At 39.0% G+C, this 114260-nt stretch overlaps 8 protein-coding genes across 8 annotated transcripts; 3 read left to right on the forward strand and 5 right to left on the reverse strand.

Moving 5' to 3' along the window:
• Positions 1-4889: 4889 nt before the first annotated feature.
• LOC149006634 (putative receptor-like protein kinase At5g61350) lies at positions 4890-8189 on the reverse strand. Its single transcript, XM_089167524.1, has one exon. The coding sequence runs from the start codon at positions 7936-7938 to the stop codon at positions 5293-5295; it is 2646 nt and encodes an 881-aa protein (XP_089023650.1). The 5' UTR covers positions 7939-8189; the 3' UTR covers positions 4890-5292.
• Positions 8190-11854: 3665 nt separating this feature from the next.
• On the reverse strand, positions 11855-35421 carry LOC149006635 (zinc finger (C3HC4-type RING finger) family protein). The gene is made up of 18 exons (XM_089167526.1): positions 34968-35421; positions 34774-34875; positions 32171-32253; positions 31056-31140; positions 30853-30939; positions 25081-25142; positions 24728-24921; positions 24584-24644; positions 23965-24142; positions 17896-17934; positions 17736-17797; positions 17588-17624; positions 14361-14410; positions 14179-14248; positions 13043-13118; positions 12584-12663; positions 12434-12502; positions 11855-12143 (listed from the first exon to the last, which is right to left on the reverse strand). Exons 1-18 carry the CDS (start codon positions 35034-35036, stop codon positions 12084-12086), a joined length of 1464 nt encoding a protein of 487 aa, XP_089023652.1. The 5' UTR covers positions 35037-35421; the 3' UTR covers positions 11855-12083.
• A 10442-nt stretch (positions 35422-45863) lies between these two features.
• LOC149006636 (putative xyloglucan 6-xylosyltransferase 5) lies at positions 45864-49337 on the reverse strand. The gene has a single exon (XM_089166810.1). It carries the CDS (start codon positions 49096-49098, stop codon positions 47740-47742), a length of 1359 nt encoding a protein of 452 aa, XP_089022936.1. The 5' UTR covers positions 49099-49337; the 3' UTR covers positions 45864-47739.
• Positions 49338-54443: 5106 nt separating this feature from the next.
• Positions 54444-69133, forward strand: LOC149006637 (vesicle transport v-SNARE 11-like). The gene is made up of 6 exons (XM_089165872.1): positions 54444-54655; positions 54836-54952; positions 63093-63151; positions 63237-63425; positions 64105-64275; positions 68430-69133. The coding sequence occupies exons 2-6, from the start codon at positions 54859-54861 to the stop codon at positions 68580-68582; spliced, it is 666 nt and encodes a 221-aa protein (XP_089021998.1). The 5' UTR covers positions 54444-54655; positions 54836-54858; the 3' UTR covers positions 68583-69133.
• A 4060-nt stretch (positions 69134-73193) lies between these two features.
• Positions 73194-74782, reverse strand: LOC149006638 (L-lactate dehydrogenase A-like). Its single transcript, XM_089166105.1, has 2 exons — positions 73945-74782; positions 73194-73866 (listed from the first exon to the last, which is right to left on the reverse strand). The coding sequence occupies exons 1-2, from the start codon at positions 74542-74544 to the stop codon at positions 73423-73425; spliced, it is 1044 nt and encodes a 347-aa protein (XP_089022231.1). The 5' UTR covers positions 74545-74782; the 3' UTR covers positions 73194-73422.
• A 3169-nt stretch (positions 74783-77951) lies between these two features.
• ABCI7 (non-intrinsic ABC protein 6) lies at positions 77952-91548 on the forward strand. The gene is made up of 3 exons (XM_089166223.1): positions 77952-79092; positions 86470-86729; positions 90774-91548. Exons 1-3 carry the CDS (start codon positions 78202-78204, stop codon positions 91093-91095), a joined length of 1473 nt encoding a protein of 490 aa, XP_089022349.1. The 5' UTR covers positions 77952-78201; the 3' UTR covers positions 91096-91548.
• A 2107-nt stretch (positions 91549-93655) lies between these two features.
• On the forward strand, positions 93656-104254 carry TBL12 (trichome birefringence-like protein (DUF828)). Its single transcript, XM_089165935.1, has 5 exons — positions 93656-94737; positions 94946-95086; positions 95637-95886; positions 102366-102686; positions 103106-104254. Exons 1-4 carry the CDS (start codon positions 94172-94174, stop codon positions 102645-102647), a joined length of 1239 nt encoding a protein of 412 aa, XP_089022061.1. The 5' UTR covers positions 93656-94171; the 3' UTR covers positions 102648-102686; positions 103106-104254.
• A 4249-nt stretch (positions 104255-108503) lies between these two features.
• Positions 108504-111290, reverse strand: LOC149006641 (alkaline ceramidase TOD1-like). The gene is made up of 4 exons (XM_089165502.1): positions 111041-111290; positions 110750-110953; positions 109588-110151; positions 108504-108841 (listed from the first exon to the last, which is right to left on the reverse strand). The coding sequence occupies exons 1-4, from the start codon at positions 111288-111290 to the stop codon at positions 108504-108506; spliced, it is 1356 nt and encodes a 451-aa protein (XP_089021628.1).
• Positions 111291-114260: the final 2970 nt, after the last annotated feature.

The raw sequence follows: 114260 nt of genomic DNA on the forward strand, positions 1-114260 counted from the left end.
TCACGTATAGTCTATGCTTGACTGGGCGTCTCCATTATCTTTTTCATTCACACAAACTTTCTTCCGATTCTAGGGTGAAAGTTAAGAAAGTTTGGCCACAGCCTTGGCCCACTTATTCAAATAGGGCTTAGACTCAAGATTTTAGCTCTGAGGACGGATAATGATCAAAATATTATGATCCTCACTAGGACCAAGGGTGAACATGTCCCGACCCGAGCCTTGATTTTTACCCTGATTATGCTTAATTTTGTCATTGATGCTTGATCTCAATGAATTAGAAACATAGACAAGAATAGGGTCAATCAAGGTCAGGGCTAAAACTAAGATAAAACTAGAGATAAGGCCAATTAGGGCTAAGAACATGGCTAAGTATATGGCCAATCAGGGCTAGGGTCAGGGATAGGGCCAATCAAGCAAAGACAGGGCCACTAAGGGCATAAATGGACTTGGCTTGGTCTTGTAGGGCTGTCATGAATAATAATCGTTAGTCCTGAATTAAAGTCAAGACAAGAATGGACTTATATTATAATATTTAAGACTCGACTTGAGATTGCAAAAGTCCGCCCAACCTTGGCCCTGTTGCAGCCCTACCCCATTCCCCACCATCACAATTGGATAAGTTGGGTCGATCCATGTATCCCAACTGTGAGGTTAGGGGGAAAAGAAAGGATGGGTAATTGAATGAAAATGATCTGCACCTATTCATTTCTAGTCTACTCTATCAGTGCCTAGAGATGAATTCTCCTTCTAAATTTATGATGAACGAATGTGAAAAAAGTACAATCCTCTACTCTTATAAATAGAATATCAATACTTTATTTTTCGTTAGTAAGAATATGTATAATATTTTAAAAATAAATTTGTGCACCAACTCTGTATGGTCCGGGGTGCACTGCTGGATGATACTTATGCAAGGGCAAGGACAAATCCAGTGCTGAAAGTTTTTGTATAAATAAAGTCTAGGGGTTATCATTTTGCAATCTTATCTCGATAACTTTTATGTAATATTTCAAAATTTATATCAATATATTACTAAAATAAAGATGATATTCCAATATCTACCATACATAAAGTCAATATTTCAATTTAAGTGGACATGTGCACTTGTATGATTGTCCGCGACTCTTTAACGAATCCCGATGCTTGTTAGAAGATAGAAAATCTCTCCCTCACGATTTCCTCCGGTGAAGTCGGCACCTCATGGTTCAAAAAAAAAAAAAAAAAAGTCGGCATCTCATAAAAATAAAAAATTAAAAAATAAAAGTCGGCACCTCATTAAAAAAAGAAGTCGGCACAAAAGTTTATAATAATACAATCGAAGTGGGTCATTTCAAAAAAACACCTCACTAAAGAGAGGCAAATAGGGGTCAGTAATAATCCATGATTTGAAATATTATTTTACTATATTACAAATTGGCATGAGTAATTATCCATATCAAGATTCATCAAAATGGGTCATTTTTTTTTCTTTGATAGATATACATGTATAAAATAACTTTAAACTCTTTAGCTAGTTTACACACCTCAATAAACTCTGAAACTTTCGTATAAATCATATTAAATTGCATTGGCACCCTAAAATGGAGGCTTAAAACATTGATATCTCACTTTATGTTTAAAAAGCATAAATACCTCAAAATTGAATTTCCATTGGATATATTTGTTAAATTTGTCACTAAAAACTTTCAGACACTGTTTATTTAGAAATATTTTTGAAAATAAACTGTGATTTAATTATTCTAAGTGATATTTTGACAAATATATCCAATAAAAATCTAATTTTGGAGTTTCTATGCTTTTTAAACATAAAGCGAAGTATCAGTGCTTCAAGGCCTCCATTTTGAGATGTGAATGCAATTTACTCTAAATTTTATACAAGAAGGTGGCCATAATCTTCAACCGAAAAACCCCAAAAGTTCAAGTGAGCCCCCAGTCCCAAGAGGTTTGAACTTTTAGTTTTTTATATATATTATAAAATATTGGTACTTGTTAACTTAACCCATTTAAAAAACACCCAAAATCAAATCCAAGAGTTTTTTTTTAAAATTAAATTTTATTTTTGTTATGTAAGACCTTATTTTTAAAATGAAAAGTAATTTATAATTCTGGAGTGATGTAGGTGACTTGGATTCATAAGGGGTTGTATGGCAACGATTCTGTGCCAAAATTCTCCCAATTCAGCACAGAATCCATTTTTTATGCTTCTGTGTTGAAGTGAGCAAATTTGGCAAAGAATCTATACTGAAATCTTGTATGGTTGGACACAGATGGGCACGTTTCTCTGGCCCATCTTGGCACATGATCTTGTATGGTATGTACAAAGTCAGAGTACAAATGTCAAGGTTAATTGGTCCCAAATAAATTAGGACAGATTCGTTTTCTGGGTGAAGAAAGAACGAGGGGAGAAGAGAAGACACTTTTAGGGCAATAAGACATACCTTTACTATGATTGAAGTCGCAGAAATTGCATTCCACAGAGAGAGGCAAGAAAATTATGAAGGCGAAGGAGCAAGGAGCTTTGAGACAATTAGAAAAACTTCTTTTTTGAGGATCTAGGTGAGAAAGAGAAATGAAAGACAGAGATGGGTACCTGAAGCTGTATTTGTCTTCACAACTTCTCACTGGTTCAATCACATCTTCTCTTCTTCGTGGAGGAAGGTCCAAAGCAACAGGTTCAAGCTCAGAGAGAACCACCGAGAGTGTCGATTGAGTTATGTTTTTAGAACTGAAATTACCTGATTTGCAGGTCTCGTTTCTATTAGGGCTTTCAGAAGAACAATGGCTTTCATTTGAGTTGCAGATCTCCTCAGAACTCCGGCTAGAGAACGATCGATTAAGGTTTTTTGCAAAACCCAGTGCCGTCCACTTTCTCCAACCATTGCAAGTGTGAGAAATGGCCATTTTCAAGCGTTTCATTTGATGTTCGTATAATGACGTCGATGCCCCTTATTTTCGTCGATCGAATGAGCGTGCCGCGCGTTTTCATCAGAATCGCTTCTATACCGGAGAAGCTCCAATTTGGAGCTTCTCCAGCACAAGGAAAAACTGTGCCAAATGCTTGGTTCAGCACAGTTTTGTTGAACCAGCACAGAAAAGTTGAACCTGTTTACCATACATGTTTTTGTTGACTTCTGTGCCAAAGTGGGTAAATGGCACAGAATAAGTGTGCCAGAATCGTTACCATACAACCCAATGGTATCGGTCATAGTTATTTAATTCGATGAATATTTTACAAATTATGGTATCGGTCATAGTTATTTAATTCGATGAATATTTTACAAATTATTAGACAAATCCGAATAATACGAATTATTCACCCAAATTCATGTTATTCCATTGATTTAGTAAGGGCCTGTTTGGTTACATGAATCCAGAGATTTTCTCTGGATTCATGAATTATACCTGTTTGGTTGTAAAAATCTCTAGATTCATGAAATCTAAAGATTCACCTTTTTACACTAAAAACGTGAATCTGTAGATTTATGGGTAAGGGGTGAAATCCAGAGATTTCAAAAAAGCTATACATTTGCACATTCACAAAAATCACGTCGATCAAATAGTTTTTTAGGATGAATCCACTGATTTCATTCCACAACCAAACATTTAATTTTATAAATTATGACTCCATAGATTTGAAATCTCTAGATATTTGAAATCTCCAGACTCATATAACCAAATAGGCCCTAAAATTCTTGAATTACCCATAGGAATAGAATTTGGGATTAATTATCGATGAATCGAATTATATGTGAATAATTATGGTTCATGATTGCATGAAAGAGGTGAAAACTTATAGATTTATTTACTGCAAACACATCTAGTGATAATCCTTCTTCTTCTTCTTCTTTCTTATGCGAATTTTCTCTATATAATCCGTCTGCAAACAATCTCTGCACAATCATAGGTTTCACATCTTGGCTCCAGCTTTTCTGTGATTTTTTTCATTATTCTTTCTACAAATGATTTATGTACAATCTTCTGTGGTTCTTCCTTTGCTGATTGATTGAGATTCTCAACTTGAGAATGGCAAATAAAGCCAAGAGGCTGAGGTCTCAATCCTTCTATCACTTTTTTGAACCTATAAAATCTAAAACCACATTTACCAAAAAAAAAAAAAATTAAAATCATAGTTTTGTTCCTTATAATTAATCTCTTTATTAGGTGTGTATGTTAGTTTTTTTTTTTTTTTTTTGGTAAAAGGGCTTTTATTAAGCCGGGGGATGGGGATATTAATATGTCTCAGCGAGATCTAAACCCACATCCTCTTCACTATGAGGTGGTGGTTTCAACCACTAGAATAGATCTGCGTTGACATGTATGTTACTTTTAGATATTGATAAACTATCGAGTATTGATTGTGTTTACTTGATAAATAACAGTCTTTTGTCTCTTTCTATAATTAATTTCTCTTTGAATTAGTTTATTTAATCACACACAAAAACCCAAATATACCGGTTTCCCTATAATCTCATTGATTCTGCTCTTAATTTGAGTTTCTTTAATCTATGTTCGAATTAAAACATCCGAATTTTTTACCTGATTTTTTAGCAAACGAATAATTCTCCAATCCAAACCCAAACCTAAATTTTAATTTGTCTGCTTTTCTAACTGAACTAATAACTTAACTTAATTCATCAAATTATTCTAAATAATTATCAAATCCGAAATAAATAACTATGGTATCGGTATTTAGTGGAGATCCACTACACCCAAACTCCCATGGGACTGTCAATGTGAGATCCACACTGCCCTGCTTGACACAATGTCAAATAGACTCTGAATGTGAGTTCCACTACCTCTTCATATGAATGTGAAAAAATTGTCTTGCACAGGTTGGATGGAGAGAATCTGGACTCATCAATTTGGTCTCAAAACCATGGATGGTTGTTGCGACTTGCTACATGATATATCTTTTCCATAAAAATAAAGAAAGCCTCAATTTATTACAAAATATAAACCTTTAAAAACCAAAAACGTCCCAAAAAAATTTATCTCAAAGGAATTGAACTACGGATTAAGGAGCAATCTTCTACAAACACACAAACCTATACATGCTGCAATGACAATTAAAACAAATGTTCGAACCGGGTGGATCAATTGCACATCATCAATCTTTACTCTTTCTCAGCCTGGAGGAAAGTATTTCTTTCCTTCCAATCAAAGCTTTAAGTCCATTTATGTAAAAAGAAGATCGAGAAAGCATCTGCCTCTGATAAAGAACGGACAAGCTTTTTGATTTGCTTTTTCCTTATTCAAGACCACCAGATTTCCACGCACTCAGCTCTTGATTAATTACCTTCCTTGAAACCCATCAATCTGGGAAAACACTGGAGAATGAACCACTCCTGAATCATCATCAACAGCAACAGAAGCTGGTACTGTAACACCAACATTGTTTTTCTGTGGCTCATTGTTCCCCGTTGTCTGCAAAGCTTCTAGATTTGCATGACTTTTTTCTTCTGGAGGGTCGAGCTGTGTTGCTGCTTCTTGAAGCTGCAAAGCATATTCCAGATTCCAAAGAACATCTCCCATGGAAGGTCTATCCACTCCATACTCAGCCAAACACTTCTCAGCAGCTTCTACATACTTCTTCAACGACTCAGCGCAGATAGTACCTTGGAGATGAGTATCAATGATCTTCTCTAGCAATCCTTTTCTGTGCCACTGCATTGCCCATTCTGCTAAATTCACTTGTTCTCTGGGCAATGCAGGATTGATAGCTGGTCTCGCACACAACACCTCAAACAGAACAACCCCAAATGAATACACATCTGACTTCTCCGTCAGCTGTTGTCGCCGGAAATATTCTGGGTCAAGGTACCCAAAACTGCCCTTCACGGCGGTGCTGACATGGGTTTGATTCATGGACGGTCCAGTCTTGGAAAGGCCAAAATCAGCAACCTTAGCAACCAAATTGTCGTCCAGAAGAATATTTGTTGTCTTCACATCTCTATGGATGATTCCCTGAGCGGCTCCAGTGTGAAGATAATGAAGCCCTCGAGCAGCACCAATGCAAATCTCAAGCCTTTGTTTCCATGGTAATGGAGAGAGGTTAGAACCATACAAATGGTCTCTGAGGGGTCCGTTAGCCATGTATTCATACACAAGAATCATCTCTGAACCTTCATCGCAGTACCCAATGAGAGAAACAAGGTGACGATGACGAAGCTTGGAGAGCATTTGGATTTCAGTTTGGAACTCATTAATGCCTTGCTCTGAGCTAGGGTTTCCACGCTTAATGGCCAGTTTGGTTCCACTATCGACCTCCCCTATGTAAACCTTTCCAAACCCACCAACACCAATCACTGCCTTATCATCGAAATCACCCGTGGCTTGTTGTAACTCTGCAAAACTGAAGTAACGACCCAACCCGAGTGTGGAGGAATAGACACCCGAGTACCCGCTTTTGCTCTTTGACCTGAACCCGCCTTTGGATCCGCTTGACATGAAGCTGGAATGGCTAGCGTGAAGAGGGAGAAGCCACGAGGAGAAGCTGTTGCATTTTTGCCAATCGGAGGGCCTCTTTTGCCATTTCACGAACATCGTGCCAACCAATAGCATGGCAGTGACACCCATGACGAGCCCAATTGCTGCGACTATTTTAAGCTTGTTACGGGTGAAAGTGGACCCCGCATAGGATCCATCAATGGAGAACAAGCCATCCAAGCTGCCAGCGTCGTTGTTCATCTTCATGATTTCAAGCCCATTCAGAATTGCATTGGGCGTCCCAGATTGAACGTTGGAAGCTGGGCCCACTTGCACCGTTATGGCCCCACTAGTAATTGTGGAGGCGTTGACGACAAAATCCTGATAATAAGCAGTGGATAGTGCCCCGGTGCTGGTGGAGAGATCCAGTGCTGTCACACCCATCATCCCGTTGATGTAAACGTTGAAGTAAAGATCGTTAAGGCTTGCGCTCACTATATCACAGAAATGGAGTCGGACAAAGTATGAGAAAGTCGGGTCAACCTTCAGCACCCATGTGAGGTTGAAATTCGGGTCGGTCACGTTCGCATTCATCATTTGATCCGCAGACGAATAAACCCAATTCGGGGCAATTAAAGCACTGGCTCCGGCGGAAGGGAATTTTATACGTGACGGCGCTGCCGATACGTTTTCAGCAGCAAACGGATTCTTCATGAAGGACGAGTCCATCTGCCACGTCCGCCCTAACGTATCATTAGACGGCGTTATGGGGGGCCCACCTACATTCAAACGGTAGGAGACTTCGAAGGCGTAATTTGACAAGCCTTTGAAGGTTCCGACGGGGGAGACGGCGGTAGCGTCGTCGGAGATGAGCGTATCGGGTGCCGATACGATTTCGATTGCATTGACGAAAGCAATGGATTTGGATTGGGGCTTGAATATGAGGGAAATTCTATCTGAGGTGATGTTGATGAGATACTCTCTGAAGATTAAGGAATTGTCGTTGGGAATGGAGAAATCATGGAGGAGAACGAGGGCTTCGGTGGTGACGGAGAAGGTGGCGCTGGTGAGATTGTATGTGGGGTGAGGAAGAGGGAAGAAATAGAGACGAACCCAATGTAAACCAGGGCGAGAAATGAAGAAGCTGTAAGTGGATTCTTCAGAGAAAATCCTTGCAGTTTGATAAAGAGGCAAGGAAGAAGAGTAGACAAATGAAGATTTTGCAGCGTTGGAATTGTTAAGAGATGATATCGACGCTTGTACGTTATCAGAGGTGGAAAGCAGAGAAGCTGATTGACTGTCGGAGCGAAATGAACGGCCATCGTTCAAGGTGTTAGCATCGGTGGAGCCGCAATCTAGCAGGTAATTGTCTACCGGGGAATATTTCACCACATGTACAGCTGATGATGATGAATCCTTTTTAGCAATTGCTGAGTAAGGAGCGATGGAAAGGAGAAAGAGAAAGACGAGGGAGGAGATGGGGTGACCACGTTTCTCTCCTCCCATGAACATTGTACGTAAATTCCACCGGTGGTGGTGGGTTGTGGGTGGTGGTGGTGGCGGAGGTGATTACAGAGGTGGTGGTGGTGGAGGAAGGAGAGAAAGAAGGGTTGATGGAATTCTGCAAGTAATTTCACCGGAGAAACTAATTAAGGACAGTGATGAAGAATGAGACATGAAGTCTATCATGGTGGTTTACCGTTTACGTGTGTTTCGGTTTCAAATTTGTGCGTACCAGCGCGAAAGAAGAGTTGATGTGTATCTCAGGCTCTGATAGATATGATAAGACACAACGAAGAGAAATAGTTTGACTTTAAGAAAAAAGAAAATGAGTTGGTTGGAAGCAACTACGAAAAGAACGTGCGGGGTGCACCGCCGTCGTATTGTATAAATGTTTTGTGAAGGTTTATTTGTCACTAAAAAATGAATTTGTGTGAGGGTTTTTTGGGGTTTAGGTAAGGGTAATATGGGAAATGGAAATACAAAAAGATTTTGAAAGATGTGGTCAATGAAATGTATGAATCAAACCAAATCACTTGAACCGGGTTTGATATTGGTCTTAGATAGATGAAACAGGCTGGTCAATTATACCTCAGGCTATGTTGGGTAGAGAAAAGTCTGTCCTTAAAACTGAAAATTTCTAGATTTTACTTCATGGACTAAATCGAAATTTTTTTTACCAGAACAGTAAAAAAAATTGACTGCTAGTTGGAATGACTTGTAGTATGGTTGAGCAGTCATTTTTTTTTAAGGTATATTACCCACTAGAAAAGCCAGAGATATTTTGCTTGGAATATCTTAAAAGAACACCAAAGATGCCTTTGACTTTTGATCAGTAACAACATTTATGTTCCTATAGAAGTGATTAGCAAGATTCTAATATTCTTAACTAACTTGGCTAGTCATCTAAGCATACTCCGAATGGAAATTGCCTCTAGATCGAGAATCTGATTCTATAATCAATGAATCAGATTCCATCTCTACAAGCCAATAGCAGACCCTCCTTAAGTGCATCGAGTTTAGCTTTATGCACAAAATACATATCAATGCTTTTTGTAAAACCTCCCATCTAATAATTTGCATGATCTCAAAAGATTTCTCTTAACTGTGTTACATTAGTATACTCATTGACAGCAATGTCTACATTTAGCTTTAGAACCCCAATTAGTGGAGGTATTCACCTATCACTTCTCACAAGAGCCAAAGGCTGAGAAACTACCCCTATATAGGACGTACAAGCGTCAAGGATAGGAAACATATACCCTTTAATGACTCTCCAACCCTCTCCTAGGTGATTATACTCCTTGTGAAGGTCTTTGTTTCTCCAATTCCACAGCACGTAAACAGTACAAGCAAAAATAAACAACCATTAGGTTACCCCAACCTACCTTGAGTCAACGATAAACTATGGAGGTTCTTATGTACCAATTCCTTGTTTGTATCTCCATCTTAACACAATCTCATGTCATCCCCTCATGGTTTCACGGCCTCTACTTTCTAATATTGATTACTTTTTAGGGTAGTGGTTGTAACACCTCAGCAAAAGGTTAATCTAATGGTCCGAAAAGAAAAAGAAAAAAACCTTTTGAGACAAATGGTTGCCATAGCATGGCTAGATACGATTCCCAACAAGCCTCATTGAAGAAACCAAACGGATGCTTATTCCTTGGGGCACTTCAACAAGGTCCATACAAATCTATGCAAAAGCTGACACCATAAGTGGCATGTCTTGTCTAGACTTCTCGACAAGTCGGCAGAAGCAATACCCAGAGAGATTTTAGGATGTTAGCATATCTCCTGATAAGCACAGATCATTTAATGTATAGGTATAATGTATTAAATGTTGAATTTAATGCTCTAGTACCCGTATAGCTATAGTATCCAATAACTAATCCTGCCCGACAACTAATGACCAAGAAGTCCACTAAGCAACTAATTTAGCGAGTTTTGTCAAAAAGTGGTTAGTTGATAATCATATTCCAAAGAGTGCCATAGGAAAACAAATAGACCAAACTCAGTTGACCCCTGTTCAGAAGGGTTCGATCAATATATTTGCTAATGTGACACAATCATAGTCCAAGAAAATGAGTGGGGAAGTACAAACATGGACCCGGAAGCTTGCTGCATGCTCAACCTTGCACTTTCTTTTAGTATATGATGAACAAAACCAACAAAAATAAGCGACCAGTAAAAAAGTTACGGTTTGAATTTATAAACCGAGTCCTTAGCGGATCAAACCGGCGCTTTGACACTGTTGAGATTGTTTTATAAAACCAAACATGGTTACACAGAATACAAGAAGCCCAAGTCAATTTCTCCAAACCGCGTGAAACCCAGTTCCTTTGCTCAATAATGGACAGGGAAGACCAACCACGCATTCAAGCCAAGGTTAATTTCTATCCATCTCCTCAACTACTCTGTAAGACGGCAGCAAGGCCGGCCACAGTAGTGGTGGAAGTGTAATGGTGGTTTTGTCTTTCGAAGCCAGCATATAACCTGAGCCCAACTACTTCATTTTAATTTTATATATCCAAGAAATATTATTTAGTGTATCCCAGTTGCTTGGATCTTCAAACCGTATCAAAGATCTTGACAATGAGATAAATAGTTATAAATTAATTGTTTATCTTTTCCTGTTATAGTAAGGTTGAAGAACTTTGAGAGCATCCAAAGAAAATGAAATGTTGTTGGATAATTCCTTATGTGGAGATCTACTAATAGCTTATACTGTTTATGCAGCAGTAATCCAATTCCGAAGGCTTCTGCACAAGCAGTGTTACCGGCTTTTTTCTTCCTATAAGTTTATGTACTACCTGATGAAATCGTTATTTGATGTGAAAATAGGAAGCAAGAAGAGAGAAGGAGACACTAAAGTTAACATGGTTCGGTTTAGATGTTCAACCTACATCCACTGATCCACCATGGTAAAATGCTGCAGTGATTTTATTATATTTTGCAATTGATTTGTACAAGGCTTTTTTTTATAAAAGAAAACCTAAGAGTTTGCTACTTGTTACAACTCTTTAATTCAAAGGGTCATGGACGAGAATCAAAGTTGATGGGAGAGTCCATCTGCTGAGGTAGTTTACTTGAGATTAAACTCTGAGATTTGAATTGGTTATCTTGAAGTGATGCGCATGAAGTGAAACTCTTCATCTTGGTCTCTTGAGATGATGCACAAGTGCTTGAAGTCCTTGACTTGGTTTCCTGAGTTGTGCAATGGTTGAGTCCGTGATGGACTCTCTTCTGTTCCCTAACACTACCTAACTAGTTTCAACAGAAATCTTACCCAAAAAATGATATCAACCGAAACAGATTTTGACACACAAAATTGACGACCTAAACCTTTTCAGCTATCAGTGCAGTATTTGATCCAGTCTTTAAAGAAACAAAAAAAAAATTAACAAAAAAAATGTGGGAAAGAGAAAACCGGGGAAAGAACCATTTTTCCCCCCAAAAAACACACACCGGCGGGGGGGGGAAAAACCCTCATTGAGAGCACGGTCCAGACTTTTGGAAGGGCCCAGATCACTACAAACTGACCCACTTAGGAGAAACAAACAAGGCGCATCCAACACCACAAGCGCAACCAGCCCTCCAAGCTCTCATCCTTGTATTGTTGGGCTTGTTTTTTGTTTTCCTCCTTCCCCCGGTTTTTTATAAACCACAAAACAGCTAAAAGGTTCCCAATCACAAAATCGGGTGATGGGCCAAAAGCCACCAGAAAGCTCCCAGGGGATCGGTCCCATATGTCTGATCCTTGGACAACTTATCCAAAAACTAACCAACCAAGGCCACAACCCGAACCAACTCTCCCCAGCTGAAAATGTGCAACACTATGATAAGCTTATGTTGATTTTTAACATTTTCTGTTTTTTTTTTTGCATTTTACATTAAAAGCGACAGTGAAAAATGGGAAGACCACAAGAATTGAACAAGAATTGTTCTTAATTTGAAGAGAATACGATACAATAACAAGAGCGAGAACAGCATCTCATAGAAGAGGTAATAAGGTCGAACAGTAATTGTTATACCAGTAAGACATCCACAGTAAGAATTGGGTGGATCAAAAGAATATGAAACTTATAAATCAATTTGGCTTCATAAATCCATCTATGAAAGGGTAACATTGAAAAATTGTTACACGACCATTTTTGTCACTGCATTCGGCAGCCCTGCCCCTGAGCTCTAAGATAAATAAGCCCACGCTGTATCCTCTGCAGGATGCAAATGTTAAAACAGGTTCAAGAGTCAGCAACAATGAGCAAAATTTTAGGAAATTCCAGATTACTACTTAAAAACTGATACCAAATACCAATCAATCATTATTATACAAGTCACAGGGGACCATGCTAGCAAATAGGGTTGTTTTTATCATAATAGTAAAACCAGTTCTAGAGGGACCTGGGGAGTCTATAAAATGGAGCACTTGTGAGTTACCAGCACGCCACCATTCATTTGAATTGATACTTCATTCATCTCAAACGTATTCAGGAAGAGTCAATACCTCTTTAGTATCTGTTAAGCGCAAGAGTTCCAATCTATCTGCTGGTCTTAGGTTCAAGAGATTAGCAAGCTGCAAACAAGGATGTGAAAGAAAATTTGTCAACAATACCATTTGGTCATGAAAAAGTTGGAAACCACCAAACATGCATACCCAGAAACTGAAGCGCTCAGGATCCTGAGGTGTGGGCATTTCCTCAGCTTGAAAGAATTCCAGTCGCCTGGATCTCCCATCTGCATTGAACTTACTCTCATTACGCCAAAATTACACAAAACGAATGAAGGCAGAAGCAGTCCTCAATCCTCATGTGTATGTGTGTGAGTGTGTGTTTGAGCCCTAATAGACCAAAAAATGTGTGTTAATATGGAGAGGCCTGAGGGGATTGGAAGACCAAATGCATGGTGATCCAACATAAATAACTAAGAAGCAACCGTAAACAAGCATAAGACATAAAGAAGGCTTTCTTCCCTTCATCTATTTAGACCCTCTTTCAGAATGTGGGTAATCACAAAACTAAACCCCTAGATTTACAGCTGGATACCCTTGTCCCCAAATACGAAGTCTACTTTAAGGAACTTTGCCTCATGTTATTCCATTTTCTGAATGTTGCACCTGTTCGTGTTGCTTCCTTTGCCCGTCTTATCCATGAGCGAGCTAAGTCTGCTGCTTCACTGGCCATTTCTCGTAACTGCAAGCATCCAAAACAGAAGAGATTACCATATCAAAGAATAAAACAAAACGAGTGAATGTAACATATTCATGATTGCTTCAGTTTAACAAAGTATGCAATTCATAGTTGAAATTTTTTTAATTTTATGTTGGATGCACAAGCAACAAGAGGCATGAGGAAATCTACATATGCCAGTTACAATAAGAATAGTACCCCTTGGGTCCGGGGCAAAGCTATGTATATATAAAAAATTATCCCTCCCACCCTTTTATAGTACACCCTGCAGACTACTCGAGGTACACACATAAGCTGGCTGGGATGCACATCAGTTCCCCCCCCCCAAAAAAAAAAAACACATTCTAGCAAATGGTGATTCAAAAAGGACCAAATATGAGTTTAGGGCCATATTATACCCAGACTATGTCATATGCCTACTGCCTGCGCTCTACAAGGGACCCCCATGTTTTATATTCACATCTATTGATGTGGATGCTAGGTGCTCTATTAAGTAGCATGCAAGAGGATTGACCACCAGAATAGCACATTATGCCTCTAGTTTGAACCATTTTCTGGTTCAGGCCTAGTTCACCCAAATCATGGGATCACCCAGGGAGAGAGTTGCTCATGCTGCGAGCTCAAGCTAGCAGCATACACCAATCACAGGGCTGGACATAGAAGGGCAAGTGGGTCATTCCAAAGGGGGAGGAGAAAGAATAACACGTGCTGGTAACACTGGAGGCATGCCCAGTTTCATTAACGCATAATGGGTTGGATGGGTTGAATCCACCAAAGAGGTGGATGAGATCAGAGGATTCATAAAGTTTAGGCTCAATTTAACCACCCCTAGGACCAAGGTTTGAAAAATCACTGAGATCTAGCCCTAGAAAATGTCTCCGTTTTTTGTGTGGCTGACTAAAAACTGAGTTCTCAAAACATGCCTAGGATCACATGGCATTCTTATTCACATTTCCATTACATAATACCACGCACATTTTTTTCTTCATATCCATTTTAATTTCTGAAGCTCCTTAAGTAACAAAATAGGCAATCAAAGAGCTATAGGTTTCAGTAAGCTTACATCTTCCATCTCCCTTGTCCCTTCATTTGGATAAGTATCTTGGATCCATTCAACCTGTGCAACACGATACCTTTAAAAGGAAAGTCAAAAACACATCATTCACTTGGTAAAATGTGAATCACATGATTAAACAAGGAAACTACTGAAGCATTAAAATACCCAATAGCAAAAAGGTAGCTCACCCATCCTGATCCCAAGATCTGACGATCCGAAACCTTCGACGACCTTGAACCTGCATTGAATATATTGGAAATCCGTTTAATCATACACTCTTAATACCCCCTCCTCCCGAGGGCCGCAAAAACCCACCCCATATAAAAATGAAGGATTACACAATAAAACAGACATAAACCTCCACCAAATTGTCAGACCTCTTCAAAAATCTCAACATATTTTATTTACCCTTGTTATGTTATATTGAAAGTGTAAATCCAGTGTAACATGGTTTCTAGTCTATAAAAGCAATGGTAAGGCATTATATATTAGAAATACAATATGGAGTTTTGCTTCATGTTGAATTCTAGACACCATTACTAAAATTCAACAGAAGCTCAAAGTAGAAAACCTTTGGAAGCTACATAGCTTCATCTATTAGCAATACACTTGCATATCATTCTTCATGCAGCACCCTCTTCCTCACTATGTGGTTGCATCTTTCAAGAGAGGAATTAAAATGTGTCTTATCTATTTTCGAACTAAGACTTCATTTGGATGCTTTGTCTTCCCCTTTCTAGATCAGAGTAAGGAAATACATTCAAGAAAGGTAAAGAGAGCCCTTGATTTCAGCAATTTTCCTTATAACCTTGCTGAGTTGCTGAAGAAATCAATACAGAATATACTTAAGGAAATTCAATACTATATTCACATCATTTCTTACTTCCATGGACACCAGGACATATCCAAAGCCTTTCAGAACCACTCTGCAAGTCTTTGAGGTCAAATGTTAATCAAAGACAGGTAAGAAATGTAAGAACCTAGCATCCAGTTTAGTTCGTCAATAGGCACAAAACAGGTTCAATTTGGAGTTGATACCCAAAAACCAGGGACTGTATCCAATCCACCCCAAAATATTCCAAATTCACCTTGACTCTAGAATCCTACAGATCCAATCATCCAATATATGGACCACATAAGTGCCAGATATGTAAGCTTAATTATAGTTTTCCTTCAAATAAAAGACAGAGGTGGTGCATGAAACATTTCTGTGCTACAGAAGTGATAATGAGCCATGAGAGGTTTTCTGTGATTCCATCTAGGGGATTGAATTTGCAGGAAAATGCCTTTTGGTAATAATGGAAGTTGCTTTCTATATTTTCCACTTTACTCTGTTCTGCTCTGGTCCTCACGAATTTTCTGTCTATTTTCAATCATCAATCCCAGCGGAAGCACAAACTAGTGCGGACAAAGGAGGACGGATACAATAGGCAGAAGTGAAGCACTACAACAATGACAATGTCTTAAGATTTATCAGCAATAAAAATAACTCACTCCCCATAACCACCACCAGATCCCTACAATGCCCTCATAGATCCCATCAACTTCAAGATTTCCTTCCTCCATTCTACTTCTGTCCCAGATAAATTGTTCGGATCACTTCATCATTTGTCTCGTCAGGAGAATCAGATCCTACACAAAAACTATCAGGGTTTAATCCCCCCCCCCCCCCCCCCAAAAAAAAAAAATTCCAAAAACTTTGCTTCAGCGCCCCCTTGGGGTTCTCTTCAACATCATTAGTGCCTGCATGGTATATACTTCTGCATTCCAAAGCTGCCCCACTCTCCCAGTTCATCCTTGATGGTGCCAGTTCCCCCCATTCCTCGGTGGGGAAAACCCCCCAAAAAAAGGGAACACTCCCTGCATCTCACTTATGAGTAAAAGATGTTGGCTTCCTTTCCCTTCTGGAGTGAACACTTTGTTAGACCCCAATAACATAGCCCAATTGTCTCTTGGTCCAACATTGTGTGTTTCAAAGATTATATCCCCCATACGTTCACCATTTAAGGAACCCTTGAGCTTTGCCTCCCAACCCAGCCATCACTCCTTCACCGAGGCATCCATGTCTTCACTTCTGTACCTTGTGTTGGAAAGGGATTGAGGACATCAACTATCTCCTCTAATCATATCCCTTTTCCATACCAATTTGAAAAAATGCCCTAGCATCTGTTTGGCCAATACCCAAAGACCACGTGACTCTAACAGGGAGTGGCTTTGAATGAGTAGGGCGTTCTCTGCAATTGCAGCAAGCTTATACTCTGGGCTGCCATCTCTGACATTTTGATGGAGCAGAACCTCTCTAGATGGGGCTTCCAAATCTCAATTCTTATATCTGTTTCGGAGCCATTTGCTTTGATGTTACCTCCAAACTTTACATAGTTCCCCTAAGCCTTTAGATGGTACTACAAGGAACAGGCACATTATTGTTACCTGCGTCTAGATTTCTCCCTGCTTTGCCTGTTAGATCGGGCTGATTAGTTGGAGCTTCCTCCTTTCCCCATGCCTCTCTCCCTCTCTCTTCCCTGTATATTCCTTCCCCTTCTTTTAGGCCCTTTTAGGGCTTTTGAAATATATTTCTTATCCACCACGGAAGTTTTACTTTGCTTCAATTCCTCAAACACTCCTCTTAGTGTCCTCACTGTCAATCTGCTGCATTACCAAAGAGAAGAAGCTCAAATGAAATTCCCCCTTGCTGATCTGGTAGCATATTGTTATCCAACTCGGCGAGAGCACTTCCCAAATGTCAGTCCCTCCCTGCTTCCCCCTTAGCTTCCAGATTTTATACTTAGCAGTATCTACAAACCCCAACTCTGAAATCTGTTCATTTCTCCCTGTTTGCAGCAGCCAACCAGCAAGGAGGAGGGTCTGCAGATTTCTGAAGACATGGTTTTAAGTAGAGTGTTCAAGGACATATGCACTCGAATTCATAACAGATGTAAATTTTGGCTTCATTTGCATCCACAATGACCATGAATCCATTATGACAGGATCCATTAAACATTTGATTAAGAGAAATAAACATATGGAGAGGCACTCAGATATGGTGAGAGATGAGAAAAGCAAATATGAGAGAGAGCACGAGAAAGGGTTGAGTGTCGGGCTTGATTTGTTCTGAGAACAGAAAATCCAAAAAGATATCTCTGATTTTTGTACCCAAAGCATTAGGAACTTTAGACAGTTAGGGCTTATAATGAGAATAAAAGCATTTCTAAAGTTCAGCAGTCAGTAAAATGGCAAAGTTAAAGTTTCTTTTTCCCTTAAGGAGTCAGTGAAATAGCATCAACAGGTTTCTTTCCAACCCCTTCCCGCCCTTTTTTCTCTAACCACATTTACTGAATGATCCGATAACCTTCAAGCATTTATTCAGGCAATGGTCAAAGCATACATACAGAGCAACAAAAGCAACAATACTCACCTCTAGATAGAAACGCCCATCTGGAAGTGGTTCACACCTATACAAGTAACAAACACCAAAAAGCAAAAGATCAAAGCTAAAGTAAACATGTACTAAATGAAAAAGAAACAGCTATAGTTAGGTACGAAGACAAAATATCAACACCCACTCAGTTATTTCCACTTCACAAGCTAAATCAGCTATGGAACCTGTTGTAGAATCAATGATAACCTGCAACCACAGTGAAGGAAAAAGAAGTGAGTAATTTGTTAGAATCTAAAAACCTAAGCAGCAAAAGGAGAAAGAAAAGGATGAATACAATATTCTACCATTCCCATCCGGTGGTTTCCTTCCATGATCCTCCTAACCTGTTTAAAGGAGACAAACACAATGATTCTTAGAAAAGAAAGGCACAGTGATTACATAAAACACAGTACTGATGCAGAATTGTAACCAAATAGGTATTGTTTCTTAGGAAAATAGCCTAGGCTTGGGTTATATAGGTTGTGGGCTTTTGATCCCATGGGTTTACTTAGTAATAGGCCTCTTTAATGGGCCTAAAACATGGGTACCAAGACTGAGCATTAATTTTGATTCAATTCGAAGTTAAAATGTAATTAAGAACCCCCACTCTCCATTGTTGGAGAGTAGTATATTGTTAGCCCTTCTTTTTCCCCCCTCTAGTTCATTAGCTGAATTTTAGCTAATAAATTTTCCTTTTATTTAGTAGGCTGGTAGCTAATAGGTTATTATATCAAGCTTTAGGAGCTATCTTCCTTTTTACTGGCAACTAGTTTCCCTTTTTTAACCACTAATTAGCAAATAGTTTCCTTCGAGCACTGTGACTTGTCTTTGACTGTTGCAACTCATCCTTTTAGTGTGCGTAAAGCAGGTACTACTTCCATTGGACATGACTGGTGGTTATAGAGAAACATGACGATCTCGCTATAGCATAACAAAGGTAAAAGGAAGCTGTAGCACTCGAGAATTACAGAGAGGATGATCCATCTATGTCGTAAAGACAATTCCCAACATTAGAAAAGAACCCCTTTTTTGGATGAATAAATAATTAAATAAACAGCGAAGCAACAAAAGAACCAGAGAGAAGGGGAGAAGGGGGGTTAACACGAGACTTCAAGAGGAAGCTCGGAAAGAGGAACTGAGACCCCAAGAACTAACAATTAACCTTTTTCTTGGGGTTGTCAGTAACTGAAGGGTGGGGAGGAGAGAGAAATCTGGAAGAAACATCAAAACATATGGCATTCCAAATCAAATTCAGAGGCCGAGATTTGGAGGTCCATCTCCTAAGATTGCTCCCACCACAAGTGGTGGATACTGGCTCCAAAGACTAGTTACCAACTTGATCGCAAATGGAGGGGCTAGAAAAATTCCTCAAGTCCAAGTCCAATCTCGAGCGAAACCATAGGAACGCCTCAACTGAGGCCAAATGGATGCAAGAGCTTTCTCCCAAAGGTAACGGGAGAAGGGGCAAGAGAAGAAAAGGTGATCGAGATCCTCTGAACCATTCCAACAAAGGATGCAGTTTGGGTTAACGGGGATGTGGCGGCTAATAAGGAAGGATTGGGTGGGGAGGGCAAGGTTGAGAGCTCTCCAAAGGGTGAGGGTTTGGCGAGGGATGTGGCCCAAACCAAAGGGGCCCAAGGTAACGGGGGGAGGGGGACCGAAGAAGATTCCAAGCTGAGGAGGTGGCGAAGGATTTAGAGGGAGAGGGGAGCCATGTAGTGGGTATCTCGAGCGGAGTTCAGAATAGGAGGGAGGGCATGCCAAACATGTGTGAGAGTAGGGTGAGTAAGGGGGGACCAAGAACCATTGGTAATGAAAGAGGAGAGGATGGCAGTCTTAAGGAAACGGGTCTCCTAGGCAGTGCAGGACCAAGGAGAGTGAAGAATACCCATCAGATGCCACGGATCAAGCCAAAATGATGTAGAGGAACCAGAAGAGATTTGGAGAGAGACGGCAGAAAGGGCTTGCGGTCGCAGGAGCAAGAGTTTCCTCCAAATCCAAGAAGGATTGGAGGGAATAGGAGCTGTCCAAAAGAAGTTCGATTTGAGGACGAATGATTACACCCAAGAGACCCAGATGGAATCGTGCTTTAAGGCTATCTTCTAGATGAGCTTCAGGAGACGAGCCATGTTAACATCAAGGATGCAACGGATCCTAGACCTCCTTCAAACTTAGGGAGGCGAAAGGCAACCAAGAGATGGGATGAAGGAATTGAGAGGTTTCTTGGCATTTCCAAAGGAAGGCACAAAAGAGAGATTCCATAGCATGGATTGTAGATTTGGAGATAGAGAAGATGCCACCCAATAAAGATAGGATGATTGGAGAAGAACAAAACGAATGAACGCCACTCTACCAGCAAAAGAGAGAAGTTTCCCTTTCCAAAGTTGGAGTTGTTTTTTCCTAATGTGGTCAAGCATCGGGGAATGGTGGTGGTGGGTGAGTCTACCACAGATGAGAGGGAGGCCGAGATAGGTCACGAGGAATGAACCTTGCTCAAACCCAGAGAATTGGAGGAGAGGTGCGGACAGGATTAGAGATGCCAGAAAGGAAGAGGGTGGATTTATCAACATTGACACAAAGACCGGAGAGATACTTAAAAGTGGAGAGAGAGGAGAGGAGGGAGGAGATAGAAGTGTGGTCAGCTTTGAAAAAGATCATGAGATCATCTACAAAAGCTAGATTGGTTACCGCTCAAAAGCGAGGACATGATTAACTAAATTCAGTTCGCAAGGACCTTTGTAATGAATTTGTAGATAACATTACAAAGGGAGATGGGGTGAAAATATGAGAGAGAGGAGGCCCCGTGCTTTTTGGGAATAAGGCAAAGGAAAGTTTGGTTAATAGAGGAGAGTTGGGAAGGTTTGAGAAAAAACTTCAGATAGGGCGCACAAGATTGTCCTCGATGAAGTCCCAAGTTGCCAAGAAGAAGCCCATACTAAAGCCTTCAAAGCCAGGGGCATGATTGGTTTTGTGGGAACGGATGGCAAAGGAGATCTCCTCAAAGGAACAGATGGAACAGAGAGAATCTAAAGAGGAGGCAACAAATTTTTTGAGAAGAGCAGGGGGAGGGGGCAAGGGGGAAGAGAAGGGGGAGAGAAGGGGGAAAGAGGAGATTAGAGAAAAAGGAAATGACTTCAACCTTGATACTAGGGGAGTCAGAGACCCATGAGCCATTCCTAGTAAGGAGACAGGGGATGGAGTCAAAGTTGACGTGACCTTTAAGGGATCTATGAAATAAGCAGTGTTGGCATTCCCAAGATCAAGCCATTTGATTCTCGCTTTTTGGCAAAGGAAACTCTCCTCTTGGGAGACAAGGGAAGAAAGATCCATGGAAAGGGACTTCTCCTCAGCAAGGGAGGGGTCAAAGGGATCACCTTGGAGAAGGTGTTGGATTCTTGAGAGTTGGGAGTGACAAAAGGAAACTCGAGAGGAGATAATTCCAAAAGTGGTGGAGTTCCAGGATCGGAGGGTAACCTTAGTGATCTGAAGCTTGCAAGCAAGGGCAATAAGAGGGAGAGAGTTACAATGCACCGATTGATTCCAGGCCACTTGGACAGTAGGGAGGAAGGATGGCTTGGTGGTCCACATGTCGAAGCATTTAAAAGGCTTCGGCCCAAAGGTAGGAAGGTCAAGGACATGAAGGATACAGGGGGGAGTGAGATGATGGACAAACCAATGTAACATCTAAAAGGATGCCAAAATTTGTTAGCTAAAAACCGGTCAAGTTTGGAAGCAGTACGGTTAGCTCAAATCCTACAGTTCTGCCAAGTGAGATGATGGACAAACCAATGAAGATCAAAGAGCCCCATATCATCAATACAAGAGTTGAAGGCATCAACTGCCATCGGGTCCGGCAGACAACCTCCAACTCGCTCATATGAGAAACGGACAATATTGAAATCTCCACCAATACCCCAAGGATGCCCCTCAGTAGAAGGAGCAATAGCGCAGAGATCATCCCAAAGGGGGGAGTGATTAGAGGATCAGTTGAAGCCATATATGATGGTGAGGAAGAGAGGGGAAGCCGAAGAGGAAGGGAATAAGCAGAGATGCATGAATTGAGGGGAAGAAGATAAAAGAGTAGCCTGGCATTTTGCTGGGTCTCAAAGAATCCATATATGACCATTAGGAGAGAGGTTGGAGTTAGAGAGAAAAGACTAAGAGGGAGCAATGGAGAGGGCAATCCGATGGGCATTGTCACACTGGACATAGGTTTCAAGGAGGGCACAAAAATAAACTTTCGATTCTCGAATGGCATTCTTAACATCAGCTTGCTTAGCAAGGGAATTGAGACCCCTAACATTCTAGATGAGGATATCAGACATAATTACTGGCGGGGGGGAGCATCACAATAGCTACTAGGGGTGGGGGCAACAATATAAGGGGTAGGGTTTGCTAGATGGTCTTGGCATGGGGGGTGGGAGGGGGGGAATTCTCACACAAGGGGGAATGCAAGGGGGAAGGGGATTCAAAAATATTAGGATCAATGGTGGATCCCCAAGGTCGGGATCATGAGCCTCAAACTTGAGAGTAAAAGCATCATTTCACATTAAGTTAGAAAGACAACTTCAACCACTCCTTTCTTCTTCACAGAGACAAACTTCACTTTTACTTGTTGAGTTCTGATAGCAGCACAAGCTCTCTGAGATTTGAAGCCCAGTCATCCTCTCAAATGGAATTTGTCAAGTTCTGAAATTCTGACCCCAAAAGGATGTTAATGGCACTGCTTCAGTAAGCTCAGTATCCTGGATCACTTTCCTGAGGACTTAGTGAAAGTCTAATTCACCGCTTTTATTCTCTACCTTTAGAAGACTTGTAGATTCCTAGAAGGCTCACTTGAGGGTGAATTTTCCGAGATCCAGTTAAAAAATCTTGGATCAGAACCCAGAAAATCATGTTTATGAGAAATTCCTGATACTCTTCACAAGATTTTTGTGATGCATCTCAGATTTCAATGGGTACTCTGCTAACAACACACAGTAAGCTTGACTGCTTGAATTGCTGCAATCACTTCATGGTTTTGTAGAAAACCAGCCTTTTATGCTCTTCAAAGCTTCAAACCAAATTCAGATTTGATCCCACTGGGTCCATTCAGAAGTATTGTAGGAATGATTTTGTTTGAGCCTACTGTTCCCTCTGTCAGACGGAAACCAAGAGGGAAAATCTTGACCGAGCTACCCTTGTATGACCCATCAAAGAGCCTTCTTGTGAAGCAGTTGTTGGTAGAGGTCCCACAGGACTTGCTGTTCCAGAACAAGTCTCTGAGGCAGGCCTGGCTTGCTTTTTACATGGTTTGGACTTCTTTTCCAGAATTTGTTACCCTCGGTAATTACCAAACTGCCCCATTTAGTTGGGAAAAGGCTTTTTTTTGGTGGTGGTTGTTGTTGTTGTTGCTGTCGTTGTTGTTGTTGTCGTCGTTGTAATTACAAAAATGATTTTCATCTTATATTCTATTATGCCTAATGCTTACCAAAGAATCCTTATTCTATGACCAAAATTTAATAATGATATAAATTGGACAAAACGAAAATGAAAAATGGTACCAGAAAAAGCCTAAATATCCTATTAAACCCAGAAGTAATTGGACCCACTTCATCTCCACTGGATCCCCAACTGGGTTGGTCCAAGACTGTTCTGCACCATATAGCAAGCATAGAATCTCCAGAAAAGGTATAGAAGAAACTTCTAGCTTTGGCTATTGTCCCTTAACTCCTGATACAGGGCAGAGCACACAAAGTCTTCAGACCTGTATTTCTTTTTACCAATAATGAACTTCCTGAAAACAATTTACTTACCCCCACCCCCACCCCAAAAGGAAAGTAAGAAAGAAAATAATTTACTTATATAATTGAAGCTAGCACAATTAGTACAAACTTCATATGGAAATATTTCAATCATTCAGCTATCCTCAAACCATCTCTATAGTTAGCTCGAACCATGTCCGTAGTTAGTTTGAGTGAAGTAATATATAGAGACACACTCAATCAACACCTCACTACCCTCAAATCTGTAGATGCCTCTTTCTCAATCATTCAAGTATCTTATTTTGAGATTTTCAAGTTCAACCATATTTGTTTTATTTTGAGAAGATTAATATTTTGATACCATCAAGTTCAACTATATTTTACTTTCTTGTTTTATTTTGAAAGAATTAGAGTATTCATCCAGTTGTTTCCACTTTATAAACAAATAATTAATCTCATTCTATTATTGTCTACACCAAGACCAATCCGAGCAATGGCCTAAGGGTTGAAATGTCTGTATTACTAAGTTGATGGAGAAATGTAGACTGCAAATGGCCCATGTTTTCTTATTTATGATCCATGATATCAAAAAGCCTGAGTTCACAATTACCAGATAGTTGACTGACTCACCATAAGTCTGTATCGAGGTTCAAATATGTTGAGCGACATCTTCTGGCATGGGAGGACAACATCCATGACAAATAGGGGCATCAAATCAACACCTAAATTTGTCAAACTGTCATGCTCTGACTTCCTTTCGGCATATTCCTCGGGAAAGTTCTTTTGTATTATGTTGTTCAGTGTCACACTGGTGAAAATCACAAATACACAATTTACAACTTCAACATAAAAGTTCAAAAGTGAGTTTTCTAGACTTCAGTTGGACTTCCAAGTAGAAGAGAAGAATAACAAGGTTAAGCTACCTATAGGTCAGGAAACTAGAAATATGGTAACTTTCCCTGGGAATGGGAAAAGGAACTCTATCCAGGTGCATTGCTCCTATGCCCACAGGGGATGGGGGAATGACTCACTGTCCCCCATGAGAGGTGGAAATATTGGCCCTGTTGATGCTTTTGCACACCTTCCCATGCCCCAGGACAGAAATCTCTCCCTCTCTGAGAATATCAGATGGGAAGAAGTCTAGAACAGACGACCCACTAGACTTGAGCAATTCAACAGAATTAAGAATTAACATAACAAATTCATCCAAAAAAAGAAAAAAAGAATTAACATAACAAAAGTAATTTACCTTATTGAACATGTCCTCGGACTAATGAATAGAACTGTTCGGCACATTGGACACTTGTTGCCTAGCATTTTTTTCACCACATTAACATAAAATAAATGACAAAATAGAATAGCATTACTAAGAGTCATTCATCAAAACAATTACCATGGTCCATAGACTGAAATAGACATGGGCGGCAAAAAGAATGCCCACAAGGAGTTGTTATTGGTTCAAATAACAACTTCAGACAAAGAGTGCAATCAAAGTCATCAGTACGTTGAGGTTTGCCATGCTTTTTTTTTCTAGTCAAACTTGATGATAATCCTTCCAGATCTCGAAGAACAACCTGAAGGGGATTGCTAAAAAATCCCAAAAACAAACACAGAAAGCTTCATCACATACTGTATGTGATTACTGTACAAAAAATGAGTGTAGACCAAAGAAGCATTATCCATCTCAACTTCCAGAAACAAATGGGAGGGAGAAAGAGACAAGAAAAGGCACAACTGGTGTCTAACCTAAGGGGATCAACCTGAAGACCCATAAGAAGAGTATCACGAGCCTCCTCATATTGTTCCAACTGCAGATTAATAGCAAAAGTGAATATCAAAGATGAAACCATATCAGCCTAATATGTCTACAAAATTTAATAGTTAAACAAAATAATGGCTTAAAATTTTTCCCAAGTCCAAGAAAAGTTCTATAGACACGGTGCCAAGATGCAACCTTTATTTTCTTCCACTCTAACCATCAGAATCCATTCAATTTTGGAAACAGCAAATCCATCACAGCTTGCATACTTGAACCAAAGCCCAAACCTAAAAGTCCTACTAGAAGCCAATTGACCATCAACTCCTAGCTCTACTAAACTGCGGTAAAATTTAGGATTCAAATCTACCATTAAATTTGCTCCTAGCTCAGATAGAACCAATTTCTCCCAGTCCCCTGCACACTTGAATCAGGATTCAACCCCAACTGAAACCTATGAATTCCTAAGTCCCTGTTACACCTTTGATTCCTAAACAGTTCTGGTTCAGAGTAAAGATCCTACACTAGGCCCTCAATTCTATTGAGTTCTGAAAGCAACTTTTATACAGTAAGGAGGGCAGGCCTTCGTGCAACGGTGACATTGCCTCCATTGTTCCCAAGTGGTTGCTAGTTTGAATCAGGAAATAGCCTCTGTGAAAGCTATAAAAAGGCTGCATACATCATGACTTCCCAGAGCCCACAATGGTTGGAGCCTCGTGCACTTCATATGGACTTTCTTATTATAAGGGTAGCTGATATGGTCTTGTAAACAATCCCAGGATCTTTATCCAGTACCGAGTAGAGAGAAAGAAGAAGAAAGACAGATTGACGGAATAAAAGAGAGAACAATGGGAATAGGCCTAGCATAGAATGTGTCGTCTATTGTTCCAACACATTCCCCCCCCCCACCCACCCACCCACTAAAAAAAAGAAAAGAATCATAAAAAGATATAACTCCTAACTCTTACCTAATTAAGCCTAAAGCTTAATACAAACTCACCTAGACTAGGACAATGATAAATAAAGATGTAAGCCAATAAACAAACCATAATAGAGGGACTTTACCCTATCGTGTTATCTCATATCATATCTCATAACTATAACAGGTCAAAATTATAAATTAGAAGAGGTAAAACCATTATAATTGCAAAGTAAGCCTTTTTAGTAATAGAGACCAACGGATCAAAGACTTAAAGGATAGTGGGAAATTAAAAGCGAAAGCATGAGTGCACTGGGGATGATAAGATGTAACATGGGATATCATAGTTTATTTCATTATGAGACTTTCTTCTAATAAAATCGTTTTCTGATGACATTATTTGTTCATTAGGTGGTGTGCTTGTCTATTAATAGTGCAAACACTAACTCTTTCCAGATCTCCCTTTGCTTCCCCAACTGGGTGTCTCCACCAGTTACATAGCGAATATGTCTTTTTGCTGATTTTGAGGCCATATTAAGCACATAACTAATCATTTTTTTTATGCATTGAAATACACAGGAATCTTGAAGGTATTGCTGTTTGATCCATCTTATTACATATCAGAAAACATTTCATTGTCATTCCCAAAATTACTAAGGTAAGAATATTACCTGATTCAAATTTCAGACTCATCTGGCTGTTAGACTGTTTCATTTAATGTTTCACATATTTGCTATAGCGAGTTTGATTTAGATTCCTAAAGAACTTGCAAACCAAACCAAAACTATTAACATACTTTTTTATGTTTTTTAAATTTTAATTCAGAAATTAAAGATCACTTTTTTCCGAACAGGAAAAAAAGAACTACCTCAGAACCTAGACCAACCAACAGTGTCCAATATATATAAATGAGCTCCAAACACTATGTATTAGCCCTTTATAAAATTCCAGAAACCAAAGATTACTTTTAAATGTCAGAAAATAAATTCCAGATGTGCATAAGTCATAAGCCAGACTACAGTATCTAACATATAAGACACTGAAGGCCAGCCACCAAGTATTTATCCTATATTTTCCAAAAATTTATTTTTGCAAAAAGCAAAATATTTCTAACTTCAAATCTTGCACAAATTCTCTGGCAACACATCAAAGCTTCATTTCCAATGGTCCTCTACTACCTAAGCACTCTTTGACCTTGTACAACAGTGATTCGGCTAAGAAATCACAACAACTAGGTCCCCTTCATCGCTAAAATCCTTGCCTACCAGCCCAACTCCGGCGATGCCTTCTCTAGTTACCCAGATTTCAATCACCTTTCCTCTCTAGGAGAAGCATCACTAAAAACACTCCTCTTTGTGCTGAGAAGTCCATGAGTTTGATAGATCTTCGCACTCCCCTACTGCTCTCCTAAAGGTCAACATCCACAAAGCCTTTGAGTCTCTCAGTTGGGATTTCATCATTGACGTCCTCTTGTTGATGAGATTCCCCTCCACCACCACCCCTTCATTTTTGCAATGGATGAAATCTGCATTTCAACCGTTCACTTCTCCATCATAAAAAATGGCTCCCTACATGCTTTTTTCCTTCTGGTGTTGGGATCCGCCAAGGATGCCACCTCTCTTTCTTCCTCTTCTCTCTTGCCTTAGAGGTCCTCTCATGTATCATCTAATCTAACACTGATTACTTCTCATCTCCCCCATCCCTATATGCAAAGCCCTCAACTTGACCCGCCTCACTTTTGCAAATAATCTCATGATCTTCTCTAAAGCCTCCCCCTTCTCCATCTCTAACATTCACTCCTCCCTGTCCCTCTTTGAGTCCCTCTCTAGCCTCCGCATTAACTAGAGAAGCCCAACCTCTTTTTAGCGGGGGTCTCTGACTCAGTCAAAGCCTCCCTTTCACCATCATATTGGCTTCATCCTTGGATCCCTCCTTGTGGTCTACCAGGGGTTACCCCTAGTTCCTAGTAGGCTTACCAACCACCATTACACACCAATGCTTGATTGCATCCGTAAGAAACTCCAACTTTGGAAGGGTAAGCTTCTTTCCTTTGCCAATAGGATTGCACTCATCAAGTCGGTCCTCCAATCCTCCTATTTTTATTGGTGTGGCATATCCTCAATCCCCAAAGTCACCTTCAATGCCATGGAAGCCCTCTTCTAGTCTACCTGTTTCGTCCACCCTATTAGTTAAGAGGCATTCAGTTGCCCAAAATTGAAGGTGGATTGGGTAACCATGGAATCAAAGGATTATAACTCTACCAATCTATTGAAGCTCATCTAAAATCTCTTCCATTTATGACAGCGTCTAGGTTAATTGGGTACACTCCCATATCCTCAAATCTGAATCCATTTGGACAGCTTCCCTCCCCTACATCCCTTCTTAGGTTTGGAGGAAACTCATCTCCCAAGACCCCTAGCCCTATTAACTACGTCCACCCCTGGTCTCAAATGGCTCCTCTATCTCATTTTGGCTTAATCCCTGGCATCCAACGGGCATCATCTACAATTACTTCAGTCTGCACACTATCTGTGAGTCTTCCGTCCCCAAATCTGCCACCCTTTCCGCCTTCATTTCTTATGGCTCCTTGTCTCCCCCATCAAAATCCCATTTTAGATTCACGCACCTTTGGATCACTTCCCCCCCCCCCTCCTCTCCCCATGCCACACCACATAACAGAACCATTTGGTTCTCCTCTCCTCTAGCACCTTCTCCACCGCCTCAACCTGGAACCTCACCTGCAACCTTAGCCAAGTAGTCCGATGGGACCCTTAGTTTGGTTCAAAGGTCACATCCAAGGCCACTGCCTTACACTTTGAAGATCCCTCAACCATTTTCTCCACATACAGTCCTTTCTTATACACCGCCATTTCCCTACCAACCCTAACTATATCCTTCATTGGGATGACTCTGAGAACCAAGATGATGTAAATTAAAGAGGAAAAGGGCTGCTTTGTTGGTATTTGATGATAAGCAGATTATTTTAGGGTTTCAAAGCTTGCAGCTAAGGGGAAAGGGGGTATTATGGCTTGCGGCTAACATTCTAGGTCTGGAATTCAGCTAGGATTGAGTGGATCTGATGAATAGGTTCAGGTAGTTGACTGTAAGGTCTAGGGTTTCCATTCGCTTCTGAATTTTGTATATTTTCTGCAATTTCTTATTTTGCAGAATTATGGTTAGGGTTGCACAAGGAAGGGAAGTGATTTCTAGGGTTTAAGAGGGAGGGGGATTGTTCTGACTGAAACTGAAGGCCAATGGGGCGGGATTGAAAGCTATTCCTAATGTAATTTGGGGTTTATTATTAGGGGACAGCACAGTTTAAGCTTGCAGGGGTGAAGAAGTTTCTGGAAAATTGACGCAAGATGGGAAGGAGAAAGGGAGGCCTGCAGAGGATCCAAGGTGTGGATTTTTTTTCTTTCTTTTGTGTGGGGGGGGGGGGTTATCGCTCACTTGTTGAAGATGCTGTATTGAACGAAGGACAAGCTTCTCCTGCTGGACAATCAAAATTGACTGAAGAAGAAGCACTTGATGGTTGCCGCGAGGTTTCCTTCTCTTGGAAACTGTACACAACCCACTCGAACCTCCTGGGCTAAACTCTCAGCAGTTTTCATTAATAATTCAAAACTGATTTGTTACAACTCATGGCTTTGAATTTATAGCCAAATAAAGGAACTCCCACTAGGACTCAATACTAGGGAGTTCAATTCTAAGAGGACTTCTTCTATTCTACCTTGGATTCCTCTCTCAACTTAATAATTACAATTCGAAATTAAATAAGCAAAAAGACTGCTAACAACCACTAGTACTCTTTGAAAATGAAAATCCTACTCAGATTAGAACTCTTAAACAGAATTGGTTGGGGCACCTAAAAATGACCAGAATACCCCTAGGTGGTGCGCACCTTTACTTGGGACGTGGGAGGAGGGCTGGTGCCCTAATTCTTCTTGCGACTCCTATTAGGGGCCATAGGGGATTTACATCACTAGATCATCTCTTCTTCACTTGTCCCTTCTTCTGCTCCCTTCGGGGGGGAAGTCTTAACTTCCATCTGGCCCCATTCTAGACGTTCCTATAGCTTTACTTATGATAGGGTGTGGATTTTGAGATGCTTCTCTAGCTCTACAATTTGTGACCTTGTTGGTAAGTTGGTTTTTGGAGCAACCGTTCATCACTTATGGTGTAAGTGAAACATAAGGAGATGGACCTCCAACTCTAATTCCTTGGATTCAATTTAGAAAGCCACCTGCTTTGGCAATTAGCTGGTTCCCTCCCCAAGGAAAAGACTTATTGTTGTTACCTAGGGCTCAGGTTTCTCCTATCAGTCTAGTAGTTGAAGGTTGGCCCATCTCCTTCCCCCCCCCCCCCCCCCTCTTCCTTTTTCCTATCCCCTCTTTGTATATTCTTGCTTTTCCCCCATGGGGTTTTGGTAATGATTATTTATTCATGCAAAAAAGTTATAATTTGAGAGCACTCAGTCCTTATCAATAACTATTGTGATTGTTATTATATTAAGTCTCTAATTCCATTACCCTTGTTTGCAACAGACAACAGTCCAAAGCAAATTAAGTATATGCTAATAAAACATTCATACATTATTTGAGCATGAGGCTCTTAAGGAACTCCAGCATCCTTCAAACAGATTCAAGAAACCAAACAGCTTAGCCTGCTTAAATATCACTATAACACAAAAATGTGAAAGTAAATCTTTGCCTCATCGAAGATATAAATAAACAGGTATACATGACGGAGTGAGAAAATGAGCTTTTCTTTATAACAAGATAAGCTTGATAATCATGTACAGTTTACCCATTCACCACAAACAAAATAACTAAATGTATCTTACCAAAATGAGAGCTTTAGCTTTCAGAAAGTATGCTTTTGGTGAATTACTGTGAATGCTGATCACCTTCTCTGCATCTTTCAATGCAAGCTGAGATAAAGGTGGCACAGGGTTTAATTGTTAAAGGTCAAACCTTGATTACATAATAGGAAAACAGAACATAGTCCTTTTAGCATATCAGGAAAGACAGAAGAAAAAGTGCATACTTCAGCATGTGTTGTAGGATCCAGTCCATTCAGTGGGTCATATTCAGAAGCAGATGGAGGTCTATCTCTAAGGAATTGACTCATCCTGGTACACATGATACACTGTCAGCAGCCAAATCAATGAAACATCTAAAACAGCATCGAAATTAAAATTAAGTGCAACACAAGTTCTTATTTGCCCACCTAGGAGGGCCTTCCATATACCACCGTCTCTGTGCCAAATGGAAACACAACAGGCTACCTAGACAATTGATTGGAGAGGACATGATCTGGACTCTGGACTAGTCACATGTCAAAGTTACACCACAAATTCAATAAATACCCCCCTGTATTCAGATGCATTACCTCTATATGTCTATGTATGTCTATGAAGCACTAATGTTGACCATCCTATACTCCTGACTTACAAAGCTCTATCCTACCAGTTGCCTTACTCCATTTGGGTTGAATTTGAATTCAAGCAGGAATACTTAGGCTCTGCTAATTCACAAAAAGTGACCCACAATGAGCTGCCACATGGCAGAGGTTGGTCACCTTGGAAGCTTTTCCTGTTTTGGCCCAGCAGGATACAGATTTCAGAATTCAGAGCTTAGGCATTAGCATCATTTCTAGAGATATGGCACTCAGAGAATCAAAAGCAAAGAAACTCCTGGTTGGGCCAAGCAGAAGACAAAGTTTCAGAATTCAGAGCTTAGGCAGTTGCAACTTTTCTAGAAATATAGTATTCGGAAAATCAGAGCAATGGAGAGGGCATAATTGTTGGGGGTACAATGATTTGTCTTATGTCTCTTGCAAGTGAGCAGATACCAAAGGGCCTCCAAACTTTTTCCTATATGAGTATTTCAGGAAATTTCCGGCATAAGGTTTTGCCATATATTTGAAGTCAGGGTTCTCTCTGTAAAATCAATCTGGGAGAGGAGTGACTTGTGAGGATGAGTGGCTAGAACACTAAACCATGGATGATGAAGCAAACCGTATATCACCGTAGACATAGCCAATTTTTCCAAACCATGTAAAACCTTGTGTTTGATTGTTGTTTGCAATTTCCATTCATTTCCTGCATCAATTTAGGTTCTTGTTTTTTCTACAAACATGACAGCAGAAGAAAAGCTCACCTGCTAAAAGCAACACATCGATTGCTGAGAATAACAGGATCTCCTGGCTTAATGTTGTGAGCTTTAGAATAACAATTGATTGCCTAGATAAGGAAAACCGCTTTAGTAATTCAGTAAGGATATAATAGATACGAACAATATATGCAAGTTTACTTAGCAATCACTAAAAATGTTTCTATTGGCATACTTCCTTAGTAGATGACCACTAAAAAATTATGGGATTATAACAAATATGACGTGTATTGAACAAAACTGAGTTTTGCAGAAGCCAATACTGGAATTGTGCAACAGGTGTAGAAATGGTATCACACTAATTCAAAATTCAAGAATCAAAAGTTCATAAAATATATATAACATGTGATCCAACTAAAGATTATACATGTGAACAGAAAGGATGAAAGTATTGGGACTCCAGAACTTCAGCAATCCCATCCCATAACTTTTTTTTTTTTTTTTTTTTTTTTTTTTGAAGCTCTATACTGCTGGACCAGGTCACAAAAATGGAACCATTTTATTTTGGCCTTGTCAATCTTACAAAAATAAAGCCCCTTTGGCGACAACAGTACTGAAAACACATTAACAACCAAACTGAGAGTGAAAGATGGCACATCAAAAAAATTTCATGGCTCACGTAAGATCAAGACTCCATGACATATAGCAGTAATTCAATTACATTAGTTCTGAGCCTTGACCATTTTTAATGAAATAACCAAAACCCATCCACTAAAGACAGATTAAGTAAGTGATACTGATTTGACCAACATAAACCAATTTATTATATGATGCCAACGAATGTGATTCTAAATTTGATACTTTGTTGAATTTCAAACTTACCTGAATAAATACTACACTTGCATTATCCCTGCTACTTGTAAACCCATTAGCAATTCTAAACCCTCAAAACTTGTTCAACTTCAACACAATCAATACATCAAATTTCCTCGAATCATGCAAAAACTTTAAAGGAAAAAAGAAGGAAAAAAAAGAAGAAGACAAAGAAGAGAGAGAGAGAGAGAGAGAGAGAGAGAGAGAGAGAGAGAGAGAGAGAGAGAGAGAGATCCTAGCCCAACTATGGAACCCTTAGTGAGAATTCACATGATCGAACCCAAGGTAAAACTTGTTTCACTCTTTTATTGTCAAAGTTGAACATTCCTTGTTTCACTCTTTTAATGTCAAAGTTGAACATTCCTTTTTGCATCAAAGTTGGACATAAAATTTTGTTGACTCCATACTATCATCGAATCATTGATAATTTAACATAAATTTCACTAATGTTGCCTGTGCCAATTTTCCCTAATCTTAAACCCTGTTTGTAGGACATTTAAGGGTCCATATAGTAATGCTTCTGTCCTGAAACACACATTTCTCATCTAAGACATTTTTAAACCCTAAATGGCCTTTGGTAAACCTGTTCCAAAACTCTTTTTTCATAGGCAGAGGTAGAGGTAAAAGATGAAGAGCTACAGGTGTTCTCTCTCTTCTTTGTTTGAGCCTCTGAAAGAAATTTTTGGGAAAATATGTTTCATTTGGACTTTTAAATTTTTTTAACTTATATATAAAAATAAATAAATAAAAGAACCCTTTCAAAAATTGGTGAAACAATTTTTTATTCTGCTTCAAAAATCTTCTTTCTGGCATAAGAAAAGGCCAGTTTGTTTCATTGGCACATAAAAACAGACCAGTGCATGCAAACTTAAGATTCCCTTTTCTTGTTCTGCTAGCATAGAAGAACGCCAGAAACAAGGAACATTGACATTACAAAACAGGACCTAAATGTATATTAGATATTTCCCCTCTAGAATTGACGATCTTAGCTCACTAAGGTCCTAGATCCATCTTCATCCCAGTCAAAGGGATTGAACAAAACCATAGCTCTCTCTTCCTCCTACATCACTACAATTACCAACAGTTAGGTGATAGGCAATTGACTCCAACAAGACGATTAGTAGCCATGTGACTCACTACAGCGACATCATCTTCCAGGCCCAAATTCAGATCCTTCCATTTCTGAGACTTAAATGGCACCACATGAAACTCAAATTCCATGTGTCAATAGCAGAAAACTAGAAATAGTATAATGATAACTCAGCCTTCAAACACGTTGCCTCTAGCTAATGCCTATATGTTCGTTTGCTTTCTTCACCACAAACACTGTACATAACCAACTGTGCTCTTTATGCTTTACACTACTCAACCCTTAAAAGATAACTGTAGGCATCAAACTTTAACTACAGCATGAATCCTAAGGATTTACAGAGTTAAACATCTAATTCTGCTAGTTTTGATTGGAAGAAAATTAAAATGGACGATGGAAGGCCACATAGTCCAGGTTTGCTTTTAAATTAGCCACAAGCAGACTCTCTGAAAGACAAACCTAAGAACTTGCAACCACTAGAATTACAGGTTAATGTTATAGGAACATGTTGTTCAAATCAGCAACGTTCTATTTTGAATAGACTGCTTAAATTGTACAATTGATAGTCTCTTCCCTCTCTTTCCCCAGTCAAGTAATCAAGTTCAAAACCATCGAGAAGCAGCTAATAGGAGAATCAACAGAAGCGTAATTGAATTAAATTAAGCATGAAGGAAGTTCAGAGCCTCACATCTTGGAATTTATTTTCACGAAAATCTTTATTTCCTTTCTGCACAAGATTAAAAACCTGACTCAATCGATCCCACGACAAGGCTTCTTGTCCCTCATTTCCCTGCATTTGTTTCAGCACAATTCTTCACTTCAAATTCACGAAATCCACCAAAAACAATAATCCCCAAGAATGACAAGAGGGGGTCAGCTCACCAAAACAAACTCTACGACGTCGTCGAAACCGGTCGAAGTTTCAGAAAATGAGGAAGCGTTCCCAGCCATAGGGATCGCTTACAGTACAACTACAAGCAAACTTAATTAGAACATATAAAAGAAGAACCGAACTCAAAAATGAAGAAACTCGAGCGAGCGAGCAAGCTTCGTGTTCTTCCGTGTATCCCCCATTTTTACACGGACGAAATTGGGAGACGTGTTTCCTCCTTGTCGGTTCCAATTCTTATTTCTTCTTCTCTGTCTATCCTCTCTGGTGTCGCTATTACAAACGAATCTCCACGATTTGAACCATCAGAAATATATATTTATAATTATAAAAAGGAAATTCTCGACGATTTCTCAATTTTTTTCACAGCGTGTCGTTTTGGCGGCAGAATTCCAGTCGAAATCGGGAGAGGACGAGGTGCCGATCTAATCTTTGATCTTTTTAGGCCAAACAGACGTAATCCTCGGCAATGCTACTTAAACGGCTCGCTGGAAATTCCCAAGGCGAGAGGAGCTGCTAGTAGTTCCTCCAGCGTACACGTGTCTTGCATCTTCGCATTTCTTACAAGGATAGTGTGGCCGTTGCGCAAAAAGTGTACGGTCTGGGTTTCCAGCGCTGCGTGACGAAATCTTATGAAAACCGTTCGTTCCGGGTACTCTAGACAAAAATTAATGGAAAATTATAGGATCAGTTTTTTCTTTTCTTTAATGCAAAACAAATTCCCTTGAGGCTTGTTTGGTTACCTAAAAGAGATTTTAAATATTTAAAGATTTCAAATCTATGGAGTAATAATTCACAAAATTAACTCTTTGGGTTAACTTGAATTTATGGAATGAAATCTATAAATTCATCCTGAAAAACTATTTCGTCTAAACGTCTACATAATTTTTATGAATGCACAAATATTTAACGCTTTTTATAGTAGATGGATTTCACCTCATACCCATAAATCTACAGATTCGCATTTTTAGTTTTAAAAAATGAATTTTTGGATTCCATGAATTCAAAAATTTTCACACCAAATGGGTATAAATCTTGCATTCATGAATCTAGATGTAACCAAACAAACCCTTAGGATTTTTCTTGCATCTCTTACTGTTCCTTTTATTGTGTTTAGTGATTTTAAGGAAGTCCTTTCCCTAGAGGAGAAAGGGGGTGCTACTTTTTCTTGTCAAAATCTGCTAAGAGCCTTTAGAACTTATGATTTGATTTTTGCTTGCTCGAATTTAACCCTCCGCAACCGTGCTTCACTTGATCAAATAAGCAATATGACCGCTACTTAATCGGAGAAAAACTTGACTATGTTTTCGTCTCTAATATTTGGGTTAAACAGTTCCCCAATACTTAAGTTAAAAAATTAGGCGCTTTGGGTTCCAACTACAATTCCATTTTTTTTAGCAAATTGCACTAGCACTCCAAAATGAATGCCTTAAAGCACTGACACCCTCATTTTATGTTTAAAAAACACAAAGACCCAAAATTGGATTTTTATTGGATATATTTATCCAATTTTATCATTGAAAATAGTTAAATCAATGTTTATTTTGTTTCAATTCCAAAATATCCCTATAATAAATAGTATATTGATTGTTTTCAGTGATAAATTGGACAAATGTATCCAATGAAAATTCAATTTTAGGGTTTTTGTGTTTTTTTAAACATAAAGTGGGGTGTTAGTGCTTTAAGGCCTCCATTTTGGGGTGTCAATGCAATTTGCTCTTGTTTTTTCTATCCCCTCCCCCTCTCGTAACTTTTGTAAAACTTTCCATTTTCAAGATGCTTGGTCTTCCCACCCTAAGGGTCTTTGGCAGAATTGACAACCTCAAAAGTTCTTTTTTCTCTGATTGTTTATTGGATGAGGACTTGTTAGAAGGGAGATTTAGTGATTTTGCCCTCCAATTAGAGTGGATTCTTGAGGCAAAAAACAAATTTTGATTCCAAAAGTCCAAAAGCAATTATATTAACGATGGGGACAAGAATACCAAATATTACCACTCTGTAGCGAAAGTTCACCAGCATAAAAGTAACATCAATTTCTTAGTTAGGGATGATGGGTTTTGTATCACCAACCCAAGAGATATTGCCTTTAAATTTGCGGATTATTTTGAATCTCTCTTTACTACTTCCCACCCTTTAGACCCTTCCTTTGTAGAATGCATTTTTTTCCCTTGTGTTGATTCTTTTGAAAGATCTAGACCTTGCTCCCCTCCCTCATTGAAAGAAATCAAGAATGTCATGTTTTTTTCTCTCCTTTCAAAGCATCAAGTATTGATGGCTTTCAAGCCATCTTTTACCATAGGTTTTGGAACTTGATTTCCAAGGGTCTCCCTTTTGGGGTTAACTATACCCTCATTAGTCTCATCCCTAAAACCTCAAATGCTTCTTGTGTGAGCCAATTTAGATCCATTAACCTATGCATTGTGAATTTCAAATTAATTGCCAAAATCATTGTTAATAGGTTAAAACCTCATATGAAAAACTTTATTTGTCCTTTCCAAGGAGCTTTTGTGCTCAGTAGAAAAATTAATGATAATATTGTAGTTGCCCATGAAATTTTTCACTACCTTAGGAGAAAAAAGGATGGAAAATCGAGTTTTGTGGCGTTAACTTGATCTTTTCAAGGCCTAGAACTGGGTGGAGTGGGGCATTCTGTTTGGGGTGCTTAGGTTATGGGTTTTGGTGAAGAGTGGGTCTCTTTAGTTTTTGTTCTTATCTCCACGGTTTCTTGTTTGACTAAGTTGAATGGTACTTCTTTCGAATTTTTTTTTTTCCTCTAGAGGTCTGAGACAGGGTTGCCCTCTTGGCCCCTACCTTTTTCCTATGTATCATGGAAGTTCTATCTAGAATTTAGGGGCCTATAGGGATCTAAATAGTTTCAAGGGCATTACAATAGCTAGGAGAGCTACTGAGATTTCCCATTTATTTTTTGCTGATGATGCTTTTATCTTTGTAGAGCCACAAAAAGGGATTTACTATCCATTAAAGTAGCTCTTGATTTGTTTGTGAGTCTCTCAGGTCAAAGTGTTAATCTAGATAAAAGTGGGTTGTTTTCCAGTGCCAACGTGCTATTTAGGGATAAAGCCGTGCTTCAAAGTGTTATATCCTAGAGATGACCATCTCTAGTAAGTAATTAGGCACCTATCTTTCTCCTTCGAAATCCAAAATCAATGACTTCCATTTCATCATTGATAAAGTTAATTGTAGGCTCTCTCTTGGAAAGCTAATAGTTTGTCCTTTGTTGGAAGAGTTGTGCTCATAAAATCTATCTTGTCTTCCCTCCCCTCTTATCAAATGGACTGCTTCGAAATTCCTCTTTCTATCAGCTCAAGATTAGACTCCTTAGCCTATAGATTCTGGAATGGTTGTGCCTCTAAGAAAACTTCTCTTATTAAGAAAAAAAGAAATTTTCAAACTTGTGGTCCTGGGAGGTGCTAATTTTAGAAATGCTAGGACCCACAATATTGCTTTGTTACATAATCTTTCTTGGACACTTCTTAGTGATAACTCTTCTATTTGGGCTCAAGTGATCAAGGTGAAATTCTTCCCTTGCACTTCCCCTTTTGATCCCCGAATTCTAAAGAAAAAGGGATCTAGAATTTGGAGCAGCATTGTCAAAGTCCTTCCCTCTCTTAAGACATTTTGTTTTAAGGCTCTAGCAAGAGATGATTCGACTTATTTTTTGCACATGACCCTTGGATTCCTTCGATCCCTTCTTTCTCTATCTCACCCTCTTTTTTGAGATCTAACTACAAACTCTTAGTAAAATTATGTTAAAAATCATTTGGGGTGAGACATGGACCTGTTATCTTCTATCCTCCCCCCCCCCACTTCGTTGTTGAAAGCTTTTCTATTAGATGTAATTGTGGGGATGATAGTTGGAGTTGCTCCCTCATGAAGAGTGGGAAGTTTTCTACTAAATTGGTGGCCTTACATATATCCCCTAATGCAAATGATTTGGACGTTCATAGGAAATTTTTCAAAATCTGAAAAATGCATCCTAGATTTAAAACCTTCTTATGGAAGATTATTCATAATGGTCTTTTAGTTGATGATATAATTCAAAAATGCAGTAACATTGATGGTAATTGCCTTCTTTGTGGCCTCATGATTGAATCTTTGTGGCACTATCTCATTTCTTATAATGTTGCAAAACATATTCATCGGCTGAACATCTTGGAATCAGATTTGAGCATATCCAAGTAGAATCATTTTTAGATATGTTCATAAAATTCTGCATTAACCTTGTTGGGGGGTAATCTGGTAATTGTAACTACTAAGTCATGAACCGAACCGGTTGGGTTCATATGGTTCATAACTCTTTGTATATGAGAGGGCTGGGTTGGTTTATGCGAGTGTGCAATCGTTTTTCACATCTGTTCTGTTCTACGGTTCTTGAAGAACTCTTGAAGTTTTCCATGGCAGCCAAGTTCGAGCACCTGCAACTTTGGTTTTCTTTGGATCTTAATGACGATTGTTGAGGGCTTTTGATCAGTGATAAAGGACGATCACTCGATGGTATTTTGGGGGCATCTTGTGCTAGGCGATTCGGAACTTCTCCTTTCTTCTTCTTGTCTGTAACATCCTTGGTTTAGTGCAGTTGGATTCAATTTTGAATCCCGGAGAGTAAGCATATTGCCGAACTCCGTAATCATCTCTCTCTCTTTCAATGTTTGTTAAACCCTTGCATGATTAGGTCCATATAGGATTTTAGGGCATGAGGTATTTCGGTCACAAACCTTAAGTGGGATAAACCTTTAGTTTTTTTTGTCGCTTTTAGCCTTTTCTATGACTTTCTACTTTCTATGGAAAGCTAGAAATGAGGTTGTTTTCCAAAAAAAGTAAAATTGATCTTGGTAAGACCCTTAGCACAACACTTTTATGGATTAAGGAACTAAAGTGTTGTACTCCTAATTACTCTATTTTCAAGTGCAAATGATCACCAAGATAATCAAGAGAATGGTAAGATTGATCTTTCCAGGTGTTGCCAATTAACTACTAACGAGACCCTGCTTGTAGGAATTAGAGAAGGACAAGAAGGAAATTGGAAGTGGCTAATTGGAATCGATTGTGATGGGCGGTGTCATTACCAGGCGGAAGGCACTAGGCTCCATGACTCTTGCCTGGAAGTAACTCTTGAAGGTTTTGTCTATGGTTGGAATGAAGGGGCCAAGAAGGAGATTGTTTTCAAATAAGTTTGGACCAATAGTACTATTATTTTCAACTTAGTTCCAAGCTTAGGGGACAGATTTGGCCATTAGTTGCTTTTCATTGCTAAGAATTTTGTTGGAGTTAAATTTGGAAGTATTCCTTAAGAAACTCCTAGTAGAATGGAAGAAGGCAAGTTGTACTTAACCAATTATGAGAAGTTTCATCCTTCATAATAGGAACTCTCTTCTGTTACTTTGTTTTCTTTTTAATAAAATTATTTTTGCATAAAAAAAAAAATTACAAATTAGTTACTTTTAAATTACTCTTTACAAACAGCCGCTCAATGTCTCAATTAACAAAACTAACCAAATTGAGTTTGGGTTTATATAACTACCAAAAGAGTTATTTTTCATCCTTTGGAACATTAGAACATTTTTACCCCTAAAATAATCATATCGACACATAAGGCAACAATGAACGCAGCGGGGAAAAAAGAATTTAGAGGTTGGGGTTGCAAGAAGAAGATGATTGTTGCTTAGTATGTTGGTATGGTTAGTTTTAGGGGTAAAAATTTATGAAGGGATAAGAAAATCATTGTTTTGGTTAGTTTTATAAACCAAGCTCATTTTAACTAGTTTTGTTAATTAAAGCAAAAATTGGCTACTTTTGTAAAAAGATGCCTAAAAGAAATTAATCATGTAATTTTCTCAAAATAAAAAAGTCAATCCGATATTGAATTTTTCACACTAAAATTGTAATTTTAATAACCAAGTGTTACCTTAATAAGTTTTATTGAGAATTGATTCAATATTTTGACCTCAAAATATAATGGTGAGTAATGTACACCAAATTAAAATCTATCCCTTCATACACCAAATCAGAATCTATCATTTCATCCTTTGTGTGAATACTCCTTTAGAACCTAGTTATGACCAAGAGAAAAGACAACATAATAAGTACATGGAAATGTTGACATGGTTTAAAAGTCTACTTAGTTGGCAAAAGATCAACACCTCAAAGTATAAAATCAAGAGCTTGAATCCCCTTAAGGCCAGGGTAGAGCCGTGCCTTATATTTACATTATATATAAAAGCTACACACCCCTCAAGAATATAGGCAAGGTATGCATAAACTGGGTCCTAAGCAAACTTCAATTCCAAAAGCTAAAAGTTTCAAGAAGAGAGCCTTGTTTTGAGTTTACATATGAGTTTTGAAGCCACCCATTCATCAAGGGCGCATGTACCATCCCTCACTACATGACTCAATTTCCTCACCCTTCCCAAATAATCATGCAAAAGATTTATGCAAATAGATAGAGTTGATTGTAATAGTTAGCCCATAAAATCCTTAAGATATAGGAAACCCCGGACACCCCAACCGGGCCAAACGAGAAAGGGCCCCGAGGAGACAAAGCGAGCCACAAGGGAGCCCGAAGGGGGAAAGGAACCAAGAGGGAGACCGGAGACCACAACCCCAAAGAGAAGAGAGAAGAAACAGAGGGAAAGGGGAGGACGCCAGACGCGGGAGAACGAGACGAAAAAGCAAAGAAGACGCGAAGACCAACAAGCCAAAACACCAAGGAGCCAGAGGGAAGGGACGGGAACGGCCGGGAGCCCAACCCACCACGGGGAACGGGTTCATGTAAAACCCAGAGTCAACCCCAAACGAAGGCAGAAGAGGGAGGCCGGAGGAGAAACCAAGGGAGAGGAAGGCAACCAGGAGGGCAACAGGACAGCGAAAGAGGAAGAGAAAAAACCAAGAGGAGAGGAAAAAGAAGATGAGAGGGGAAGGGGAAGCGAAAAGCAAGTTTCCCGGGAAGGAGGGAGTCGGAAAGAGAGGCCGAGAGAGGAGAGAAAGGGGGAGAGAGGAAAGACAAAGAAGGAACAGGACCAGCAAAGACAAAGGGAGAGAAGAGGGAAGTTGGAAACAGGGGAAAGGGGGGAAACAGGGGAAGGGGGGGAGGGAACCAAAAACCAAGACAAAGCAAGATCCAAGATAGGAGAAAACACCAAGAAGGGACGGGAAGGAGAGAGCAAAAAGGGAGGAAAACAACAGCAGAAAGAAAAAAAAGAAAGAAAAAGGAGGGGGACGGAAGAAAGGAAGAGACAAAAGAAAACAAAGAGAAGAGAGAGGAGAGAGAAGGAGAAGCAAAAAAAACAGAAGAAGAAAGGAGAGGAAAAAACAAGCAAACAGGGGGGGGAACCCAGGAAAAGAGAGCACAGAAAGACAGAAGCAAGGCAAAAGGGGCAGGAAAGAGAAACCCGGAGGGGAAGAAGGAGAGGGGGGAGGAGGCCAAAAGAGAGGAGGGACAAAAAGAAAGGGCCGGGCAAGACGGAAAGACAGAGAGGAAGAAGAGCACCGAAAGGGAGAGAAGGAAGGGACCAAGAGCGGAGGAAAAGGGAAAGGAGAACCAAAAGGGAAGGAGAGGGAGAACGGACAAGAGAAGAGAGAGACGAAAGAAGAAGAAAAAAAAGGGAGGAGAGAGGGGACAACCCCAACAGGGAAGAACCAAAAGGAGAAAAAGAGGAGGAGAGGGAGAGAAAGGAGAGAGAAAAAAGGGACAAAAGAAGAAGAGAGGAGAAAAAAAACAAAAACAAAAAAAAGAAAAAAAGGGGGAGGAGAAGAGAAAAGAAAGAAGAGAAAGAGGAGGAGAGGAACAAGAAGAAAGAGAGAGAACCAAGGGAGGAAGAAGAAAGAGAAAAGAGAGACAAGAGAGGAAAAAAAGGACAAGAAAAAGAAAAAAAAAAGCCAAAAAAAAAAAAAAAAAGGAAAAAAAAAGGGGAAGGCGACCAGAGAGAGGGGGGGGGGGGGGACATGTCTTTCCCCATCAATGGTCTTTCTGTAAGATTTAATGAGTGTGCTCAATTGAACCTCGATCTGGGAAGAACAAGTCTAAGAGAAAATATCATATGTTAGCCAAACAAGGGCAGAAAATGAACTTGTGCTCAATGATTTCTGGGACCATACTGCAATAAGAACATAAATTCAAAACATTGCATCCTCTATCATGAAGTACATCAGGGGTGGGTGGGAAACTCTCCAAATAAAAATCATCACCTTAGATGGAATGGCAAATGGCCAAATCTTAACCAAGACAGAGAATGAGAATTACCTTGTTTGGCACTCCAAAAAAAAAAAACACCAGGGAATGGCAAACGGCCAAACAACAAGAAGAGAAGAGAAGCCACACAACCACCCAAGGAACAAAGGAAAACCAGAGGGGGGCCCAAAAAACAACCCAGCAAAGAAGATAGGGAACAGGCCAAACGGGGCCACAACAGACAAACAGCCCCACAGCAAACAGAATGAACCGCACAGAGGAAGCGAGGGGCAAGGGGGGGACAAGCAGGAACAAAAAGACCACCCAAAGAGAAGAAGCCCAACAAAGACGGCGAGAAAGATTCCAACCACAAGGGGAAAAGCGAGAAACGGGTCAAAGATTCCACAACTCCCCAAAGAGAGGGGATAAGGAGCTCCCAGGCCTCGAGATAGAAAGTCAAGTCATTGTCAAAATTTACATTCCACTACTATTTCTTTGAGATGCAAATGAGATCCCATCCACAAAAGAACAGAGATCTACCACTAGAGGATCATAAGAAGTTTCTATTTGCTTTTTCAAGCTCATTTAGTATAGACTTGCGCAAGAGAAAGCAAGATAAAAAGAAAAATGCAGAGGCATAGCTTATGTAACAAATTGAATGAGAACAAGCTTGCCAGCAAGAGATAAGCAATTTGGCTTTCCAACTATGCAGCCTTTTGTTTACTTTGGAGATAAGGGTATGATAGTGTTTATTCTTAAGTTTGCCACAAAATAACAGGATGCCCAGGTAGAATAATGTGGAATTGTGAAGAATGAAACCTTTTGATTGGATTTGTTGTACTAGAGCTACAAGGAGCCCTAGTTTTTTGTATATTAAGCTATTGACTCGAGTATTGACAATATTATTGACTGATGGGCTTCTTTTAATTGTAGCATGATAAGATAAGTCATTAGCAAAGGCAAATCTCCTTCTCAGATTTTCTAGTTAGCTAACTCATCAGCAGAAGAACAGTGCAAGAACAGAAAAGTGAATGTTACAAACAAACCTGAACGTGTCGTTAAGTGGTCTCCTCCAGTTGATTATTACAATCCAGGCTGTGGAGGAGTTGCTAGAGATCACTTAGGGAAAATGATTTTCTGCTTTACTAGATTTTGTGGCAATTCATCTCCAATCCAAGCAGAAGCTATGGCTGCCAAGTGGGCGTTGGAAGATGCTAGAAAAGTTAATACTAACAAGATCATTATTGAGGGAGATAATCAAGCAATTTTACAAATCTTGGCCACTTCAACTTCTAAGATCCCATGGAGAATTCTTAACATCATCAATGATATCAAGAATTTACTTAATCATTTTGATCTAATTAGCTTCCAACATGCGAACAAAGATGCTAATTTTGCAGTGGATCATGTGGCCTCATTTGTAGCTTCTTCCCAATCTTCATTTTTTTCCCCTTGTCTTCCCCCCACCAAAAAAAATCTTGTTATGGTTTAGGTTGTAAGCTCCCCAAGGGATACCAATTGGATAACAATTTGCTTCTCATTATAATACCAAGCAGGTTTAATTTTTGGGGGGAGGAACAAAAAGAAAAAAGAATACCAAGTAGGAGGTGTCAATGCAACCTATCAACTTGAACTAGCCCAAATCTGCCCTCAGCCTAGCTCAAGTTCGGCCTGATTTTTCAACTCAAAAGGTAGATTCAGGTTATAGAATAACCAGTCCGGGCAAAGTCGAGTGAGGTTTGGGTTTAGCCCTCGGGCCAACCCCAGCCCAGCCCTACCTGAGTGTGCGTTAATTAACCAGATTATAATTATATATAAATCGAATATGAATAAATATTTAACTAAGTATCCCATTAAAAACCCTATAAGGGTTTAGGTTTAGTTGGCAAAGACCAGTACTTCATTAGCATAAAGTAAGGATCTGTCCCCTTTTTTGGTCACAAATCCATTCTTGTGATTTGTTCTAATCAAGTCTATGTCAGATTGTGTAGGGTTTAGGTTCAAGATTTACATCCTTAACGTATGATTAGGTTTAGACTAGTTCGATCTAATCCGGCCCATTGACACCGCTAACCATTTGTTAGCTTTCCAAAATTCCACCGAAGTCTTGAAAGTTCACACTGCAGTAAAGATCTCTCGACTTTGATCTAGAATGGAAAAGATTAGTCCTCAAAAGAGCAAGAATTTTGCTCTATGTATTTTTATCCCAATCTAGTATTTCTATCAGAGGAGCTAGTATTTTCGCTTGAGAAAAGAGGTATAACCCTAGTGAAAGATTTGCTTTAATGGCGAGAAATTCATCTGCAGTGGAAATATGAAACCTCAATGGCAGCTCTAGCATTCTTTCATACCCTTGGATTCAATTTCCTGGTTTTTATTCAGTTGGGAACTCGAGCCAATTTTTCTCACAAACAAGAAAACCTCCTTTATACAGTAAAGAGGAGGATAATTTTTCATCCACATGAACCACAGCATCAAAAGAGGTCAAAATGGGGATATCACGGGTTACAGTAGAGACCATTTTAATCAGTCATTAGAGCAGTTTGATCACCTTGCATGGATATTTCAGTGTAAGGAACACAAATATTCAAATTCTCTGAATCCGATTTGGTTGAGTTTGGTTGGGGGTGGGGGGGGGGGGGGGATATTAAGGGGCTTGGCCTGCTTTGTAACAAGAGCTTCAGCCATGTCCACTACCATGTCCTGTTCCTTGACTTCAACTGTTGGTAGATCAAAATTAAGTGTAGGAGATTCAAAAGGAGTCATACTTGGCTCCAAGGCTGCATAGAATGCTTAAAATGAGAGAAACGTCCGAACTAATGATGCTGTCTACATGCTCAGAAAGTGTAATCCCCTGTTATGTTACCCTTAAGGTGAACCAAAGGTGTATCCCCTTCCAAATATGCAATGAAAAAGTTTGAGAAGAACACAATCCTCTAGCCAAGAAATCTAGCTCTCTTCTCTCTTCCTTTTGTCTTCATCTCTTGAAACAACTCAACTGCCTGGATCCAGCGTTGTGATGGGCATATACACGCTGCCAACTTACAAAAAACTGATGGCAAACCCAACCCTCTCCTGCAAAAAAATGAATAAAGTTTCCCGCTTGACAACCCACAGAAAGATTCCGGGATGAAAAATGACTCAATACACAATCAAGACACCATTTGCCCCCAATTGTCTGGCTACTGGAGCTGAAGCACTTCCTAACCTAACACTACAAAACTAAGTTGTAACCTAAGGATTCAGAGTAATCATATCATCAACTCAACTCTTTTCTGAACCTATCTTAAGTTATTGGGAGTGGTCATTCCTTGCTATTCAAATCCCCAAGATTCATACTAGCTGAAGCCCAAAAAAAGGAAACCCAAATTCTAAGTCAAACAAAGAAACAGGAACATGATCTCCAACATCAGTGAGTTTCGGGCAGGGCCTATCAAGTAACACAGTCACAGACCTTCCTTGCACAATAAATAAGTTAGAAAATATCCAAGTTTTGGCTCCCATCAGCTGACATTAAAGCGGTTGCTTCTGCTTTATTTCATTTTGGTAAATTGCTTGGACTAATGAGAATCCAAAGAAAAGTCAAGACTACAGAAGGAAGCTGAACACTAGCCCTGTTCTCTATGAGTTGAGTCAGAACGCAATGACTTTACAAGGACTGGTCATGAACAGGGACTGTAGAAGAAACCAAGAAAATTGGACAACAATGGATGCTGAAATTAGACTCTAGAAACTGTGGCAAAAGAACAATCAGTCTGGTATGTCCCCAATGTCAGGCATAAATTTCTTGGAGGTAAGCAAGCAGGTGAAGAAGAGTTTGAATCTGAGTCTGGTGTCACATTACTAGCAACCGGTGCTGGAACAATCTTCTCATTTCTGCAAGATCCAACACAGAAGAAATATACATACATGACAGCATAAGCTTGTGCTTCTTTTGATTTGATGAACTTAAGAACACAAACATAATACTAATCTTCCTAACATTACTTTCCTGTTAAAACCAAAATGAAGCCCTCCACTCCCAAGGAAAATACAATCTTAAATCCTAGGAGATGAAAAATGGGTTTGTTCAACGTGTAGTTTGAGACACATAATCAGATCATCCCCCACAAAATGATATACATCAGAACTGGGAAATCAACCTTCCAGCTAAACTCAAATGTCAAGCAAAAAAGTGCTGTTTTACAAAACAGAATCAATCCAATAACAGGATTAATGAATGTTGTCCAGTATTCTAGGCTCAGGTCTTTTTCATTCGAAGTTCAAATATTGGATACTGGAGTGAATGAAGCCAAAATAAGAAACTGAAAATGAATGAAGAGATACACTCACTGGGATATCCAAAACAAGTATTGATATGTAAAAGAATTAGACAGTATTTTTCTCAGATTGTCCAGGACAAAATCATGAATAAAACAAATAAAAGAAAATACTGTTGTGCTTTGCAAAGCAGTATGCAACTATTTGTAGAAACAAAAACAAACAAATACTAACTTTCAAATGTAGTCAAGTTTGAGACCTGAGACCTGCATTTTAACTGATGATACATTTAATTTATGAAACAGGGAAGAACTTCCTCATGTGCCCTTTGGATCGGTGTCTCTATGAACTGGACGTCGAATATCAAACTGATCTACAAACTCCAAAGGAGTCGCTGTCTCGTTCCTGATCCTCTTGATCTTGGGGCTCAACAAGCCCCTGTGCCTAAACCCATACAACTTTTGAACCTGGTTATCTGCAAAATTAAAGGCTCTCTCCATACTTTTCAAGCACCTCTCCACCGAATAATCACCGTAGCTTCCACAGGGCTTGCAACCCACGAAATGGGTCACAAATGGCCATCTCTCATCACCCAACCCAGGGTGGTACTTTTCCATCATCTCCTCATATCTATCCACTAAACCAGCCCAGTAGCCGTGTAAGTAGAAAGAATTCTCGATGAAGACCTTATCCAGCCATTGTTTCTGGGAGATCAGAAGGTAGATCAAGGCGGACTGATCGTCAGCCTCGAACGCCGGTCGCCCTTTCAGGTTAGCAGTTAAGATCTTCCCTGCTTCGTCCCTAACGGGACCTTTGGGACCCATGGGAGCCCAAGCATCGAGCAAATCCAAAGACCACTGGCAATTCCGAAAGAGAAAGCTGCCGGTGTTCAGAGCAACCCAAGATTTCTGCTCGAACAGCAAATCTGGGTAACCATGGATTACCATATTATACTTGACATACTTAGACAGAGGAAGCTGAAACACCATATCCGTGAAGAGGGCATCGCTATCCATCCACCAGATCCACTCCACCTCCGGGTGAGACAGCATTAGGCGTCGAATCAAGGGCAGCTTCGCCCAGTAACCGGCGAGCTCCCTATCGAGATGAGCCATATTGTAAATGATCTCAATGCCATGGATTCTGCAGTAATCGATCTTGTTCTTGATGGACTTAAGGAGATAATGATCCCCAATTGCATTGTCACAAGGGTTTGGAGGAGACCCGGTAACAAGCAAGATTCGAGCTTTACCTTTGACAAAACTGGGAAACTGGGGATTGCTTTGGAGCCAGATCTGACGCTGCTGATCCCAATCTGGGATCTTTGGCCCTAAACTGTAGGTCACATTGGGGTTAAACTCAGGCTCTGGATCAGAAGGGTCGTTAGGATCGCTATCAGAACGGATCTCAGCAAGGATTCGATTTGTCTCGGCGATGAGGTTCTGGTTCTCGGCCTCCGCATCCCCGCCACCGAGATTGCCGACTCCGATTGTGCCACGAAGAACAAGAATGGTGACGAAGCCACAAAGAATGGTGATCTTGAGGTTGTTGAAGGTCTTTTGAATCTGCCGACCACGAGAGAAGCCCGAAGAAGTACGTCTGTTTGTGTTGGTAGTGGGAAGCAAACCTGCAGCAGCTCCGGTTCTCTTCTGTGTTGCTTGGCTCTCTTGACCCATCTCTGTTTCTCTCTCTCTCTCTTGTTCTTCTGATCAATTCATCTGTGAGTAGCAGAGAGAGAAACCCTAATAGCAGATGGGTTGAAGGTTCATTCAAGCTCAGAAGCGTTCAAGGAAGAAGAGAGGAATGAGGCAGACAGGGAAGGAAGAAGAGGAAAAACCAGTCTAAGTGAACACCGACTACACCATCACGTTGAGTTTTACATGTTTCACAATCCTTCACTTTTTTGGCACATTCCAGCTTAAACAATTATCATAAAAGTTAAAATTAATTCTGGAGATTGGTTGGCAATTGACCATAGCATCTCCGCGGTGCATACGTATTCTTGGGTTGTTACCATTTTCTTCCATCATGGATTAGAAAACACCTGATTTCAGGGATTAACGCGTAACTTGGGTAGGTGTATCTTTTTTTCCTTCTTTTTCTCTTCTTTTTAATCTTGGTTTAAGAAGTGGGGGCACAATTGAAAGGTTAGCTTTCTAGAACAACATTGATAAAAGAAAATCTAAGGTATGGTTCATTTGCAATGATCAACCCCCAGTGAAGAAGGTTTGATTTTCTCAAATATATATATATATAAAATGAGTTTGGTGACTATAAATCCTCCATTGAATTGTAAACGAGCCAAAAGTGAAAATCAGAGAAGGGGGGAGGGGGAAGAGAGGACGGCAGTCACAGCTAAGACTATATGGAAGTAATAAAATAGAGGGTCAGAGCCAGGTGATAAGTATATATATACTTACATGATTTGTGTAGTTGTTACATAAGAATTCATAGAACTTAATGATCTCTTAGTTGTTTTAATTCACATTGAATTAATGGATTAATAATTATGAAAAATTCCATTAGTAGATAGGAAGGGAATCTCGACTATCAGAACAAATATTTTAGATCATAAAGAAATATCTTACGATGAGATTTGACCCTTATACTTTTAACTATTAACACATCTTGATTTGAATGTAAAATTGCAATTTATTCTAAGATAATTCTCTTTAATGTTATTTGTTCAAATATAATTGGTATAATTAGTTTGATACTTACTCTCTAGTTTTAGAGAGAACGATCATTCTTTCATCATTATACTATTTGTTACGGTAGCATGTACTTGCATTGGTATTTTTCACAACACCAAGTAACAATAATGTAGGTTTACCAAAAAAAAAAAGTAACAAGAATGTTTATATTTATTAGGGAGTTCTCAAAGGTATCTAATGAAATGATGTAAACTCAAAAGTTGACATTCTTACAAATAGCCTTCCAAATAGTGTAAGTTTTAATGACCATCTAATTTAAGGTTGCGTTCCAACCAATAATAAGAAATAGAAACTCCAAGGACAAGCTTGCTAATAATGTTAATGATTGGATAGCCATTAAAGCAATAGATGATATAAGAACAATTAACATCAAAAGGATGTGGGCATATATGGCAGTGCCAAATGGAAGTCAAGATGAGAAGCCAAATGCGTATAGTGAAGGGGCAAGATAAAAATAGTAGACGTGCTTCTCCCTTTTGCATTCTCTCTACTTCACCCCCTCTTTCATTTGGGACTTTTTGTTCTTATTTAAAAAGTCACGATTTTCAATCTTTTTCTAATTGATTTTCCTCTAATCATTTTCGCTACAAGATCAGTCATACTCATATATAAAGAGAGAGAAATAAAGGCATAAAGAAACTAGTAAAAAATCATGCAAATCTTGAGAAGCTTCAAGCAGAAGGAGCTATAGTAAACACACAAGGTGATGAGAATAGGTCAAGAGAAACTTTCAAATGAAATAAGAGAGAAAATATAGAGTGTTCATAAAAAGAATGTACTTTTACCATGATTCAGGGTCGTTTAATTGAATGAATTTTTGACCCATAATACACATTAGAATATTAGACTAAAAATAAAATGAAAGGAGAGAAAAGAAAAAGAAAATAAATAAAAAAAAATGTGAATAAAATTTGATTAAAAAAATCCCTTAATATAAGATCGAAAGAAACAAGCCAATAGTAGATCCAAATCCATCTCCCATTAATATGTGGCTCTGTTCTTTATAATTAAATCTTTCATGTGGATGAGTCATGGGAATTATTGCACATTTGGGCACATGCGACGGTGTCACATCACCTTGACACACATATTTTCCTAGCATTTTAAACTTTAATTAATTATAGTTGACCAAAGCGAACCCAAAACCCTAATTAATGTCTGAAATTATAGAATCTAAACGCATTAATATCATCTTAGGCAGCTTCTTGGAAGTAGTTTATTAAAAAATCAGATTAGATCCATCTATTAATTTGATTAAGATCCCATCTGTTAATTTGATTTTTTTTTCTTCATTCGGTGTAGTAGCTGCGCAGTGCCCAGAGGGTTGACTTGCATTTTGCCGCCGAAAATATTGGAGGAAATGCCTAAAACGCTCATATGTGGGCCAATCCTAACCAGCCCATGCGAGTCGGCCCAAACCCGGTTCAGTTATCAAACAAAGCTGATGTTTTCATTTTCCTTTTTTGTTGGGTAGAAAAACAAGGCCGAGATTTGTGTTTGCGTCTAGGGTTGTTTCACCATTTGAATTTCAAGCAAGGTTTAAAGTAGGGATAATTACTGTTGCCCCCCTGTACTTTGATTTTATTACTAATAAAACCCTGTTCTTTACAAAATTACTGTTGCCCCCCTTCCTTATAACGGTGTTAAGTAGCCGTTAAGTTTGAATGTGTAATGTCCACTTTGTCCTTCATTAAAATTAAGAAATCAAAAGACGATGCTACCCCATTTATAAAAACCAGATTAAATGTCAATTTTACCCTAACTTCATTTATTTTGAATTAAAAAAATATTGGCTTTCCACCTTCACTAAACTTATTTATTTTGAATTAAAGAAATTGGCAAAATTCAAATTCGATTTGGTTTCCCACCTTCTCCTCTACCATACGTAGGGAAGGAAACCACAATTTTTTTTTTTTTTTTGGGGGGGGGGGGGGCCTTTTTAATATTGGAAACGAACGTAACACCTCCCCATGGGAGTTTAGACTTTTAACCGCTTTACTAACCCACCATTGACGAAACCACAAAATCTTGCCAGAGAAGGAATTAACGAAGTAGGTGATATTCAGTTTCCAAATTTGAGTTGAATTCTATCTCCCCTCCTCTTCGGTTTCTATTTTAATTTTATTCAATTATTATTTCTTTATTTTGTTATTTTTTTTTAGAGTAAAATAGATTATGATTATTTTTTTCTTTACAATTAATTAAGGGTATTACTGTAACTTGACAAAAGGGTAAATAAGTAAAGAGATAAGTAAAAGGGTATTTTGGGATTTTTAAAAAATATGGAGATGCCACATCATCAGTAAACTAACGGAACTTAACAGAGTAGGGGGCATTAGTAATTATAGACAAAGTTAAAGGTTGGATTAGTAATTTTGCAAAATACAGGGGATACATTAGTAATAAAATCAAAGTACAGGGGGGCAATAGTAATTATCCCTTTAAAGTATCGGTATCGAATATTGTATCGTTCTAGCCATGGAAGGATGTTTTGGCGAAATTCGCCCAGTTCGCAGGTGGGCGAAACAAAAAAGGGATCGAAATCGATATTTCAAGATTTCGACGATTTTCCGGCGAAACTATGATTTTTCGGCGAGATTTGTCGATTCGGGAGAAATTTCAAAATTTTTTTTTACTTATTGCGTCAAACCCTTTTAACATCGTTGCTGCCGGATCGTTGAAGTAGAAAACAAGCAGCAGCAGCTGTGGCTACTTTCGCCGAAAAGGAGAAGAAGAAGAAAGAAACAGAATGAGCAGAGAGAAGAAGAAGAAGAAGAAGAAGAAGAAGAAGAAAGTGATTTCTTGTTGTAGTGACGAAATCTGCTTGCAGCGGTCGGCGAAATCTCGTCCAGGTAGCGAACCAACGACTTCCGGCGAAATTTCGTTCCATGGTTCTAGCTAATGTATTTTAGTGTAATTCAATGGAGAGACATATCAAGATGTATTGTATCGGTTGGATCAAATATGGATACATATCGCCTAGTATCGTATGGTATTGTGGGATACTTTAAACCTTGATTTCAAGTTCATGGGACTCAAATTGCTCATAAAAAGGAGTTCATCCAACGTATTTTTTGAATTGTGATCCGATAATAAACAAGGAAGTGATAAGGTTTCTCATGAAAGTGTGTGATGTGGAAGTAAATCTGGGCAATGTAGAAATAATATGAAATTCGGTCTCTGTGATGTAATATACATTCAAGAGTTCGAAAATAATTTTTAAAGAGTTTGGGGGTCTTTGTAAAAGAAGTTTTACATCTCAGGGAGAAAAGTGTAAATTTGAAATATTGAATGATACCAATCTAATGGTCACTAGAAGGACATAGATGAATATCCAATTTTAAGGGTCGAGATTGATGCGCTTAGGTTTCAAGTGTCTAAGATGGAAAAAAAGGGTAATGTGAATCTTATACTTATGTAAATATAAATGTATGATTGTATAGACATAGTGAATGGAGAGGATTGGAATTAAAAATAGAGCATGCATCAAGTAAGAGAGAAGTTGATTCAAAAGGCCAATATAATGACCTTAGAATCATATAAGGTATAGATCTATTTACCAATAGCAGATGTGATAATGGGAATAAATCCAATCAGGAAAAACAAAGGAACCAAGAATTCATTTTTCCACACACACATATGGTGATAATAATACTCTTCCTATCCCTTTATTCATCTCATTTTATTTCGTTTAATAAAAAAAAACACACACACACACACATAAGGTGTCTAGGTCTTTTGGAAAAAATAGATGATTATTTATCCTCGGTATAATCCACAAACATGGTGCACTATATTACCTAGAAAAAACCACAGCACATTAAATTGCCACTTTGAAACTCTTAGGCTAGTTAAGTTCTCGATGGTTACTTGGCACTTCGATGGTAGATTGTATGGAATAGACACAAAAATTGAGAGACAAACACAATATGTTAGAAATCTTGTTTGCTCTGCACGGTTATCTCTTGTATAATTCTCGAATTGCAATACATGATAAATTCAAAATTCAACAATTATAATTTTCTTGTCCTTCTAATCATAAGTTTAAATCCAGTCTTTTTGGAAGGGCTCTTCCAATAAGTACGCAATAAATTACAGGATTTAGTCACATGACATGTTCATATTTGAGGTTAGAATAAATTGAATTACAACTTTAGATTAAAATATTATATATAGCTGAATCTTATAACTCATTGATCACTCAACTAAAAATTTCACTAAAGAAAAAAAAAACGAAGTATTATACTAGGACATCCTCTTCCTTCGGAAGTCAAGAAGGTAAACTACCTTTTGCAATGAAAGAATCACGAAATCCATGGGACGCATGGGTTTATTAAAAAAAAAAAGTAATAAATAACAATAAAAAAATTCCGTGGGTAATGGTTGTAATTTTCTTCTAATTGAAGGCCAAGCGAGAAATTTCCAACAGTATTGGTTCGTCTTCTATTGTTTCGTTGATCAACTCCAAGATACGAGCTGATTTTACGAAATTTGGTGCCTCTTCAGGGCATTTCTGCTGGTATGTTGCCATTTGAGCCTTTTTTTTGTTAGATTGCAATTCCAAAATTCTAGTCTTTCTAGTTTTCGGTGATTTAATTGATCTTAGGTAACTAAGTAGTGAATTCCTGGACTGCAATTGTTGCTCGCTCTATTTAGAGGAGCATCGAAATTGACGATTTCTGGATTACTGGTTTAACAGGGTCGTTGTGATCTTTGGGCAAGATGAGTGAGGTATTTGAAGGATACGAGCGTCAATACTGCGAGCTTTCGGCAAATCTATCGAGAAAGTGTACCTCCGCTGGTATCCTTGAAGGAGGTGAGAAGTGTGGTTTCTTCCTTTTTTACAACCTTTTGATTTGTTTGATTATCTTGATATATGTAATTTTAGCCTTGTTTTTCAGTATGTATTGATCGCCGGCATTTCTTTAGCTGCTTTAGAAAATCCATTGATATACTCTAAATTTGGATCTTATTGCGGTAAAATTTTAACCTGATTATATTTAATCAGTCAAAAACCCTTAGTTCTTCTGCCCCCCATTCTCTAAGATTCGATCTTTGTTTATTAAACAGCTCCCCGCACTTCGTTTTTCTTGTTGGTTGGGGGTGCTCATATAACTTATTCGTTTTTCAAACTGCCTGTATGTACCTTGAGTGTGATCTTATATCAATGGACTCCCTATCGCATGCGCTATTGCCTTCCAACCATAGGTGGGTAATGCCTACCAAGATGTACGTTCTCTGCAATAAAACTCCCTCCAAAGTATCCAAACCAGGTCCACACCACAATATTTATATGGTCAGGCAATGTGATTTGAGGCACATCATAGAGCAAGACCCAATGTTGTAACCATGGATCTAGGGTTAGGGTTAGAACTCTAATTTTCCTTGAATGTGGCTGCCCAGGAAATTCCAATGAAGGATGGAGGGTTTTTAGGGTTTTAAAGGGGTTCAGAGCCTTCTGAAATTTCTTCAGACCTGAATTCAATTGTACTATCAAATACAGATTTGAAATTTGAATTTCAAAGGTAATTAGGGTTTGGGAAGGGTCTAGGGTTGCTGGTTCTACAGATCAGAACTGCTTTCCATTGTTTTCCTTCAACTAGAATAGGATCTAATTGATAGAAATTAATAGAATTCAGATTCTTTCTGAAGTTTCTGCAGTTTTCAGGGAAGAAGATGAAGTGCAGGGTTTTTAGAACTTGGGGAATAGGACTTTTTCTGCAGAATTAATGGTAGGGATGTGTTCCTAGGGTTCCTGCGATCCTGAGAGGACTGAAAGGAGTTGAACGGGGCTGGGGTTGAAGGTTTCCTAGATGGGGTAAGGTATGATATTGCTGGGAAGACAAAGGAGATTGGGGAGGCTGCAACTACTGGGAAAGGGGCTAGGTTTGGGAGGAAACTGTTGGGGGAAGGGGAAGGGGGTAATTGCAATAGGGAGGGAGGGTTTTCAAGGTCTGAAACAGAGGGGAAGGGGGCAGAAGAGTTACGGTAGCAAGGGGAGGGCTTCCTAGGGTTGCGTGGGCAAATGAGAGGGATGGGGAAGGCTGCTGACAAGGGGAAAGGGCTGGGAATGGGTGGGGGATGCTGCTGTACTTACTGGATTGCTGAATTAGGATGCTTGAAGGTTTTGATGATCACACATGCTTTGTTGGAATGAAGAAGATGAAGAGAAATCTTTCACAAGACACTCAATGAAGGCCTACCCAATAAGGAGACCCTGGTCCTTAATCAATTCAATTAATCATCAAAAACTGAAATTTACAATGCAGAAAGAGGTTATTTATAGCCTAAAATTAAAGACTCTTGACTCAAACTGGGATCTCTATAACTGATGAGATTCAATTGCAACTCAAACTGGACTCTTATGAACACGTTAGAGAATGAATCAAATTATTATGAGATTTCAACCCTTTGGGATCTCTATAACTGATGAGATTCAATTGCAACTCAAATTGGACTCTTATGAACACGTTAGAGAATGAATCAAATTATTACGAGATTTCAACCATTTGATTGGAATCTCACCAACATACTTTTATCTTTTAAGCACATGCTAATTAGATAACTTAAGACTCAACTCAAAATAAAATACTCAAAACAAATTCCAACTAGACTCAAATAGACTTGACAAAATTAATGGCAAAAATGCCCAAAATACGCCTCAGTGTAAGGTTCAGCTACTTTGTGGGGGCTTCTTAGATCCTTCCTGGGGGCCCCACTTAGGGTTTCGGCCAGGGGGTTTTTGTGTTCACATCACCCAATCAAGATTCTATATTTGCCTAATACTCTCTCTTTCAACTGCTACATCAACTGGGGATGAGCCTCTCGCTTCAGTGCTTGATTGTACAAAAACAAGGACACTCCCCCCTCCCCCGGGTGCAAACCTATAAAGCAACCACTTGGGACCATGAATAATGCAATAAAAATCCCCCAAACTAGGTTCAATCTAAGGCAATCAACATTCGAGTATGATCTAGGAGACAAAGTAGGGGACTTACAGGGCTTTACCTCACAATGCAATCAAAGAAGAAAGCCTCTGATAAGAGCAATAAGTTTAGTCAAGCTGTAGAGAAGGGAAGAGATGATACTGTAAACCCTTGTGGGAAGAGATGATACTATAGGCTGCCTTGTGGTTCGGTTAGTTGTCAAGGCTCAATGCAATTCTGTTTTGTGGATTTTGGACAGTGGCTATCCATTCATATGACATGCGACCAAGGGAAGTTCATATCTTCATGAAGTTGAATCAACATGAAGAAGGGACGCTGAATTTGGCAATAGTGAGTGCCGAATTTGTGGTCAAGGGTATTATTAATCTGGACAATGTTAAGAGTAAAGACAACTAGTATTTTATGTTACTAGGCTGAAGCACAATTTACTTAGGGTTAGTCAAATATGTGATGAGGGACATACTGTAATGTTCCACAAGTTTGTCTATCAAGGTGGACATGTAGGAAGTGGGAAGTCAATTGGAACTTGTACAAGGGCATCAGGCACTTTGTATACTTGGATGAAAAGCATTGAAGAACCCTGTTTGATGAGATAAGAAGTAAAATTGTTGTGGCGTAGAAGATTGGGTTACATTGTTTTGACAACCTAGACAAAACTACATCCAAGAAGGCAGTTGAGATGTCCACCAGTGAAGAAGCCCTTAAAGTTTACTTTTGCATCTTGTAGAAGGGTAAGGAAACCAGAGTCACTCACAAAGCAAATGAGCATTACACAAGAAGGCATTGAAACTAGTTCGTACAAATCTTCATGGACTAACCAGCACCTGAAGTACCAATCTTGAAAAGTTCTTATTCTTTTTTTATTGATAACCACAGTGATGATTTGGGTTGATGTAAACCAAGGAGAGGGTTGACTAATTTTTCTATTATTGATGAATAGCAGAACTTACTAGGTTTTGGGAAGCTTGTGGCTAAGGAGAAATTGGGTTTCAAGGCTTGCGGCTAGGGTTTAGGGTCTTAGGTTTAGCTAGAATGGTTAGGAATTGATGGACAGGTGCTGTCTAGTTGTTTTCTAAAAGGGAAAGCTTCAATTTAACTCTGATGTGTAGTTTTTTTTTCTACAAGTTTAATTTTCCACGTTAGGGTTGCGCAAGGTAGGGGATGGGATTCTAGGGTTCTTAAGGGTGAGGGTTATGTAAACCCAAGTTGAGGGATAGGGTTTCTTGGATGGATTCCCTAAAATTTGGGGTTTGCTTGGAATCTTTCAGCAACTAATTCTAAAATTCTATGGGTTGATCTAAAGCACAAGGAGTATTTGTGGAAAGGGATATGGTTGTTTATTTCACTAAATTCCCATGGGATGATCTGGGAATGTTTAGGGATCCTAAGATGGTTAAAAATTACTGGGTAACCTATGGGATGATTTTAGTGGGAGAAGATGACTATTGTTTATGTATCTTGGGTTGTAGGAGTGTCCCAAGGCCCTATGGGATGACTTAGGGTTGATGGGAAAAGGGAGGGAATATCCTAGGGTTAACAAAATTGATATGGGTAGGGATTTGAGATGTTAAGAAAATCAAAGAATGAGAGATAAAGGGAATTAACAGTTTAGAGATAGGAAAAAGATGTGGGAAAAGGGAAATTAGGATTACGACATTGTGCGATGGGAAAGGAAGGGAAAGGAAGGGAAAGGGGTAGGGAAAACTTGCGGCAAAGGGGAGGGGTGTTATTGCTGGATTCTTGAAAGAATCCCAAGATTCTTGACTTCCTTCTTCTTTTTCTTTTTCTTTAATTTCTTTCAGTTCTGTGGCATGTTTTAGAAAATAAAAGAAAGCCGAAAATTAAAGGAAAACAGAAAAAGGGGGAGGGGGGAGGGGGGCTGCCGCAAGAAAGAGAAGAAGGGGGAGGGCTTTCTTGCTGCTGCAAGAGGGAACGGGGGCTGGGAAGGGGCTGCAATGGTAAGGGGAGGGGATGGGGTTGTGCTGTGATGGAATGGAGGGGCTTGGGTGGGATTCTTGGCTGCTGTACTTACTTGCTAAATGGTTGTAGGTGCTGTGTGATTGCTAGACTGCGGTTGGACTTCAAGAACTCTTGCTGAATTGACTGAGAAAATCTTCCTAAATCTGCCGTGGCCCTCCCAAGAAGACCATGACCTTGTTTTATTCATTGATTCAACTTGTCTTACAATGAAGTATGGTGGGGGTATTTATAGCCCTAAAATTGGAGGGAAAAGACATGGACTCTAATAAGGAACCTAACTTGAGTCAACTAGGGAAATTAGAAACTAACTCAACTAGGTTTCCTATGTAAGTTAGGATACCTTTTACAATTAAATAACTTGTTGTGGTATCATTTACAATTAAATAACAACTACACAAAGTAAAAGAACTTTACTTGAAATAAAAGACTCAATTATCCATAAAGAATCCTACTTAAAAGAAAGACTCCGTATGACACAAGAACTCAACTACTAACTCAAACTAGGACTTTAAGACACGATTGGGCTCTGAAAATTCAGACCAAAATTCTGAAAATAAAATCAGCAGCTTAATTAGGACTAGAAAATGACCAAATTGCCCCTTTTTGGGGTTTGGCCAGCCCTAGGTGCGCCACCTTGGTGGGGCCTTGGAGCCCACGCCAGGGTTTAAGCCAGGGGTGCCTTTTTTTGCATCACAGGTACAGGTGCTCGTTACAACCAAACAGTTTAGGGATGGTCTAGAGGCTTTCCTACTGTGATTTAGGCCTTAGAAGAACTGAAGAAGGGGACAGCAAAGTTTTAGAGTTTTACAGCTTATGTCTTCCAGAAAATTGCCGCAGATAAGGGAGAAGAAGGGGAGGGCAGGGAGGGCTTAGGGCAGGGGTTTGGGGCTGGGAATTGACACTTCCTCACAGTATCTTTGAAGGGAAAGAGAGAGATTACTGCTGCTGCTGCTTCTTTGGATGAAGAGCTGATGAACAAAACAACCAAACAAGGCTGCTGCAGGGTTTCCTCCTTGGCTTGCAATCCTCAGCGATTTTGTTGATTTCAGAGCTGATTTGTTACATTCCAGGGCCTTGAATTTATAGCCAACAATAAAATATTCCAAGCAGAAATCGATGCTAGGGAGTTCTACTCTAGAAAGACCTAGAACTTAGACATGGACTCAAACTCCTATTCACTAATTACAATCTGAAATTAATTAATAGAAGGCTATAATTATAACTCTTTTAACTAGGGATAATCCCACATAGATAAGATTTATTAAACTAAAAAGTGGTTATAATTTAAGAAAATGACAAAAATACCCCTAGGGGTGCGCATGAAAATGGCGGCTGTCTATAGCTTCTTGTGGCTTCTATTGAGGGGGAGGGGAGCTGTTTGGAGTTTACATCATGGGTTCAATGATGGGTTCAGGGTTTTAAGAAACCAGTTGAGAATGAGACAAGATGTGAACTGAATGATCAAATAAAGGAGAACACTTGGTCAAAGTTTGATATTATTTTGAGTATGAAGTGAAACATAAGTGTCAACTGTGGAGAGAAAGAAAGAAGGCCCTCAACAAAATGGTGGGCCAAAAAAGAAAAAATAGAGAGCATAATAGTACAAGAGTACCATGCTCATAGAGAGTGGCTTGGGTAAATATTCTGGAAGGAAGGAGTGCACGTACAAGATAGGTGCATGCTTGGACCATATGAATATGAAACTCTATATGAGTTGTGGTTCCAGAGCAAGGCAATTTCAAAATATTTTAGCATTTTTGGCAGTAATGCTACATTAGAAGGACTAATCAGAATGGAGGAGGAACTTGAGAAGATAGAGAAGAAAAAAACCCTGGGAATAGCACCCAGATCCATAGATTGAAATGCTATTGGTACAAGATGGATTTTTAGCATAGTTGTCAAGGCATCACCTTGGCGATCAGTTGCACCTTGGCATCCAGGAGTTTTGATCAACCTGGGCGCCTAGTTGGTCTCCCCTTGTATTTTGACCTTCTCCAATGCCGTTGTTTGCCTTGCACCTTGATAGCTGTAGTTTTAAGTGCCATGGTGAATGAAGAAGGTCAAGTTCAGAGAAAAGCAACCATTCTTTGCAAAGGCTATGCACAAGTGAATATGTGGATACATTAACATCAGTAGCAAACTAGAGGCTATCTGGATATTCTTAGCTGTGGCAGTATACATAAACTTCAAGCCCTATACAAACTAAAATATCCCTAACAACTGATGCTCCTGCATCAAAAAGTGTGGGCATATGCCCAAAGACGTTGTCTTTGAGATTTTTCAAAATTTTCATGCTAAAATTTCTAGTGGACATCATATCTGAATGATAATATGGAAAGGCAACTCTACGTTGAATACCTGGATTGACGCAGATCTGAAGTCCAACAAGAAGGCGTCTGAGTAGTAGTTTTTGTACGTTAGAATTTTTTTTATCTCAGTGTTTTCAGCCTTTTATTCCATTTTGGTTGAAAAAGTGATTTATTCCTGGTTCAGTTTTGGTTCATTTAAGTTTGTTTACTTAATAGTCATGTGATCGTCTATGTTCAACATGATTTAAGCAGCATGTAATTAGGTCTAACCACGGCCTCCCACGATTTTTCAAAGGAGTTGTGTTTTGTTTTATTTCTAAATTTCTTTGCCTATTGTAATTAGGACTAGGAACTTAGGCCGAGTTGTGTCTTGTTTTTTTCTAACTAGGGACTTAGGTCTAAGGCCTCACTGTTTAAAACATGTGCTGTTTTCAGACAATGTTTCAAATTTTAGAGATACTTAGTTCAACTTGTCTCCTAGGCACTTTTGGGTTATCTGATTGTTATTGTGTATTACATCTAGTTCTTCGGGTAGTATTGATACATGATAGTTAATTGCTGAGAAAGGGCTGAATAGTGGCTAGGGATTTTTTAACTTTGTACTTTTTTGGTCTTGAAATGTTCTCCACAAATTTAGGGTTTCCAGTTTGTAGTTGTAACAGGCTTGCTTATACTTGATACTTCATAACATTCACATACTGATTTGGTCTCGTCAAATACCTTGGCCTACTTTGCTGGATTCTCCTTTTCTAGCATTAGGGGTGTAGAGTTGTCAACAGAGTCTGCCAATAGAAATGGAACCAGAACATTGATCTTATATATTTTATGATATTAGGACAACATCAAAAACAAACTCAGCCATACCCAACTAAATGGGGTTGGATACATTGATTTCTGCGAACAATAGTAGGGAAAACTGACTGAAAGTAAGAGGAACAAAGACAAAAATATGGGCAGAAAGAAATGAAAAAGAAGGGAAACACAGCTCAGGAAGACAGGAAAATTTCAGGTCAATGGGGTCGGCAATTTGGATCCCTTGCCCTTCAATAAGCTCTATCTGAGGTTAATAGGTCATACTTGGTAGAAGACACAGACTCACACATGCCATTAGTCCATAACCTCTCCTATGATCATTTTAGGCTTGCCCCTAGGTCTTTTAGTTCCTCTAATCAGGATCAGGTAACTCTTCCTTGCTGGCATCTCCAAGCATTTGTTGAAATTGCCATACCACCGTAAAAGACATTCTCAAAGGTTTTCATTGGTCAGCGTAACTCTCGCAGATCAGCTCTAATACATTCATTCCTTCATCCTTCCTAGTTTTGTAACACATCCATCTTAACATCCTCGCCTCTGCTACGAATAGCTTCTTCACATGACACTTCATAACTGCCCTACACTCCACCCTGTGTCACTGTATTTCTGACAATTATATATCGTGGAAGAATTTGTGGTGGTTTAGTACCTTACATTCTTTGAAGGTCAACCAGAAAGAGTTGGTTATTTCCATAAAGAGAGTAACGGAAAATGCAGAAATGCTTTTATTTTTCTGTTATAAATGACCTGACAAAGAACCCTATGTTGGTTTTCAGTTTAAGGGGATGAAAATTTTGAACTAGAGTTGACGGTTGGCACTGCCACACTAGCACATGTCGTATGTATATCATTCTGGCTTTTGCTTATTTATTGTTGTTGATTATATTTCATATATTTAACCTTGCAGAACAGAAGAAGCAGAAAGTTAATGAAATAAAAGCTGGATTGGAAGATGCAGAGGCTTTGGTACCATTAAATCATATTCTTGGGTGTTGTTCTCCTTTGCAATTCTCTGTTTTCTTAAGTTTTGTTGCTTTCTGAATTTCTTCAGATTAGAAAAATGGACCTTGAGGCAAGAAGTTTGCAGCCAAGTGTGAAGGCTATGCTTCTTGCAAAGTTAAGGGAGTACAAGTCCGATCTGAACAATCTGAAAAGTGAAGTTAAGAGAATCACATCCAATAATGCTAATCAGGCTGCACGAGATGAATTGTTGGAGTCAGGAATGGCTGATACACTGGTGGTATGTTTTGCCCAATGTAGTGTGTTTTTTTTTTTTTTTTTTGGGGGGGGGGGGGGGGGTTTAGGGGGTCATGCATATCGTTCAAACTTCCTTGTTAATTTATGTATTGCTCTCCATGTGGTCTATTGTTAATGTATTGTGATTTGTTGTTAGTGTACTTTTCATTGCTGATATTGTTCCCAAATTCCTGTACCAAGATGTTTCTTTGCTTCCTGGGGGTTCAATTATTTTTTTTTTGATGGAAGGATTTTCACAGATTGCTATTGTAGTTGCTAATAAGCAAAGATGGATTCAATTCCTTTTGGGAAGAATATGGGAATTGAGAGATTTGGAGGGATGCTTCAAAAGAGCAACTATCAAAAGAATGACTCTGAATAATCAGATTAGTGCCAACCACTTAAGGCCTCCGTGAAATCAAGAAAATATTTTACATTGAAACAAACGGATCTATTATGGTTGTGCCATTAATAAAGTTCTTGTTTTGCTGCATATATCTCCAGCTGCTACACTGATGGCCATATTATGGTTGTTAGTTTTTTTTTTTCCGTCCAAAATGGTTGTTAGTTTTGAAATATTGCGTATCTGTCCCTATTTGTTGACCCTCTATGCTGTTAAGTTTTATTTGTATTTACCTTCCATTTAACTGACAGAGCAATAGTACTAATGGATGGATTTACAGGCGTCTGCTGATCAAAGACGCAGATTGTTAATGTCAACTGAAAGAGTGAACCAGTCTGGTGAGCGGATTAAGGAGGGTAGAAAAACCATGCTGGAAACAGAAGAACTTGGTGTCTCAATCCTTCAGGATTTGCATCAACAACGACAGTCTCTCCTGCATGCCCATAACACAGTATGTACTTCCCTAATGCTTGACTTGTTTTGTGGTGTATTAATGCTATTGTGCTGTTCATTTCCCCCCGACTTGTCTGCTTTATTTTATTTGTTACTGGCTGCTGCTTTTGTGCTTGTGATGTTTTTGTGTGTGCCTTTTAGCTTTACATGGAAAATGATTATTTGATTTAGGGCCACTGTATATTTCTGCTGTAAGGAAGTCCGATGTCATTCTGAATGATTTAGCTTGGTTTTTCCCCTGGGATATTAATGTAATACTGTATTTGATTGATCAAAACAGTAGCCAAATAGGATCTTTTCACAAGAAGGAAATTCAGATTTCATTGACTTAAGAATGAGACAGATTTTAGATGTGAAGCAAAGCTGAAATCTAGAGAGCTATCACAATGATAACTCTAGGATAACATCAGAACAATCGGGACATATTTGTACTTCAAGGTAATGGTAGTTACCAAAATAGAATATTAAGAATTAGACGGGGTTATTGCTAGATGGAGAAATGAGGGAATGATATAGCAGAAATGAGAGAACAACCAAAGGCAACAAATATAACATCCAGGCTTTACACCGCAAGGTAGATCAATTGGATCAAACACCAACCTACCTTAATCAAACACAAGGTTTCTCTAAAGAGAAGAATACACAAGGTTTCTCTAAAGAGAAGAATAGCTAACAAAGCTATTTAATTTCAACTGATGTTTTCCTCCTTTTACATAAGTCTCTTCATATAGCATTCTAAAGAGACATGAACATTAAATGTAATATCCAACCACTAGTTAACACCTACCTATTAATGACTCAACCACCACCTAACTCTTGATAAAGGAACTTCTTTGACAATGAGTTCTTCTTATTTTCAAAGCTCAGCCACTTTTATTGACTTATCAAGAACTAGACTTGGACTTAAGTCTAGCTCATGAAGATTAAATATGTGGGCTGACTTTAACCCACCAAAGTAGTCCTAGCCCATGAAAGCCATGGGCTGATTTAGGTGATAGCTTTAGGCCTTCGATGGGCATGACCCATTGAGCTTTTTCTTTCTTGTATGTCTTCAATTCTGCATTAGATATCCACCAAAGATTTCTTATGGCTGAGCCACTTCTGTACTGTTGATTTATGGAGACATTTGGGAGTTTGGTTTTCCCTATGTCAAGTTTTGTTGTGCAGCTCAAGTCTTTTTTTAATGGTCTAAAAAGGGGACTTTCATTTTGCCAACCAGCTTTAAGGTTTTATGGGGGGACCATGGCGTATCCATTTTGGGCTGCTGACTAGATTGCTATGTCACCTGGATTTCATTGGTAGATGATGCAACAGGTGCAATGGTTCTAGTATGCCCAAATCACCAAAAACAGGAAACATAGCTGCAGGGTAGGCTGTGAGTTGCGATAAGCATTTGGAGAACTTTAAAATGACTGTTCTGGGCCCCCAACTGTTAGCTGTTTCTAGATGTTCTTGGCAGGGGCATTTGGGTCTTGTTCTCGGGTTAGGGTTTTCTCCGTGTTTTGCTCTAAGTACATCTTATTTGTTTGAGAGTGGGGTGGAAAACGTTTTAGGGCTCTAATATGCTTCTTCTCTCTTCATAGTGAAACCATCATAGAGGTTAGTGTTGGACATAATGATGTAGAATTGAAGACATATACAGGAAAGAAGAAGTCCAATGTGTAGGGCCCATCAAAGGCCTATAGCTATCATTCAAATTAGCAAATGGTTTTCATGGGCTAGGACTACTTTGGTCGGTTAAAGTCAGCCCATATATTTTGATCTCCAGGGGCTAGATCTAAGCCCAAGTCTAGTTCTTGAAAAATCAATAAAAGGGGTTGAGCTTCGAAAATAAAAAGAACTCATTGTCAAATGAGTTTTTCTTTGTCAAGAGTTAGGTAGTGGTTGAGTCATTAATAGATATGCTAGTGGTTGGATGTCACATTTAATGTTTATGTCTCTTTAGAATGTTATATAAAGAGACTTATGTAAGAGGAGGAGACACTCATCATTTGAAATCAAGTTGCTTTCTTAGCATTCCTTATTTATGGAAAATCCTTGTGTTTGATCAAGGTAGGTTGGTGTTCGATTCACCTTGCGGTGTGAAGCCCGAGTTTTATTTTGTTGTTCTTATTGTTCTCTCAAATCCCTCATAGTGTACCTTCAATTTCTTCATCATTGACAAGTCTACTCTAGTGACTACACTTCATCCTAATTTCCAATCTAGTTCATAGTTTTGCCCTTGCTTTGAAGACCTATTTAGTCCGTATTGTTATGCTATTGTCCTTGTAATACCAGTCTAGTTTTCAGTCCTCTTCACATCTGAGTTCTGTTTCATCCTAAGTCTATCAAATTTGAATTTTATTCCTTGTGAAAGATCCTATTTGGCTATTGTTTTGATCAATCAAATACAATACTACATTACATAGCCTTAGGGTGAACCACATAAAATCTTCTTGTTTGTGTGTATTTTCTCCATTTTCATGTTCTTTTTGTGTAGCTTTGCTAACAATAAGTTGGCAATTATGGAAGGGAAAGGTCTAAAGAAGAAAAGCAAAGTTAGTACACAAAGAAGTGAAAGGGCCTTACAATGAGTACACGTTGTATTAAGTGGCCAGCTGTGAGTATTTTACTGAGGTGCATTTAGGATGATTTAGTCCTTGATAAGCTAGTGGTTCTTGGTACTAGACATCCCCTTTCCTATTTTCCGGTCCCATACTAAACCAGATCTGATCCAAATCTGTATAGGGACTTTTCCTTTCGGATGAATAAAATTATTTTATCCAAAAGAAAGAAAAAATTTTTTTTTTTTGTGGGGGAGGTGTTGTTGGGGAGGCGACAACAGCTCTAAGTGAGCAGCAACAAATCAAAGACCCCAACTAACAACATTATGGGGTATCTACCATCTACAAGAGGTCTATGGGAAGAACACAAAGCTGAGAACAGACATCTTTCCAAATGGCTTTCCAAATTTGGTCATGGGATCTGGATTTGGAAGTCCATTAGTGAAGATTCCTCTCAAGCCAAATATGAGAAATACAAGAGCTGAAAACCAGCTTCCCAACCGTATCAGCATTGGAGGAGTCCTGAAATGAAGCAGAAACATGGTGAGATTCAAGCTCCAAGGGGCGAGGATGCCTATGCTGGTGCTAGATGGAAGCAATGCCAAGGCTCCAATATGGTCAGAGAAAGGGCTGGCAAAGGAGAGCTGGGTAGGGTTTTTGATGTCCAAAGGGGCGCGCGGGGGGAGAAAGGAAGCGAAAAACAAAAAAAAAAAGAAAAAAGAAGGAAAAAGGGGGGCAAGGGAAAAGGGGGGGGGGGGGGGGGGGCCGGGGGGGGGCGGGGAGCAGAGGATGCATTCGGGGGAGACTGGGATATGGCAATGGAGGAGAAGAAATTAGGTAGGGGTAGGGAGGTAGTTGGAGAGGACTCTCCAAATGGTGAAGGCTTGCCTAGGGATATGACCTTTGAACTAGACTAAGCTGGCCTAGGGGGGAACAAACATGGTTATAGGCAGAAGAGGTGGAGAACAACCCATTTTTGGAAGGTAGTCAGATGATGACCACGAGGAATCGCGCTAGAGAAGGTAAAAGTAAACCAAGTTCACCCAAATGGAATTTTCTTTGTGATGATTTTCCAAATGATTTGAGGAGGCTGGTGATGTTGTATCTCTAATATCTGGATGCCAAGACCTCCTCTTGGTTGGGCTAATAAACAGCTTCTCCTTTCGGTCTAGCCTAATGAACAGCTTTCTAGCTGATGGGGTGAAGATATCTGGAGGATTCTTTGCCCTTCCAAAGGAAACTGCAAAAGAAGGACTAGATGGAGGAGGCGATGGTTTTAGAGAGAGCAAAGATGCCGCGCCAATAGATGTGTATGAGGATTGGTTGACAGAATCCTGGCTTCTTTTTTGTGTCATAATGGGTGGGATATGAAATTTTAGGTTAAGGGTAGAAGATAAGTATTTGGGAAAACTTTCAGTTCCTGAGGTTGCATCAGAATGATTGTATTGCACGGATTCCACACTCAGAATGACCATTATGGGAACCACTGATTTATATGTACAGGGTGATGTTGATGATCAGTGTGTTCACACCTCCCCTTCCCCACGTGTGTGTTCTTGTAATGGATATGAATGCATTGTTTTGCTAACTGTTCTTTCTTCATTTTCAGCTTCATGGGGTTGATGACAACATTGGCAAGAGTAAGAGGATTTTGACTGCCATGTCAAGAAGGATGAGCAAGAACAAATGGATCATAGGTTTTATAATAGCAGCTCTAGTTGTTGCAATCGGCTTAATTCTGTACTTTAAGCTTGCCCATTAGCGAGGTATGCTTGTTCTGTTGTGGTGTGAGTGATAATATCTTGCTATTCTCTGTAATTCGTGTGGAAGTTAATGATGATCATTTTTGAGTGTCTGTGGGTGCTATGTAATTCTCAGATTCTTTGGTTGTGTAATGCTACACTTTCAACAGTGTCTGGCCATTATTTCCTTTTGGAAAAGGAATAATCAGAAGTTCTCCTCCTTTTGATTGTAGTCTTTGGTTTCTTACCGATAGACGGCGACACTCTTCCCTTTCTGGCCTTATGGGCCTGCATGAAGGCTCAAGCCATCAGCTCATCCAGTTTTAGACTGGGCCATCCACATTTTATGACATTCACCCAAAAGCTGGAACTTCTGAGTGGAAAGGTCATTCTGAAGATTCCTAATTCAATTATTATGTATTATCTAACCAATGTAGGGCTAATCGGTAGATTGGTGCAAACTCCCTTCTCCACATAACAAAAAGTCCAGCCACATTGCTTCAGTCGATGATTACATATTCCTGCAATCTACAAATTTTTCCCAGTAGTTTGGCTCCAGTCAATATCATTAGTAGGTATTTGGGCTAAATAATTAGTATGCGGTTGGTAACGTTTGGTAACTTATGAGTGTCCAATAAGTTATAGATTTTCAATTATGTGTAACATTCTAATCTAATTGTACTAGTAAGAGCAATTTAGTACAAAATCTTGAACCTATTGGATGTAAGTCCTCAATCTCTATTGTTATTATTATAATATTTTTGGTATCGGTGGATTGTATTGACCCTTTCTTTCTTTCAAGGGCAGAAGTCATCAACCCAGTGTGTTGATAGTTGATACATTACTTGAGAAGAAGAAAAACTGACGTTTTATATACCAGCACAGAGTTGTTGCAGGTGGAGAAAAGGATCTCTTAGGATTTGGGACCAATGAAAACTGAAATAACCAACAATATACTATTCGAGAATTCTCATGTGAGCCAGTTTAATGCAATTCAATTATGATTTATAACCATTATTTGAATCTATATTTGTCAAAAGAAAAGAAGACAACCACATGAACAGAATAAATGAGATTTTGAGACTAGAGATCATTGTACAAGAACAGCAACTTTTTTTTGGTAAGAACAGCAACTTGGCTATATAAACTTCGGTTAACCTTTATACATCGTTGTTTACCCAAAAAAAAAACTGGGAAAACTACATGATTAGGCACTATTAGGTTTATGTTTCTTCTTTCTTCCCAAAATCGACCACTGTAGTGGTCACTGTTGTTTTCGATTTTATATCTTTGGCTGGAATGAATCAAGATGTTATTTGTTTCAGGTTTTTTACTTAATGAAAAACGCCCAGCAACTCATTATAGATAAAAAAAGATGGAGGTCTCAAGATTTTATAATCCAAATCCACTGCAATTGAAAAGACTTACAGCTGAAGGATGGAATCCATGCCTTCAGAGCCGATTTTTATCTGTGCATCTTAGCAACGACTAATCCTTCTTCTGATCTCTTACCCATGAATCAATCGGTTCACTTTCTTGATTGTTGACAATTTAATCCTTCAACATATAACTAATATACTTCTGGTTCGTCGATCAAGTTGAGCTATTTTGCAATCAGTCTATGGATCTAACTCTGATTTTTGTTGGAAAAACCTATGCAATGAGTGATATATCCAACTAATTTTTCAATTTGTCCAAATCTAGTGTTCTTCTTGTCTTTGCATATCCAAATCCATCTTCTTAGAACTCATTCTACAGAAACCTAACCTCCGATTTAGTTATTGATTTGAAAAAAAAAATGAAGAAGAAGAAGAAGAAAAATCCTTTGATTCAGTTAATCATCCAGGTTATTGTAGCTGGAAAGGAGGCAGAGAAAGAGGGAGGGGCAAATTTGTCATTAGATTAGTAACTGACACTGTTTTGACTACTTTTCTAAACTCAAAACTATTTGATTTTATTAATAAAACAGTGAGTGGTTAGTTTTGTAAACATAAACTCAATAGTTGTTAATCATATAATTTTTCCAATTTGTTTGAAAATAAAAAGAGAAGGAGATAAATTCAAGTAATATTTGAAAAGTGTTTTTTTTTTATTTTTTGGATTTTGGAGAGCTAACCTTTATGAATTTTGTTCTCATGCCTCTTTGCAGTAGGAGTTAATTTTTGTTATGCATTAAATATTTCTTACTATTACTTGGTATGACCTTCAATTGATGGTAGGAGAGGATGTATGTATATCTTTTTCAAGAGAAGTTTTAGAGCTAACAGTTAGTTTGCAGAGAAGGTAATGCCAAATATATTTTTCTGTGAAAAAGTTATTTTACAAATTAATTATTAAATAATTTTATATTTTGATCCAAAAATGAGTTTTATTGTGGATTTTTAAAGATAGGTAAAAATAAAAAAAATGAAAATCATGCGAAAGACAACCTTGTCGGTGGTTGATTCTTTGGTTTATGTATATGATACACTTTCAAAAGTCTCGGCCATTGTTTCCTTTTGGAAAAGGAATAATTAGAAATTTTTTCGCTTTTCCTCCTTTTGATGATGGTCTTTTTCTTACCCATGTGACATGTTCTTGTCTTTCTACCCAAATAGCTTGCATCAAGCCATCAACTCATCTAGTTTTAGATGAAATTTTATCCGCTGTATTTTTTACCAGAAAATGGACCATCAATTTCTTTATGGTCAATTTCTTTATGGTTGAGTGACACGTGCCCATACAACCTTTTGATTTGACATATGAATACGTATCACTCATCCATTAAGAAATGAATGGTCTATTTCTTGTCAGAAATGGATAGGATGAAAACCCGTTTTAAATCGTATGCCCACATGGGCCATCCCCATTTTATGATGTTTGCCAGAAGCGGTTGAGCTTCAGTGTTGCGTACCACTGTGCTGTCGACGGTTAATTGAGATCAAATCTCGACCATCCATTTTGGTTTACAACACACCAAAATGGACGGTCAAGATTTGATCTCAACCGTTGCCAGCATGTGCTATCTATTAAATGTGCAGCATTGAAGTTCGGGAGCACCAGAAACTGGAACTTTGGAGTAAAAAGGTCATTCCGAACCACTATTGTATTTATTTTTTGCCAATGTAGGACTAATCGCTAGATTGGTTTAAAACAAACCTTTACTTCACTTGTATAAAATCCATTCAATTTCCATTGTTTACCTCAAACCTTAAAACCCCTCTTAGAGAACTTTCTTCCTTACCTTTAGTTAAACTCACTAGTTGGAAAGTTCTTCTGTCTCAAGCTAATCTTTAATCTTAAACCCATTATAAGCAAGGTTTCTAACTTTAGGTTTGCGATCGGGTTGATATCGTTTGAACTTGGGCTAGGCATGATTTTTTACGTGTGGCTTTTCTCCCTAGAACCTAGAGGAGACCTCTCAATGAGTGCCCAATGAACTATAGATTTCGATCACATATAATATTCTAATTCAATTATACAACCATGAGCAATTAGGACAAAACCTTTAACCTATTAGAGGTAAGTCCTTGATCTCTAAAGTTATTATTATTTGTTGATATGGAATCTCGCTCGTCCTTCCCTGTCACGAATCTGCAAAATACGTGCTCGACCTTGTGTGGTCGAGGTACGTCTCCGACTAGCAAGTTAGTACTAATGATATGATATCAACTACTCAATAGAGAATTCAAGTAATTGATCACACAAAATATGAATGCTTACCCCTAATGTTTACCTGAGGTGTTTATATAGTGTACGCTAACAGAGTTATAATCGGAATGTGATTCTAAGATGAGTTGCTCTAGGAAAGTAACTCTACACAAAGTTCTTTACCTAACTCATCTTTCCATCAAGTTGATGGATGGTAGGAGTCTACCTTTGTTAGGTTCCCTAAACTTGTTAGGCAAATGTGCTTGTTGTTATGGTCGGTTCTACCATGAACCGCCTGGTCGAACTTTATCAGGTAATGAACCTGGTTGGACCGTGCAACCATGGATTCAGACCGGACGATATAGAATGACCATTTTAGTCCTTAACATTATTATTCTTTTTCCGGTGGATTCTATGTTGACCATGTCTTTCTTTGACTGACAGATGTCATCAACCCAATGTGTTGATATATTACTTGAAGAGTAGATATTCTAATGTAAATGATAATGAGACTCTTGGTCATATGCATTTGCAAGAACAACAACTTGCTTATTTGACACGGTTAACTCCTCTACATAGTTTCATGTTGTTTATCAATAGAACGACAATGTATTATAGTATTCGGAATTAATGTCGGTCTTACATGCTAGTAGACATTTGTTTGGTTCCAAATGATAGTCAAAACATGCTAGTAGACATTTGTTTGGTTCCAAATGATGGTCAACAGATGATGTTAAAGATCCATGACTTTAGTGCCTTCAAGGCTCCATTCAACTTCTACAATTCTCCAGCAACCCATCCAAGACCTTCCAGTGGATTCAATGCAAAGTCGAGAAGAACAAATTCTTGAAGAACTTCCTTCTTGGCTGAACAAATGGACACGTATGTTTATGAAATTGGGTATGTTTTAGTTTGATGTTTAGATACCAGATATGTGTTGAGAATGATGCTTGCTTAAGTTTCAGATTGATCTAGTTAAAATATTTCACGATTTTAATGTTTCCAACCATTGGGAGTATAAGCAATTAATAATTCAGAAAGAGCAAACTGGGATATCTATGATTCAAGTCAGCAAAAACGCATTACAATTATTCTAACAACATTCCAGTGAAAAGAATGACAAAGATAGAAATTAATCAACTAATCTGAGCACAAAAAAAAGTTTAAAAACAAAGAAAACCCATAAACCAGACAAACAGAAGATCAAGAACAAGTTTGCAGACCGTGCTTCTACATCTCAAGCTGGCTTTGGTAATCTGAAATGGTCTTGGCAGAGTCACGGAGTTGCTGTGCCTCTTCGTCAGACAAGTGCACATTAATCACACCCAGAACGCCTCCCCTTCCAAGCTGAGCAGGCAAGCTCAAGAAAACTTCTCCTTCATCCATCCCATAGAAGCCTTTGGCAAGAACTGAAACAGGATGAACCCTCCTCTGGTTCCTGAGTATTGTTCTAGCAAGGCTAGCCACGGAGTACCCAATCGCCCATGATGTATAGCCCTTGAGACGAATCACCTCATAAGCACCATTTATGACTTCTTTGTGCATGTTCTCCAATGTTTCTTTCTCATAGTTAATTTCTTGCTTCTCTAAGAAACTCAACACAGGCACCCCACCAACGCTTATGCTCGACCAAAGCGCAACTGAACTGTCTCCATGTTCTCCAACAATGTAAGCCTAGATCAACCAACAAAAAAAAGATTAGACTCAGAATCCAAAATCAATGAAAGAATGACTAGTGATTAAGAACAGTACCTGAACATCTTGGGCGTTTACGTCTAGATGGTCAGCTATGAGGAACCGAAACCTGGAGGAATCAAGATTGGTGCCTGAACCAATCACACGATTAGAAGGAAACCCAGAAAGCTTCCAGGCTACATAAGTCAAGACATCAACTGGGTTTGACACTATCAGCAGAATTGTATCAGGGGAGTGCTTGGCGAGTTGTGGAATGATTTTTGAGAAGAGGGTGACATTGCGTTGAAGCAGATTGAGCCTGGATTCACCAACAATCTGACGAGCACCGGCGGTGACGATGCAGAGGTCGGACCCTGCAGTAACAGAGTAATCTACAGAAGCAAGGATTTTGGTACGGGGAAGGAAGGCTGCAGCGTGCTGTAGATCGAGCATTTCACCACGAAGTTTGTCAGGATTGACATCAACAAGAGCAATTTCGTCGGCGAGATCTTGTGTGAGAATGGTTTGAGCAATGGCCATGCCCACGTTCCCAGTTCCGACGACTGAGATCTTGGTGTGGCGCTTGGTTGGGGAGGGAGGGGCCATTTGCTGAATGGGCTTGAAGAAGGCTGGAGCTACTTCTAGCCCCAGATATGAGTCTGAAGGTGTTCTATGCATTATGATATTGCTGAAGATGGTTTTGTGGAACTGTGGTAACTAGTAGTGTTGCAGAGCAATTTGTGGGAACTTTTGATGTAGCTGAAGGGAGATTTTGTGTGAATTTATAAGGGTTGTGTTGCAGAAGGAAGGGGAGAAGTCAGCGGTTGTGTCATGGAAGATTTGCGTGCGGAGAAGGTTACTTGGAAAGAAAGAAGCGCAGACGAAGCTCTGTGGAACTTCTTCTTTATGTCCACATTTTTCTCCACGGTGGAAATTTTGAACATCACAGTTAGGTCTTAAAGATCTTGGATGGCACGTTTTTTCTAGAATGAACGTCTTCTAGAAACTGTTTTCCAAAGTTCGTGAAATCGTAAGAGAGAAATTACCGAAGAACAATTCATTGATTTTACTGGCGCGGTGAGGAGATTCCATTATTTGAAAATTGTAGTTTCTTGGATTTGAAAATTTTAAGTCAGATATTACCATATTCGATTAATATTTGATGATCCATATCCAATTTAAGTTTTATTTTAAGGATTCCTTTTGTTAGTATTCATTAATAGTAACTAACTACATTAAACTAAAAATACTTTATTACGCCAATGCATGGTTGATTGAGTGGTAAAGATCCAAACTTCTCAGTGTATTACATTTAATACACGATTATATTTATTGGTTCCAACACTCAAGAATGAGTTTAAAACCCCATATCTGAGCCGAATTCGATTCCAATTTACATATCTATATGATATGCATAATTTGGGTTCTCTTTGTCTAAGCCTTTAGTCCATCTTGTCGTGCCAAATGTTGAATGGGCAATATGTGAAGAGAAAGGTATAACAACCATGGGATGGAAAAGCTTGAAAGAGAATCGGTCCCTTTAGACATGGTTGAAATTGAATCATTTTGTTTTTAAAAGGTACACCTCTTTATCCAACGGTTGTCATCCTCTTCATCCATGCATTACCCAACGGTTGGATGGATAGGATGGACAAGAGGCTTGGATGGAGAGAATACGAATCTTGACAACTTGTTTGTTGATTACGTTATAAAGGGTGCAAAATAACTAAATTTGCATCGTGTTTCCCTTTTCCCCCCCCCCCCCCCCCCCCCCCCCCCCCCCCCCCCCCCCCCCCCCCCCCCCCCCCCCGACTCAATGGCTTTATCCACTCCTGCTTTTGTTTATGTGTAAGAACGTTTCATATTGGCTCTTCAATAAACTGGAGCATGATATGCTTGGAGACTTTTCAATGAAAAAAGAAGAAGAAGAAGATTTCAGTTGTATAAATAGATATAGGTTGTATAAATTAGGTCTGAATCTTCTGCGGTGTAGAAATAATAGCCATCCAGGGAGCGCCATGTGGTCAATGATAGATCGTAGCCGTTGATTTCCAACTACCCAAATCTCTAATGTGTTCCTCTAATTAACCCGGTTCATAAACGGTTCCAACCAACCCTACTCACCCGCCACTGACTCAGAAATCTACGTACCCTCCTCCCATGACATTGCTGCCATCATGGTCGCCGGCCGGGATGACAAAAACCTCTTACCTTTCATGCATTCCGATGAAACCAAAAAAGGAAAATCCGTACAAGTTTCTTATTCTCATGTTAAGGCTGAAATTTTCTGGACAATTGAGCCTAGGGTTAGGGAAAACAGCTCCGACTGCGCAAACAACGGCATCAATTTCTTCTCCGAAACCCACCAAGAACAGGAGACGCAGAAGGTCCAAAACTACAGAGCAATGTGAGAAGCCAAAATTACAGGGGAACTTGCCTTCAACGTTGGGAGTTGTTCAACTTGTATGTACCATACAGAGGTGGATGACGTATTCTCAAATTGGTAAAGTGTCGTCCCTCACATCTTCAGGCTACAAATTTAGGTTCTTCTCCGTCACATCTATCACTCCTCACCCACCACTGTGAATGCAAAAGCGGTTGAACTCCAACTTGAAGTCTGAGACATGTGATTTCACCTTCTCATTTAACAATTTCTTCATTACCAAATTGAAGAGGTATAGGATCTATTCACTGATGGAAGAACCAACGGATTCCCAAAGCCTTGATATTGGCCTCGATGTCCTTCTGGCGATGACTACAAGATCCGTGGACAGCGAAATGTTGGAATCTCTTGCAGCGTCTTGCATCTGGTAAATGCAGCATAAGACAATATTGTCTACCTCACAATGGACTCTCACCACATTTTTTCTTCTCTTTTCATCTTAATTCTTCTTAATTCTTGTTCGTCAGGGTTGGATTGGATCGATTCATAGGTGTATCAATGAAGAAAGATGGAAAATATAGCAGTTGAACTTTTTAATTTTGACTTTTGTAAGTTATTTGTTTATCCTGTATAGATGATCTATGATTCTATGGAGAAGCAACGCTGGCAACTACTGCGAGGAAGAAGAGGGCACAGATGAAAGGTTGTTTTTCTGAGTCGTAGTTGAGGGTTGATCTGATGAACCGGTTTACTCTTATTGGTTCACGACTTGAAATGGGTAATTTGAAAATCAGCCTTAATATTCACATATATCCGCGTGGTGCTCATCGGGTAGCGGTCGCTGGATGGCTGCTACTCCAAGCGCCATACGATTTAAATCCGTATAAGTTACACCAAATGCTGCTACTTCTATATATTTGGGTGAAAATCAAAAACAAAAATCATGCCAAAGACTCTCTAAGCGTCTGTTCTGTTACACGAATATAAGATTTATACCCGTTTGGTTGTGTGAATTTCTATAATTAATTTTATAAATCATGATTTCATAGATTTGAAATCTATAGACTCAAGTAACCAAATAGGCCCTAATAGCCAAATAAACGAAGTAAGTTTAGTTATGTCCCAGAGTCAACCAGGCAATGATCACTTGTGTGAATTTCTACAATTAATTTTATAAATCATGATTCCATAGATCCAGGCAATGATTACTTTTTACTGAAAGAGGGATTTGAGGCTCCTTACTATATACATTTTTTTGGAATGAGGTTCATCCAGAGAAAAACACTTTTTTGGAAAAAATAAAAAAAGCCTTTTTTATATAATTAATATAGGCGGGGCTTCGCCACTCGCCCTGAGGAGATTCGAACTCTGACCTCCTATTGGAAGCGTTGGACTTTGCCTCCTGAGCTACCCCTTAGGATTTGAGGCTTCCTACTGTATACATAATATTACCGTATACATAATAGTATTCTAGATGAGAGACAAGAGTAAGGAATGACACACTTTGGCGTCCCATGAGGGAGCTCGTCGGAGAGGTGGTCTGTGCCTGTCCACCACCATATGGTGAACTGCCTCCAATCTGAGACGTCAGATCCAAGGCCCACACTCTACACAAGTGCTGCCAACGACCAGGATTGCCTGTGCTACCTACAAAGCCAGTAGTCTCGCTTCTTACTGGTCAATCACACCCCCTTTGCTGCTGAGTGCTCTCTCCTCTGGTTTCACTTTCTTACATTTTTATCTCACTCTGAAACGTGTTCACGAGAGTTCCCATGCTGGAAGGTAGTTCATCTCTTCAGGGGGCCAACAAAATTGATTTAATATTTACTAAGAATTGAGACTTGAAGATGGAGAACGCCATGTGAATTCCGTCATCTGCCGAGATAATCAATTTTGCTTTTTCTCTTCAGGGCTAATCAAAGCAGGATAGATCAAGGAATTACAAAAGAAGCATGGCGACTTCAATCTTCCCTCTTCCCTATTGTCAGAAGAAGCTAACGTCACCGTTTCCCTCCAAAGTCAAAACTTGTGGTGGATTTCAAGTTCGACGCTCCTTTTCAATCCCTCGTGCCACCACTTCCGACCCTTTTGTCCTTCAAATTGCAGAAACCCTGGAAGACTCTGTTTCAATTCTCCCTTCTTCGTCTTCTTCACCATCTCCAGCCCTCCAGAAGCTACGAGATAATTCTGCTGAATCGATCCTATCCATTTCTTGGCCTTCTCGCAAAGACGAACCTTTTCGCTTCATTGATACTTCTTTACTCAGATATTCCCAAATTGTTCCTGCTTCTGTCCCTTCCCTTTCCGACGACTTAATTGGCATCTCATCAGATTCCCAACTCCCCAGTCTTGTCATCGTTGATGGTCACATTATCCCTTCCGCCTCCGAGCTCTCTGGATTGCCAGATGGGGTTTATGTGGGCAGCATTTTGAACATTTCTTCGGACACCATTCTGAAGAGGGTGCTTGAATTTGTCTCTGGATTCCATGAAGGAGACCTCTTTTGGTCTCTGAATGGGATTGGAGCTCCGGACGTTACTGTTGTGTTTGTTCCTGAAGGGTGTCGCGTTGAGAATCCCCTACACTTGAAGTTTTATTCTCGTGAAGGAGGGGACAGTGGGTCGAACCAGTTGCCTTTGTCAAATCCGAGGGTACTGGTGTTGGTGGAGAAGGGAGGGGAAATTGGAATAGTTGAGGAGTACTCTGCTGTCGACAGAGATAAGCAATATTGGGCTAATTCTGTTACCGAGTTGGTTGTCGGAGAAGGGGCAAAAGTTCATCATTCTTACATTCAGGAACAGTCTGCAAGTGCTGTCCATATCAAATGGACCATCGTTCGACAGGTGAGCTTTCAATTTAAAACTTCTCTTCCCCCCCCTCTAAATGTACGGGTACAGAGGTTCTCTTTGCATCTGGGTAAAATAGACCACAGTCATCTCATCAGTTAAGAAATGCATTTTGCAATCCCTATCCACAACATGCCTAGGATACACTAAAAGTTAAATTTAGGTTCCCCCCCCCCCCCCTCTAAATGTACGGGTACAGAGGTTCATTACTTTGCTATCATGGGTAAAATAGAACCACAGTCATCTCATCAGTTAAGAAATGCATTTTAGCAATCCCTATCCACAACATGCCTAGGATACACTAAAAGTTAAATTTAGGTTTTTAATTTCTTTAGAACAATTATACCCTTATGGTTGATCCATTTCCATGTTTGTTAGTTTCAACGGGGGCATTGCTTTTTGGTAAAAGGAGCAGACAAGTTTCCCTCATTATATATTTAGTGCTGTCCCATTTGGATACTTTTGTGAGGTTGCAACTCACATATGCTAGATGAGGTTCTAATTTACTTCTATGTTAAGGTCAATATTTTGAACAGTGTCAAGAATATTTCTTAAATTTCTTGCCCTTTTGTCTGAGTGTTCAATTTCTTTCTTTCGTATTTGCCTTTTCTTTTAATTTCAAACATCCTCAGCTTGAATGGCTCTTTATTGATAGCCTATGACATATTCTGATGAGAAACCAATTATGGCATTCTTAGGCTTTAATGGCTTGGGAGTAAGAGCAACCAATCATTAGAAAGTACATCTTTCTAGGCTTTAGTGTTTCCAAGAGAATATGACTTCCCAAATGATACTAGATCATTACCAAAGTTTTCATGTTAAAGGAAAAAAGAAGCATTACCTGGAGCCATTTTGACTTCTAATCTATTATTTGAAAGGGAAACTTTTGGTAGGTTGGCAGCAGAATGTGTGATTCTATAAGCAAATTTGTGTTGGCCATTCTAGAAGGTGTTTGCACTTTTTCTTCTTTTACCGATCTCCAAGGCAACAATTAAGTCTAACTGTAGAGCTACTATTTCTTCTTAGAAAACTTCAGACTTTACCTTCTCTTTGTGTAGGAATATGTTATAAGGGCAAGATATGAAGGTCGGGTCTTTTGATAAGCTAAAAACTGAATATACTAGTAGATCCCTGCAACCAATACAAAGCCAGAAAACCTATGAGAGTTTGGGTAGAACAAACTTGTCTCTAAGATTAGTTAATCCTAGCAATCACTAGGAATTTTGTTGTAGGGGCTAAGGTGATCATAAGGTGATATGTTATTTATTTGGACGTGTTGCGCAACTTTGTCTCTCAGTCAAGTTCCCTGGTTCCAAGATCTATCTCTCTGTTCTGTTCTTTTCATTACCTTGTTGCTTCTCTGTCCTAAAAGTCACATGTGGTGATGTGGGATATCCCAATGGGCTAAAATCCATTTGCATTTACCTTTTATGATTGTTAAACATGTCTTGGTTGTCAAATTAAGAACATTATGTTTTTCTTTTTTTGGGGTGGGGGTATGAATAAATAATTCATTAACCCAAAGGAGAGAACTGGTGGGTGGAGGGGAGTACAAGACCAAAGGGCAGAAGAACCCTACCAAAGCCAAGAATAAGCAAAAACAAGGAACAAGGCATTGAAGTCAAGACCAAATAGATGAGACAAACTCAAGGAACAGGCTAGTTTCTCTTATTTTGTTCTTCTTCCTGGAAGAGTCGAGCTCAACAATGAAAACTTCATCAAAGTGATGGCGCCCTTTGGCACAATGGTTGCTTCGCCTGCTACCTGAAGCAGAAGGGAAGGGGTATTAGCATCAGAAGAATCCCCATTGTTGCCCACAACCATGAAATAGGATCAAGATTAGACAGCAAAGCCCCAGTCAAAGGGGAAGAGGAGGAAGAGGATGGGAGAGAGTGATAGGGGGGAGTGATGGGGAGGGAGAAGGAGCCTCGACTGTGTTATAGGGGGAGAGAGGAGGGATCTGAAGTGAGGGGGAGGGATGGGAAGAGGGTGAGAGAGTGATGGTTAGGCATCTGGGTTGAGGGAAAGAGGGAAAGGGGTGTGAGGAGGGTTAGAGGGCTGAGTAGGGGATGGAGGAGAAGAGGGTAGGGTTGGGGAGGCAGAAGAGGGTGCGAGAGTGACGGTTAGGCCAGAAGAAATGGAATAGAGTCAAGAGAGGAGGTGGACATGGGGTGGGCAGAGAGAGAGCGAGAGATGGGTTGGGTTGGGCTGAGGAAGGGAGAAGAGAGAAGGGTGGTGGGCCCCTGCAGGGAGAGGATGACGTTGGGGGGGGGGGTAGAAGGGTTTGGGTTCATTAAAGAGGGGGAATCTTGGGTGAGGGGTGGAAGAGAGTGTGGTGGTCCCCAGCTAGGAAAGGAGTTGGTAAGAAGGGGGAGAAGGGATGAAGGGATGAAGTTGATGTCGAGTTATTGATATATCTTTCTATGAAGTTAAGAACTTGTGTGAAATTACATATAGAACAACTACCATTGTTGGGTTTTTGAGATATTTGCATATTTGATATGGATTGTAAAGTTACTCATGGAATTTCCAATTAATCTTACTTCTATGTTTGTGCAAACGGAAAATATTAAGATGTTCATCTCTGGTAATCAAACTTGATTTAGCTTTTTTGTGGACTACCTATGTTGATTAGTTTAAAATAAACTATAGCAGGGAAGTGATTGTTGCCTTAAGCTTAAACTTAGAATCCCTGAGGGGTCCATATTGTAAAGCGAAATTCCTCCTGTGCTTTCAATCCCCAGAACTTAAAAGTGAAAATTTTGGAATAGATACTGTATTCAGGAACCACAACAGTAGGATCCTATTCATATCAAGTCAACACCTGGGCTAGTTTTCTGTGGAATTCAGATGCTTCAATATAATGCCCATCTCCTCTTATATTTAACTGACGTCAACTTCTTAATCGTATTGTTCAACCCAAAAGTTGTGTTCCACTCACTCAAAACTACTACGAGGGTTTCTTCTATGAAACATCTCCCCTTGCTCTTTTCCTATTCCTAGGTAATAATATTGTCTTTTAATCCCCCAAATTAGAATCAGTAGCTGCTCTTCTTCTCAAAGCATGTTCATTCCAGCAACGCTAAGAACCCTAACCCTCTAAGCTTGCACTAGCTTTGAATAGCCATATGGGTCCCCTATTCCACCTGTCTTCACCTGTCTCTGATTTTAAATAATATTTCTATGGAATGGTCTCCTACATCTGCATTTTCCATCTTCATAGGAATCAAGCTATCAATTGTAATCAGCCTATAACCAAAATAAGGGTAAGAAGTAGAGGGGCTGATTTTCAAGGTTAGGTTGTAGTTGATGTCCCTCCACCTCCATGTGAGTATCAAAAGGAAGCCAGTCGGGGATCACCTACTACAGGTTAGGGGAGAAAAGAGAGAAGAGGTTAAAAGTTGCAATGGTGGGGAGACAAGCTGTTGAGCATCAAACATAACTTTATAGCGGAAAGCCTCCCTGACGACATAAAAGCCCAGGGACCCCTTCACAGAGGGCCCTTGATCTGGGATTGCTTGGCGACTTACTCTAAAGGGCCGTGGATCATAACACATGGGCTGGAAGGGGCGCAAATTTGTAGATCGCAGCCAAGGTAAGATTCATGCAGCCATTGATGAATTCAGAATCCGGAAAAGTTCAAAATAGTCCCAAATTCATGTGCAACACCATCCTTAGAAAAAATGGTTTAGTCATATAGCAGATGAATCTGCCTTAGACTATCACAAGAACTTGGTTGTAATAGATACAGCAAAACCTTTGTAATTGCTGTTTTAACTAATATAATATAAAGGTTATTTAGCATAAAAATAAAAAATAAAACACCATCCTTAGAAATCAGAGTTCAGAAACTCCCCCCCCCCCCCCTTTTTCTCCCACCAGACACACCAAAAAAAAGAAGAAGTTCATGCAGCAACATCCATGAAATGAGAGTTTTGGATGTCTCAAATTACCTCAGATGAAGCAACAAATTTCCAAGACAGCAAATTATCTAGCCTAAAGTTGCCGTGATGGGGTGCCTGATGAGTTTTTACAGGTCTGAAAGGGACAAGTGATAAAATAAGAGGTTCTTTTTAGGTGAAATGAAATAAGCGCCACGAGAGAGAGCTCTGTAGGTGAAAGATGAAAGGTTGGATTTGTGAAGGGCTGGCTATATTGTGATTTCTCCCTTGGTGATTTTGAGTGAGAGAGTTTGGGAATTGCAGAGCTCATTGTTTTCTTCCACTCAGGGCTACCCTTATGGTTTGTCGGGCTACCGATTACACACTGATATGTTTAGACAACCAATTTGCACTTTTGGTCTAGTCTCCTGCCACTTGTTGGCCTCCCATTAGTGCTATGTTGCAGTCAACTATGGTATTCAAACAACTGATTAGAACTTATATCTAATACTCATTGGAATTCAAGCCCTTATTATTCCAAAAGCACTAGTCCCCCCCCCCCCCCCTTGGTGTGGGGGGTGGGGTGGGTTTGGAACTGTGAAGGTAAACATGAGATGTTTGATAATGTAAGAGTAGAGATTCATGATTGGTCTTTCTGCTTGAAAAATCTGTAAACTCTAAATTACCTCCTGGATTGAAATTCTCATGGAATGTGTTTAGAAAATATGGGTTAACTGAATTTTTTTTAGGAAGTTTGATTGATCTAATAAGAAACATGGATTAAAGTATTGCTTTTCGGCACATCACTCTTCTGCATTGCACTAGGAAGGATAAAGTAAGGAATGACCATAATAGAGCTGACCTGGGACTTGGGAATAGCCCCTGCTATACATGAGAAGCTAAGAGAGAGTCATTTAAGGTGGGATGATCATATTCAGTGGGGCCTGAAGAGGCACTGATTTGGAGGAGTGATTTGATTCAGATTGAAGTGCTGCAAATGATATTAACCCTACCTTTTCTGGCAGGGAGGGTTTTCAGGGCGTATTATTCTGTTAGATGAATCATTGTTTAGCTGTGTCCATTCTTGGTATTCTGGGCCCCTGGACATAGAATCAAGCCCCAAAAATTCCATGTTGATTGGGTTTTTATGGGAGAGTGCTCCCTCCCACTGCTGGTTTTGGTGCCATGAGGTTGACCTCTCTTCTTCCCTTTGATTTTTTTGGTCCTTATTCCTTAGTTCACAACAATAACCCTCCCTTTTTGTCTTTATCCAATTTATCATCTACATTTGTGTTCATTCCATGTTTTTCCTGTTCACTGAAAGCAAATACCTTGTGCATCATTTCACCAAATCACTGTTTACTTTTGTGCTAGTTACTAGATTGCTATTACCTCCTAGAGTTGGGTTATATTGCTTTGGGTGGGCACATAACAATTCCAGAGCTAGATTTCACAACCTGGGATTGCATAAATAGGTTGTTCTATCCTTACTGAGGACTCTGATTTGTTGTATTCTGATTTTGTGTCTTGATCCATCCAATTGAATGCACCTCAGTTCACATAGTTACATATCTTTCTCCACATAGTTGTCCTCTTACGACAACCCCCCCCCCCAAAAAAAAAAAAAAAAAAAAAAAAAAAAAAAAAGAAAAAAGAAAAACACACACACACACACACTACAGACTCTTGAATTCTCAAAGTTAAGGATTTTGTTACAAATCCTGATCTATTTAATCATTCTTTTCAAACATTATCTGTGTACTAAGATTGCTGTGCCAGCATTGAAGGTAATGGATAAAATAAATAAAAAAAAAAAAAAGCCAAAAGTGGAAAGCAATTGGAGAAAAAGGCTGTAATTGGTTGTTGCATTATATTTAATTGTATAAATGGTATCATTTTTTAGTTACATATGAGTTCATGCCAAAATGATGAACTATGATTGCTAAAGAGCATACCCAGTTTTTGAGCCTCCTGCCACTGCAGGGTTAATGTATGCAGCCTTGTTCCTACATTTTGCAGAGAGGTTGTTTCCAAACTTGAACCTGTGACTACTTGGTCACAATTGAGTAACCTTACTCTTGCACCAAGACTCACCTTCAATGTACTAGTACCTGCTGCCAAGGTTCAAAATTTTGGTATCTGGTAACATATCTATTATCTAAAAGGTGATTCTAAGTAATGTTGCATGTTAGAGAGATTTGTGATATACTAATGATAGACATGGGCATGTTCATGATACATGTGAAATACAATTTCAAAAGATTCAACACTATATAAGTAATGTGTTGAATATATCATGTATAAAGAGGAGACAAAGTACGACAAGACAGGTGCATTCAATTTATCATGTATGAAGGATGATAGTCTTATTTACAGGGCGAAAGCGTTGCTGAAGGCTTGCACATGAGAAAAATCCCAGCGGCGCATGTTTTCTACAAAGCCTTATCCCAACCATTTTTACTGAGAGGCTATCTCGATACCTTGACCTAGGCTACAAGCTGCCGACCATTGTGCCAAGGCCCGTCCCAATGGTTCTTACTTATGTACAAAATAAAAAAAAATGTCATTTTCGGTTTGTTGAAGATTTAGGGCTTAAATACACAATTCATTGTGAATAATGACCTAGTTTGGTACAGTCATTTAGATTTGTTTTTTCACTAATTTAGTTCCATGGTAGAAAATGACACAACAATCAGTGTTTAGCATAAAAATCCGATGCTTTGATAGAAAACTGTTATTGTAGATATGTGGTTTCAAGCGATAATTACAGACTGTTTAATTAGTAACTGTTGATCAAATCAACACTTCTAGAGTCACTTTTGCTGGTGCGAACAAGGAATCAAGTTGATTTTTGCCAAAACAAAATGAACTACAAATGCTTTACAGGAGCTCCTGGTAAGAGTTTTTGAGTCATTGTTCAAGTTACATAGTTTATAAGAGATGTATCCATTGTACCGATAAACATCAATTTTGGATCTCTTTTCAACCTTCTATAGTTGATATTTTGATATGCATTGGTACTTTAAAAATACAGTATGCATTGGTGCATCGGCGGAGATGTTAAACTACTTGAAAACTTCACTGCGGCTTGTTGAATTGCGTAGATGCTATGTATATAATATAATCTATTTTCTCCTTGATATTTATTAATAACATAAGGATATGACCTTGTTAGGTACGCCCTAACACATGCCCAATCTAGATAATATTGTAAATCATGAGAGCTATTGAGCTTGATGTTTGTCATGGTTAATTTGATATTAATGGATGGTTCCTGCAATTTTCCTTTTTGGGGATTGGGTAGTTGACTAGTGTGGGTGGAACTTGAATGAATAATCAGCGTTGATCCCTGGACGATGCTTATTGTGGAAAATTAGCTGGCTATGCTAGTTTTTAACTCTTTGTGATAACCATGAATCATAGTTACAGACTAAGTCTGCAATTACTGATTTCTCAAGTTCTAGCTAATTATGGTATCCACAATCTCTTGCAGGAATCAAATAGTAACTATGAGCTTGTGGAGATCAGCACTGGTGCTAAATTGAGCAGACATAACCTCCATGTTCAGCAAGTGGGGCCAGATACTGTAACGAAGTTGTCAACACTCCAATTATCTGTAACAGATCAAACGCAGGATCTACATAGCAGACTGATCTTGGATCATCCTAGAGGCTATTCACGGCAACTTCACAAGTGCATTGTGGCTCATTCATCTGGGCAAGCTGTGTTTGATGGGAACATAAAAGTCAACAGGTACTCTCATTTTTTCCCCCATGTCAGAAATAATCAGCATTGTCTCTATAGTGCAACCTCCATTTCATTCTCTGTGACTAAAACTGATAGTTACTGTTTTCTGGTCCAGATATATGGTGTAACGGTTAGCTTATGTCTCAACCCCCAAATACCCTTATATGCCTCCATTGGTCTAACTTGAACCTAAATTTTCTTATTTTTTGCATAAATGCTCTAAATGGAAGGTTTTTTTATTTCCTTTTTCTTCTTGCCAACTTTTGTATATTTATGAGGGCAAAGTATATCTGGTGGATAAAGGCTGTGTAAGACTATCTGATAGGTCCAAAAATCTTCCATTTGGCATGTTGATTGGTCCCAAATTCTGTGGACAGGCAGCCCCTGATGACCTCTTTCACATGCCAAGTTTCAGCCCAATGCAGTTTTAAGTTTCTAACCGTCGAACATATATGGTACTGAAACTCCAGGACCTATGGCCAGGGTAGATTGTACAGTAGCAGTCAGATTACTGCAGGCATGCATAGAAATACATGGGTATGCATGCCAGCACATGGGAGAGTACATGGTTGAAAATGAGTCTGAAATTTGACCATTGGCTGATCCAGATCTTCCCCTATCCACCATTTGGAGTGGCACCTCGTGCTGCATAGTGGCAAAATCAGGTAGAATGTTGGGATTTGAAGTAGCAATTTCCCCATTTATAAATATTTAAACTTTATCATACAAAATACCTAAAATTGTGGTTTAATTTTTTCTCTGTACTTGAGGTTTTTTTTCTTCTAGATATACTAACTTCCCATACCTACTGGATACCAATTACCAAGTATCTGACATATTAGGTCACATATGTAACCAGTTTTGTTTCTTGATATGAATGTACAGAACTGCCCACTGATTATATCCCGCTTGATACAATCGATTTTTTTTTTCCTTCTTTTTTTGGATGAATAATACAATAGATTTACTTTGAGCTTCATTGACAGGTGACAGACAGAATAGTGGGAAGTAGCTTTAGGAAGATAATTGTACTGACTGCAGCCTACCGTTCTATCCACTTTCAGATAGTTCTTTTGAGGTAGGCTGAATGTCACTTTGGATTCCTCAAGACCTGATCTCTTGGCAGTGCTAAATAAATTAAAAATAGAAGAGCAAAATAGAAAGAGGTAAGATTAGGGGCATCCATGAATAGCAGTTAAAACTTAAAAAAGTATAAAGGAAGAGTTTTGCAGGTCACCTGTTTTTCATTATTAAAATAAATATAGATGTCTAATCCCAAAGAATGAAGTCCTTGATTTGTATGTTATTATTATTTGCTTCCTTAAGATGTTCTTTCTAACAGAATGCCTTTGTGAAGTAAATCTTCTTGGTAAGTGTCAGAATAGAAATTTGAGGGAAACTCAAGTTTCGACCAGGTAAAAATGGGATACTTAGGTGGAAACCTGAGAAATTTTGAGGAACCTTGGGACTTTTTCACACAAATTTAGACATCAAGTTTCGACAGGTTTTAAGGAGTATTTTGGGTGGGACTTTGCATTTAAGTTAATTAGAGTTTAAAGAACATATTGGCACATGCATTTCACTAAAAAAGTCAATGTAGATATATCATTTAATGTATGTCATTTCGTAGATATATCATTTAATGTATGTCATTTCACTATAAGTCTGGTCATCAACATGTCTAAGATAACCAGTTTGAGGGAATACACAATTCAGATTGGGAAGTCCTAAGATATGGAAGGCATTGATTATATTTTGGTTTAGGGTTTTTTGGTTTAAATATGTAACTCTCCTCCTCTGTAACTGGTTTTCCAGCTTTGTTGAAACTAGTGGATTGTTTGGTGGCTGTGGGTTTTCTTCCCTTTGAGGGTTTCCCACATAAAATCTCGTGTTCTTGTTTGATCTTTTTCTCTCTTTTTCGTTGTGTGTTTGTTCTTCTGTTTCGAACCCAACACAAGTTTCCACGAAATTTTTCAAGTTTCCCTGAGATTTTTTCTCATGAACCGGCTAGTCCAGCCGGGTCAAACCAGGTTTCAATCTAGTTGGGGGAAATTTCCTAGTTTTGCATGGTTTGTCAAAATTTCCCAGGTTTCGGTTGAAACTTGGGACTTTTTTCCTGCTCCCCCAAGGTTTCATTTTGAGGTTCTGAAAATGGGAAATTTCAATCGAAAATTTGATGGTTTCGATCGAATTTTGTGCAATTAGTGTCAGTATCAATCTGCACCATGTATGATTGGCTACCTTTTATGGAGTAATCAGGGTGCAAAATACTGCTTTTCTCTGACAGTTGGACTGGATAATTGGTGCCTTTTGGATCCATCATTGCCAAAGCGGAACAACTTGGCAACCATCCAAACTGTTTTTCCCCTGTAGCCTGTTGACGAGTGAATGAGATCATCTATTTTGAGGTTCTGAAAATGGGAAATTTCAATCGAAAATTTGATGGTTTCGATCAATTTTTTTACGATTAGTGTCAGTATCAAATCTGCACCGTGTATGATTGGCTACCTTTTATGGAGTAATCAGGGTGTAAAATACTGCTTTTCTCTTCTTTCTTTTCTTTCTCTTGACTGTTGGACTGGATAATTGGTGCCTTTTGGATCCATCATTGCCAAAGCGGAACAACTATCGCAACCATCCAAACTGTTTTCTCCTGTAGCCTGTTGATGAGTGAATGAGATCATCTAGTTCAAACAGATCCAACTGCTTGAACTTATATTGATTGTAAGATTCAAATATCTCGTTGATTGAAACTTTAGGACTCTAGCCATGAATTTAAAAGCAACAGAGGGAATATCTTACCACAGCGATATCATCAAGACAAGCCCTTGATATATAGACCAAGTATTGTAACCAAGGTGCTTGGCTCATTGTATGACTAAAGCATCTGAACTCTCTGTCAGTTCCTTGTCTGGACTGGCAGTGGGTCCACGAGCTCATCAACTGCCGGGGCTCAATACTTCAGTTTTAATATGACTGACAGTGGCAGTAAGTTTTGGATGTCCTGTCATTTTTTGGGGTTTTCCATATCAATATTGTTGCAGATTTGACCTGATGTGTCTTAGCCCGAGCTTGGCTTGATTGGCCCATACTTTGGAGAAAGCTGAACACTTCTTGAAGGAACTGGTTAGACCTCTGCTTAAGAATGAGACACGTTAGAGGCCCCGGATGTCACCAGGGGAAAACCTGCAATGGCAAAGTCTAAACCTAGGGCAGTAGGTTTCGTTTCTCTCAGGAGCGAGTGGAACATGACAACTCTATCAGACTCGTCCCCTTGATGAAGTGGGATTACCTGATATTTAGGTGGTAAGCTTGTAGACCCTGTAGGATAAAATCATACTGTAGATCCTTGGCGTGATCAAGTTGAGAATGCAGGGCCAATGAAAAGTGATGGTACTCACCGTGTTCACATAGATGTATGAGCTTTTGATTGTATTTGGGTTAACTCATGCAGCATGAGAGTCTACAAAAGTTTGGTTAGTTTAGAAGTGGTCCTCAGTGGACAGGTTTTGTCTTCTGCTTTCCCCAAGATCACCTTCTTTGGCTTCGGGAAGATCCTGTGCCCTCTGGGTTAAACGACATAACTGATGGACTGGTTGCTCTTCTCAGAGGCATTGGATTGGCATCTTTACTGTAGGCAGAAGGTCTGGCAATGGGTTCTTTGGACTGAACAAGTGAGCCCAGCTAGGCAGTTCACAGAGTGGTGGCCCAGGCCTTGCACATGTCAGTCTTTGGTTTGCTGGGCAAACTTTGGCATATCAATCAATATGTGTCATGAATGATGGTTGAACATTTTCAGGTTACTAGATGTTAAGATTATGTTCAAACACGGGATTACCCATTGCACCATTTTTGGCACATGTAATTGTCATGAGAATGAAAAAATATAGGCTTCATCTATATGGATTTGATGAGGAATAGATGGCAATAATAATGGCTGATGGCTAAAGCTTTTCTTGTGGTCATTCCTAAATCCTACTAAACTGATTTATGGCATGTTTTTCTTATCAGTTTGCAATTTGTATTTTGCTTATTTTCCTTCTTCTTCAGATATGCACAACAAACAGATGCTGGACAACTAACAAGGAGTCTCCTTCTAGAGCCTCGCGCAACTGTGAATCTAAAACCTAACCTTCAAATCATTGCTGATGATGTCAAGTGCTCGCATGGTGCTGCAATAAGTGATCTTGAAAAAAGCCAGCTTTTCTACTTTCTTGCTCGTGGTATTGATTTACAGACAGCAAGAAAGGCTCTTGTATTCTCCTTTGGAGCTGAAGTGATGGAACATTTACCTTACAGCTCTCTTAAAGAGAAAGTGGAGAATCAAGTCCACTGGTTGCTAGAACCTGCACATGGAGGAGTCCTTCAGTGAGATTTCCGTCACTGTTTCAAATCATATTTAATCTTTTTTGTTAGATTCTTTTGTCATAAGCTTACGAAATTCAAGAATTTTACTTCAGCTGATGGCTGATCTGGTGTATATATAATATTTTTGCCCCTCCCTTGTGGACTAGCCTGGAAGAGTTCAAACCTCCAGTTATGTCTCTCTCCACCAGTGATACCTCTGTTAGGATTTCTTAGGCTTCCTCAACAGTGGCAGCTTTGCTAGGTCCTTGTGACTTCCACTGATAACTCATTTCTTCTGCAGCCTTCCCCAAGACAACCCTTGTCACCCACGACATGCCCTCTATGCCACCCCAGCTTCTTCCCTTCCAAGCCCACTCCTTGGCACCTGTGGAACTATCCCGTGTGCTTCTACATCGAAGCCCTGTTTCAACTCCTCTATCTACTTTCCTGGCTCCCAATCTCCTCGCCTCGTACCCCCCAAAAAAAGAGAAAAAAAAAAAAAAAAAAAAAAAAGAAAGAAGGAAAAACTCCCACCCCCACCAAACATCATCCCAATGCGACTCCAAGCAATTGACCCATTTGCAGTTATAATCCATTGGACCAAACCTTGTCGTTGACCCTCTCCCTTCTTCCCTATGCATTCACCTCTGCCTCCCCCCACCCCACCAAAAATAGACAATAGAAAAAAATATTCTCTGGCCTGGCTTTTCCTCCCTAAGAGATCTTCTTTGCCCCTCCCCCACCCATTTGGTCTGCATTGAGGCAACGCTTCCCAGGTGTATTGAAATAGATAAGGAATGTTGACAAAGCCTTCTGCAGGCTTACCGATATTCCGTGTTCACTAAAGTTGATTTCAGCTTGTGTAGGCTGGCTACTTTGGAAGACACTATCAATAACAAATATTGACATAGAAGTTATAATCAAAATTGTGGGGACTTAATGAAATCTAGAACGGTTCTTGAAATTGCAGTGCATGATTTGGTTTCCCAAGAGAGTTTTGAGTCACTCTAGACTATCAACGGTTACTCTAGAGGCATGATCAATCATACAATATTTCAGAAGTGGATACCGAAGTACATGTCTCCCATGCCACAGCTCTTTGACATGGTAGTAAATAAATTCCTCAGGTTGAAGTATACCTTGAGAAAATGGTCAAAAATTGAATGAAGCGGTTCTTTAGATTTCACATTGCTGCTAGTATATGTGCTCTCCCGAGGATCACTTCAGATGAACCAAGCTTTCCAATTACTGAGGACATCACCAGGGACTTTGCCATATCTGCAATTTGAAAGTTCATTAAGACAAGTGCAATTTGTGATCTTTATGGGGCCCCAATCCAAAGTAATTAGCAACCTTGAAGACTAATCAAGGAGCAGGTAAGTTGGCCCATTTCAATTCTCTTTCTGTCGAATTATTTGTTGGAAACACTGGTAACCAGTGATTCCACTCTCTCTAACAAAACAGTGAAACACACACACAGACTCCTGATCGACGTTAATCATTTCTATCTAATACAATTGTTTCTAAAATAAAATTGATGGCTAATATAATATACAAAGCTATACAAGAGCGAATATATTTCTAAGCTGACCATGACTATCAATGAAAATAATTTTATTGGAATTGTAAGGGTTCTCCTTCAGCTTTATGGCAGATTTTTATGTACTGACCATTGATCCTCATATGAACTTCGTCATGGTCCTGGTTTTTCTTTCTTTGAGTAAAAGTGAGGAGGTGTTCCTGTGAGAGACAAACTAATGGAAAACGAAACATAGTGAAGAGAGAAACGCAAAAGGGAGAAAACGGAACTCTGTGGTTTGGATCAACTTAACTTTGAGTAGAGTGACGATTATCTTCTGTTCATGTGAGAAGTATAGAGAGCAGCCCAAATGGAAGGAAATTCATGGAGAGATTTTATTGATGTAGATTTGTTTCCTCATAATGACACTCTTTTCAACCATTGGCGTCAATGTGAATTGAAGTGTGCGGGAGTGCCATAGTCCGAAGGACTCAAATGAAACACAACATATACATTTGTTGTGTTTGTGACATGAATTTTTGTACTCATTTAGGAAGATGGACTTAGACCAATATATTTTGTTGGGTGACCTAAATGAGCTGGTTTGAATTTACATATATGTATCTTATATTTGTCTACCACATTATTAAGAGATTAGGAATTTTCCATTAGGGTTTTGGGTGAGAGTTCTTATAACGCCATTTTCGAAGATTGGTTGTAATATTCTTTTTGTACTTCTTCTATATGGTGAAAAACTCTTCTTTTTTGTTGGTAGATGCAACACATTCATTGATTAATGCAATACACATTTTATTGGTGTGTGAATCACGTTAAATCTCTATGTTTTCTTTTTATTTATTTTTCAATTCATTATTTTGTGATATTCATTTTAACAACATCTAGATAAATGTTGGACTCAACCCTTCCTTCAATGCGAGGATTTTACTCTAACTTAGGGTCTATAATCCTCCACCATTTAGTCGATTGATATGTAAAAAATACCAACACTTTAGAGAAGACGTCTAAAGTTTCATTTTTGCTGATGGCATGTGTAATATCTTCATCCGTTATATGGGATGGGGATCATAAAATGGAACAACAGTTTCCCATAGCTCCCAGATCAAACCTTATTTTATTTTATTTTTGGTAATGTTTTCAAATCAAACTTGATGCTACGATCCAAGACGAATAGGCAAGTTCGTTAAAATCCAACACCAAGTAGCCATCGAAATATTTTGGAGGGGAACATCATACTTCTTCGACGTCCATAAGTTCTCAGGCCGAACGAATACCATCTAAATCCAGTTATTTCAACCACTCGAAGACATAGCTGGAGTAACAAAGGATGCTGAGCAGAGAGTGGAAAAGAATTTCACACGGTTAGCCAGTTCCATCTTATCATAGCCTCTCCTGTTAGATGTCCATCCAGATGCTTCTCTCCTCTTTCGGGCTCTAATTACGATTCCAGGTAACCTGATGCATTCCTTGGTAATGTTCTGCAACTGTGACGCCTGTGACGCCCAATACTGCTCTCTTAGTAACACACCAATGGAACTCTCCTGATCTCACTTTCTCTGAGAAGATGGCTTCAAAACCCACCATTTTTTCTGGGCTTATTCTTGTAACGTGTTTACTTTTTTTCCTCTATTCCTCTATTCTTTCTTTCTACTCGACCTCTCCCCAGCTATCAGATTTTCCAGATCCCTCTCTCAGGAAATCTCGACAGAACCCATCAGAGAAAACTAACCTATTTTCAACTTGCAATTTGTACAAGGGAAACTGGGTTCAAGATCTCAACTATAAACCTTTCTATGATGAAAACTGCCCATTTCACCGGAATGCTTGGAATTGCTTGAGGAACAAGAGAGAGAACATGGAGAAAATCAATTCGTGGAGATGGGTGCCGGAAAATTGCAATTATTCACGGATTGATCCCTTTGCTTTTCTGGGTTTGATGAGAAATAAGAAAATTGGGTTTGTTGGGGACTCCTTGAACGAGAATTTCTTGGTGTCATTTCTTTGCATTCTTCGTGTGGCGGACCAAAGAGCGAAGAAATGGAAGAGGAAGGGTGCATGGAGAGGAGCGTACTTCCCCAAGTATAATGTTACAGTTGGATACCATCGGGCCGTTTTGCTTGCCAAATACGAGTAAGAAATTTCGGTTTCTTAGTTTCATTAATTTGCTTCACCAGTTGGCTTCTATTCACGTCTTAATTCTGATTTAGAACTTTGTGCTTTTGATAATTTTCTGTCGGTCTAAAATTAGTTGATAACAAGCTTCTCTTACTTGAATGCTTGATATTTTCTGGGATTTTTATTTTCTAAAGGCTCACCTTTCCCAACTGATCATATGAAGGTGGCAGTCCAGTAAACAGTTAAATTTGCCGGATCAAGATGGATTGAAGGGGATATATCGAGTTGATATTGACACTCCTGCAGATGATTGGAATGAAGCCTCCAAGTTCTATGATGTGCTGATTTTTAATACTGGACACTGGTAAGTAATTCTCTTCATCTTTTAATACTTTTTTGTCTAATTCTTTTAATGTGCTATCTATGAGTCTGAAGGGTATCCATCAATTCATTATTATACTGTAGACAGGAAGTAGCCATCTTTTGACGTAGCAATTTCCTGGTTTCTTGTTAGAGACTGGAGTTAAGCTCGACTATCATGAAATTCAACTGCATATGGTCATCAGGAAACCTAGTATTTTGGTTCTCATCCTTGTATTATATCGTCAATCCACAAGTATTAAAAGATTGGCAGGGAACACAGTATCCTTTTACCTGATAGGTTGATTCCATCTATCAGAAAGTCTGCAAGTACCTTGTAGTGTTTTTATTTGGTGTGATAAGTACCTCATGATTCTACGGCTGCATCTTTGTTCTCAACCCTTCCCAATCCAGATGAGACTTGCATTCCTTATTTTTGAATGGTTATCTGCCCCTCTCTATTTGGAGATATTAACTCAGTTTAAAGAAATTTTATTAGCATGTTATAGTATGTAGATAAACACGGAAAGCTTTCTAATGTTGTAATGTATCAGGTGGGGCTTTGATAAATTCCCCAAAGAGACGCCTCTTGTCTTCTACCGGACAGGGCAACCGATAAGTCCTCCACTTGGAATGCTAGATGGACTTCAGGCTGTACTTCAAAGTATGGTCTCTTATATAGAAAGGGAAGTTCCTAATGGGACCCTTAAGTTCTGGCGTTTGCAGTCTCCAAGGCACTTTTATGGTGGTGATTGGAACCAAAATGGTAGTTGCTTGTTCGAGGAGCCTCTGAAAGCTGACCAGGTATGAACTAATCAACAGCTAGTTATTCTTTTTATCATGGAAGACATTTCTCTTGTAATGGAATACATCCTATTTGGGCTAGGAAGCTTCCATGCATGTCTTCAAAGCTGTACATGCGGCAACTAGGTTGTAGATTCTATTATCTGATATTGTGATTGTTTTGGTCTACTCATGATTTTGAGACTTCCTTTGATTGGCTGCTGCCCAAACTGCAAAATATGCTACTTGGGACATTTTCCATTTTCCTCTTTCCTCAATAATCTCTTGTTTTTCCCTTCTACTTGTACTATCTAATGATTCTCATGCAGCAACCTAATAGAATATTCTAAAAGTTCATTGTGTGGAGTACTGAATTAATGGATATGTATTTAACTGGAAACTTGGCCCAACTTCCGGGTGGTCTAGCTCATTTACATTCTCCCACTATAATATAATAGAATATTCTGGATGTGGAGTACTGAATTTCTGGTTATGTTTAGCTGGAAAGTTGGCCCAACATCTGTGTGTTCTATATTACAGAAGCAACCAAATGTGCACTTCCATGTCTTCTTTGTTTTAGCACTTAGAATGAAAAACTATAAAGCAAATTGCTCTGGCACCCCCAAAATGGGGGCCTTAAAGCACTGACACTCCACTTTATGTTAAAAAGCATAGAGACCCAAAAATTGGATTTTTATTGGATATATGTGTTTGTGAAATTAAAAGTAACCGCAAGCGCACGGTATCGTGTAGCTAACGGGTCTATATCAAAGAGATATGCCACTTTAGAATTAACTTCTTAATGATAATGCGAGAGTGCAATGATTAAAATTTGTTAATTACTTAATTAAACTAAACGAACGGTCCTAATCCATACATCTAATGCGATCGAATTGAAACGAAAATTAAAGCAAACATAATCAACTCATAATTAATAAAGGCATAAAAAATGCGAATAATAAATAAATAAAAATAAAAGGGAAGTGATCCGAGTGTCAGCTCTAGATCTAGGTAAGGGGAGTATAATTATAATGACTTTGACCGTGGACCCTTTGCTGTAGCTTACAGTCCACCTATCAAGGGAACGAATATTAGAGAAAAAGAAACTGCAGAAAAGAAATAATTAAAGCAATAAAAGGAAAGGGAAACCTTAACCAAAGAGAGGCACGACTGTAAGCATCTCTGATCAAGGACCCAGGGGAAGGGAGAACAATAAATAAATGCTGAAAGTAAATCCTAAATTAAGAATATGGAGGGGTAGATAGAAGCGGGAATGGAGGGAGGAGAGAAGATTATTGAAGAAGGTTACTTACTTGCGAATTGAACAAACGATTCGAATCCCAACCAACCCTAAAAACCAGATCTAGATCTAGAATGATCTTGATCTAGATCTGCAATTGCTAGACCCAGAGAATAACGAATCTTAAAGCTTGAAACTTGAACTTGAATCGCATTACATAGAAAAATTAAACCTAAACATTCAATCTAAAAATTTAAATCTCACAATTGCAAGCAAAGAAAACTAGAGGAAGCCTAAATAAACTGAAGAGAGAAGAAAGAGTGCTTCTACTAAGCTCAAAAAAACGTTTCCCCTTGATGGAGTATGCTCTCCTTTTATAGAGTTTACATGGGATATGAATCTTGCCGGAATTTGAATCAAACTCAGGGTTTCTATCTGACTCAACCAATTAGGGTTTTGACGTACTAATCAGACTTACTTAGAGAGATCAAATGCACAATTCCACCGTTGGATTTGAGGATCAAGAAGTCGTGAAGCTCTTCTCCAAAAATCAGCTCGATCGGACATCGGATGACCGTTCGATGCAAAATTGAACAGAGACATTCAAAAACGGGATTTTTCCTTCTTCCTTATCTGAATATAATTGTTTTTTCCTCTTTTTTTTTTCTTTAATCAAATCACAAATAGGAAATAAGATATTGAGGTATGCAAGGACTCTTTTCTCAATTTGGACTCTCTCAATAATATCTCTGTAGATTTGATTGATAATTTATAATCTCAGCCGTAGATCAAATTTGCTTTATTTATCTCTTAAATATTTCGGAGTTGGCCCATAATCACATCTCTAGCCCATCATGCTCCAGATCAGGCCCATTTTTGCATTTGAGAATTTGAATGGACCTCTTGACGTGTAAAATTGCATGATTCATACCCAAAACTCCAAATATTTGCTTAAATATTGAAAAGTCCTCAAATCTGCAAAACAACATAAAACCCTAGGTAGCTCCACTCTAAGTGTGTAAAATGCATGTTTTATGCCCTAAGATTTCACACATAACTGTGCTCATCAATGTGTCAAATTTATCACTGTAAACAGTTAAATCATTGTTTATTTTAAAAAATATCTTTATAATAAACAATGTTTGAAAGGTTTTCAATGACAAATTGGACAAATATATCCAATGAAAATTCAATTTTGGGGTCTCTGTGCTTTTTAAACATAAAGTGTGGTGTCAGTGCTTTAAGGTCTCCATTTTGGGGTGTTAGTGGAATTTTCTCAAAACTATTTAGTAGTTCTTTTTCTTTTTGATGAATAAATAAATATATTAGAGAAACCACGGCAAAAGGGAAATTACAAAGAGAAAAGAAAGGGAAGAACGGGGGGGGGGGGACAAGCAATCAAGAGGTCGACTGGAGAGGAGAACTAAGACTCCAAGAACTAACAATCAACCTATTCCTTGGAGAATCAGCAACAGGGGGATGAGGCATAGAAATGACCCTAGAATAAACATCAAAATAGATGGCATTCCAAATCAAGCTTTGGGAACGAGATTTGGAGGTCCATCTTCTCATGTTGCACTCCCACCATAAGTGGTGAACAATAGCAACAAAGACGAGCTTACCCACATGGTCGCAAATCATTGAGCCAGAGAATGTTCTTAGGATCCATTTTCAATCTTAAGCAAAACCAAAAGACCGCCTCAATCTAGGCCAAATAGAAGCAAGGGTTAAACTCTAGATGGGTCGGGAGAAGGGACAACTGAAGAAAAGGTGGTCAAGGTTCTCAATACCGTTCCAACAAAGGATACAATTGGGGTTGGTAGGGATGTGGCGGCTGCTGAGGAAAGCTTGAGTGGGGAGGGCCAGGTTAAGGGATTTCCAAAGGGTGAGAGATTGGCGAGGGATGTGGCATTTGAACCAAACTAGTGGGGATCCAAGGGATAGGGGGCAATGGGATCTAAGAAGATTCCAAGCAAAGGCGGTAGTGAAGGTTTTGGTAGGGGACGGGGTCCACACGATGATGTCGTAGGTGGAGGGAGAAGGGGGGAGGGAACTCCAAACTTGTGTGTGATAGGGATGGGGAGAAGGGGACCAAGAGCCATTAGAGATGAAAGAGGAAAGGGGGATTGTTTTTGGGATGTGGGAATCATAAACAGCCTGAGGACCTATAATAGAGAACAATATGCCCATCGGATGCCCCAGGGGTCAAGCCAAAAGGAGGTGGAGGAACTAGATGAGATTTGAGTAGAGATTGCAGAAAGGGCAAGTGGCCGAAGAGTTAGAAGTATTTTCCATATCCAAGAAGAGGTGGAGAGGGGCAGGGAAGTCCAAATGGAATTTGCTTTGAGGAGATATGAGTATAACCAAGAAACCCAAATGGAATCAAGTTTAGAGGCAATTTTTTAGATGAGTTTGAGGAGACAGGCCTAATTAACATCATAAATCTGATGGATACCAGGCCCTCCTTCAGATTTAAGCCGATAGGTGGCAGCCCAACTGATAGAATAGAGAAAACGAGTGGATTCTTGGCTCTTTCAAAGAAAAGTAGTAAAGAGGGATTCCATGGTATGGATGGTAGATTTGGAAAAAGGAAAGATGCCACACTAGTAGAGATAGGAGGATTGGAGGACATAATGGTTGAGAACAACTCTACCGGCAAAAAAAGAGAAGTTTGCCTTTCCAAAGTTGGAGTTTCTTCCTAATGTGATCAAGCATAGAGGAGCAATGGTGGCGGGTGAGCCTACCAGGGATAAGGGGGAGACCCAAATAGGTCACAGGGAAGGTCCCAAGCTTGAAGCTGGAGAGCAGTAAGAGGGAGGAACGAGCGGAATTTGAGATGCCTGAGAGTAAGATAGTGGATTTTTCAACATTGACTTTGAGACCAAACAGGGACTTGAAGTAGGAGAGAGTGGAGAGAATAGAGGAGATGGAGGGGTGGTCTGCTTTAGAGAAGATCATGAGGTCATCAGCAAAAACAAGATGGGTGAGCTTTAGGGCTTTACACTTGGGAATGGGGGAAATGAGGAGTTGGTCAATCTTGGATTGGAGGAGGCGGAATAGGACTTCTAGGGCTAGGGTGAAGAGGCAAGGGGAGAGAGCACCCTTGACGGATTTTAACACGAGAGGAGAAGTAGCTACAGGGGAACCATTAGTGATGATGGAGAAATGAGCAGAAGAGATGCAGACTTCAATCCAGTGGATAAAAGAAGAAGGTTATCCCATGGCTGAGGCTCTGAGGGAACCTCACTAATAAAGTCTCAGGAGGTGGAGTCAAAGGCTTTGTGGAGGTCAACCTTATGGAGAGCGGTTGGGAACTTCTGACAATTTCTGCACATAGGAGAATGTTATCAAAGATACTACGGCCGGAGATAAAAGATGATTGGTTAGGACTCATAAGAGAGGGCAAGACAAGCTTGAGCCTATTGGCAAGGATTTTGGAGATGAATTTATAGAGGAGATTACAGAGGGAGATGGGATGGAAATCGAAAGGGAGGAGGCTTCCAGGCTTCTTGGGGATAAGGTAGAGAAAAGTTTGGTTGATGGAAGCAAGCTGGGAAGGGTTGAGGAAGAAGCTTCGAATAGCATGAACTCGATCATTCTCAATGAAATCCCAAGCAGCAAGGAAGAAACTCATACTAAAACCATTAGGGCCAGGGTGAAAATTCTGGTTGTGCCCTATCTAAGTTTTATCCAGACATGAACTGTCACCACACTGCACTCATTCTGCCTAGAAAATAGGAATCAGTTGGGTGCACTTTTTTTTTTTTTTTTGGGGGGGGGGGGGGGGTAGGGATACGGCTGGAGGGAGGTCGTAGGATATTAAATTAGGAAAGTTAAGGTTGGGTTATATGCATGTGATTCTTTGATCCATGGGGTTTCCAATGTGATGGGTTGCTTTTATAGGCCTAAGGGTGGGTAATATGGTTGAGTATAGGATTAAGCTGTTTTGGGCTAGTTCAATTGAACAGGTTTTCTGTTGTTCAATTTAAGTTGCTGTCTTAATTGCTTAATTTAGATATTAAATTGTTGGGGTCTCATCAAACTTAAGTCATCTGTATGTTAGGACTTAAAGTTTCACTATGTCATTGAGTTAATTTTATTTTATTATTTCAGTTTTTAATAATCAGTTTAAGTTACTTTATTATTCATTGGATTAGTCTTTCATTCTCAGTGTTAGTGTCTTTTATATAGTATTGTAAAGGGAAAAGCATTGTACATGAATTGGGGGGGGGGGGATCGCATCTTTTGCTCAACTCTTCATGTTCGAAGATCTCTTTGTTTGATCAAGATCCCTTGTGTTTGATTAAGGAACCCTTGTATGGGGATCAATGTAAATTGGTGTTTGATCCAATCAAACCACATTGTGGTGTGAGTCTGGTTTAATATTCTATTCTCATTGTTCCATCTTCATCAGTTAACAAGTAAATCTTCTATTTTTTGCGACTACAGTGCCACTTTTAAAGATATTATGTAATATGTCCTTCTGAGATTAACCAAACCAGCCATTGGATTTGGATGAAATTTAATTGAATCACAAGAAGTGGATTTAAATCTCAATAAATTATTGTTCAGTCGATTGGCTGCTGAAATAAAAAATTTACCTTTCCCTTTACCTTGTTAAACCCTCTTTTTTATATCTGAATTTTTTTAATTCTAAATTCATGATACCTATTATTTACTGATTATAGGTTACTTCTTGATGTGTGAGACCAGCAACCTATCTTCACTTTCAAACTATAGTCCATTAGATATTTACTGTTTATTCCTAGTCCTATTGCTGGAATATGGGCCTTGGCACAACAGCAAGATTGCTACCAAGTGGTCATGGCCTGCAGGTCAAGTCTAGAAACAGCCTCCGTTGCCTAAGTAAGGTTAGCCTACATGCATTATGACCCTCCCCAGATCTAGCAGTGGCAGGAGCCTCATGTACTGGGTATGACCTTTTTACTCCTAGTCCTATTGCTACTAGTACTTTGACCTATTAATTGATCTGGCCATCTAACTATGTTCAGGTTTTCAGCTAATCATTCCAATGCTATTTATTGAACTCAAGCTGTTTCAGCTTTGTTTGACATCTGATTTTGTTTAATTTGATTTCTGTTAAATCTGGATCTTATTCTCTGGGAAAATGTTGTTTGCCTACTGTTTTGATCAAATTTAGTTCTACATCCAACTGCCTGATTAATAACTATAGTAGATGGCTTTGGAGATGGCAGAGGAACCCAAATTATATGAGAACTTTGTACTGATGTCTTGACAGCTTGACATGTGGTTTGATCCCAGGTATAAAGGAGTGAATAAAGAAGCAAGGCAAATAAATTACCTGATTAAAGAAGCATTACGAGGCACAAACATCCATTTACTTGATCTAAGCCATTTGAGTGAATTCAGAGCAGATGCCCACCCAGCAATTTGGTTGGGAAAGAAGGATGCAGTCTCTGTCTGGGGACAAGACTGCATGCACTGGTGCCTACCCGGAGTGCCTGACACATGGGTTGACATCCTATCAGCTATGATCAGCCATGGATTAGAAGCTATGTGATGCATGGTCAAACTCTTATCAGATACAGCTAAAACCATTGTGAGCATTCCTGGAATTTCTTTCCTATTTGAAGAATAGTCATATGCTTTTAGAAACTATGTTAGTGCAATTGTTTTTCAAGTGACAAGTATTAAATAGGTTTTTATGTTTGTTTATTTTCAAGTAATCTTGGGGAACATAAGTTAACTTCGGACCATTTTACATGAGTGATTTACTAATGTTAATACTTTTGCCAATTAAACCAAGACCAATGAAAATGATTAATGATCTTTGTATAGAGTATCTGTATTTGCCTCCTACCTCTTGTTTTGGCTTCTCTGGACTTTATTTGTCTGAGCAACAATGATTAATCAGAACACATGAAAGTACTTCCACTTTCCTTTTGATTTGTCTATCCTTTCAATGCCCAAAATGCATTAAAGCCTGGCTTTTCCTGTGTCTTCTGTTTGCTGTTCCAGGTTTTGTCAATAGTGGATATAATCCATTTCTGATGAGGTATGACTGAAGGCCAAACGTTGACTAAAATTCTTCCAAGCATTAGTTCTTGCTCGCGTATAAATGGTTGGCTTTCCAAGATGAATGAGTGAGAAGCACGGAAAAGGTAAATCATCTTTGTGGGTCTGAACATGAGTTGAAGGATGTTGCATGGAACTCCCATGGTTCTTGTGGTTTCGTGGAGTTGGATCCACAGGTAATTCATTCAAGATAGTGTAATTAATACTCCCGATGGCAATTGAAAGCAAGTTGCCTAAGTCTTCCACTCGATTAGGTTCTCATTAGGGATAAGCAAAGCCAGATTACTGAAACAATTCTCCTTTCCATCTAGAATAATCACTTTATGATTTCTAGGTTTACATCTTCAATTATTTATTTCTTTCATTCAATATTACAACTTTCTTTTGTTGTACGACCAGTTTAACTGGGCAGCAGTTCCACCAAGTGAGCTAATTTACTTAGTAGTTTCAGTGATCATAATTTCTTTTTGCACTTATCTCTCTGTAATCCTTTTACTATGTCCCTGAATGCAATTTAATTATGTAGTAGTATTCTGATTCCTGGTCATTCTTACCTCTCTATTCTATACAGAACCACTTTTACATTCTGGTTTTCAGAAATCAGAAGTGCAGAACATATGTTTTCATTAGGTCATACAAGGGAAGAAAAAGGTGTAGCAATTCCTTACTCCACACTCCCTTTAATGGGTTGGAAGCTTGATTAAGCATTTGAGTTGAGCAGCAACATAGTTCCTTCTCGCTTGAAACCTGTCTGCAGACCCTATAATCAAGCAAAAAGTTCAGCTTCAAAAGAGAAGGATGTCCAGGATATTTTGTCACCTTGAGAAGAATGTTCCTCTTGCCCAAATTCTCTACAAACCAACCTCAATTTTTTAGTATGAGAAAATTACAAGATTAGAAATCAAGTTTACTTTTACAAAACCATCCACTTTATGTTAACACCTTTTTGTGGGATGTACCCACTCCTTAGAGCCTCCGGTAGCACACCGATATAGGCTCTTTGTCCCTGCAGGGATGGAGTTCGATAGAAGTCTTGAGAATTCAAGAAAAGTGCATGGATTGTTTATCATTATAATATTTGTCAAGTGAAAGTGTAGTCACTACAAGAAAAAGTGTCAATTGCGATAGAACATTTGCCACGGAAACAAGCAACTGTGGCAAAAAGTCCAACTATTGACATTTGAACAAAAAAAATCGTGGTATTTACTATTTAGGGACTCTTTTGCCATGGTAATTCCTTACCGTGGCAAAAAACCAATATATACACTCCCATACTGATAGGTTCACTGATTTTATAACAATTAGACTATTTGCCACGGTAATTTGTTACCCGTGGCAAAAAAACCCCATATATACAACCCTCAGACTCATTTCCATAATAATAGATTGCCTAATTCTTAAAGAGAAACATGACAATTGGACTATTTGTAAATGTTAGATCGGGTAAATGCTACGGGAATCACGGTAGTAATAGAATGATTATTTGCCACGGTAGGAGGTGTCCGTGGCAATTTTCAAAATGGTTTGTTATACAATTAAACTAATTGCTATGGTGAGAAATTACCGTGACAAAAAACCCTCCACATATACTTATGTCTATAATTAGACTATTTGCCACAGTAAAAATTATGGTGGCAAAAAACTTTATATATACCAATTTTTTATTGTTATAGGAATTAAACTATTAATTTCGGTAATAACAAGTAGGCTATATGCCATTTCCATGGCAAATAGTTAGTGCCAATTTCCATACTTATGTTTACGGCACAGACTATCAGGGTATCTAATAGTGTTTGCTCCCCATGCTTTCGCACCCCAAATGTCGGTCTTGGCGGATCTTTGCGCCAATTCTTGAAGGAGCGCTTTCTTCCAATAAATCAATTAGAAGATTTGATTGGCTTTCTGTTTAGTACTTCTGACACATAGTTTTTTCATTATTTTCTTATGAGGTCGTTTACAACAACAACACCACACAACACAAGCCTGGGCTGGGCCTACCCCCATCCCTAGAGGAGACTAATAGTGTAGTCGCATTAACTCTTCTAGACCTCTATAGCTTTTATGAAGCTCCAGTGTGGTAAACCACCATACCCCAACCCACCTCCATACCCCAGCCCACCTCTCATTTCTGTTGAATGAGAAGACCCTTAAATGACGATAAGGTAATCCGGACATACTTAGGCTAACTGCTAAGCTTATTATTACAATGATCTTGTTGATTCAGTCAAAGAACCAGATCCAGTAGTACCGGTAGTCACTTAAGTCAATCCAATAGCAAAGGTAGCAGGTCCATCAGTCGATGAAGCAGTGGATTTGGTTGAGGCTTTGAAAAAGAGATGAAACCTTTTATTGCCGACTCAGTAGTAAATAGCAGCCAAGCCTAGGGAAGATGGAACTTCCAAAACTAAGTTGTATGGGAGCAGGGGCGGACCTATGAAGGGGCCGGGGGGCCATGCCCCCCCCTGGATTTTAAAAAAATTTATATGAATTCCCTTAATTCCCTTAACTTTTCCAGTTTTTTCTCTTCCCACATGTGAAATGTTACTATTTGCCCCCCCCCCCCACATGTGAAATGTTACTATTTACCTTTTATTGCCGACCTAGTAGTAAATAGCGGCCAAGCCTAGGGAAGATGGAACTCCCAAAACTAAGTTGTATGGGAGCAGGGGCAGACCTATGAAGGGGCCGGGGGCCATGCCCCCCCCCCCCCTCGAATTTAAAAAAAAATAATATTGAGAACAATTTTTAAAGGTAAAATGATGGGTATAAATATCATTCCTAATTAAAAACTAATTCATCAATCCCTTATTTATTCTCCCATCTCTTCTCTCTCATTTTTTCTTCCTATTTGTTCTCTTCTGTTTCTATAAACGTGGGTTAAAAGAAATTTTGGAAATTTTTTTTTATTAGGTATTCAAAAATCAAAAGGTTATTCCTAATTAAAAACTAACTCTTCAATCCCTATTTATTCTCCTATCTCCTCTCTCCTCTTTTCTTCCTATTTATTCTCTTCCCTTTTTATAAGTGTGGGTTAAGAAAATTTGGAAAAAAATCTACTCCAAAATTAGTACTCTTTCTATTTCTCAATTTATTTATCGCTTCTCTTTTTCTTTTTTTTTGTTATTCTTTTTATTTAATTTTATATTCTATGTTACTTTATTTCTTCTGCAATTTTTGTTATTTGATTTTGTATTGTGAATAAAATGTCTATAGTTAATAGGTAACTAATTACCATTGGTTTGCATCTCTTATCTAAAAAAAAAAGTTGGTTTACATCTCCTATCAAAGGAAATTTTAGCTTGCATCTAACTTTTTAGGGTTGAAGTCATGAGTATATATATTTTTTGTATTGTTGCTTTAATTTTACCTATATTTTGTCAAAAAAAATTATCATTATCAATAATTTATCATTTTTTTCAAATATGTGTGGGGCCCATAAAATATATGTGGGTCTATTCTTTAATATAATAAAATAGTTTAGAGGTCGGACCGAAATGGGTCTTATAAGGGCCCACACAATATGTGTGAGAAAAAAACATTAGTGCTTCTTCAATGGGAAGGTTATTTGGTTTTCATTTTTCGGCCCCCCAATATTGCATCCTGGGTCCGCCCCTGTGTGGGAAGACAGGAAGTTGGGCGTGTCCAATAAAGGCAGATTCCAGAGGTTCACTAGGGGTCTCGAATTGATTCATGGAGATCTTCTTCACCGGTATGGGAATCCGACATCCATTGTGTTTGGTGCACCCACTTGAAGGATTTTAAGTTCGATACAAAATCAGGACTCCACAGATGCATTGGCTAAGGAAACTATTTTAAAACAAGAAACCTTTCTTACTCTCAAATACCAACCCATGTGTCTCAAATGGATACATGTATATGATAATTTAGTAATTGTGGTTTCACCCTATAAATAAATAAAATAATGTTACATTCTTTACCAAAAACAGAGAAGATAGATAATAGGACAAGAAAAATGAGGGGGCAAGCTTCAATAACATTTCAAAAGCTAAAAATATAGACATATACGTATGTTGTAGTGGCTTCCAAAGTGAACCTCATCCCAAGAATGATATGAACCATTGTATTACCTGGAAGATATGGATTGATTTTGCTCATTTTGTTTTTCTTTTGGGTAAAAAAACATTCGACTAAATTTTTTTTTCTCCCTCCTTTTTTGATAAATCTGAACCAAATCTATGCAAGTAATATTAAACTATTATTGATTTATACTTTTTAGAGTCCTAAAATCAGGATAGGATTGAGGCCTAAGAGATGAGAAATGAAGAGAGGAAGGGGTGAAGGGACAAAAGTTTGAATCCAAAATCTCTTTAGTCTTACTACCTCTTTGCATAAGAAATTATCACCACTCTATTATAAACACATCTCTAAGAGTTGATAAATTTTCTTTCATTGTTTTAAGCCAATTGTCATTTACACTAATAAATCAAATAATATGATGGAACAATTGTTTGAATGGTATGTCAAATTGATTAGCTTCACTTATGTCTATGAGAATGGATGCAAATTTCATTTATTTGGATCACTCTAAAAATAAAATTCCCTAAGGCACACTGTTATGTGCATAATGGGGCCCAATTTGGTGTGGAGGCACTAGATTGGATCAGGTAGTGTGGAACATGTTAAAGGGCTTGACATAGGATTCTTGGATCGAGTTGAATCAAGTCTTTTAACATTTCTCATACTAGGCTGGCCCAATCTAGTGGTCGTACACCAAATTAGACCCCCATTAAGCACATGATATATCATCACACTCTCGCAGTCGTCGTCCCTGATGGCTCTCACTTTGGGTCCCATTAGGCAAATAACATACCACCATGCTTTTGCAGTCGCCATCCTCTATGGCTCTCACTCTAGGTAGCTCACATTCTATTGGGATTTCACTTTACTCCAAGTAGCCGTTCTCCAAGGTGGTCATTTTCCGGATTCAAACCCTTGACATGGTGTTAACTCTGATACTAAATGTTAGACACTTAACTAATGCTCCAAAGCTTTGAAGCTGATAGAACGAACTGAGTCAAGCCCTTTAACCTATCATGTATTACACTGTCCATATACCAAATTAGGCCCCATTTGGCACATAACACACACTCCTTTAAAGACACATGTTCACACTTTACTAAGAAATCACCATAGGGTAATTATTGTAAATTAATACAAGTTAAACTTAGGCCACCCACTAAATTTCCTCTAGTATAGTGTAATTTTTTTTTCTACTTCTTCAGTTTTCATTTTTTCCCCTTGCCCCCACTTCGGTTTAGCTTTAGTTTTCTTGTGCTGGTGTCAGTTTGGCCGTGCACTGGTAAAACAATAACAAACATAATTAATTATGGGATTCCCCCCACATTTCTAGAAGGTAATTTTCACATTTCCAACTACTCCCATTAATTGATGCATCAGACCTTGCCCTTTTCGACTTAGGAACATCTGTGAAACTGCCCCCAACATGTTTTAGGTTATGCCTGTACTCCACCGCAATTTGTTCAAACACTTCAACTTCAAACATATTCATCTTCACCTTTGGGTTCATTTTGTCTCTCACAAAGGCAAAAGCCAATTGATCTCTTGGATTAAAAGCTTCTAACTCATTGAACATCAGGCAAGAAAAGAGGTTGCTCTCAACTCCATGTCTCCTAAGTATCAAAGCACTGTCAGGTACATCTGCAACACAACAGAATGCACAAAAAGAGATGAATGGTTGAGAACTCAAGTTAAGAAACCAGTAACAGTGACCACTACATTACTAGAGATCTACCATGCACCAATCATAATCTCCTTATACTAGTGATTGTAGATTTGCATCGGAATGAATAATACTTAATTACAAATACACATATGACCCAGGGATCTTCTATTGGAAATTTAGAACCATATAGGTGTTGTATGGTGAAGATCAATTTTCACCATGCAGAATGTCCTGGGGCTTAAATGCACCTGAAAGGCCAGGCAACAGATCTTGTTCAGAATATCAAGTTCTTTGAAATGACGGTTGTGTGCCCATATGTTTCTCTACTTATCTCTCAAAAGGGTAGAGTATAGGAGAAAACAGATACGGTGTACTTTGTTCTTCATCTTCTTCATGGTGAAATTCATCCATCGCTGTTTGTGATGGACGTAGTGTTGGGATAAACCACGTAAATCTCGTCTTTTGTATATATACTTATGCTTTGTTTTACTAACAATATGATCATCCAACAATGAAATGCATTACATTGTTTTAAATAGTTGAAGAGGATCAATCACTGTGAACAACTTATTGATGTCGCATTTGTAATGCATGAAGCTATAATTTTTCTACTAGTGAAAAATAATTCATGGCCAATCTAACTAAAGGAACTTCATGAGATTCAAAAACTGATTAACCAAAACTAGCTATGAATAGATGGTTAAATTTTGCATGTGCAAACCTGTGGTATATGGGAGCTTTTCAGGTGTCCATGGCCTCAAGCCATTCTCACAGTATGTCTCCATTTGTGTCTTCAAAGATTCCACATCAGCCCATTTCCTCCATCTTGCAGTAGCCATTGCTTCTTCCAATGTGTGAAGGTAGTAAGGATGCTTAGAGATAGCCATGTCTACATCCTCCAAAATGATAAGAGAATGAATCAACATCAATGGATCAACTGTTAGTTGTAGCTTTGCATCCACCCAGATGCTAAATTTTGCATTTGGAAAGAGCCGGTGAACTAAATATTTGGGAATCATTCCATTCATGGCTTGATTCTTATATGGAAGCTTACCGCTAACCCTGATTATTCTCCACACCCCCATCTTGTCACTTTTCTCTATTTCATCTAAAAGAATATTATGAGCATGAAGACCTTGAAGTGTTGTATCATCTATAAACATAATGAAACAAACAATGTCTGTAGTCTTAGCTCCGATTCCTTTCGGCTGACGAATTTTGTCGTGGTCGCCAAATATTGCTGAGACTACCACTACATCTTTGCAGCTCCTCATGAAAAATCTGTCTGAATTCAATAGAAACAAAAGAGAACAAGCATCCTTAATAAGCATATGGGCTGATGAATTGCTTCTTTACGATTTCTAAATTAAAATCCAGAGATAAAGTAAACTAGAAGTAAAGAAATCTTTTTGACGCTATAGAAAATGGGTTTTCTATCAACACTATTTTTTTTGAAAATATTCTTTTGGAATACAAGGGTGACGCAAAAGGCAGGGATATTCTGCAAAAGTAATTTTTTTCATGATGTTTTCTTGTTTTTGTTTTCATTTCTTTTTTCTTTTTTTCATTGTTAATGCACATAAAAAAAATCGAAATATTGACTAATCTCAAACTAGAAGTAAAGAAATTAAGCCATAATGGCTTTGCAAAAGAAAACTTGTTCTTTATCAAAAGAAGGCAATGAGCTTTTCAAGTTTGTTGCAATTATTGGAAACTCGCCCATTTATGGTGATTTATATTGAATTTGCGATCTAAAAGTATTTGAACAAACCTAATTATACTAGAATTGATTCAAGAAGGATAAATTAGTGTTGGAAAAATGCAACTAGTTTTATTTTGAAATGACGTACTAATGAAGTTTGGTATTGGAGAATGGAACTTACCGGAACTATTGATAGGGAATTCATTCATGAATCCACAAGAAACCTCTGCTGTATCATCACTATGATCAAAATAAGATAACCTTTTTTGGGTACTGAAATTTCCTGCAAAACTACCACTTTTCTTCCGCTTATACCTCAAAACCAGGGGAGAATATGAGGAATTCAGACAGAAATCCTTGATCTCCTGCAAGACCAACCAATAATCTGGAGACAATGAACAAAACCCATCAATAACACATAGAGAACCAATTGGAGTTTATGAAGGAGAGGGTAGACAGGATTAAAGGAAACCTGAGAAGAAAACAGGGGAAACGCAAGAGGATCGAAGAGTTGGGATTGCATATTTGTGTTCCCCATAGGTGTGAGGGTAGATGAAGAGAGGGATTTGAATTGGGTCGAATGGTGAGGATCTGAAAATGCATTTGGTTGAAGAGAGTGAAGAATAGAGAGCAAGAAAGAGAATCGTGAAGAGGTAGAGAAGAGAGAAACAAAGGCGTTTGGATTGAAAAAGGAGTGGTGTGGTCCAGGTAGCCTTCCCCATGAAGAGTTTGTTAGTAAATGGATCCCTTTCTCTCTCTTTTCCACAACTTTTTATTGATTTTAGCCCCCTTTCTCTCTCTCTCCCCAATTTTCTGAAGTGTTCGTGAAAACCAATTTGGATTTCCTCCATCCACCTATTGTTAGGTGGGTTGCGAGATATAAAATTGGGTGTAGGATACACCCTAATGAAGAAGATCTAGACTCTGCTAAAAATAGCTAAATTACCAAATTTCTCTGGCTAATTGTAGTATATTGCATAGATGCCAAAGAGTTGGGATCGGTTAACATTTATTTTTGTGTAAGTTGTATCCTCTACCTTGACACTTTCCCGCATCCTTTCACTGCACTATTAAGAAGGAAGCCTACTTCTGAGCATTGACGAGATGGATTAGAAGTAGACCTCCTTCTTGAATAACTAATGCAATAGTGTGGGGATAATGCAATCCTTTACTTGAATCTGGACTCTGATCAATATGAAAATTCCATTCCCATGGTGGTCTAAGCTTCATGTCAAGGCCTATCCCACTTTTGGCTTCACTAAAAGCCTGTCTCTCCCAAGTAGGAAAGCAGAAAGACTGTAAGTTATAGCCTTCACTTGGATAGCTAGATCTGGAAGCTCCATAAGAGGATGTTCAACCTTGTTGTATCCCATGAGGTCTTTGTAACTGATGTACACATACTCTTTTTTCCTGCTAGTAAACCACCTCCAATTTAAATTCAGAATTGTTATTGATGCGACCAGAATCTGCTTAGCCTTTAGATCCTTGGGGAATGACCTGCAAAATAACGTTAGACGTGGCCCGACCGTGGGGTCAAAAGGCCACCTCCGAAGGCTAAGTTAATAATAGAACTGATCACAAAGCTTTGATGCAGAGCTTGAATTCAATATAGAATGGAGGGAAATGATTCAGATACATTCACTGTGCGTAACTCTCTTGTTTAAATAAGTTTTACCTTCTATTCCCGATTGTTGGATCAATTCATATCTTTCTTTGGTGGCCGTTCGATCTTAGGGTTTTTACCCTTCTTTTGAAGATGAAGGTAGTTACCTTTCTTGACACGATCCTCCACTCGTATAATGGTAGTTATTGTTTGTAACTCAATCATGTATCCCAAAATCTTCGAGAGCACGTTTATCCTCATGTTGGTTATGGCTTGACCGACTGGGTCTATTGACCCGATCGTGGTTGAGCCATTCTTAACTTGAATTAATTATCGAACTAAGGGTAGACTCGGTTCGGTATAATTTTACCCTTATCCTGAGCCCCCTAGGCCAAGCGGTTAGGATGACTGAGGGCTTGGTAACTTTTACCGGTCACGATTGTTGAGATGAGTTGAACAATAGACTAAACGTTCTCCCGTTCTCCAAATATGGCATTTTATTGTACTAGCTTGCACAACTGTATGTTTTGAGCCGCACACGCTTCTCGTAACCTGTTCCCTTTGCACCACGTGGCCTCCGTCTACCTTAATCATCATCCTCCAGGTTCGATACGACATTCTTTTGTAGTTGTTGGATTGATTAAATGTCATCCATCAGATTGAATCATGAAACGTCGCTCGGTCTTGACCATCGATTTGTTTGCATCTCAGCCGTACACAATATAATGGCTTTGCCTATTTTAATATTTCTATTCAATCTACAAGAAAAAGTGTCAATTGCGACGGAGCATTTGCCACGGATACAAGCTACCGTGGCAAAAAGTCCAACTATTGGCACCCATACAAAAAACCCTAGTATTTAGGGACTTTTTGCCATGGCAAAAAACCAATATATCTACTCTCCCGTGAATTTTATAACAATTTGACTATTAAAAAACCCCATACATACTACCCTCTCCTCGTAATAATAAATTGCCTAATTCTTAAAGGGGAAATATAAAAATTAGACTATTTGTCACGGTAATTTGCAACCATGGTAAAAAAAACCCATATATTACCTAATTTTTAAGGGGAAATATAACAATTAAACTATCGTGGAAAAAAACTTTATGTATACAAAGCTTTATCTATAACAATTACGGTAGTTATAGAATGATTATTTGCCATGGTAGGAGGTGACCGTGGCAATTTTCAAAATGGTTTGTTATACAATTAGACTAGTTGCTACGGTAAGAAATTACTGTGGCAAAAAACCCTCGTCGGGACAAAACATTTGCTTTTTGCTACGGTAATTTTTTGTGGCAAAAGCCCTTATTTGTTGTAGTGAGTTTGTATACGATCCGATCAATTCGATTTCATTATTTCGATTTCATTATTGAACTCTTTAACAATATAACATGAATCCAATCTAAACTGGTTTATTAGTATGGCAGTAGCTTCTTCTAACGAATGTAGTACAAAAACCTGGGGTTAACGTAAAGCTAAATGACTTATACATGTGCATTTTTTTTTCTTCCTGACTAAGAATTAGATTATGGACATTGTGACCAAGGTTCGATACGTCGACTCATGTCGCCGTGTCGGACCTTGGCAACACGGCGACATGGTGCGACACGGCGACATGGGTGACATATCGCAGAAAGTCGACCGACTTTTGAACCTACATCGCTCAATCTCAGAGATGCAAGTCTCTGATTCAATAGGCCACCGGCGACGCTTGCTATAAAGTGGTCGTCGTTTTGCCTTTCAACAAACCGAGATGGGCCAAAACCGTGAGAACTGAGAAGCACCTGATGACGACTTGGTACTGACCACCATCGTTGCTACAGGCTACAGCTCCTCCCACGGCTGCTGCCTCCACCAGCACAGCTGACCTTCAAACAGGACAAATTGAGAACCAGAGTAAACAACAAAATGGATCATCAGGGATTGATGAAATAGCCCAAAAGACTAAGGTCTCAAGCACCACCGCTGCTGCTCCTCTTGTAACATCTAGATTTTCTAAGTTGCAGGTAGGCTTGAGATTTCTCTTTCCCTTCAAAGAAACCGCGTGCCCGAACCCCAACTAATTTCATTTTGCCGGTTGAAG

This window comes from Hakea prostrata, chromosome 8 (genome assembly GCF_041222555.1).
Source record: "Hakea prostrata isolate BN-2017 chromosome 8, UWA_Hpros_2, whole genome shotgun sequence".
Taxonomy (NCBI): domain Eukaryota; kingdom Viridiplantae; phylum Streptophyta; class Magnoliopsida; order Proteales; family Proteaceae; genus Hakea; species Hakea prostrata.

Excerpts from the sequence above, each read along its gene's own strand:
- LOC149006634 (XM_089167524.1), bottom strand. The coding sequence starts at position 7,938 with ATGTTCATGGGAGGAGAGAAACGTGGTCACCCCATCTCCTCCCTCGTC.
- LOC149006635 (XM_089167526.1), bottom strand. The coding sequence starts at position 35,036 with ATGGCTGGGAACGCTTCCTCATTTTCTGAAACTTCGACCGGTTTCGAC. Across the intron at positions 24,143-24,583 it reads CCGAGGACATGTTCAATAAG|TGTGACACTGAACAACATAA; the intron begins GTAAATTACTTT and ends GATTTTCACCAG. Across the intron at positions 17,935-23,964 it reads AACCTCGATACAGACTTATG|GTTAGGAGGATCATGGAAGG; the intron begins GTGAGTCAGTCA and ends TCCTTTAAACAG.
- LOC149006636 (XM_089166810.1), bottom strand. The coding sequence starts at position 49,098 with ATGGGTCAAGAGAGCCAAGCAACACAGAAGAGAACCGGAGCTGCTGCA.
- LOC149006637 (XM_089165872.1), top strand. The coding sequence starts at position 54,859 with ATGAGTGAGGTATTTGAAGGATACGAGCGTCAATACTGCGAGCTTTCG. Across the intron at positions 54,953-63,092 it reads CGCTGGTATCCTTGAAGGAG|AACAGAAGAAGCAGAAAGTT; the intron begins GTGAGAAGTGTG and ends TTAACCTTGCAG. Across the intron at positions 63,426-64,104 it reads GAATGGCTGATACACTGGTG|GCGTCTGCTGATCAAAGACG; the intron begins GTATGTTTTGCC and ends ATGGATTTACAG.
- LOC149006638 (XM_089166105.1), bottom strand. The coding sequence starts at position 74,544 with ATGCATAGAACACCTTCAGACTCATATCTGGGGCTAGAAGTAGCTCCA. Across the intron at positions 73,867-73,944 it reads TAAACGCCCAAGATGTTCAG|GCTTACATTGTTGGAGAACA; the intron begins GTACTGTTCTTA and ends TGGTTGATCTAG.
- ABCI7 (XM_089166223.1), top strand. The coding sequence starts at position 78,202 with ATGGCGACTTCAATCTTCCCTCTTCCCTATTGTCAGAAGAAGCTAACG. Across the intron at positions 79,093-86,469 it reads AATGGACCATCGTTCGACAG|GAATCAAATAGTAACTATGA; the intron begins GTGAGCTTTCAA and ends AATCTCTTGCAG. Across the intron at positions 86,730-90,773 it reads GGGAACATAAAAGTCAACAG|ATATGCACAACAAACAGATG; the intron begins GTACTCTCATTT and ends CTTCTTCTTCAG.
- TBL12 (XM_089165935.1), top strand. The coding sequence starts at position 94,172 with ATGGCTTCAAAACCCACCATTTTTTCTGGGCTTATTCTTGTAACGTGT. Across the intron at positions 94,738-94,945 it reads GTTTTGCTTGCCAAATACGA|GTGGCAGTCCAGTAAACAGT; the intron begins GTAAGAAATTTC and ends GATCATATGAAG. Across the intron at positions 95,887-102,365 it reads AGCCTCTGAAAGCTGACCAG|CTTGACATGTGGTTTGATCC; the intron begins GTATGAACTAAT and ends ATGTCTTGACAG.
- LOC149006641 (XM_089165502.1), bottom strand. The coding sequence starts at position 111,290 with ATGGGGAAGGCTACCTGGACCACACCACTCCTTTTTCAATCCAAACGC. Across the intron at positions 110,954-111,040 it reads TTCCCCTGTTTTCTTCTCAG|ATTATTGGTTGGTCTTGCAG; the intron begins GTTTCCTTTAAT and ends CATTGTCTCCAG. Across the intron at positions 108,842-109,587 it reads AAAGCTCCCATATACCACAG|ATGTACCTGACAGTGCTTTG; the intron begins GTTTGCACATGC and ends GTTGTGTTGCAG.